This window comes from Cherax quadricarinatus, chromosome 88, assembly GCF_038502225.1.
Source record: "Cherax quadricarinatus isolate ZL_2023a chromosome 88, ASM3850222v1, whole genome shotgun sequence".
NCBI lineage: Eukaryota > Metazoa > Arthropoda > Malacostraca > Decapoda > Parastacidae > Cherax > Cherax quadricarinatus.
In genome coordinates, this window is record NC_091379.1 from 17,130,889 (window position 1) to 17,258,190 (window position 127,302).

At 42.1% G+C, this 127,302-nt stretch overlaps 2 protein-coding genes across 8 annotated transcripts in view; one reads left to right on the forward strand and one right to left on the reverse strand.

The window, feature by feature from the left end:
• LOC128698666 (von Willebrand factor A domain-containing protein 5A) overlaps positions 1-6,454 on the forward strand; it is a 267,556-nt gene extending 261,102 nt beyond the window's left edge. For all 4 annotated transcript variants that reach the window (XM_070104010.1, XM_070104012.1, XM_070104009.1 and 1 more), the window contains one exon: positions 4,009-6,454. In XM_070104010.1, the coding sequence (XP_069960111.1) occupies positions 4,009-4,191 (183 nt within the window). In that variant the 3' untranslated portion in view covers positions 4,192-6,454. The remainder of the gene's footprint in view (positions 1-4,008) is intronic.
• A 28,921-nt stretch (positions 6,455-35,375) lies between these two features.
• LOC128698622 (methylthioribose-1-phosphate isomerase) lies at positions 35,376-108,197 on the reverse strand. Of its 4 annotated transcripts, XR_011394518.1 has the most exons (8): positions 107,957-108,196; positions 95,711-95,943; positions 92,207-92,412; positions 82,666-82,874; positions 76,988-77,144; positions 46,819-46,967; positions 36,044-36,089; positions 35,376-35,640 (listed from the first exon to the last, which is right to left on the reverse strand). XR_011394518.1 is itself a non-coding variant. In XM_070104013.1 (7 exons), the coding sequence occupies exons 1-6, from the start codon at positions 108,086-108,088 to the stop codon at positions 46,846-46,848; spliced, it is 1,059 nt and encodes a 352-aa protein (XP_069960114.1). In that variant the 5' UTR covers positions 108,089-108,195; the 3' UTR covers positions 35,376-35,640; positions 46,819-46,845. The 4 variants fall into 4 exon arrangements, 2 of the variants coding, with proteins under 2 accessions (XP_069960114.1, XP_069960115.1); XM_070104013.1 differs by lacking the exon at positions 36,044-36,089 and having other exon boundaries at positions 107,957-108,195; XM_070104014.1 differs by lacking the exons at positions 36,044-36,089; positions 107,957-108,196 and adding an exon at positions 103,621-103,644.
• Between the last annotated feature and the right edge of the window lie 19,105 nt (positions 108,198-127,302).

The following is a 127,302-nucleotide window of genomic DNA, read 5'->3' on the forward strand; positions in this document are numbered from 1 at the left end:
CTATCCATCATGCTTGCTGGAAGTCAAAGCTCCTCGCATACAAAACTTCCCTCCTGTACTGCATTCTCTCCAAGCCTTTCCAACTTCCACTACAGATTTTTATGCTCTCCAAGTCATTCTGTTATGCTCCATAATCTCTAAATATCTGAACCACTTCAAGAAGCCCTCCTCAGCCCTCTTGAAAAATACTTTTAGAAACCCCACATCTTCTTGTAGTTTCCAAGCTACAGATTCTCTGCATAATATTCACACTGCATATTTCCCTCAGACATAACATTTCTACTGCCTCCGGCCTCTTCCTTGCTACAACATTCACAACCCGTGCTTCACGCCTAATTTATATTTACAACCACTCAATTTGTCATTGCCTTATTAATTAGTCTTAAGTCTGCCCGAAATGCTCTGCATATTAAGGGGCTTTCTGCATGCATACCTAATGTCATTCACCTCTGTAGTCCTATCCACGGTTCCAACGAATAAAAGAAGTGCTTTTCGTTGTGTAAAGTACATACACAGTATACATTGTTCATAAAAGATAAGGTGGCTTTGAAGCCACTGTACATTGCCCTGAGCTCAGTCTCGTGATGCAGGGGATTATGCTTTATCATTATGCTAATGTCAACACTACTGCTTATTTATAAGAACATAAGAAAGGAGGAACACTGCAGGAGGCCTGCTGGCCTATACTAGGCAGGTCCTTTACAATTCATCCCACTAACAAAACATTTGCCCAACCCAATTTTCAATGCCACCCAAGAAATAAGCTCTGATGTGAAAGTCCCACTCAAATCCAACCCCTCCCACTCATGTACTTCTCCAACCTAGATTTGAAACTACCCAAAGTCCCAGCCTCAATAACCCAACTAGGTAGACTGTTCCACTCATCAACTACCCTATTTCCAAACCAATACTTTCCTATGTCCTTTCTAAATCTAAACTTATCTAATTTAAATCCATTACTGCAGGTTCTCTCTTATAAGAACATAAATATGACATAATAAACAATATAAATACCCTAAAAACATGGTAAATACTGCAGAATGAATAATTGGCATAATACCGAGCGGTTCGACGGAGGTATGAAGATGATATGGGATACAAGTACCATCCTCCTATCCCTGTTTTGGGGGCTTATATTAGAGAAAACAAAGTGTAACACAGGGCTAACTGTGATATACACTTGTAATGCATCATAACACTGAAACAAAAAAGCTATTTTCTCTACATAGATTATCATACATAGCAGCCTATGTGTAGAGAACCTAGGATTACCCAAAAAAGTGACTTATTTCCAGTACCTGGCTTGGGCTTGCCATGTATGATTTTTGGTAAATATTTTTTTCTCAGTTGTTTGTTGGGCTATCTTATTGAAATTTGGGCAATATATGATGGAAAGATGCTTCTTAACGTACACCAAAAATGAAAAAAATTGGACCAAAAATAACAGAGTTCACTTCTCAGTCATTAGCCACCTCTTAGTGGTATATTTTACAGAAATAGACATGATTTTGATTGGTGTCACGACAAAAAGAACCTTGAAATTGAGCTCAGAGTAGTAGAAATGTTCGATTTTTGCTGATGTTCAATGAGCTTTCTTGTGTAAGTAAAGTTGGTTAACTTTACTAAGTGTATTCTAACCTAACCACTCTGTAATCCTGCAAACTCAGTAATCCTGCACACTACAGGTCCCAATGATGCCAGATTTGTGATGGCGGACCTGTACTATAAGCAACATTCTTCTTCTTGATTTGCCGGTACTCTCCCAGCCTGGATCTTTTCCAGATGGTGATGCGGCCTTGGCTCCTTGTCATGGGAATATCTGAGACCTATGTCTCCCATGGGAGGAAGTACAATTACCTTCTCATCTTCTGGGACCAACTGTCCCCAGGCCTAGCCCCATTCCCTGCCCTCACAGGACTTGTAGGGAGAAGCTAGGCTTGTGGTCTGCCTTCTTCCCCGCCCCAGGGGGCTCGTGGGAATGGCAGTCTTGTGAGTTGCAGGTGGTAGCAAGCTAATAAGTAACATTTACAGTACTGTAATGTAAGCAACATTTACAGTAGGTCTCCTACTTAACACTAATGCATTCCTGAAAATCATTTGTTACTTGAATGCTTGAAACCTTGAATACAGTGGACCCCCAGTTCACGAAGCCATCAGTATCCGATAAATCCGGTATCCGAAGCATTATATTGCAAAAAATTTGCCTCGGTTCCCGTTACAAAACCCGGTATGCGATAGGATTCGTACGAGACGTGTTCAGTGTTTACAAGCCAGCCAGTGTGCACGCATCTAAGGATACATTCGGTACATTCTATATTATCCATATCACTGTTTTTGGTGCTTGTTTCTGCAAAATAAGTCACCATGGGCCCCAAGAAAGTTTCTAGCGCCAACACATCGAGACCAAGGGTGCTAATGACTATTGAAATTAAGGAAATGTGTGCAAAGTGGCTTGAAGTGCAAACCTTTTTTGATGAAAATCACCCTGACACGGCTACTGCAAGCCGTGTTGGCAACCTGTACACTGACTATGTTGTGAACCATTTTAAGAAAGTCATAAAGGAACGAGAGGTACAGGCCTCTATGGACAGATATGTTGTGCGAGAGAAGTCAAGTGACTCTCAAGCTGGTCCTAGTGGCATTAAAAGAAGAAGAGAAGTAACCCCAGAAAAGGACTTGCTACCTCAAGTCCTAATGGAGGGGGATTCCCCTTCTAAACATTAAAAACTTCGACACTCTCCCCTCCTCCCATCCCATCAATCATCACCAGATCTTCATTAAAGGTAAGTGTTAATTATTCTATTGTGATTATTCTATTGTTATTATTGTTATTATAATTATTATATTGCATTAAACTTAATATATCATATGGTAAAAGTTTTTTTTTTTCATACTTTTGGGTATCTTGCACGGATTAATTTGATTTCCATTATTTCTTATGGGGAATATTGATTCGCTTTCCGATAATTTTGGTTTATGATGAGCTCTCAGGAACGGATTAATATCGTGAACCGGGGGTCCACTGTATATGTGGTCTATAGACACTCGTGTTAAATTCAAAGATGCATTCCTAACCCATAATATTATGCACCTAATTTCATTTTTAACACACCAGCCATCTACCCTGAAGGTAGGGTGACCCAAAAAAGAGAAACATTTTTACCATCAGTCATCAATCACTGTCATTCCAGAAGCATGTTGACATCCCCACGCCTCCTTCAGAGGGAAGGGGAGGGGATGTTGTAAGGCAGTGCAGTGCAGTTTTGTACAGTGCAGGCAGTTTACTTCCCACCTCGAAGACTCGAGTCCAGCTAACTTGTGTGTCTACATCCCTTCATTAATGTTACCTAGCTCGCACTCTGACAGCACGTCAGGTCATAAAAATCACTTTCCTTCACCCTAATACACTTGCACAAGCTGTTTGGATGTCCATGCCCCTAGCTTGGTAGGAAGGTAGGTTGACAGGCAGCAACCACCCAGGGAGGTACTACCATCATGCTTAGTGAGTATAAAACTGAAACCTATAATTCTTTACAATCTTGGTTGGATTGCTGGTGTCTTTCCTTTGTTTCATAAGCAAGATGACAGTTATGTCTGACTACTTCTATTTACACCTAACTCATACTACACAGGCAATTGTGTATGTATATGTAAATGTTCATTTTTCTTTTTGGGTCACCCCACCTCGTTGGGATGCAGCAAAAAAATGTACACAAGGTGCTCCTCAACCTAAGATTGTGTTACATTCCGATGAACCCATCGCAAGTTGAAAAATATCATAAGTCAGATGTGGATATATAATAAATAAGTAAATAAATAACTACTGTCACTGAATCCTAAAATTCAGGGGCCAGTGCATTAACCACTGACCTGTAAATTTTAGAGCTTCCTTGCCATGGGTTCAAACCCAACCCGTTCCGTGCTTTGTTTACAGTTGTGTTGTTATACTTGCCTCACTGATTCTTAAGTGAGACATGTTTCTTTAGAAAAATTAATCTTTATTTTCAGAATGAGAGTGCCTGGGCCACTGCTGTAGCACTGGCATTGTTGGAGAGCAAGTTTAACTCAGTACGTGATGAGTGGAGTCTCTTGGCCAACAAAGCTCGACTCTTTATATCCAACTCTGGTGAAGATGTGGAGGCTCTGTTCAAGGCTGCTCAGTTGTTCTTGGCAACACAACACCAGGAGTAGTCATATCTCAGGGTCTTTTTTTTTAAAAGAGGTTTTTATTTTAACTGCATAACTCACTTTTAAGGACAGATTTTTTTCTTTCAAATAATTTTCCACTTTGTGAATATATTAATAATTTGTTATTGGGGTTTCTTACCAAAGGTCCCCACCAGCATTTAGTAATGATGGATATTAGTTATTCTTGCCAAATAAGTTAATATACTTTTGTTGTGAAGCAGTGGCAGATACAGGTTATAAAGGGTCAATATTGATAACAATATCAATTTAAAGATGTTCAGTTGGTGGGGAGTTTTGCTCTTAATGGAGTAGCAAACCACAAATTAATAAAAATTATAACTTACCATCACAAGATTTTCCTTTCGTTTAAAGGAGCTTTGTGTGGGAGTTGTAATAAAGAGTTTTGCTACTCCAGGTTGGAGAGAGTAAAGCTGCATGTACAACCTGAAAGTTCACTCTCATTTTGTTGAAAGTTGTATGGTTAATTTTCCAGCTTTATATTGCCTATGGCATTATCTATGGTTGCCTCTGAGCTTACTTTTTATTGATTTACATGATTAGTTTGTTGTTTTTCCTCTCAGTATTGATATTCCTAAACTAATCTATAATGCTAATAGGTTGTGGATATTTATATGTTAATAAAATTGTTTGTTTTTCAATGTAATATTTTTTTTATCTCGCGTGTTTTCGTTACTTTTCTACATCCCGGCTAAAATCACTGATTTAGTAGTTTGTACCCATCCCCCCTCCTGTACTAGTCTGTTAATGAAAGAGTCCACTGTATTTATGTATACTGTATTTATATTTTGGCCAGTACAAGTTATTGAGGATTTAGCCACTGTGGTTGGTATTTCCAATATCCTGGAATCCTATAATACATCTTGCTTGGCAGGGAGAGATTGTTGGCTTAGGTTTTTTCAGCCAGTAACAATACAACACTGTATCCCTATATAATCTTGGGTTTCTGAAGTCTTAAACTACTGATACCATCATTAATATGGTTATTGTGACAATATTTATGTTTAGGTCCTCCAATAAATGTCATGGTCTCACCACCTAACTGCAGTCTTTTAAAAGAATATTTCTCATACCATGCCCGTAAGTCTGATTTTTCCCACAACCCTTGAGATCCTTTTTTTTTTTTTTATTATTATTATTATTTTTACCTATGCTTTTATGTTCATCCATTATTTTGTTGGTCAGTACATTGACATTAAGAGTGTATTGACATTGATTTTTTGTGACTGATTTTTATTTTTATGGATCATGGCATTTTTTTTTTTTTTTTGCCACTATTGGCTTTTGTGTCACCACTGCATTTGTAACCCCATTTTCTATGTGCCTCACTTGCTTATTGCCTTTATTTCTCTCTCCATTGCCTCTGTGTCCTACCTTTGCTTTTTATTCTGATGTTATTTGCTGATGTGTAGCACTACATAAAGCAGCATAATTCATATACAGCTGTTGTATAATCTTCCTGTCTTTTTAGTTTTGAGATACAGAATGAGAATGTATAAGATTTATTACAAAGTAGCAAGTTTTAGTTATACTCAGGATGGCATAAGGTTCTCTACATCTCACTGTGTGAAAGACTAGTCTAATAATTTAGTGTTCTTTCTCAACCTGTTATCATAGGACACACTTCCACTAATCCAAGATGGTGAACATTACTTTCTCTTTTAAATTACTTGTGTACTGTGAACCCCTTCACTTGATTCTCTCCATATTGTTTGTCTAGGGCTCCATACATCTCTTACTTGTGATCAACTTACATCAAGCCTTCTGTATCATATGTAGCATGTAATCTATATAAGAATCCTGGGAAGTATTATATGCATGATTTTTCCCCAGAAATGATTATCTACCTTATTTGTAAAGTTCCTATATTATGATTTTATTAAAGTATTCAGAATTTATCAGTGCAACACCTAGGTATCTATTAAATGATAATATTTTGACAACCAGTGACTTTTTCAGTTGAATGTAGAGATATATGATGAAGTAGATGATGAGAAAAATCAGTCCCTCAGCCTGGAAGTTGATGTTCATTACCATAGTCTTGATGACTGTTCAGTACTAGGACAATGAACTCCAGCTTCCAGGCTGATGGACTGATTACCCATCTTCTACTGTAATCTCCTAATAAAGATACCCAGGTGCTGCACATGTGTGTTACTATTCTTTATTTTGATTATTGTGTATCATTATTGCAGTCTATAAGCCTAAAGGTTGTATGTATACATATAGAATATATTATTGATTGTCATCCCATTGTTTTTGTATCCTAAATGTTATTTACTAATGAGTTCTGTGAACTGAGCCAGTGTTTAATACACAGAAGTGTAATAAGCACCAGCCAGTGTCTCATACATAAAGAAAATAAACAATAGGCAGAACACAATATTGTATACGTACTTGCATGCCTCACTGAAGGTGCCTAGATACAAAGAATTCAAGCTACTCTGCCACTGTATTAAATCTGCCTCACATTTCTTAGGCATTGTATACCCACTATGGGTTCAGAGTTCCTCCATGGATGAAATAGTAATACATATTTCATCATATTACTGTTTTAACTAAGTCGTGTGTCCTCATCTTACCTACAGCTTTACTTCTCTGCTGCATGACCTTTATGGATTTGCTGCTTCCCCATGATTATTATATTTGTTTCATCAGCATATATCACTAATGTCTTGGAATATTTTCATTTTTGGTAGTTACAACTAAATACACTAAGAATGGTTGCTTGATGCCAATGAGGAACTCTTTATCCAAGGAATTAGAGCTGTATGACCACTAGAGGCTTAACACTTCCCTATGAATATAACAACTAGATACTTTCCCATATTGTTTCAGTGGGAAACTTAAGATGCAGTCTTCAATTAACTGCACAAATTCTTTTGTCTTGGCAGCAATAATTTTATTTTTGTGATATTTCTTCTTAAGTCAGCTAACACAGTTTTTAGTGATTCCTGTGTTGGGTTTTGAGAGTTTGTTCTATGCAGTCAGTAAATGATCTCTACCTTTTCCAGCTCTCAGGTCTGTCCTGCCTTGATTGATGCTGTTGATACCAGTATTCTAAACTAATGGCACAACAGTAGTTCTCATTTTGAAGTTTAGTTGTGTTGCCTAAGTGACCAGTTTATCCTGTGAGAGGTAGGACAAGAAAGCAGTATCACAGAAATCGCAATGTGTGTGTATCGGACCTCACTGAGAACTGTTACATCACTAGAAAGAAATATTAGTCATTTCATATTTTATTTTTGCTTCATATAGTTAATGTACTCACCACAGTATCTGATGCAATCTCAAAAAAAAAAAAATACTTAAAAATATTGATGAAAACTGTGTTGTAGTCTCGTCTATAAAAAGAGTTCACTCATTTTGATAGTCCTCATTATCTATCCTGTCATCTTTCTAGCATTCTCAGCATTTGCCTTATTGTGTTCTCTAAATGATAAGTCATTTGACATTATTATATATTAGGTTTTTACATATTCCTTTAGTTCTACAAGATGGTCTTTTTGTGTTTTGCATCCAGTGGTCCTTTTGAGTTCTTCAGTAGTTGACATTTGTTACCATTGAACATAGTTATTTTCTGTTGCCCACTGGAAGACTTGTCATCTTCAATTTTTTTTTCATGTCTTATACCTAAGCAATTTTCACACTTACTCTACTACTGTCTGCAAGAGATGATACCAAGCTGTGACTAGTGTTTTTAAGTTATAATTATGAGGTGTCATATAGTGTTTATAAAATGTAGTGGCATAATGTAGGAGCAGGTAGAGCAGCTGCCCGAGGCAGCTTGGTCTAAATGGCAGCAAGAAAAAAAAGAAGGCAGTATAAAAAAAAAACTAACTTTTAAAGTACACTAAGTTTTGTGAAAAATTGCTGCACATCATACAGGAATGCAAATACACGCAAATACGAGCAAATTTTCCTCAAAAAGCGCAATACAGTGATCCCTCAATAATTGTCCGGCCTGAAAGTCGTCCATTTCGGAAATAGTCCTGTTTTTTCGTCAAAATATTGGCTCTGAAATGGTCCGGTAACTCGCTAATAGTCCTTCGTCCCAGACGCATATGCACGGTCTGAGCGGCCTCGGGCCGCCTCAGCCTTTCCTTCCCAGCCAGTGTGCCATTGTTTACAAGTGAGCGACGGTCCCCTCACGTGCTCCAGTGAAATATTTCATATTTCATTTATTTTAGTGCTTGCAAGTTATTTAAGTGCTAAATAAGCTACCATGGCTCCAAAGAAAGCTCCTAGTGCCAAGCCTTTGGTAAAGAAGGTGAGAAATACGATTGAATTTAAGAAAAACATCATTGAACAATATGATAGTGGCGTACGTGTGGGCGAACTGGTCAGGATGTATAACAAATCCCGTACAACCATATCTTCCATCATAGCCAAGAAAAAGGAAATCAAGGACGCTGTTGTTGCAAAGGGGGTAAATATGCTGACAAAAAGGAGATCACCAGTACTCGAAGATGTTGAGAAGTTATTATTGGTGTGGATAAATGAGAAACAATTAGCAGGAGACAGTCTTATGACGTCGCTTATTTGTGAAAAGGCTAGGCAGTTGCATGACGATTTGGTAAAGAAATTGCCTGCAACTAGTGATGATGTGAGTGAATTTAAGGCTAGCAAAGGCTGGTTTGAGAGATTTAAGAAGCGTACTGGCATACACAGTGTGGTAAGGCATGGTGAGACTGCCAGTTTGGACCACAAGGCGGCTGAAAAATATGTGCATGAATTCTAGGAGTACATAAACAGTGAAGGACTGAAACCTGAACAAGTGTTCAATTGTGACGAAACAGGCCTCTTTTGGAAGAAAATGCCAAAGAGGACTTTCATTACACAAGAGGAAAAGGCAATGCCAGGACACAAGCCTATGAATATGAAAGACAGGCTGACGCTAATGTTCTGTGCTAATGCTAGTGGGGATTTCAAAGTGAAGCCGTTACTAGTGTACCATTCTGAAAATCCCAGAGTGTTCAGGAAAAACAATGTTATGAAGAGTAAATTGTGTGTGTTTTGGAAATCTAATAGTAAGGCATGGGTCACGAGGGAAATTTTTGTAGAGTGGTTCAACGAAGTGTTTGGCCCTAGTGTGAAGAATTACCTCCTGGAAAAGAAATTGGATCTCAAGTGCCTCCTAGTAATAGACAATGCACCTGCTCATCCTCCAAACTTGGATGACCTAATTCTGAAGGAGTTTGGGTTCATCACAGTAAAGTTCTTGCCCCCGAATACCACTCCTCTCCTCCAACCCATGGACCAGTAGGTCATTGCAAACTTTAAAAAACTCTACACCAAAGCAATGTTTGAAAGGTGCTTGAATGTGACCTCAGACACTCACTTGACCCTACGAGATTTTTGGAAAGAACATTTCAGTATTCTCCATTGTGTAAGCCTTATAGGTAAGGCTTGGGAGGGAGTGACTACCAGGACTTTGAACTCTGCTTGGAGAAAATTGTGGCCAGGTTGTGTCCACAAGAGGGATTTTGAAGGGTTTGGGGCTGACCCTGATGAGCCTATGTCAGTTGTTAAATCCATTGTGGCACTGGGGGCTTCCATGGAGTTGGATGTGAGTTTGGAGGATGTGGAAGAGTTGGTGGAGGACCACAACAAAGAGCTAACCACTGAGGAGCTGCAAGAGCTTCAGCAGGAACAGCAACAGATGGCAGCTCTGAATCTTGCTGCAGTGGAGGAGGAAGAGAGATGGAGGAAGGTGCCTTCTTCAGAAATTAAGGAGATTTTTGAAATGTGGGGTAGGATGGAAAGATTTATGGAGAAACATCACCCAGAGAAGGATGTTGCAAGCCATATCGGCAACTTGTACAATGACAGAGTCTTGGCCCATTTTAGGGAAGTTTTAAAGAGACGCCAGAAACAGAGCTCTCTGGACAGTTTTTTTGCGAGACAGGACTCCAGTGACTCTCAAGGTGGTCCTAGTGGCATTAAGAAACAGAGAAGAGAAGTAACCCCAGAAAAGCAATTGGTACCCAAGGTGTTGATGGAAGGGGATTCCCCTTCCAAACAGTAATTCATCCAATCAGTCTCCTTCTCCAGTCTTCCATACACAAAGAAGAATCGCCAATAAAGGTAAGTGTTATTCTGTTAATGTTTAATTCATAATGTGCCACTGTATTGTTTATGTACTACATCTATATTTCACGTAAAAAAAAATTTTTGTTTTAATAGTTCTGGGTGTCAGGAACGGATTAATTGAATTTACATTATTTCTTATGGGGAAAATTGATTCGTAAATCGTCCATTTCGATAATAGTCACACTTCCAGGAACGGATTATGGACGATTATTGAGGGACCACTATATATTTAAAAAAAACTTGCAGTACTCAGCCGCATGAGGCAGGCCAAAGCAGCATGGATTCAAGTCCTTGACTAGTTGCAGTGTTGTTATTGATCAATACCACTTGTTCATGGGTACAATAATATATACATTGAATAACACACACACAGTAGGGGACACCGCATGCGCGAGTCATGCCTTCTGTGCTCCGCGTATGTAAGTGTTTTTGAGGGCTACCCAAGTGTTCTGCAAGGGTTGCTAAGTGTATTGGGGTAGTAAACAATTCCCTGAAGCAATTTACAATCTGCCTGAGCCACATAAGTGATCTAGAAAGTAAAACGTGGTGGCGCAGTCAGAGCGGGCAGGCTAGTGTGTGCGCTCAGGCGACGTTGCCACATGTCACCCAAGAAAGATAATAAAGTGAAACAATCGTGTGACCAGTGAAAGAAATACAGTGAATAGGGTACATTATATAACGAGAAGAAATTGAGGTGGATCTACACCAGGACATCACATCAAGCTGGACAATCTACAGGCTGCTACAGCTGCATTGCAAGTATGTACTTTAATCACCTATGCGTGGTTGTTTGGGTGTGGGGTTTCAGGTTCCAATTAACTGCCAAGCTGATTGTGAACGGTCCAACTCCCCTAGCACAATAAAGAATAGGCAATTGGTAATCTATGGAACAAGGCGAGTAAGTTACTATAAGCCTAGGTGGTAGGAAGAGCATAGATGGCAGCATTGTAAGTAGGTGCGGGTCAAGTCACAAGAGGTTATGGTCAGGTAAGTGACCACTGAGACTCCACATAACACTCCAACACACAATTCCACCTACTTTTCAGACAAACTCACACATAATTCCACACAATTACACACACACACACACACACACGCACACACATATACAGACTCACACATACACTCCCCCACCCCTCTCCCACCAACCTCTCACTCCTTCCCCTGATCCCCCCCCCTCTCTCATTCACCCTCCTCTCCACCTCTCCCTCCTTACCCCCCTTCTCCCTCTCCCCCTTCCTTCTCACTCCCCATATTCCCCCATAAATCCCCCTCCCCACCCCTCTCCCATATAGCCACTATCCACAGTTCCTCCTCTACCTTCCCCCCTCACACACACACACACGGACAAACACACTACTAACCTAACACACAGAATTACATAAGTTTTCCATTCTGAGGCAATCAAAATAAAAAAATGGGTTGCCAGAGAGCAGGAAGGAAAACCAAGGGACAGGAGGATGAATCTGCAAAGGAAGATTGGGTAGCAGAGCTCACAAAAAGGGAACATGAATGGGAAAAGAAACTAGAAGAACTTAGCATGAGACTGGAAGAGAGGATAGATATAGAAAGCAAGAAGTGGGAGATGCAAGTCATAGTACCATAGCTAGCATAAGGCTAGGATACAGAGATTAGAAGAGGAACTGAAAAATCTGAAACAGCCTAAAGAACTAAAGAACATTTTGGGAATGACATCAGAGACTGCTACCTCAGTCACAAATAAGGAGACTGTAGGGAAAGAAGGAGTAAAACTGCATGTAGAAGCTCTAGCAGAGGGGACTGTAGTAAATGAAAGAGCTAAGCTATATGTGGAGGCCCTAACAGACCACAGCAGAGCCCAGGGAAAACCGAGAAAAGAAAATGGCAGGCTACTGAGCCCAAGTACAATAGATAGTGGAACTGAAGAAATGAAAGCTGCAATGGAGGAAATTAAATTGAATGAGTGGATACACAAGGATACGCAGTGGAAGAATGAAAGGGAGAGGTCAGTCTTTGTGTATGGGCTCCAGGAAGTTGAAGGAGAAACATATGAAGCAAGAAAACAAGGGGAAAAAAAAGCAATTGAAAGCATCATAAAAGCAATAGGAGAAGAAGACATAACCCAGCTGGAAAATTTTCGGAGAATAGGGGGGTTTGCAAGAAGAACCCGGCCAGTGAAAGTGACTTTTAAGGCAGAATCGACTCGGACCAGGATCCTGCAGGAGAGAGCAAGATTAAGGGACATGCCGGCATACGGGAAGGTGTATCTCGACCGCAACAGAACACAAGAAGAAAGGCAGAAACTGAGAGATGGTACAAAGGTGAAAGGAGGAAAGAGAGGGGATGGAGGAGATAGACAGGAGATCCCAGACCCAGGAAGATCAAATACAGCCTCCCTCACAACTTCCTATATAAGCCCCCCAACCAGGTCAACCCCAGTGCAACCAAACATTCTAAACCAAAACACCCATGCCATATCCAGTGCCCCCACCCACTGCATTACAAACTCCACCCCAACAGCAACCACCCATAGTTCCATATCAGGTCTCCCACTTCCCCAACCCCAATATACCCCCAAGACCACAGTCTTAGAAAAGAAGTTGAAGGTGTGGTATACAAATGCAGATGGAATAACAAATAAGTGAGGAGTGGCATGAAAGAATCAAGGAGACATCCCCAGACATAATAGCACTCACAGAAACAAAACTCACCAGAATAATAACAGATGCAGTCTTTCTACCCGGATATCAAATCCTCAGGAAAGACAGAGGGAGGAGAGGGGAAGGAGGAGTTGCACTGCTCATTAAAAACCAGTGGGATTTTGAGAAAATAGAAGGAATGGATGGCATGGGCAAAAGGCACTACTTAGTAGTAACAATCCAGTCTAAGGGACATATGGTGATGGTATAAACCTTGGTAATAAATACCGACAAGTTGGTTTAGAAAGACACGTAAGCAAACACTATGACATATTTATTAGAAAACGTTTCGGTCCTGGGACCTTGATCACTTCTAACATGTTAGAAGTATGTCATAGTGTTTGCTCATGTGTCTTTCTAAACCAACATAAGGTGATAATTGCAGTAACGTACAACCCACCACAGAACTGCAGGAGGCCAAGAGAAGAATACGATGAGAGCAACAGAGCAATGGTCGACACACTAGCCGAGGTGGCCATAAGAGCACACATGGGGGGGGAGCAAAGTTACTAGTTATGGGTGATTTCAGTCACAAGGAGATTGACTGGGAAAACCTGGGGCCCCATGGTGGTCCCGAAACATGGAGAGCCAAGATGATGGATGTGGTGCTGGAAAACCTCATGCACCAACATATTAAAGACACAGGGAGAGAGGTGAGGATGATCCAGCAAGACTGGACCTTGTATTCACCTTGAGTAGTTCGGACATTGAGGATATCATGTATGAAAGGCCCCTAGGAGCTAGTGATCATGTGGTTCTGTGCTTTGACTACATAGTTAAGCTTCAAGTGGAGAGAGTAGCAGGAATAGGATGGCAAAACCAAACTACAAAAGGGGGAACTACTCAGGCATGAGGAACTTCCTGCAAGACATTCAGTGGGAGAGGGAACTGACAGGAAAACCAGTACAAGAAATGATGGACTATGTGGCAACAAAATGCAAGGAGGCAGAGGAGAGGTTTGTTCCCAAGGGAAACAGAAATAATGGGAAGAAAAGAACGAGTCCTTGGTTCACCTAAAGGTGTAGGGAGGCAAAAACTAGGTGTACTAGAGAATGGAAAAAGTACAGAAGACAGAGAACTCAGGAAAACAGAGATTAGCCGAAGAGCCAGGAACGAATATGCACAGACAAAAAGGGAGACGCAGCGACAATATGAAAATGACATGGCATCGAAAGCCAAGTCTGACCCGAAGCTGTTGTATAGCCACATCAGGAGGAAAACAACAGTCAAGGGCCAGGCAGTCAGACTGAGGAAGGGTGATGGGGAGCTCACAAGAAACGACCAAGAGGTATGTGAGGGGCTCAACACGAGATTTAAAGAAGTATTTACAGTGGAAACCAGTAGGACCCCCCAGAAGTCAGAACAGGGGGGTACACCAACAAGTGCTGGATGAGGTACACATAACCAAGGAGGAGGTGAAGAAGCTGCTATGTGAACTTGACACCTCAAAGGCGGTGGGACCAGACAACATCTCTCCGTGGGTCCTTAGAGAGGGAGCAGAGATGCTGTGTGTGCCATTAACAAAGATCTTCAACACATCCATTGAAACTGGGCAACTCCCTGAGGTATGAGGTATGGAAGATGGCAAATGTAGTCCCAATTTTTAAAAAGGGAGACAGACATGAGGCACTAAACTACAGACCTGTATCACTAACGTGTATAGTATGCAAAGTCATGGAGAAGATCATCAGGAGGAGAGTGGTGGAGCACCTGGAAAGAAGTGTATAATTGACAACCAGCACGGTTTCAGGGAAGGAAAATCCTGTGTCACAAACCTACTGAAGTTTTATGACAAGGTGACAGAAGTAAGACAAGAGAAAGAGGGGTGGATCAACTGCATTTTTTTGGACTGCAAGAAGGCCTTCAACACAGTTCCTCACAAGAGGTTACTGCAAAAGCTAGAGGATCAGGCACACATAACAGGAAAGGCACTGCAATGGATCAGAGAATACCTGACAGGGAGGCGACAATGAGTCATGGTACGTGTTGAGGTGTCAGAGTGGGCGCCTGTGACAAGCGGCGTTCCACAGGGGTCAGTCCTAGGACCTGTGCTGTTTTTGGTATATGTGAATGACATAACGGAAGGGATAGACTCAGAAGTGTCCTTGTTTGCAGATGATGTGAAGTTAATGAGAAGAATCAAATCGGACAAGGATCAGGCAGGGCTACAAAGAGACCTGGACAGGCTACAAGCCTGGTCCAGCAACTGGCTCCTTGAGTTTAACCCTGCCAAATGCAAAGTCATGAAGATTGGGGAAGGGCAAAGAAGACCGCAGGCACAATATAGTCTAGATGGCCAAAGACTGCAAACCTCACTCAAGGAAAAAGATCTGGGGGTGAGTATAACACCGAGCATATCTCCTGAGGTGCACATCAATCAGATAACTGCTGCAGCATACGGGCGTCTGGCAAACCTACTGATAGCATTCCGATACCTCAGTAAGGAATCGTTCAAGACTGTATACCATTTACGTCAGGCCCATACTGGAGTATGCAGCACCAGTTTGGAATCCACACCTGGTCAAGCACATCAAGAAATTTGAGAGTGTGCAAAGGTTTGCAACAAGACTAGTCCCAGAGCTAAGGGGATTGTCCTACGAAGAAAGGTTGAGGGAAATTGGCCTGACGACACTGGAGGACAGGAGGGTCAGAGGAGACATGATAACGACATATAAAATATTGCGCGGAATAGACAAGGTGGACAAAGACGGGATGTTCCAGAGATGGGACACAGAAACAAGAGGTCACAATTGGAAGTTGAAGACTCATATGAATCAAAGGGATGTTAGGAAGTATTTCTTCAGTCATAGAGTAGATAGGCCGTGGAATAGCCCTGAAAGTGACGTAGTGGAGGCGGGAACCATACATAGTTTTAAGGCGAGGTATGATAAAGCTCATGGAGCAGGGAGAGAGAGGACCTAGTAGCAATCAGTGAAGAGGCAGGGCCAGGAGCTATGACTCGACCACAAATAGGTGAGTACACACACACCCACACACAGCAGACTCTTGGATGTCACTACCGCCCGGCTCCGGCTGGGTTACAAGTATCTTTGGCAGGTTAAATCACCACCACCAGATGTAGACCAAACGAAATGTAAACTTTGCCAGATGGACAATTGTTACACCTTGTATCATTATGTACTGGAGTGCAATAAAATTAATGAATTCAAGGACAACTCACTCAGAAATGTTCAAGAAATGGCACAGTATTTCATCCACAGTGGTATATTACAAACCATTCTGGAAAAATACCCTGACTTTGTTCACTGTAAATAAAGCATTAGCACATGTGTGTGTACTCGCCTAAATGTGGTTGAAGGGGTCAGGAGCTGAGTCAACCCCTGCAACCACAATTATGTGAGTACACACACACACACACACAATCATTTAATAATCAGGCATTATCAAGGTCAAATTGGTGTATAGTGGCCTCAATCCATAATTTAGAAATTGCTGACACGTTTCCCGCTGAAGAATTGGGATAGTGTGGAAAACCCTTACAATTCAGCAACAAGGATGGAAAATGGAGGACTGATTCTTCCCAACAGCACACCTTAGCTAAGTGATGCTTACTCATAATGTGCAGTAGTTTTGCATTGGCCATTGTAAATTCTAGCTGTTAGGGTAGTGTTAGTGTGTGTTCCACAAATAATAATTGTGATCCAGTAATCAAATGGTGAATGCTCAGGTCAAATTTTCCTTTCCTTCTATTTATATGATATACATATATTTTTAGTAAAATGCTGTATACTCAACAGACCCCCTCCACCTCTCTCTCTCTCTCTCTCTCTCTCTCTCTCTCTCTCTCTCTCTCTCAGCAGCATTGTATAGCCCTTGTGGTTTAGCGCTTTTTTTTATTATAATAATTCTCTCTCTCTCTCCTTTCAAGTTACAAACGATCATACTGTCCAGTCAATATCTTGTAATTTACCAACATTATTGGTATCAATTTTTATGTTGCAATATTTGATAGGCCCGACTTTGTGAGTGTGTGGGAGTGTGTGTGTGTCTCTGAGGAGAGACATGATGCACCCTAGTGTCTCAAAACCCACTTGGCTCTGAGGTACAACTAACATTGATAAGTATAATAAATTGTTGTATAGTTGTGCCCCCCTCAAATTATGTGGACGAAATCTTTCAGGAATGTTCCTGTGAACCTCATCTCCATAATTTGCCACACAGTTTTGATGATATATCTGGAGTAGTGTTTACCAGTGCTGAGGGAAGTTTGGAGGGCTTCTGAGGGAGGTTTTGAATGGGTTTGTCTGAGCATATTGACACGATCTCTGATGCTTGCAATATAAAGTTCTTTCCTCATATTTAAAGTTTTGGTAATACGAGGGCATCCTAGGGTAATCCTCATTGCTTCGTTCTGCAGTTTTTCCAGCCCTCCAAGCCTCCAGTCAGACACAAAAGCTCTCACTTCACACAGTGAAGGTCCGGGTTCGATTCCCGGCGAAGAGGTGGAAACACTTGGCGTGTTTCCTTACACCTGTTGTCTATGTTCACCTCTGATTCGCTGGTACGCTCCCGGCTCGGGTATTTTCCAGATGGTGACCCGGTTTTGGCTCCCCATCAGTAAAAAGAGTACGTGGGTGTTAGTAGACTGGTGTGGGTCGCATCCTGGGTGTTAGTGGACTGGTGTGGGTCACATCCTGGGTGTTAGTGGACTGGTGTGGGTCACATCCTGGGTGTTAGTGGACTGGTGTGGGTCACATCCTGGGTGTTAGTGGACTGGTGTGGGTCACATCCTGGGTGTTAGTGGACTGGTGTGGGTCGCATCCTGGGTGTTAGTGGACTGGTGTGGGTCACATCCTGGGTGTTAGTGGACTGGTGTGGGTCACATCCTGGGTGTTAGTGGACTGTGTGGGTCACATCCTGGGTGTTAGTGGACTGGTGTGGGTCACATCCTGGGTGTTAGTGAACTGGTGTGGGTCACATCCTGGGTGTTAGTGGACTGGTGTGGGGTCACATCCTGGGTGTTAGTGGACTGGTGTGGGTCACAGTGGGAGACAGTAATGGTGAAGCTGGAGGTGCTGTCCTGGGAGACAGTAATGGTGAAGCTGGAGATTTTGTCCAGGTAGTCGGGAATTATACGCAGGAAGGAATACATATAAATGACCTCATAGGGGACAGGAGCCATAGTAGGGAAACAAGTGTAGTCAAAGATAAGATAAAACCAATATTGCAAACTAGAAATACTGGAGGAAATAGCAAACAAGAGGACTCCACTAGCAATAGTGAGGATATATTACCAAAAACAACTGGTGGGAGCTCCATTGTTGGTGCTAGGGAGGATAGAAGTAAGACAGGGAAACATGCACCAACAGGGAATACAGTCACAGAAACCCAAGGCAAACGGAAACCAAGCCTGTGCACATACTATGCACTCGGTATCTGCTGGCATGGGAAATCTGGAAAAACAGATGGGACGTGCAACTATGACCACCCTAGAAAATGCCATGCCCATATGACAACAGGAAAATGCAAACTCCCTTCCTGTAAGCTTTTTCACCCTGAACTGTGTACCTCTTCAGTACAGGAAAGACTGTGCTATAACTTAAATTGCCAGGCATACCATCTAAAGGGGACAAAAAGATACAAAACATCCAGGCCATGGGAAAACCTGGGTAGCCACAGCCACTCAAGAGGGAGAGTTTTTTTAGTGCCAGGAAGGAAAAAAAACTGGCAGGAAATGGCAGAAATCGTACACCAAATCCAGTCATTCCTGGAGTGGAACCACAGTCGATGGCCTCCACTCCAAACCAACAGATACAGATACTAATGCCGGAAAAAAAATCCCCCCCCCAGTACCAACAATACCACCAGTCCGATAACATTCTTCTTTACAAATATACAGGGTCTAAAGCCAGCAACAAACAACAAAATACCTTTCATCCGTGGACTGCTTGCAGAGGCAAAGGCAATGTTCGCGGCTTTCACTGAGACCCACATAAAGGATCACTTGGACAACGAAATATGGATCCCAGGTTACAACCTATACAGATGTGAGAGAGTGAACAGGCAAAAGGGGGGGGTTGGCCTGTACATTGCAGAGTCACTTGTTTGCACAGAACTGCTAAATGCCTCAAATGATGTAGTGGAAGTTTTAGCAGTAAAGGTCGAGAACCAAAACCTAGTCATTGTGGTAGTCTACAAGCCTCCAGATGCAACATCCCAGCAATTCCAGGAACAGCTGTTAAAAATTGACTACTGTCTGGAAAACCTTCCAGCTCCTGCACCCAACATCTTGCTCCTGGGGGATTTCAACTTAAGGCACCTAAAATGGAGGAATATAGCAAATAATATTGTTGCAGTAATAACACCAGGAGGCAGCTCTGATGAAAACTCACACTCACGTGAGCTTTTAAATCTGCACAAAATTCAATTTAAACCAGCAAATAATAGAGCCTACTAGACTGGAGAATACACTAGACCTCATCTTCACTAACAATGATGATCTGATAAGAAATGTCACCATATCAAAAACAATATACTCAGATCACAACATAATTGAGGTTCAGTCATGTATGCGCGGAGCCCCAGACCGACATAATGAGATTAGTCACGAGGGAGCATTCACCAAATTCAACTTCAATAACAAAAACATAAAGTGGGACCAAGTAAACCAAGTCCTAACCGATATAAGCTGGGAAGATATACTAAGCAACACAGACCCCAACTTATGCCTAGAACAGATTAACTCGGTGGCACTCGATGTATGCACAAGGCTTATTCCTCTAAGAAAAAGGAGGAGTAGATGTAAAACAGAAAGAGACAGGCGCTCCCTTTACAGGCGACGGAAAAGAATAACAGAGCGGCTAAAAGAGGTCAATATATCTGAAATGCGTAGGGAGACACTGGTCAGAGAAATAGCAAGCATCGAACTTAAGCTAAAAGAATCCTTTAGGAGTCAGGAATCGCGGGAAGAACTAAAAGCCATAAATGAAATCGAAAGAAACCCAAAATATTTCGTCTCCTATGCCAAATCAAAATCGAGAACAACGTCCAGTATTGGGCCCCTACTTAAACAAGATGGGTCCTACACAGATGACAGCACGGAAATGAGTGAGCTACTCAAGTCCCAATATGACTCAGTTTTTAGCAAGCCGCTAACCAGACTGAGAGTCGAAGATCAAAATTAATTTTTTATGAGAGAGCCACAAAATTTGATTAACACAAGCCTATCCGATGTTATCCTGACGTCAAATGACTTCGAACAGGCGATAAATGACATGCCCATGCACTCTGCCCCAGGGCCAGACTCATGGAACTCTGTGTTCATCAAGAACTGCAAGAAGCCCCTATCACGAGCCTTTTCCATCCTATGGAGAGGGAGCATGGACACGGGGGTCGTCCCACAGTTACTAAAAACAACAGACATAGCCCCACTCCACAAAGGGGGCAGTAAAGCAACAGCAAAGAACTACAGACCAATAGCACTAACATCCCATATCATAAAAATCTTTGAAAGGGTCCTAAGAAGCAAGATCACCACCCATCTAGAAACCCATCAGTTACACAACCCAGGGCAACATGGGTTTAGAACAGGTCGCTCCTGTCTGTCTCAACTATTGGGTCACTACGACAAGGTCCTAAATGCACTAGAAGACAAAAAGAATGCAGATGTAATATATACAGACTTTGCAAAAGCCTTCGACAAGTGTGACCATGGCGTAATAGCGCACAAAATGCGTGCTAAAGGAATAACAGGAAAAGTCGGTCGATGGATCTATAATTTCCTCACTAACAGAACACAGAGAGTAGTCATCAACAGAGTAAAGTCCGAGGCAGCTACGGTGAAAAGCTCTGTTCCACAAGGCACAGTACTCGCTCCCATCTTGTTCCTCATCCTCATATCCGACATAGACAAGGATGTCAGCCACAGCACCGTGTCTTCCTTTGCAGATGACACCCGAATCTGCATGACAGTGTCTTCCATTGCAGACACTGCAAAGCTCCAGGCGGACATCAACCAAATCTTTCAGTGGGCTGCAGTTCAACGATGAGAAATTTCAATTACTCAGATATGGTAAACATGAGGAAATTAAATCTTCATCAGAGTACAAAACAAATTCTGGCCACAAAATAGAGCGAAACACCAACGTCAAAGACCTGGGAGTGATCATGTCGGAGGATCTCACCTTCAAGGACCATAACATTGTATCAATCGCATCTGCTAGAAAAATGACAGGATGGATAATGAGAACCTTCAAAACTAGGGAGGCCAAGCCCATGATGACACTCTTCAGGTCACTTGTTCTATCTAGGCTGGAATATTGCTGCACACTAACAGCACCTTTCAAGGCAGGTGAAATTGCCGACCTAGAAAATGTACAGAGAACTTTCACGGCGCGCATAACGGAGATAGAACACCTCAATTATTGGGAGCGCTTGAGGTTCCTAAACCTGTATTCCCTGGAACGCAGGAGGGAGAGATACATGATTATATACACCTGGAAAATCCTAGAGGGACTAGTACCGAACTTGCACACGAAAATCACTCACTACGAAAGCAAAAGACTTGGCAGACGATGCACCATCCCCCCACTGAAAAGCAGGGGTGTCACTAGCACGTTAAGAGACCATACAATAAGTGTCAGGGGCCCGAGACTGTTCAACTGCCTCCCAGCACACATAAGGGGAATTACCAACAGACCCCTGGCAGTCTTCAAGCTGGCACTGGACAAGCACCTAAAGTCAGTTCCTGATCAGCCGGGCTGTGGCTCGTACGTTGGTTTGCGTGCAGCCAGCAGCAACAGCCAGGTTGATCAGGCGCTGATCCACCAGGAGGCCTGGTCACAGACCAGGCCGCGGGGGCGTTGACCCCCGAAACTCTCTCCAGGTAAAGTCCAGGTAAACTGGTGTGGGTCGCATGCTGGGTGTTAGTGGACTGGTGTGGGTCGCATCCTGGGTGTTAGTGGACTGGTGTGGGTCACATCCTGGGTGTTAGTGGACTGGTGTGGGTCACATCCTGGGTGTTAGTGGACTGGTGTGGGTCACATCCTGGGTGTTAGTGGACTGGTGTTGGTCACATCCTGGGTGTTAGTGGACTGGTGTGGGTCACATCCTGGGTGTTAGTGAACTGGTGTGGGTCGCATCCTGGGTGTTAGTGGACTGGTGTGGGTCGCATCCTGGGTGTTAGTGGACTGGTGTGGGTCACATCCTGGGTGTTAGTGGACTGGTGTGGGTCACATCCTGGGTGTTAGTGGACTGGTGTGGGTCACATCCTGGGTGTTAATGGACTGGTGTGGGTCACATCCTGGGTGTTAGTGGACTGGTGTGGGTCACATCCTGGGTGTTAGTGGACTGGTGTGGGTCACATCCTGGGTGTTAGTGGACTGGTGTGGGTCGCATCCTGGGTGTTAGTGGACTGGTGTGGGTCACATCCTGGGTGTTAGTGGACTGGTGTGGGTCACATCCTGGGTGTTAGTGGACTGGTGTGGGTCACATCCTGGGTGTTAGTGGACTGGTGTGGGTCACATCCTGGGTGTTAGTGGACTGGTGTGGGTCACATCCTGGGTGTTAGTTGACTGGTGTGGGTCACATCCTGGGTGTTAGTGGACTGGTGTGGGTCACATCCTGGGTGTTAGTGGACTGGTGTGGGTCACATCCTGGGTGTTAGTGGACTGGTGTGGGTCACATCCTGGGTGTTAGTGGACTGGTGTGGGTCACATCCTGGGTGTTAGTGGACTGGTGTGGGTCACATCCTGGGTGTTAGTGGACTGGTGTGGGTCGCATCCTGGGTGTTAGTGGACTGGTGTGGGTCACATCCTGGGTGTTAGTGGACTGGTGTGGGTCACATCCTGGGTGTTAGTAGACTGGTGTGGGTCACATCCTGGGTGTTAGTGGACTGGTGTGGGTCACATCCTGGGTGTTAGTGGACTGGTGTGGGTCACATCCTGGGTGTTAGTAGACTGGTGTGGGTCACATCCTGGGTGTTAGTGGACTGGTGTGGGTCACATCCTGGGTGTTAGTGGACTGGTGTGGGTCATATCTTGGGTGTTAGTAGACTGGTGTGGGTCACATCCTGGGTGTTAGTGGACTGGTGTGGGTCACATCCTGGGTGTTAGTGGACTGGTGTGGGTCACATCCTGGGTGTTAGTGGACTGGTGTGGGTCACATCCTGGGTGTTAGTGGACTGGTGTGGGTCATATCCTGGGTGTTAGTGGACTGGTGTGGGTCACATCCTGGGTGTTAGTGGACTGGTGTGGGTCACATCCTGGGTGTTAGTGGACTGGTGTGGGTCACATCCTGGGTGTTAGGCAATTTAATTTCTAGTTTAGTTATCCCTTATAACTAACACTAAAAAAATATATATAATTTTTTGTGTATAATTTTTGCAAATTTTTTTTTTAAATAAATAAAGCATATTTAAATCGTTTTAAAAGTACCAAAAAGTTTAAAAAAAAATGGGATTTTTTAAATATTTACATAATATCCTCAAATACTTTCAAAAATAAAAATAATTCTGAAGAAATAGTTTGTTTCTTGTAATATTTTCGAAGGTTGGGGATTTTGATGTTGATTATTTTTTCAGGGTTTTGAAAACCTCTACGTGTAATAAGGCTGTAATAAGTAGAACTTATTTCACGGTATATGGAGTGCAGTATTATGTGATTATTTAAAAGTTATGAAGTCTATTTACAAATTTTAAAATGTGGAATTACAATTTTGGATATTTCAGTCAGACTGATCTTAGTACATAATTACTTAAATGTAGATAAGATAAAAGTGGTTGACTGATTAATAAATGTTTAATGTTAACAGTAATGCTAGCCCACACAGTGAACTTGATCAAAAGTCACAACCACATCTACCTGGGTGAATAATACATGAGTATATAGAAGATGGTGAGTCAGGTGGACAATGTTGAGTAACTCACGAAATTGTAATGACACGATTGTAAACAAACCATACCACGGGCGGGACTTGAACTCGCGGTCAGAGAGTCTCAAAACTCCACGGTCTGGAGTTTTGAGACTCTCTGACCGCGGGTTCAAGTCCCGCCCGTGGTATGGAATGTTGAGTAAGTTGTATTTGAGACCAACTGGGAAGGTCCGTATTAATGTTTGTTTTTTACTGACTGGTAGATGAGTTTACCTGGAGTTCCTGGGGTCAACGCCCCCTCGGCCCGGTTTGTGACCAGGCCTCATGGTGGATCAGGGTTTGATCAACCAGGCTGTTACTGCTGGCTGCATGCAGTCCAGCGTACGAACCACAGCCCGGCTGGTCAGGTACTGACTTTAGGTGCCTGTCCAGTGCCTGCTTGAGTTGTTGATTTCCGTGTGTAATATTATTCAATTATATTTTAGTTAAGGGCCTGAGAGAAAGTATGTAAGATAAATTGTTACTGATCATTCCCACTGACGAACCGATATTAATGTAAGAAAGTCACACATAATATATATACTTTGAAAATCCTAGAGGGATTAGTACCAAACTTGCACACGAAAATCACAGCCTATGACAGCAAGAGACTCGGCAGGAGATGCAACATTCCCTCACTGAAAAGCAGGGGCGCCACTAGCACGATAAGAGAACAATAAATGTCAGGGGCCCAAGACTTCAACTGCCTCCCAGCATACATAAGGGGGATTACTAATAGACCCCTGGCTGTCTTCAAGAAGGCGCTTGACAGACACTTAAAGTCAGTACCTGATCAGCCGGCCTGTGGTTCATACGTTAGTTTGCGTGCCACAGCAGTAACAGCCTGGTTGATCAGGCCCTGATCCACTGCAAGGCCTGGTCATGGACCGGGCCGCGGGGGCGTTGGCCCCCGGAATACCCTCCAGGTAAGAAGTTCTTCACATACTTCCTGGTCATCCCTTGTGAACTTCCCGTCTTCTACATCCTCATTACCTGGTCCCTGACTCTTGTTCTCCTCCTAATGTATCTATATCACAACTTTTAGTCAGATCTGGCGGTCGATGTTATATCATTCTGTGGTTATTATTAAGTACAGAAAATACTCAAGTTTATCTGGGAGAAGGAAGGGGGTAAAACTTGCTCATCCAGACCTGTACAAAGTGAAGCTGGTTCTTAAGAGGTTGTTCTTATTGCTTCCAAGTGTCTTAAGTCGATTTACCAGGGGCCAACCTTCACCTTGCCCGAAAACCCACCCACACCATCCCCCACCCTCAAAAGCATCGATTTATCTCCATTAAGCATCATCCCCGTTGCCATGCCAAAACTCTCCACCAACTCACTAACCCTAGGTAAATCTTCAGACTTTCTATATAGAACCATGGTGTCATCAACGTAACCTATGATCCCTGGTTGCACAGACACCCCAACCCTCTCTATCCCTTCCCTTACACCCCAACGTACGGCCCTATAGAACGGGTCTTGGAGCAACGCAAAGAGAAGCTGCGACACAGGGCATCCCTGCCGCAAGCCCCGTTCCTTCCTAACAGGTTGACCTAGTCTACCATTCACTTGCACCCTAACCGTTGCCTGCTCATACAACACCTTAACCCAACTATTTCCCTCCCGAACCCTTGCCATTGCATAAACTTCCACAGCGCCTCACGCTCCACACAGTCATACGCCGCATGCAAATCTAACGCTAAAACCCCACCTTTATTGTCCCCCCCACTTTCATCTATTTCCTAATACTTTAGCAAAGATCTTGTAATCACCACACATTAAGGTGATCGAATGATAATCATGCACACATGCACAAGACTTCTTCTTAGGGACCATGACCACCATACGTTCTCTGTTGTTCCCTCAACCTCGCCGGGTCACCATCTGGAGAAGACCCGGGCCGGAAGTACCGGCAAATCTCTAATGAATGAATGAATCCCTCAACCTGCGCATGGATTTCATTGCATTAAATAAAGCCACTAAAAAGCCATGCAAACACTCCAGCCTGCTGTGTCTCTCTTGCTTGCTCTGGCCTGTCCTGCCTGCCTGCCCTGACCTGTCTTGCCCTACCAGCACTTGCCTGTCCTGCCTTCCCTACTCTGGCCTGTTCTGCCAGCTCTGGCCTGTCTTGCCCTGCCTGCTCTTACCTGTCATGCCCTGCCTGCACTGTCCTGTCCTGCCTGCTATGGCCTGTCATGCCCTGCCTACCCTGGCCTGCCCTGCCTGCTCTGGCCTGTCCTGTCCGGCCTGCTTTGGCTTGTTCCGCCCTACCTACTCTCATCTGTTCTGCTCTGCCAGCTCTGACCTGTCCTGCCCGGCCTGTTCTGATCTGTCCTGCCCTGCTCTGGCCTGTCCTGTCCTGCCTGCACTGGCCTGTCCTGCCTGCTCTGGCCTGTCCTGTCCTGCCTGCTCTGCCCTGTCCTGCCTGCTCTGGCCTGTCCTACCTGCTCTGGCCTGTCCTGTCCTGCCTGCTCTGGCCTGTCCTGCTTTGCACTGGCCTGTCCTTCCCGGCCTGCTGTGGCCTGTTCTGCCGTACCTACTCGGCCTTCTCTGACCTGTCCTGCCTGGCCTGCTCTGACCTGTCCTGCTTTGCCTACTTTGGTCTGTCCTGCCTGCTCTGGCCTGTCCTGCCCTGCCTGCTCTGGCCTGTCCTGCCCTGCCTGCTCTGGCCTGTCCTGCCCTGGCCTGTACTATCTTGCCTGCTGTGGCCTGTCCTGCCCTGCCTGCTGTGGCCTGTCCTGCCCTGCTCTAGCCTGTCCTGCCCTGGCCTGTACTGTCCTGCCTGCTCTGGCCTGTCCTGCCTTGCCTGCTCTGGCCCGTCCTGTCCTGTCTGTTCTGACCTGTCCTGCCCTGCCAACTCTGGCCTGTCGTGCCCTGCCTGCTCTGGCTTGTACTGCCTTGCCCGGCCTGCTCTGGCCTGTTCTTCTCTACCTACTCTGGCCTGTTCTACTCTGCCTGCCCGGCCTACTCTCACCTGTCCTGACCTGCCTGCTCTGGTTTGTCCTGCCCTGCCTGCTCTGGCCTGTCCTGCCCTGTCTGCTCTGGCTTGTCCTGCCCTGTCTGCTCTGGCTTGTCCTGCCCTGCCTGCTCTGGCCTGTCCTGCCCTGCCCTGGCCTGTACTATCTTGCCTGCTGTGGCCTGTCCTGCCCTGCCTGCTCTGGCCTGTCCTGCCCAGGCCTGTACTATCTTGCCTGCTGTGGCCTGTCCTGCCCTGCCTGCTGTGGCCTGTCCTGCCCTGCCTGCTGTGGCCTGCCCTGCCCTGCTCTATCCTGTCCTGCCCTGCCCTGGCCTGTACTGTCCTGCATGCTCTGGCCTGTCCTGCCTTGCCTGCTCTGACCTGTCCTGCCCTGCCAGCTCTGGCCTGTCATGCCCTGCCTGCTCTGGCTTGTACTGCCTTGCCCGGCCTGCTCTGCTCTACCTACTCTGGCCTGTTCTACTCTGCCTGCCCGGCCTACTCTCACCTGTCCTGCCCTGCCTTCTCTGGCCTGTCCTGCCTGCTCTGGCCTGTCCTGTCCTGTCCTGCGTGCTCTGGCCTTTCCTGCCCTGCTCTGGCCTGTCCTGTCCTGCCTGCTCTGGCCTGTCCTGCCTGCTCTGGCCTGTCCTGCCCTGCCTGCTCTGGCTTGTCCTGCCCTGGCTTGTACTATCTTGCCTGCTGTGGCCTGTCCTGCCCTGCCTGCTGTGGCCTGTCCTGCCCTGCTCTAGCCTGTCCTGCCCTGGCCTGTCTGCTCTGGCCTGTCCTGCCTTGCCTGCTCTGGCCCGTCCTGTCCTGTCTGTTCTGACCTGTCCTGCCCTGCCAGCTCTGGCCTGTCGTGCCCTGCCTGCTCTGGCCTGTTCTGCTCTACCTACTCTGGCCTGTTCTACTCTGCCTGCCCGGCCTACTCTCACCTGTCCTGACCTGCCTGCTCTGGTTTGTCCTGCCCTGCCTGCTCTGGCCTGTCCTGCCCTGGCCTGTCCTGCCCTGCCTGCTCTGGCCTGTCCTGCCCTGCCCTGGCCTGTACTATCTTGCCTGCTGTGGCCTGTCCTGCCCTGCCTGCTCTGGCCTGTCCTGCCCAGGCCTGTACTATCTTGCCTGCTGTGGCCTGTCCTGCCCTGCCTGCTGTGGCCTGCCCTGCCCTGCTCTATCCTGTCCTGCCCTGCCCTGGCCTGTACTGTCCTGCATGCTCTGGCCTGTCCTGCCTTGCCTGCTCTGACCTGTCCTGCCCTGCCAGCTCTGGCCTGTCATGCCCTGCCTGCTCTGGCTTGTACTGCCTTGCCCGGCCTGCTCTGGCCTGTTCTTCTCTACCTACTCTGGCCTGTTCTACTCTGCCTGCCCGGCCTACTCTCACCTGTCCTGACCTGCCTGCTCTGGTTTGTCCTGCCCTGCCTGCTCTGGCCTGTCCTGCCCTGTCTGCTCTGGCCTGTCCTGCCCTGCCTGCTCTGGCCTGTCCTGCCCAGGCCTGTACTATCTTGCCTGCTGTGGCCTGTCCTGCCCTGCCTGCTGTGGCCTGTCCTGCCCTGCATGCTGTGGCCTGCCCTGCCCTGCCCTGCTCTATCCTGTCCTGCCCTGCCCTGGCCTGTACTGTCCTGCATGCTCTGGCCTGTCCTGCCTTGCCTGCTCTGACCTGTCCTGCCCTGCCAGCTCTGGCCTGTCATGCCCTGCCTGCTCTGGCTTGTACTGCCTTGCCCGGCCTGCTCTGGCCTGTTCTGCTCTACCTACTCTGGCCTGTTCTACTCTGCCTGCCCGGCCTACTCTCACCTGTCCTGCCCTGCCTTTTCTGGCCTGTCCTACCTGCTCTGGCCTGTCCTGCCTGCTCTGGCCTGTCCTGTCCTGCGTGCTCTTGCCTGTCCTGCCCTGCTCTGGCCTGTCCTGTCCTGCCTGCTCTGGCCTGTCCTGCTTTGCACTGACCTGTCCTTCCCGGCCTGCTGTGGCCTGTTCTGCCGTACCTACTCGGCCTTCTCTGACTTGTCCAGCCTGGCCTCCTCTGCCTTGCCTGCTCTGGTCTGTCCTGTCTGCTCTGGCCTGTCCTGCCCTGGCCTGTACTATCTTGCCTGCTGTGGCCTGTCCTGCCCTGCCTGCTGTGGCCTGTCCTGCCCTGCTCTAGCCTGTCCTGCCCTGCCCTGGCCTGTACTATCTTGCCTGCACTGGCCTGTCCTGCCTTGCCTGTTCTCGCCCGTCCTGCCCTGTCTGCTCTGACCTGTCCTGCCCTGCCCTGGCCTGTACTATCTTGCCTGCACTGGCCTGTCATGCCCTGCCTGCTCTGGCCTGTTTTGCTCTACCTACTCTGCCTGCCCGGCCTACCCTCACCTGTCCTGCCCTGCCTGCTCTGGTTTGTCCTGCCCTGCCTCCTCTGGCCTGTCCTGCCCTGCTCTGCCTGCTCTGAACTGTATTGCCCTGCCAGCTTTGGTCTCACCTTCTGGCCTGTCCTGCCCTGCCTCCTCTGGCCTGTCCTGCAATGCCTCCTCTGGCCTGTCCTTCCCTGCCTGCTCTGACCTGTCCTGCCCTGCCTGTTCTGGCCTCTCCTGTCCTGCTCTGGCCTGTCCTGCCCTGCCTGTTCTGGCCTCTCCTGTCCTGCCTGCTCTTGCCTGTCCTGCTCTGGCCTGTCCTGCTATGCCTGCTCTGACTTGTGCTGCTCTGGCCTGTCCTGCCCTGCCTCCTCTGGCCTGTCCTGCCCTGCCTGCTCTGGCCTGTCCTGACCGACCTGGTCTGACCTGTCCTCCCCTGTCTGCTCTGGCCTGTCCTGCTTTGCTCTGCCTGCTCTGGCCTGTCCTGCCCTGCCTGCTCTGGTCTGTCCTGCCCTGCCTGCTCTGGCCTGTCCTGCACTGCCTGCTCTGGCCTGTCCTGCCCTGCATGCTCTGGCCTGTCCTGTTCTGCCTGCTCTGGCCTTCTTGCCTTGCCTGTTCTGGCTTGTCCTGCTTTGCCTGCTCTGGCCTGTTCTGCCTGCTCAGGCCTGTCCTTCCCTGCCTGTCCTGGCCTGTCGTCCTTTACCTGCTCTGGCCTGTCCTGCCTGCTCTGGCCTGTCCTGCCCTGCCTGCTCTGGCCTGTCCTGCCCTGCCTGCTCTGGCCTGTCCTGCCTACAGTGCCTGCCTGCTCTGGCCTGTCCTGCCTACAGTGCCTGCCTGCTCTGGCCTGTCCTGCCCTGCCTGCTCTGGCCTGTCCTGCCTACAGTGCCTGCCTGCTCTGGCCTGCCCTGCCCTACATGCAATGCCTGCCTGCTGTGGCCTGTCCTGCTCTGCCTGCAATGCCTGCCTGCTCTTGCCTGTCCTGTACTGCCTGCTCTTTACTGTCAGTCCTGTCTCTGTCAGTGCCTCTGGAGATTTTAACAGTGAAAAGTATCCAAGGGTCTGTTGGGTGCTCTGGGGCCTTAGAAGGAATTACCACAAATCCATGTATTTTATTGAGTTATGACATGATACGTTTTCTGGAATGGATTAACATTGTAACTCAAGGGACCACTGCAGTATAAAGTGGGCTAAATTAACGCTTCTCGACATTTTATTAGGTAGTTTTGATAGCTGAACGGGTTATGGGTAATACAGAAGACATGCCAGTGAAATAGCCGGGAACTGGACCGGTGTATTGGAATTAGCTTAAAGTAGGCCCCAGTGTGAAATATTACTGTTGCATAAAGTGCTTCCATTATTATTATAATTAAAAGAAGCGTTAAACCTACAAGGGTCATACAGCACTGCTAAAGTGCTTCCAGACCTACAAATTCACACCTGTGTAATTTCGTAAGTTTAACATCAAATTTTGCATTTTTTGTGTCATCACCTTTAGAAACAGATTCTCTTCTATTTCAGGATAAAATTATTTTTTTATAAAAATGACAAAAAAAAAGGACTTTTAATTTGAGAAGTGTCTTAAGTGAAAGGTTTATTAACATTGGTGGTGGTTAAGGATGAGTACCACTAAGAGGAAGAATAATCTATGTGACACTGTATAAGATCTAGTAGCGTCTTGCAAACCTTAGTAGGTAGACACTGTGCTTGTGTATAGAGGAACTTTAGCCTGGCATTCTTCTTTCAACAAACTGACCACATCCTCCCACCAAGGCAGGGTGACCCAAAAAGAAAAACAAGTTTCTCTTTTTAACTTTAGTAATGTATGCAGGAGAAGGGGTTACTAGCCCCTTGCTCCCGGCATTTTAGTCACCTCTTATGACACGCATGGCTTACGAAGGAAGAATTCTGTTCCACTTCCCCATGGAGATAAGAGGAAATAAACTAGAACAAAAGCTAGTAAGAAAATAGAAGAAAATGCAGAGGGGTGTGTATATATATGCTTGTACATGTATGTGTAGCGTAGCCTAAGTGTTAGTAGTAGCAGCAAGATATACCTGAAATCTTGCATGTTTATGAGACAGAATAAAAAGACACCAGCAAACCTACCATCATGTAAAACAATTACAGGCTTCTGTTTTACACTCACTCAGTAAGACAGTAGTACCTCCCTGGGTGTTTGCTGTCTACCAGCCTACTTGTATGTTCCCCAGTGTAACAATCTTACACTGGGGAACATACAGGTAAGTGTTGAGGAAGAAACCAATGAGGGTCCTGTGTTTAGTATAATTGTAGTGGGTAGAAGGTGGCGGGGATAAGAAAATAAGTGGATGATTTCTCAAATAACTATACATTAGGTTCAATTATTGTATCTTCAAGAAGACCTAGAAACAGAAGCATGGTATGGTAATGGGGTCCCCACCCATTGCTGTACTCACTAACTTGTACAAGAAGTCACTAGAAATAAATGTTTTGCAGACTCAAAACTTGCCACCATTATCTGGCTACAGTATCCAAGGACTTTCTTCTAACTGTACCTTGGTAATCAAACCTAGAACTCTTCTGTGAGCACCTCAGAACACTGTTGCCTTCCATCCAGTCCTCCCCCTCAAAATGAAGCAGAACATCCACTAACAAAGATGATCTTATGCACTTCTTTTCCCCCATCACTGCAAGTGTACTTAGTGTCCTCTTTGGGCTTCTCTTCTTCAGTCCTTACTGTATATGTAACCCCAAGTTTCCTGATGTGTGTAATACTGTTGCCATAAACCCCAAACTGAAATTCCTCTCTTACTTCATGTTATATTGTAGAAGTATGGCACAGTAGATTCTCAACATCCTTACGGAGAATACTGACATCAGCCAACGCAAGACTGATAGCATAACCTGGACTCTCACACAAAACAATACTATACTGGCAGTCATTACATCCAAATTATTATTATTATAATCAAGGGGGAAACACTAAACCCGGAGGATTATACAGTGCCTGGGGGGGGGGGATGTGGAAGGCATTCAGGCTTAATTCGGGGAACTGGAGCACAGATCCAATTCCCTAAATCAAGAGCCCCTCACCAACATCAAGGAATCTTCCTTGAGGGGCATTACATCCAAAGCAATACTCAAACTGACCATACCTTTACATAACCCACACATAGGAGAGAGAAGTTCATAACAATGTCTTGGAGTACATACACAATTTTCCTAATATAAATCTTAGTCCTGGTTTGTGGATGCCTTCCTTTCTCATTACACTGTCAAATACAGTGGTACCTTGGGATACAAACTTAATTCGTTACAGAAGGCTGTTCAAGCGCCGATACTGAACGAATTTGTTCCCATAAGGAATAATGTAAATTAGATTAATCCATTTCAGACCCCCAAAAATACACTTACAGTCATCTCTACATAACTCCGACACCATCGGTTGTGTCTCAGCACTTGTAGTGTTCACATGTGCGTCTGCTGTTCGCTGATATTTTTTGCTTTTTATTTTGTGACTGTTAATTTCACAGTGAAAATATCAAAGAGAGCTGCAGATACCCCTATGGGTAACAGTGAGAAAAAGAAAAGGAAGCATCTGACGTTGTCAATAATGCAGAAAGTAGAGTTACTGCAGAAGCTTGATCGTGGTGTGTCAGTGCACTGCCTTACTGAAGAATATGGTGGAGAATAGGCTGGAGGCAGTGGAGATGTCATGTCTGAGGGCAATGTGTAGTGTGAATATAATGCAGAGAATTCGTAGTTTGGAAGTTAGGAGGAGGTGCGGGATTACCAAAACTGTTGTCCAGAGGGCTGAGGAAGGGTTGTTGAGGTGTTTCGGACATGTAGAGAGAATGGAGCGAAATAGAGTGACTTCAAGAGTGTATCAGTCTGTAGTGGAAGGAAGGCGGGGTAGGGGTCGGCCTAGGAAAGGTTGGAGGGAGGGGGTAAAGGAGGTTTTGTGTGCGAGGGGCTTGGACTTCCAGCAGGCGTGCGTGAGCGTGTTTGATAGGAGTGAATGGAGACGAATGGTTTTTAATACTTGACATGCTGTTGGAGTGTGAGCAAAGTAACATTTATGAAGGGGTTCAGGGAAACCGGCAGGCCGGACTTGAATCCTGGAGATGGGAAGTACAATGCCTGCACTCTGAAGGAGGGGTGTTAATGTTGCAGTTTAAAAACTGTAGTGTAAAGCACCCTTCTGGCAAGACAGTGATGGAGTGAATGATGGTGAAAGTTTTTCTTTTTCGGGCCACCCTGCCTTGGTGGGAATCGGCCAGTGTGATAATAAAAATAATAAAAAATAACTACCACTGTTATGATTTAAAGAAACAGAAAGACAAGTTACTGAAGTATTATAGTGACAGTGATGACCAAGAGATTATGGCAATTTACTCAGTTAAAGAGAGATTGCTTAGACAGAAACCTATGTTAATAAGACAGATGACACTTGAAGAAGTCTTTGAAAACACCGCCTGTCAATTATGTTCCTGGTCTATAATTACACCATTATTTCATTTATCAATATATTAATAATAATAATAATAATAATAATATCTTCATTTACTACAAGTACATGTACAAGGTACACAGGCCTAGCTGACATCAATGACATACTACTATATAGAAAGCCGCCTGTTATGCTGAGCATTTTGGGCAAATTAGGTCAGTGTCCCAGGATGCGACCCACACCAGTCCACTAACACCCAGGTACCCATTTTACTGATGGGTGAACATAGACAACAGGTGCAAAGAAACAAGCCCAACGTTTCTACCCTGGATGGGAATCGAACCCAGACCCTCGCTGTGTGAAGTGAGAGCTTTAGCCATCAGGCCACCAGAGCCGGATGGCTGGTATTTGTAGTCTTTATTTATCCCACTTAGTGTGAGTATTCATACATTTTTGCTGCAGTGTTAATGTTTGATTATGGGGTGCTGCCCTAGACCCCACCTTCATTCTGAAATTAAAAAAATTCTGAAATTCGAAACACTACTGGCCCCAAGGGTTTCGGATAAAGGAATGTGGACCTGTACCACCACCACCACCACTACTACTACTTCCACTACCATTGCCTCACATTACTCCCCTTTCTATCCCTACTCCCCCCCCTCAAGGAAGGTTCCTTGATGTTGGTGAGGGGCTCTTGATTTAGGGAATTGGATCTGTGCTCCAGTTCCCCGAATTAAGCCTGAATGCCTTCCACATCCCTCCCCCCCCCCAGGCGCTGTATAATCCTCCGGGTTTAGCGCTTCCCCCTTGATTATTATTATAATTATATCCCTACTCCCCTACTTACTTCTACCACTTCCACTACCAGCATTACCTCTACCACTGCTTCTCCACCTCCTTTCTTTCTCTGTCCCATCCCTCTCCGACCCTCTTCTATATACTACACTGGCTCCCTCACTTTTGTGTGTTACTATGAGTAATAAATAATTCATCAGAATGAAACGTCATCATAAGCTTTTCTCTCCTGTGTGTGGCTTGTGTATTGTCTTGGTCATGGTATTATGCCTCCTTGTTTTCCTTGACCATACCTAATGCAGATCACCACTACACTGCAGAAGCAGATTATGTCCAAGAGTTTAGAACTGAATGTGTACATAACATATTAAGGAAAACCAAAATGCTAGACATTTTTAATTAGCAATCATACAGACCTCCAACACTATAATTAGCAATTTTATAGACCTAAAACACTATAATTAGCAATCATACAGACCTCCAACACTAATTAGCAATCATACAGACCTCCAACACTATAATTAGCAATTTTATAGACCTAAAACACTATAATTAGCAATCATACAGACCTCCAACACTATAAGACAGAATCAAGGGGCATTTAGTATTGCCAAATCCTTGGTAAAAATCAAACAGTATGGGATAACCCAGCAGATGTCTCTGACACGCTCACATGTTGCTGGGGTGACAGTTTCTCTTCAGATCAGTGCCACAGATGACACCTGACGTCACTTCTACTATAATGTTCTGCACTTTTACTCCTTGTATGATTTGATAATGCTGTTAGGGCAAAACATCGTCAATAACAAAGGTTCTCTCTTCACCAGCAGCATTTTTCTACTATATTTATCTAAACTGTTGTACCTGAGCACTTCTGCAAAGACAGTGATTATGTATGAGTGATGGTGAAAGTTTTGAATGACGAGGAAACTTTTCTTTCTTTTTGGGCCGCCCCGCCTCGGTGGGATACGGCCGGTGTGTTGAAAGAAAGATCAATGGATTGCAACTCAATATTTTCCTATCTCAAGAAATGAGAAAAACCATTTGATTATATAATTAAAATTTTATTCAATCTTTACAATCATGTTATATTTTTTGGGGTATCACATTGCAAGGCGATTAACATAAAAATTTAATTCTGCAAGCAATTATATTTTTATATATGTACAATATATAAAGATCAATATAGTATATTGTGATCAAGCATCCATAACAAAACTCTTATATGTAGAAGAGTAATTTCATAATAGTGTGTCTGCTCAATGACATTTCTGATTTACTCAGCATTTTTGTCTCCCACTGCAACACCTGTAACAAGAAAAATAAATCGTTTGGATATTAATAATTATAATCAACGTAACTGTTTCCAGTAAATTGTGGATAGTTGTAAAAGGCGTGATAATGGTGACAAAATGAGGGGAAAAGACATTTATTAAAGGAAATGTTCTACCATGAGTGCTTCAGTCCTTGTCATTCTACTGCGACTGACACAGACTGAAGCAAAAAAAAGATCTAATAAATGTTGTTAACAGTATCAAAAGATCTAATAAATGTTGTTAACAGTAGCAAAAAGTTGTAATTAAGCCTTAGGAGTGATGTATAGGTAGAGGATGTGCAGTTGTTTAGAAGTGAAGAAGAGTTTTAGTGGTGTGTTAACTTAGAGTTTAGACAATGAACAATTATGTCTTCACTTAAGCTAGGGTCACCTCACCATCATCTGAAAGAGGAGTTTGAAGTGCTAGATGAAGCCCAAACTTCTGAAAGAAGAAAACACGAGGATTCATAACTATCATCATAGGAATAAGGAAGAGAAAAAAATAAATAGCTATAACAGGTGGAAAGTAGTGAGTGAACAAAGGCTGAAGAATCTGGAAATGAAGAAGATTGAAGCAGCAGTTATGGACAGCACAAATGCTTTCACTATACAGTGGACCCCCAGATTTCGCAATATTCAGAAATACACCTACCATCCGACGTACGACCTGCTCGACTTACAACCACTCGACTTTCGACCGTGTTTTTTATGCCAAATTTCTGGGAAATAAACAACTATTTGTGTTGTACACAGTGTTTATCCTAAACCTTACAGTATAAAATACAGTACTAACAGCATAAAAAGTAAAGTAAAACATGAAATACAAAAATAAAACAATAAAATAAAGTCATTACAAAAATGTGATGTTGATATTCAGTAGTAAAGTTAGACTTACGACCATTTCGACTTACGACCGGTTTCTCGGAACCGAACTCGGTCATATGTCGGATGGTAGGTGTAGTAATGTTTTTTCATCAAAATATTGGCTCAGTGATCGTCATTGAGCTCAGTCATAGTCATTTGTCCTGAACGCATCCACACAGCAACAGTGGCCCAACACTCAGTGTGTCATTGTTTATCAGCCAATGAGCACAATCCCACACATTCATACGATATATTTCATACTATTCCATTCTTCTGAGTGCTTGCAACTGCTAAATAAGCCACCATGGGCCCCAAGGAAGTTCCTAGTGCCAGCCCTTTGGTAAAGGGCTGAGAGAGAGGGGAGAATGTGCCTTCTTCAGTGATTCTGTGATATGTACGATACTAAAGCAGCAGGAGTCGATAAAGGCTATAGCGCCAGCCAGCAATAAAGCGTAGCATTAACAGTGTAGCAAGTAAGTTAAGCAATTAATCGATAGAAAAAGGACAGCACAAAACTGACTCCTCCAATGTTGTTGAAGGTATATAGGGCGACTGAAAACACCGCCACCTCTTGCTGCTGCCTTCACCACCACTATGTAAGGCTTATCTTTCAGTGGCCCTAATACACCCAACAACATCAATGCACGATCACTCGCCACATACATAATGACATATTTTATTCATTCTAGAGTATATATAATGTTTCTATGTTATTAATATTGTTTATTATATTGTATTAGATGAATTATGCTAGATAAATAAGCCGTAGAGTTGATATTAGTGTCATATTGAAGAACTATCTTGTCCTGTCTCCCAACAATCCCCTGCCGCTCCACAATTCCTAACATATGCCAGAAACAGACCTCTCTGGAACACTTTTTTGAGCGACAGGGGTCCAATGACTCAAGCTGGTCCTAGTGGCATTAAAAAACAAAGAAGGGAAGTAACCCTGGAAAAGGACTTGGTACCTAAAGTCTTTATGGAAGGGGATTCCCCTTCCAAACAATATTAACTCCTCCATCCTCTTCCCTTCTCCTTTCTTCCATACATCAACAAGTCTTCAAAAAAGGTGTCATTTTATTATTGTTTTATTCTGCATATCTCATTTTCTGTGTAGGTAAATGTATATTTCATGTAAACAAATTATTTTTTAATACTTTTGGGTGTCTGGAACGGATTAATTGGATTTACATTATGTATTTCTCATCGGGAAAATGAATTTGGAAATTGTTAGATTCGGGTTTAGTCACTCTCTCTGGAACGGATTAATTACGATAACCGGGGGTCCATTGTACTTATGGACAAATGAATATCGGTCAATGACAAGGAGACCCATAGGACATGGAGTGAAACTTGAATTTAAAAATATCTTGTTGTAAGGGACTCATAGGTCAGATATATGGATAGAACATTTCACTCCCAGGATAAACACAGGAGACAGGGTGTGCTTAAAAAAATGCCAAAGAAGATATTAAAAACAACTTGGAAAACTCTTATCAGAGTCTAGGGGGGATGCAAGAAATCACACAAAAAAATTAAAATTTCCTAAGCAAATGCACTTGCCTTGCCCTCTCAAGTACTGATACTGTGAACAACATTAATACTTTCTTCTCTACAGTGGGTACTAATCTTTCAAACATACCAGAGCCTCATACCAACATCAGTATTTATCTAACTGATAATTACCTTTATAATAATATAATCAGTTTAAGAACTAAGCCCATAAGGGTTGCAATTACCCTAAGCATAGTGGCACCTACCATGCTTCAAACATGTAGCAGCCAACCTTTTCTAAATTCTTTGGATTTCCTAGCTAAACCCTAGAAAATTCATTGAATGACCTAGTTTTTTCCAACAGTTTATACCAAAAGTTATTACAAAGAGCTCCATTTTCCTTGTCTCTTGCATTTGTAAACATTTCTGGAGTCAATGCCACTCATGTAACCAGAGCACCTGAAATGTGCCAAGGGGTAAATTGTGGCCTAGATGCGAAAGAATAGGAGTGCAATGGGAGAACGTAGTATAAAAAGAATTTGCTCCATGCAGTGCATGATAGGAACAGCTAATTTCTGACCTTGTGTTTGGGTTAAAATAGTGACTTTGACGCATTTGCTGGGGTTGTTTTCATGGTTGATTTTATTCTTTCTTCTCTTTCAACGCACCAGCCGTATCCCACTGAGGCGGGGTGACCCAAAAAGAAAAATGACAGTTTCTCCTTTTACATTTAGTAATATACATAGGAGAAGGGGTTACTAGCCCCTTGTTCCTGGCATTCTAGTCGAGGTTGGTTTTATTATCTGGTTTTATTGCTGCCAACTGATAGACCAGATGGGATAAACCTGATGAGGTCATATAGCACTGCAGGGAGGGATGCACGAAGGATAGAAGGGAATGAGAGAACAATAGAGTGATCCTGCTTGCTGCAGGATTTTTTTTTTTATACTGCCCACTCTGACCATGCAGACCCATCTCATATGTAGGCCTACCAGCTGTCTCCTGCAAGATTTGCAACCACTAGAATTTTGGCATTGTATTATGGAACCGATGCTGGCTTCAAAGCCGTACTTTTATAGTACCGACACCAAAGGGGTTAGGGAAAAGGAAGAAATGAAGTAAACTAGAAAGAGAGAGGTGCTCCCTCTACAAGTGAAAGCAAAGTATTACAGAGTGGCTAAAAGAGGCCAATATATCTATAATAGAAAAGGACGCACTAGTAAGAGAAATAACAAATATCGAATTAAGCTAAATGAATCTTACAGGAGACAAGAAACGCAGAAAGAACTAAAAGCCATAAATGAAATTGAAAGAAACCCCAAAATTTTTTTTCTTATGCCAAATCTAAGTCGAGAACAACATCCAGTATTGGGCCCCTACTTAGATGAGATGGGTCCTACTTAAACAAGATGGATCCTACTTAAACAAGATGGGTCCTACACAGATGACAGCAAGGAAATGAGCGAGTTACTCAAGTCCCAGTACAACTCAGTTTTTTGAAAGCCACTAACCAGACTAAGAGTCGAAGACCTAAATTAATTTTTTATGACTGAGACCCAGAATTAGGTAGATTTAAACTTATCTGATATTATCCTAACACCACATGACTTTGAAAGGGCAATAAATGACATGCCCATGAATTCTGCCCCAGGCCCAGACTCATGGAACTCCGTGTTCAACAAGAACTTCAAGAAGCCCGTCACATGCTTTTAGCATTCTATGGAGAGGGAGTATGGACACAGGGGTCATCCCACAGCTGTTAAAAACAACAGACATATCCCCACTCCACAAAGGGGGGGGTAAAGCAATAGCTAAGAACTACAGACCAATAGCACTAACATTCCATATCATAAAAATCTTTGAAAGGGTTCTAAGAAGCAAGACTGCCACTGATCTAGATACCCATCATTTGCACAACCCAGGGCAATATGGGTTAAGAGCAGGTCACTCATGCCTGTCCCAAGTACTGGACCACTATGAAAAGGTCCTGGATGCCCTAGAAAACAAGCATAATGCAGATATGTAGTATACACAGACTTTGCAAAAGCCTTCGATAAGTGTGACCATGGTGTAATAGAGCACAAAATACGTGATAAAGGAAGAACAGGAAAAGTTGGTAGATGGATCTATAATTTCCTAACAAATAGAACACAAAGAGTAATACTAAACAGAGTAAAGTCTGAGGCAGCTACTGTGAAAAGCTTTGTTCCACAAGGCACGGTACTCGCTTCCCTCCTGTTCCTCATCCTTATATCTGACAGGATGTCAGCCACAGCACAGTGTCTTCCTCTGCAGATGACACCAGAATTTGCATGACAGTGTCCTCCACTGAAGACACTGCAAGTCTCCAGGCAGACATCAACCAAATCTTTAAATGGTATGCAGAAAACAATATGAAGTTCAATGAAGAGAAATTTCAATTACTCCTACATGGAGGAAATTAAAACTATATCGGACTATAAAACAAATTTCAACCATGCAACAGAGTAAAAAAACCAATGTAAAAGACCTAGGAGTGATAATGTCAGAGGATCTCACTTTCACATTTGCTAGAAAAATGACAGGATGGATAATGAGAACCTTCAAAACTAGGGATGCCAAGCCCATGATGACACTCTTAAGATTGCTTGCTCTATCTAGGCTGGAATATTGGTACACACTAAGTCCCTTTCAAGGCAGGTGAAATTGCCAACCTAGAAAACGTACAGAGAACCTTCACGGCACACATAAGTGCGATAAAACACTTAAATTACTAGGAACAGTTGACTTGTATTCCTTGGAACACAGGGAGGAGAGATACATGATTATATACACTTGGAAAATCCTAGAGGGATTAGTACCAAACCTGCACACAAAAATCACTCCCAATGAAAGCAAGACTCAGCGACAATGAAACATCCCCCAATGAAAAGCAGGGGTGCCACTAGCACAATAAAAGGCAACACAATAAGTGTCAGGAGCCCAAGACTGTTCAACTGCCTCCCAGCAAACATAAGGGGGATTACCAACAGACCCCTGGCTGTCTTCAAGAAGGTGCTGGACAGGCACCTGAAGTCAGTACCTGACTAGCCGGGCTGTGGTTCATATGTTGGGTTACATGCGGCCAACAGTAACAGCGTGGTTGATCAGGCCCTGATTCACCATGAGGCCTGGTCACAGGCCAGGCCAAGGGAGCATTGAGCCCCAAAATCCTCTCCAGGTATACACAAAGAACTTTTATTCACACAAAAAATAGAAGATTTACTGTTATGCATTACTGTAATAATTGTGTAAATAATGTTAGTGCATTTGTGAATGCATATTAAATCAACTAGTTGGACGTGTATTCGACAAGTGATGTGACTGTTTACTCTTGAATATCAGCAAAAATCAAATACAGTGGACCCCCGCTTAACGATCACCTCCCAATGCGACCAATTATGTAAGTGTATTTATGTAAGTGCATTTGTACGTGTATGTTTGGGGGTCTGAAATGGACTAATCTTATTATTTTTTTTTATTATCACTCTGGCCGATTCCCACCAAGGCAGGGTGGCCCGAAAAAGAAAAACTTTCACAATCATTCACTCCATCACTGTCTTGCCAGAAGGGTGCTTTACACTACAGTTTTTAAACTGCAACATTAACACCCCTCCTTCAGAGTGCAGGCACTGTACTTCCCATCTCCAGGACTCAAGTCCAGCCTGCCGGTTTCCCTGAACCCCTTCATAAATGTTACTTTGCTCACACTCCAACAGCACGTCAAGTATTAAAAACCATTCGTCTCCATTCACTCCTATCAAACACGCTCACGCACGCCTGCTGCAAGTCCAAGCCCCTCACACACAAAACCTCCTTTACCCCCTCCCTCCAACCTTTCCTAGGCCGACCCCTACCCCGCCTTCCTTCCACTACAGACTGATACACTCTTGAAGTCATTCTGTTTTGCTCCATTCTCTCTACATGTCCGAACCACCTCAACAACCCTTCCTCAGCCCTCTGGACAACAGTTTTGGTAATCCCGCACCTCCTCCTAACTTCCAAACTATGAATTCTCTGCATTATATTCACACCACACATTGCCCTCAGACATGACATCTCCACTGCCTCCAGCCTTCTCCTCGCTGCAACATTCATCACCCATGCTTCACACCCATATAAGAGTGTTGGTAAAACTATACTCTCATACATTCCCCTCTTTGCCTCCAAGGACAAAGTTCTTTGTCTCCACAGACTCCTAAGTGCACCACTCACCCTTTTCCCCTCATCAATTCTATGATTCACCTCATCCTTCATAGACCCATCCGCTGACACGTCCACTCCCAAATATCTGAATACATTCACCTCCTCCATACTCTCTCCCTCCAATCTGATATCCAATCTTTCATCACCTAATCTTTTTGTTATCCTCATAACCTTACTCTTTCCTGTATTCACTTTTAATTTTCTTCTTTTGCACACCCTACCAAATTCATCCACCAATCTCTGCAACTTCTCTTCAGAATCTCCCAAGAGCACAGTGTCATCAGCAAAGAGCAACTGTGACAACTCCCACTTTATGTGTGATTCTTTATCTTTTAACTCCACGCCTCTTGTCAAGACCCTCGCATTTACTTCTCTTACAACCCCATCTATAAATATATTAAACAACCACGGTGACATCACACATCCTTGTCTAAGGCCTACTTTTATTGGGAAATAATTTCCCTCTTTCCTATGTACTCTAACTTGAGCCTCACTATCCTCGTAAAAACTCTTCACTGCTTTCAGTAACCTACCTCCTACACCATACACCTGCAACATCTGCCACATTGCCCCCCTATCCACCCTGTCATATGCCTTTTCCAAATCCATAAATGCCACAAAGACCTCTTTAGCCTTATCTAAATACTGTTCACTTATATGTTTCACTGTAAACACCTGGTCCACACACCCCCTACCTTTCCTAAAGCCTCCTTGTTCATCTGCTATCCTATTCTCCGTCTTACTTTTAATTCTTTCAATAATAACTCTACCATACACTTTACCAGGTATACTCAACAGACTTATCCCCCTATAATTTTTGCACTCTCTTTTGTCCCCTTTGCCTTTATACAAAGGAACTATGCATGCTCTCTGCCAATCCCTAGGTACCTTACCCACTTCCATACATTTATTAAATAATTGCACCAACCACTCCAAAACTATATCCCCACCTGCTTTTAACATTTCTATCTTTATCCCATCAATCCCGGCTGCCTTACCCCCTTTCATTTTACCTACTGCCTCACGAACTTCCTCCACACTCACAACTGGCTCTTCCTCACTCCTACAAGATGTTATTCCTCCTTGCCCAATACACGAAATCACAGCTTCCCTATCTTCATCAACATTTAACAATTCCTCAAAATATTCCCTCCATCTTCCCAATACCTCTAACTCTCCTCTCCTATTTTTAACTGACAAATCCATTTGTTCTCTAGGCTTCCTTAACTTGTTAATCTCACTCCAAAACTTTTTCTTATTTTCAACAAAATTTGTTGATAACATCTCACCCACTCTCTCATTTGCTCTCTTTTTACATTGCTTCACCACTCTCTTAACCTCTCTCTTTTTCTCCATATACTCTTCCCTCCTTGCATCACTTCTACTTTGTAAAAACTTCTCATACGCTAACTTTTTCTCCCTTACTACTCTCTTTACATCATCATTCCACCAATCGCTCCTCTTCCCTCCCGCACCCACTTTCCTGTAACCACAAACTTCTGCTGAACACTCTAACACTACATTTTTAAACCTACCCCATACCTCTTCGACCCCATTGCTTATGCTCTCATTAGCCCATCTATCCTCCAATAGCTGCTTATATCTTTCCCTAACTGCCTCCTCTTTTAGTTTATAAACCTTCACCTCTCTCTTCCCTGATGCTTCTATTCTCCTTGTATCCCATCTACCTTTTACTCTCAGTGTAGCTACAACTAGAAAGTGATCTGATATATCTGTGGCCCCTCTATAAACATGTACATCCTGAAGTCTACTCAACAGTCTTTTATCTACCAATACATAATCCAACAAACTACTGTCATTTCGCCCTACATCATATCTTGTATACTTATTTATCCTCTTTTTCTTAAAATATGTATTACCTATAACTAAACCCCTTTCTATACAAAGTTCAATCAAAGGGCTCCCATTATCATTTACACCTGGCACCCCAAACTTACCTACCACACCCTCTCTAAAAGTTTCTCCTACTTTAGCATTCAGGTCCCCTACCACAATTACTCTCTCACTTGGTTCAAAGGCTCCTATACATTCACTTAACATCTCCCAAAATCTCTCTCTCTCCTCTGCATTCCTCTCTTCTCCAGGTGCATACACGCTTATTATGACCCACTTCTCGCATCCAACCTTTACTTTAATCCACATAATTCTTGCATTTACACATTCATTTTCTCTTTTCTCCTTCCATAACTGATCATTCAACATTACTGCTACCCCTTCCTTTGCTCTCTCTCAGATACTCCAGATTTAATCCCATTTATTTCCCCCCACCGAAACTCCCCTACCCCCTTCAGCTTTGTTTCGCTTAGGGCCAGGACATCCAACTTCTTTTCATTCATAACATCAGCAATCATCTGTTTCTTGTCATCTGCACTACATCCACGCACATTCAAGCATCCCAGTTTTATGAAGTTTTTCTTCTTCTCTGTTTTAGTAAATGTCTACAGGAGAAGGGGTTACTAGCCCATTGCTCCCGGCATTTTAGTCACCTCATACGACACGCATGGCTTACGGAGGAGATTCTTTTCCACTTCCCCATGGACAATAGAAGAAATAAAGAAGAACAAGAGCTATGTAGAAAAAGGAGAAAAACCTAGATGTATGTATATATATATGCATGTGCATGTCTGTGAAGTGTGACCAAAGTGTAAGTTGGAGTAGCAAGATATCCCTGTTATCTAGCGTGTTTATGAGACAGAAAAAAGACACCAGCAATCCTACCATCATGCAAAACAGTTACAGGTTTCTGTTTCACAGTCATCTGGCAGGACGGTAGTACTTCCCTGGGTGGTTGCTGTCTACCAACCTACTACCTACAATATTCCTTATGGGAACAAATTCGGTCAGTACTGGCATCTAAACATACTTCTGGAATGAAAAAATATCGTTAACCGGGGGTCCACTGTATTTCCTATACACCGAGCCCAATTTCAAGCTACTCCAAGTCCTGAAACCAATCAAAATCATCTCTATTTCAGTAATATACATGTATCTTTCATTCTATCAAATGATACGAAGAAACAGAAAAAAACGTAAAAGCCATCTAAAAATACAGTGCAAATTCGCTGTTTTAAACCAAAAACTCAGTAACGGTTTTTTCCTCATCATGCATTGCGTAGGGCAAGACACACTTGCCATACACACCCATTCTTTCACATCTAGGCCAAAATTTACCCCTCACTAACTGACCCAGAGAAAAGTAGGAGTGCCATAGGCACAATAAGAGAACACTCATCCGTGGTCCTTAAAAATTCAACCTGCTTCCAGCAAATATCAGAAAAGCTGCTGAGACATGTGTGGTAGTTTTCAAGAGGAAACTAGATCACCACCTCTCCTCCAAGTGCCAAATCAACTAGGCTGTGATGGCTGTGTGAGCCAACAAGCTGCCAACAGCAACAGAAAATCATGGCCCCATGAGGAAACATGAACAACTGCATTTAAAATCAATAAAAGATAGAGTAAAAACAAAGACGATTTATTAGCATTCTCAAGCTGGAGAATAAGAGACCAGTTATAACACAGATGTTACAAACATGATAAAAACTTTCAAACATAACAAATTGGAGAAAAGAGTTGAAATGACATTTTGGTCAATCCTAGACCATTATTAATGGTACAGGATGTACAGAAATGTCATGTAATGTGTGGGTTGGTTGTGAATTGTTACAAAGACTTATATTCTTCATGCTAACAAGTAACCAAGAGGAGGCAGAAATACAAACTTTAATGTATAATATATGACAAACTTAAAATTGAAATCATGGCATAAAAAGCATAGTTCTGTTCCTGTAACGAGAAACAAGCAATCACATGTATACAATATTTATATATACATAGCCTTGTGGAGAGTAATGGCAAACTCTACATCTTAACAATTGTAAAAAACAAAAAAGATTGTGTAAATAATAAAAAATAAAAAATATAAAAACACTGAAAATCTAGTCGAAGTATCAAAGTGGTGGGAGTACAAGTCCTTAGAAGTCCCGTGACACTACAACCCATCAATAACACTAAATTGCCCCACAGTAAATTTTAATTAACATTTGGCTCATTTTCTTTCAGAGAGTATATACAGGGTAGCTTTATACAGCACCTTAATCTGGTTAACACTGACATTTACAAACAAAAGAAATAAAAGAGAGAGAGAAAATATAATGTGTGTTGAGAATGCCATTAGCATACTGTGGACCAAATCCTATGGTTTGTTTTCAATTTTTTGAACATGTGCAAACCTCCAAAAACCTGAAAACCATTAAAACTCCAACTATAGTGATACCTCGAGTTATGAACTTAATTCGTTACCGAAGGCTGTTCGAGTGCCGATACTGAACAAATTTGTTCTCATAACTAATAATGTAAATTAGATTAGTCTGTTTCAGACCCCCAAAAATACACTTACAAAAGCACTTACAAAAATACACTCGCATAACTGTTCAAGTTGGGAACTGTTCGAAACTCAAGGTACCATATTTTTTTATCTGAACTTGCCTAAACATTTTTTAAGACATTGTTTAGCAAAGTTGAGATGTGGAGTTGGCCCACACTAACAGCATGGCTCATACAGATACTACCTTGCACAATAAAACTTGTTTATCTAATCACTGGGCTTGTAATATGGTATGTAGCTCGCTGGGCTTGAAGACACCAAGTTCTGTGACTATGCCGCCTGTGATCAACTCTGCAGGAGTGACATCAAATGCCGGGTTCCAGCATGATATACCTGAAACAATAATAAACTTTTACCTCACATGAATACAAAGAATTTCCTAACTATATAGATAAAACATTTAAACTAAATATGACACATACATTAGCCCTAAACATTCAAAATGAAGAAAGTGGTACATAACAAGGCCCATAAATTTTTACAAGTGTCACCCACCATTCCACAAGCAGACTACTTACAACACTGAATAAACAAATCATGGAATGGGTGGGATTTGAACCCACAGCAAGTGAGTTCTAAAACTGCAAGCCAGTGCATTAACCACTGGGCTAGCTGGCTCTAGTAAGATTCATTCAACTAGGTCTATTTCTATACACTATAGGGAAGTTTGCATGGGCCACCACTGCGACTACAAATGCAAGTTTTTACAGATGAATCTCACACTAGTGTGGATGTGGAAAACTCTAACTCAAGTCCTCTCAATGGAGTTGTCGCAGCCAGTAATAAACAACACGCCCAGTATTTAGTTCACCATCCAGAGTATATCACTGTCTATATCTTGCCTCACTCAGCACTATTGTTAACAAAGAGCTCGCAAAAATAGTAACCTGGATGACTGTCAATGAACTTACACTTAATGTAAACAAAGTTAGCGATACCCCTGTACCAAGGAAAAAAAATCAATAATTTTAGAAGTCAAACTTGACATAATAAGATGACCTGAAAAATTTTAAACTCCCTCTCACTCCATATTCATATTTTTTTTTTTCAACAAGTCGGCCGTCTCCCACCGAGGCAGGGTGACCCAAAAAGAAAGAAAATCCCAAAAAAAGAAAATACTTTCATCATTCAACACTTTCACCTCACTCACACATAATCACTGTTTTTGCAGAGGTGCCCAGAATACAACAGTTTAGAAGTTTTTTTTTTTTTTAACACACCGGCTGTATCCCACCGAGGCGGGGTGGCCCAAAAGGAAAAACGAAAGTTTCTCCTTTTACATTTAGTAATATATACAGGAGACGGGGTTACTAGCCCCTTCCTCCTGGCATTTTAGTGGCCTCTTACAACACGCATGGCTTACGGAGGAAGAATTCTGTTCCACTTCCCCATGGAGGTAAGAGGAAATAAACAAGAACAAGAACTAGTAAGAAAATAGAAGAAAACCCAGTGGGGTGTGTATATATATGCTTGTACATGTATGTGTAGTGTGACCTAAGTTTAAGTAGACGTAGCAAGACGTACCTGAAACCTTGCGTGTTTGTGAGACAGAAAAATGGACACCAGCAATCCTACCATCATGTAAAACAATTACAGGCTTTCGTTTTACACTCACTTGGCAGGACGGTAGTACCTCCCTGGGTGGTTGCTGTCTACCAACCTACTACCTAGGAGTTTAGAAGTGTATACATATAAAAATACACAATATATCCCTCCAAACTGCCAATATCCCAAACTCCTCCTTTAGAGTGCAGGCACTGTACTTCCCATTTCCAAGACTCAAGTCCGGTTATATAAAATAACCGGTTTCCCTGAATCCCTTCACTAAATATTACCCTGGTCACACTCCAACAGCTCGTCAGGTCCCTCGTCAGGTCCCAAATACCATTTGTCTCCATTCACTCCTATCCAAACCCCTCGCCCACAACACCTCCTTTACTCCCTCCCTCCAACCTTTTCGAGGACGACCCTTACCCCGCCTTCCTTCCCCTACAGATTTATACGCTCTCCATGTTATTCTACTTTGATCCATTCTCTCTAAATGAACAAACCACCTGAATAAACCCTCTTCAGCCCTCTGACTAATACTTTTATTAACTCCACACCTTCTCCTAATTTCCACACTCCGAATTTTCTGCATAATATTTACATCACACATTGCCCTTAGACAGGACATCTCCACTGCCTCCAACCGCCTCCTCGTTGCAGCATTTACAACCCAAGCTTCACACCCATATAAGAGTGTTGGTACTACTATACTTTCATACATTCCCTTCTTTGCCTCCATAGATAACATTTTTTGCCTCCACATATACCTCAATGCACCACTCACCTTTTTTCCTTCATCAATTCTATGATTAACCTCATCCTTCATAAATCCATCTGCCGACACATCAACTCCCAAATACATATATGAAAACATTCACTTCTTCCATACTCCTCCTCCCCAATTTGATATCCAATTTTTCTTTATCTAAATCATTTGATACTCTCATCACCTTACTCTTTTCTATGTTCACTTTCAACTTTCTACCTTTACACATACTCCCAAATTCGTCCACTATGCAATTTTTCTTTAGAATCTCCCATAAGCACAGTATCATCAGCAAAAAGTAACTGTGTCAATTCCCATTTTTTGTATTTAATTCCCCATAATTTAATCCCACCCCTCTCCCGAACACCCTAGCATTTACTTCTTTTACAACCAACCATGGTGACATTACACATCCCTGTCTAAGACCTACTTTTACTAGGAAATAGTCTCCCTCTCTTCTACACACCCTAACCTGAACCTCACTGTCCTCATAAAAACTCTTTACAGCATTTAGTAATTTACCACTTATTCCATATACTTGCAACATCTGCCACATTGCTTCCCTATCCACTCTATCATATGCCTTTTCTAAATCCATAAATGCAATAAAAACTTCCCTACCTTTATCTAAATACTGCTCACATATATGCTTCAATGTAAACACTTGATCTACACATCCCCTACCCACTCTAAAACCTCCTTGCTCATCCGCAATTCTACATTCTGTCTTACCTCTAATTCTTTCAATAATAACCCTACCGTACACTTTTCCTGGTATACTCGGTAAACTTATTCCTCTATAATTTTTACAATCTCCTTTGTCCCCCTTCCCTTTATATAAAGGGACTATACATGCTCTCTGCCAATCCTTAGGTATCTTCCCCTCTTTCATACATTTATTAAACAAAAATACCAACCATTCCAACACTATGTCCCCCCCTGCTTTTAACATTTCTGTCATGATCCCGTCAGTTCCAGCTGCTTTACCCCCTTTCATTCAACGTAATGCCTCACGCACCTCCCCCACACTCATATCCTGCTCTTCTTCACTCCTAAAAGATGGTATACCTCCCTTGCCAGTGCATGAAATTACCGCCTCCCTTTCTTCATCGACATTTAAAAGTTCCTAAAAATATTCTCGCCATCTACCCAAAACCTCCATCTCCCCATCTACTAACTCCCCTACTCTGTTTTTAACTGACAAATCCATTTGTTCCCTAGGCTTTCTTAACTTGTTTAACTCCAAAATTTTTTCTTATTTTCATTAAAATTTTTTGACAGTACCTCTCCCACTCTGCCATCCTCTCTCCTTTTGCACTCTCTCACCACCCTCTTCACCTTTCTTTTACTCTCCATATACTCTGCTCTTCTTATAACACTTCTGCTTTGTAAAAACCTCTCATAAGCTACCTTTTTCTCTTTTATCACACCGTTTACTTCATCATTCCACCAATCACTCCTCTTTCCTCCTGCACCCACCCTTCTATAACTACAAACTTCTGCCCCACATTCTAATACTGCATTTTTAAAACTATTCCAACCCTCTTCAACCCCCTCACTACTCATACCTGCACCAGCTCACCTTTCTGCTAATAGTTGCTTATATTTCATCCGAACTTCCTCCTCCCTTAGTTTATACACTTTCACCTACCTCTTACTTGGTGTTGCCATATTCCTCTTATCCCATCTACCTCTTACTCTAACTGTAGCTACAACTAGATAATGATCCAATATATCACTTGCCCCTCTATAAATGTGTACATCCTGGAGCCTACCCATCAACCTTTTATCCACCAATACATAATCTAACAAACTACTTTCATTATGTGCTATATCATACCTTGCATATTTATTTATCCTCTTTTTCATAAAATATGTATTACTTATTACCAAATCTCTTTCTACACATAGCTCAATCAAAGGCTCCCCATTTTCATTTACCACTGGCACCCCAAATTTACCTACTACTCCCTCCACAACATTTTTACCCACTTTAGCATTAAAATCCCCAACCACAAGTACTCTCACACTTGGTTCAAAACTCCCCATGCATTCACTCAACATTTCCCAAAATTTCTCTCTCTCCTCTATAATTCTCTCTTCCCCAGGTGCATATATGCTTAGTATAACCCACTTCTCACATCCAACCTTTATTTTACTCCACATAATCCTTGAATTAATACATTTATAGTCCCTCTTTTCCTGCCATAACTTATTCTTCAACATTATTGCTACTCCTTCTTTAGCTCTAATTCTATTAGAAACCCCTGACCTAATCCCATTTATTCCTCTCCACTGAAACTCACCCACCCCCTTCGGCTTTGTTTCACTTAAAGCCAGGACATCCAGCTTCTTCTCATTCATAACATCCACAATCATCTCTTTCTTATCATTCGCACAACATCTACGCACATTCAGACTTCCCACTTTGACAATTTTCTTCTTATTCTTTTTAGTAATTTTTACAGGAAAAGGGGTTACTAGCCCATTGTTCGCGGTATTTTAGTTGACTTTTACAACACGCATGGCTTATGGAGGAAAGATTCTTATTCCACTTCCGCATGGATATAAAAGGAAAAGTAATTAGAACAAGAACTAAGATAAAATCAAAGAAAACTCAGATGAGTGTGTATAAATAAACGTGTAGTGTGACCTAAGTGTAAGTAGAAGTAGCAAGATGTACCTGTAATCTTGCGTACTTATAAGACTGACAAAAGAGACCAGCAATCCTACCATCACGTAAAACAATTACAGGCTTTCGTTTTACAATCACTTGGCAGAACGGTAGTACCTCAGTGGGTGGTTGCTGTCTACCAACCTACCTACCTACCTACCTCAATTCACATATCCGGTGTAAATCAGTGGTGATTATCAAAGGCAAAGTGTGAATCTTGGAACACATTAAAGGATCTGCACCTATACATGTATTCAAAGAAATAGGACAAGTGAAGTGTATCTACCTGGAGTGGGTTTCGGGGGTCAATGCCCCTGCGGCTCGGTCTGAGACCAGGCCTCATGGTGGATCAGGGTCTGATCAACCTGACTGTTACTACTGGCCGCACACAAACTGACGTATGAACCACTGCCCGGCTGGTCAGGTACTGACTTTAGGTGCCTGTCCAGTGCCTTCTTCAAGACAGCCAGGGGTCTATTGGTAAGCCCCCTTATGTATGCTGGGAGGCAGTTAAACAGTCTTGGACCCCAGACACTTACTGTGTTGTCTCTCAGTGTACTCGTGGCACCCCTGCTTTTCATCGGGGGAATGTTGCATCTCCTGCCGAGTCTTTTGCTGTCATAGGGAGTGATTTTCATGTGTGAGTTTGGTACCAATCCCTCCAGGACCTCCCAAGTATATATTATCTAGGGAAAATGTGAGAAAGCAAGGCAATTTAGGTCATTTGGGTAAGTATGTCATATTGTCAGTAAATTCTGCCAACATTATTACACTGAAATTTGCTATTTAGTATCTCACACATTTTCTCTTCCTCTTCAGTGAATTTATAGTCATCTTTGAGTCTGCATTTTGTTTTTCACACTTTTTTTTTTATTTATTATCACACTGGCCGATTCCCACCAAGGCAGGGTGGCCCGAAAAAGAAAAACTTTCATCATCATTCACTCCATCACTGTCTTGCCAGAAGGGTGCTTTACACTACAGTTTTTAAACTGCAACATTAACACCCCTCCTTCAGAGTGCTGGCACTGTACTTCCCATCTCCAGGACTCAAGTCCGGCCTGCCGGTTTCCCTGAACCCCTTCATAAATGTTACTTTGCTCACACTCCAACAGCACGTCAAGTATTAAAAACCATTTGTCTCCATTCACTCCTTTCAAACACGCTCACGCATGCCTGCTAGAAGTCCAAGCGCCTCGCACACAAAACCTCCTTTACCCCCTCCCTCCAACCTTTCCTAGGCCGACCCCTACCCCGCCTTCCTTCCACTACAGACTGATACACTCTTGAAGTTATTCTGTTTCGCTCCATTCTCTCCACATGTCCGAACCACCTCAACAACCCTTCCTCAGCCCTCTGGACAACAGTTTTGGTAATCCCGCACCTCCTCCTAACTTCCAAACTACGAATTCTCTGCATTATATTCACACCACACATTGCTCTCAGACATGACATCTCCACTGCCTCCAGCCTTCTCCTCGCTGCAACATTCATCACCCATGCTTCACACTCATATAAGAGCGTTGGTAAAACTATACTCTCATACATTCCCCTCTTTGCCTCCAAGGACAAAGTTCTTTGTCTCCACAGACTCCTAAGTGCACCACTCACCCTTTTCCCCTCATCAATTCTATGATTCACCTCATCTTTCATAGACCCATCCGCTGACATGTCCACTCCCAAATATCTGAATACATTCACCTCCTCCATACTCTCTCCCTCCAATCTGATATCCAATCTTTCATCACCTAATCTTTTTGTTATCCTCATAACCTTACTCTTTCCTGTATTCACATTCAATTTTCTTCTTTTGCACACCCTACCAAATTCATCCACCAATCTCTGCAACTTCTCTTCAGAATCTCCCAAGAGCACAGTGTCATCAGCAATGAGCAACTGTGACAACTCCCACTTTATGTGTGATTCTTTATCTTTTAACTCCACGCCTCTTGCCAAGACCCTCGCATTTACTTCTCTTACAACCCCATCTATAAATATATTAAACAACCACGGTGACATCACACATCCTTGTCTAAGGCCTACTTTTACTGGGAAATAATTTCCCTCTTTCCTACATACTCTAACTTGAGCCTCACTATCCTCGTAAAAACTCTTCACTGCTTTCAGTAACCTACCTCCTACACCATACACCTGCAACATCTGCCACATTGCCCCCCTATCCACCCTGTCATACGCCTTTTCCAAATCCATAAATGCCACAAAGACCTCTTTAGCCTTATCTAAATACTGTTCACTTATATGTTTCACTGTAAACACCTGGTCTACACCCCCCCCTACCTTTCCTAAAGCCTCCTTGTTCATCTGCTATCCTATTCTCCGTCTTACTCTTAATTCTTTCAATAATAACTCTACCATACACTTTGCCAGGTATACTCAACAGACTTATCCCCCTATAATTTTTGCACTCTCTTTTATCCCCTTTGCCTTTATACAAAGGAACTATGCATGCTCTCTGCCAATCCCTAGGTACTTTACCCTCTTCCATACATTTATTAAATAATTGCACCAACCACTCCAAAACTATATCCCAACCTGCTTTTAACATTTCTATCTTTATCCCATCAATCCCGGCTGCCTTACCCCCTTTCATTTTACCTACTGCCTCACGAACTTCCCCCACACTCACAACTGGCTCTTCCTCACTCCTACAAGATGTTATTCCTCCTTGCCCTATACACGAAATCACAGCTTCCCTATCTTCATCAACATTTAACAATTCCTCAAAATATTCCCTCCATCTTCCCAATACCTCTAACTCTCCATTTAATAACTCTCCTCTCCTATTTTTAACTGACAAATCCATTTGTTCTCTAGGCTTTCTTAACTTGTTAATCTCACTCCATTATTATTATAATCAAAAAGAAGCGCTAAGCCACAAGGACTATACAGCGCTGCAGGGCAGGAAGGAAGCGAGGGCATCAGGTGGCAAAAGGGAGATGGATGAGTAATAGGTTACGGATAACAGCTGGGCAGTGGATGGTGAAAGGGTAAAGGGCAGCAAGAGACTGAACTAGAAAGGGCTGAGGGGAGTGCGAAAAGTATCAGAGTTTGTGGAGTAAATCAGTCGTTGTCAAGAAGTCAATGAGAGAGTCAGGATTAAAGGAGGGTCCATCAGCAAGAAGGGAAGGTAAAGAGAGAGTAGTAGAACAAAGACGACGTTGGAGGTAAATTCTGCGTGCTCATTGATAGAGAGGGCAGTCTAACAGAATGTGGATAATCGATACTGGAACTTGACACTGCTCACAGAGAGGAACAGGGTGCCTCTCCATGAGATACCCATGAGTAAGACGAGTGTGGCCAATGCGAAGGCGGGAGAGAGTGGTCTCCCAACCTCGGCACTGATGACAAGAAGACGGCCAGTAACCTATGCTCGGTTTAATAGAATGAAGTTTGTTACCGAGCAGAGTTGACCAACGTTGTTGCCAACGGGTGCGAAGGTGGGTAGCTATTGCAGCAAAATAGTCCAGAAATGGAACACCTCGATAGGAAATTGGTAGGTCATGTACTGCTGACCGAGCAGCAGTGTCTGCCTGTTCATTGCCCTGTACGTCGACATGACCAGGGACCCAACAAAAAACAACATCTTTATGTTTGGTAGAGATACGGCGTAGCCAAAGTTGGATACGGAGAACTAGGGGATGAGATGTATCAAATTTTCGTATAGCCTGTAGAGCACTAAGGGAGTCTGAGACTACTACAAATGATGACACAGGCATAGATGCGATACGAATAAGTGCTGCAAGAATGGCATACAGTTCAGCAGTAAATATGCTAGCTGAAGATAGTAAATGCCCCCGTACGACGCTGTCCGGAAACACTGCTGCAAATCCGACGCCGTCTGAAGACTTAGAGCCATCTGTGTACACAGCGGTGGCATGAGAATGGGAGTGGAAGTGATCAAGAAAAAGAGAGCAGGAAGCCACCGTAGGCAGTTGAGCTTTCGAGCAAGGGAGTGAGAAAGAACAGACCCGAACAGCTGGAACTTCCCAGGGGGGTAGGGAAAAGTGAGATGCTACATGAACATATAAAGGTGGTAACTGAAGGGAAGACAAGAGTGAATGTAGGCGAAGAGAAAAGGGACGGAGCAAACAGGGGCGGCGAACAAATAAAGAATGTTTACTAATATCAGTGACCATTCTATAAATGGAAGGATTGTGTAGATCGTGAGGGCGTACATAGTAGCGAAGGCAATGGGCATCACGGCGATCAGACAAGGATGGAACATTTGCTTCTGTATAGAGGCTCTCAACAGGGGAAGAGCGAAAAGCACCAAGGCACAAACGTAATCCTTGGTGATGGATAGAGTTAAGGCTAGAGAGAGTAGCAGGAGAGGCCGCGGAATAAATCTGGTCACCATAATCGAGTTTCGATAAAACGAGGGCTGAATGTAGGCGAAGCAGAGTTCGACGATCAGCTCCCCAGGAAAGATGAGCAAGGGTTTTAAGAAGGTTTAGCCGGCTGTGACAAGTTGCCTTCAGAGAGGTAATGTGAGGTTTCCAGGATAACCGACGGTCAAAGAGAAGGCCTAGAAACCTGACTGTATCACGTTCGGGGATACGGGAGCCATAGAGATACAAAGGATGATTGGAGATAACAGAGCGTCTAGTGAAAGTAATTTGGTGAGTTTTGGTACTTGAAAATTTAAACCCATGTGTGGTGGCCCAAGTGGAAACATGGTCGACCGCATGCTGGAGAGAAACTGCAATAAGGTGACAGTCAGCGCCTGCACAAGCAATAGCGAAGTCATCAACATAGAGTGATGACCAAATATTGGGTGGAAGAACAGAGGCCAAATCATTTATAGCAAGGAGAAAAAGTGTTGTGCTTAGAACACATCCCTGAGGGACACCTTCAGCTTGGACGAAGTCCGGGGAAAGAACATTATTGACTCGAACACGGAAATGTCTGTCAGTTAAAAAGTTCTTAAGGAAGGATGGTAGATTGCCTCGGAGGCCTAAGGAATGGGCCTGGGCCAAAATATTATACCTCCAAGTTGTGTCATATGCCTTCTCAAGGTCAAAAAATATGGCAATAACTGAGTGATTATTCGCAAAGGCATTACGAACATACGTATCCAAGCGTAGTAAGGGGTCTATGGTAGAACGACCCTTACGAAAGCCATATTGACTAGCGGAGAGACTGTTGTGAGTCTCTAAATACCACATTAAAAGTCGATTTACGAGGCGTTCCATCACTTTGCAAACTGCACTAGTAAGAGCGATGGGGCGATAGTGGGAGGCATCATGTCCTGTAGTACCCGGTTTGCGGAAAGGGAGAACAATGGCAGATTTCCACAGCTGGGGAAGAACTCCTTGTGCCCAAATAAGATTGAAGAGGTGTAAGAGGACTACAAGGGCTGACCGATGTAAATGTTGTAACATACGAATATGAATGTCGTCAGGCCCAGCTGCCGATGATCGGCAAGCTGAGAGCGTTGCCTCCAGTTCTTGAAGTGTAAAAGGCACATTATACTGTTCTTCTCTGAGAGAAGAAAAGTCCAAGGGTACTAACTCTCTGGCAGACTTTGAGGAAAGAAACGAGGGGCATAGATGGAGCCCTCGGGAAATACGGACCAGATGTGTGCCAAGTTCAATGGCAACGTCGAGAGGGTTTGCTACATCAAAACCAGTGACCCGTAGAACAGGAGCCGGGTCAGGAGAGTATTTACCACTCAATTTCCTCACTTTTTTCCAGACTGCACTCATAGAAGAAGCAGAGGTGATGGTGGAAACATAGTCTCGCCAACAAGTGCGTTTAGCTTCACGGATGACATGGTGAGCGATCGCACGCTTCTGCTTAAAATCAACAAGTCTCTCAGCGGTTCTATTGTACCGGTACCTGCCCCATGCAGCACGTTTCAAACGTACTGCACGAGCACAAGCAGGAGACCACCAAGGCACGCACTTCTGAGAATGCCTGCCTGAGGTTTGGGGTATAGAATGAGAAGCTGCGGTATAAACTGATGTCGAGAAGATGTGTAGGAGCTCATCAATGGAGGATGAAGAAGGAACCTCACTAAAAGCAGTGAGGTGTGAGTAAAGATCCCAATTTGCCCGATCAAATTGCCAGCGAGGGCTACGGAAAGGTGGTGAATAGGAAGGAGAAGTAAGAATGATCGGAAAATGATCGCTGTCATGTAAGTCTGGTAGAACAGACCAGGTGAAGTCTAGTGCAGTGGAGGAAGAGCAGACTGATAGATCGATGCAAGAGAGAGTATGAGTACGAGGATCAAAATGGGTGGGAGTACCCGTATTTAAAACATGGAGGGGGTGAGAGGCGAGAAAAGCCTCCAACTGAATGCCACGTGAGTTACAATGAGACCCCCCCCAGAGGAAATGGTGGGCATTAAAATCACCAAGTAACAGAAGTGGTGGTGGTAAGGATGAAACAAGAAAGGCAAAGTCTGGGATAGAAAATGCTCGAGAAGGAGAGAGATATAAAGAACATATTGTAAACCACTTATTCAAGTGGATACGGGCTGCAGTGTAATGCAGCGAGGTATGGACAAATAGTTGACAGTACGGAATATCATTGCGTAGAAGAAGGGCACTTTCATTAAAGGTCCCATCTGAGAAAGGATCCGAAGAATACAATAAATTATAGCCTGAGATAGGTTGGAAAACAGCCGAGTGTAATTTTGGTTCTTGTAAGCAAGCACCAACAGGGGAAAACCTGGAAAGCAACATCTGAAGCTCACCCCGATTACCCCTGAGGCCGCGGATATTCCACTGTAAATAGGCCATGATTGGCGATGAAGAAAACATCAGGAATCTGTAGGTAAAGGCACCTACGGACTAGAGGGGTTAGAAAAGTCAACGTGTGGTGGCACTGGAAGATGTTCAAGTAGCGAAGGAACGGAGCGTTGCGAAGAATGGGGTTGTGAAGATGGAGGAGAGGGGAGAGAAGGAACAGGAAGTGAATCAGTGTCCATTGAAGGTTTAGTCTCTGCAATATATTCTGAAATGGCTTCAAGTGTTTCTGAATTCAAAGATGTAAGGGAGACTGTTAGGTAAGACACATATGCAACAGTTAGACAACTTTATTCCAAAACGTTTCGCCTACACAGTAGGCTTCTTCAGTCGAATACAGAAAGTAGGCAGGAACAGTAGAGATGTGAAGACGATGTAATCAGTCCATCACTACTACTACTACTACTACCCTGCACCTCTCCTTCCGACAGTATTTAAGTCTCCGCACTGTCGCTTGATCTTCAGATAGTTCCTGACTATGGAACTGAACTTCTCCAGGCCGAGGGACTGACAACCTCAAATTCTACGACTTTAAGGGTGATGGACTGATTACATCGTCTTCACATCTCTACTGTTCCTGCCTACTTTCTGTATTCGACTGAAGAAGCCTACTGTGTAGGCGAAACGTTTCGGAATAAAGTTGTCTAACTGTTGCATATGTGTCTTACCTAACAACCTGTCGGTATTGTATACCATTTTGATGTTCATGTAAGGGAGACCATATTGGAGATAGGAGGAGGAGGGTGAGTAAAGATTGGGACAGTAATGGACTGTACCAAAGTAGAGGGGGAGGGAAAAGTGTAAGGGACTGGAGATGAAGTGTGGGGGGGGACAGAAGAGGCAGAAACCTGGGAGGTGGCAGAAGAGGGAGAAACTTGGGAGGGGACAGGGGTGGAAGGCATAGTACGAGGAGGAGAGTGAATCTCCACACTTGTAATAGAGCCAGAGAGAGGGGAAGAACTAGGTACAGAGACTGGAAAGGTAAAGTGTGGAGGTGGAAGAAGGGAAGGAAGGGGCAAAGAAGATTTGAGCAATGTGGATTTTTTGGACTTCTGAGTAGAGGGGCGATTGGTATTAGGTGTCGTACGAGGTCTTGTCGATACTGGGGCTTGTGAGGAAGGATGCGAAGATGTGAGAACAGACTGAGTTGTAGTCGGGACGTCAGAGCCAAGGACAGCAAAAGGATTAGATGCCGTAGTGGCTATGGGAGGGGTAACAACAGAGGAGGCTGCAGAAGATGGGACCCCAGAAGTGGGGGGACGTTTGGAAACACGAGAATAAGAAACACGGGGTAGTCTCCCTTGGAGGCGGAGATGAGTAACTGCCATAGCATAAGGGAGACCTTCTGCCTCTTTGAGGCAACGGATTTCACGTTCATTTAAGTAGACCTGGCAACGGCGGGAGTACGAAGGGTGAGCTTCATTACAATTAAGGCAAGATGGAGGTTGACTGCAAGATGTATTAGAATGGTCGTCGGCACCACAGACTGGGCATTCGGCCATAGATCTGCAATATTTCGCTGGGTGACCAAAACGCCAGCAATTTCTACATTGTTGCGGTGTAGGTATCACCTTTTGAACTTGTAACCGATGTCCCGCGACATATACAGAGGACGGGAGTTCTCGGCTGTCAAAAGTTAAACGAGCCACATTGCAAGGGTAACGTCTCCGCCCCCGGGCAGGAAGGACATAAGTGTCTACTTTGAGGATTGGGAGATCCTGGAGTTCCAGCTGTTCAAAAATGTCATTGCCACATGACTGGAAATTCTGTTGGACTATGGTATGGGGCAGAATGACAGTACCACTACAAGAATTGAGAGAAAGATGTTTTTCAATAGTGATAGGAGTAGTATCGATATTCGAAAGGAGAGAAAGATCATGAGCTTGGGTAGCATTCTGGACAGTGACGATGCGCGTACCGCTCTTGAGAGCGTGAAATGAAATCTCTCTGCCAACATGACGCAGGAGCGCTTTGCCAATACTATGGTCAGAAAGGTAGGCAGAAGAAGAAGTTGGTCTTAAAGTAAAGAATTTAGTCCATTGTGTGGTCCGAAACTGAGCGTGGAGAGGGAGTGCTTGACGTGTCGGTCTTTTCCGAGTAGAATGGGAAGGTAACGAAGGAGCATCATCAGGAGATTGACGTTGGCGTTTAGGAGTAGGACCGGAGTTGGTCCGGCATGAAATGGGCGGGCGATTCGAAAATTGCCGTACCGTAGAGGGAGAAGCCGGAAGCATAGTCAAAGGAGAGTGGAGTTCAGACAAATCGAAGGAGTCAGTCGAAGCCCCGGTACCTGAAGCGGGTGAGGAAACAGCACCAGCAAGAGGTACAGGGGCATCAGGAGTGTCCGAAGAGTGGTCTAAACACAAGGCAGGGTCAGAATGGGGTGCGGTATCAAGAAGGGGCCCGGGGGTAGTGGTTTCATGGACTAGGGCTGCCATGGTTAGGTTACTCCTTTGCTTTTTGTTTTTAAGAAAAAAAAAGAAAGAAGAAAAGAGAATAAAAATAAAAAAAAAGAATAAAAAAAGGGGGGAGCGGGGAGGAATAGTTCCCAGGAGGAATGAAAGGGCCGGAAATCTCCCTCCGCGCCCAAGAGGACCTCAACACCGCTAGTAGCGCAGATGCAGCATGGAACCCGTGCCATACCCTACCCTTCATGCCAGTAAACCAGCAATCCGGGATAGCAACCTCACATCTGCCGAGCTACCTCAGTGGACAAAAGAGAGGGCGGCCGGATATCCGCCACAAAGCATACCTCCTTCGGCCACCACCCTCGGAATCCGAAAGGTGGCTTCCAGAGATACACCCGTCGCCCAAAAGACACCCAAAGCTACTCCGGGATACCGGAGAGGGATCGGGACATCCCCAGGCAATCCAGATTCCACGGCAAACTACGCCACCGCCAAGAACCTCAACGGAATGGGATGGACCCCAGTGTCCTTTCCCCTACCTAGGAACTAGCGAGCCTGTGGGAGAAATCCCGAAGGCCAAAAAGAGGAAGGGCAAAAGGGAGGGGTGAGGAGGAGGAGGAGGAATGGAAAAAGGGGAGGATGGGGAGGATGGGATAGGGGAGGGGAGAATGGGGGGTAATTAGGTTCGGTCTGAGGAAGAAGACCGACAGGGCTAATTCCTCAGACCAAGAGCCTCTTCACCATGCCAAGGAGCCCCCCTTGAAGAGGTAATCTCACTCCAAAACTTTTTCTTATTTTCAACAAAATTTGTTGATAACATCTCACCCACTCTCTCATTTGCTCTCTTTTTACATTGCTTCACCACTCTCTTAACCTCTCTCTTTTTCTCCATCTACTCTTCCCTCCTTGCATCACTTCTACTTTGTAAAAACTTCTCATATACCTGGATTACCTGGAGAGAGTTCCGGGGATCAATGCCCCCGCGGCCCGGTCTGTGACCAGGCCTCCTTAGGTCAGTGTCCCAGGATGCGACCCACACCAGTCGACTAACACCCAGGTACCCATTTTACTGATGGGGAACATAGACAACAGGTTGAAAGAAACACGTCCAATGTTTCTACTCTGGCTGGGAATCGAACCCAGGCCCTCACCGTGTGAAGCGAGAGCGTTAACCACCAGGCCTCCCTTACTACTCTCTTTACATCATCATTCCACCAATCGCTCCTCTTCCCTTCCACACCCACTTTCCTGTAACCACAAACTTCTGCTGAACACTCTAACACTACATTTTGAACCTACCCCATACCTCTTCGACCCCATTGCCTATGCTCTTCACACTTCACCTTTTTAAAATTCTGAATAAAAGATTTGATTCTGACTTGTTCTTGTCTTCTACTGGTACTTCTTTCTCAGATTCTTTCTTCCTCCATCCTTCCATTTATACTGTAAATTAATACACAAATAATCACCAATAACAATAGATAATGGTACAAGTCAGACCAAAACATTGTCATAAGTTTGATTCTCCTATGTGAGTGTTTGTGTATTGTTCCAGTCACATTACTGTGCCTTTTGGTACTTACTGTATATTAAGTTTTGACTTACCTGGAGAGAGAGACCTGGAGAGAGTTCCGGGGGTCAACGCCCCCGCGGCCCGGTCTGTGACCAGGCCTCCTTAGGTCAGTGTCCCAGGATGCGACTCACACCAGTCGACTAACACCCAGGTACCCATTTTACTGATGGGGAACGTAGACAACAGGTGGAAAGAAACACGTCCAATGTTTCTACTCTGGCTGGGAATCGAACCCAGGCCCTCGCCGTGTGAAGCGAGAGCGTTAACCACCAGGCTAAGTCTGAGTAAGTCCGAGTTGGAACACTTGGTATGCTGGTCCCAAGTCTTGTCTACCTTGGTCACGACTCTTCGGTACTTTCCATTAAACCATTATTTTTATCTTTTACTATTTCAGGAATACAGTAAAACTAATTGCATTTTCATATATATTGCAGAAAAGTTTGCATTATTATTTATAACTGTTCCTTTGTATAAAGGCAAAGGGGACAAAAGAGAGTGCAAAAATTATAGGGGAATAAGTCTGTTGAGTTCTCCATGGGGAAGTGGAACAGAATTCTTCCTCCGTAAGCCATGCGTGTTGTAACAGGCGACTAAAATGCCGGGAGCAAGGGGCTAGTAACCTCTTCTCCTGTATATATTACTAAATGTCAAAGGAGAAACTTTCGTTTTTCCTTTTGGGCCACCCCGCCTCGGTGGGATACAGCCGGTGTGTTGAAAGAAGAAAGAAGTCTGTTGAGTATACCTGGTAAAGTGTATGGTAGAGTTATTATTGAAAAAATTAAGAGTAAGATGGAGAATAGGATAGCAGATGAACAAGGAGGCTTTAGGAAAGGTAGGGGGTGTGTGGACCAGGTGTTTACAGTGAAACACGTAAGTGAATAGTATTTAGATAAGGCTAAAGAGGTTTTTGTGGCATTTATGGATTTGGAAAAGGCGTATGACAGGGTGGATAGGGGGGCAATGTGGCAGATGTTGCAGGTGTATGGTGTAGGAGGTAGATTACTGAAAGCAGTGAAGAGTTTTTACGAGGATAGTGAGGCTCAAGTTAGAGTATGTAGGAAAGAGGGAGATTATTTCCCAGTAAAAGTAGGCCTTAGAAAAGGATGTGTGATGTCACCATGGTTGTTTAATATATTTATAGATGGGGTTGTAAGAAAAGTAAATGCAAGGGTCTTGGCAAGAGGCCTGGAGTTAAAAGATAAAGAATCACACAAAGTGGGAGTTGTCACAGTTGCTCTTTGCTGATGACACTGTGCTCTTGGGAGATTCTGAGCAGAAGTTGCAGAGGTTGGTGGATGAATTTGGTAGGGTATGCAAAAGAAGAAATTTAAAAGTGAATTCAGGAAAGAGTAAGGTTATGAGGATAACAAAAAGATTAGGTGATGAAAGATTCGATATCAGATTGGAGGGAGAGAGTATGGAGGAGGTGAATGTATTCAGATATTTGGGAGTGGACGTGTCAGCGGATGGGTTTATGAAAGATGAGGTGAATCATAGAATTGATGAGGGGAAAAGGGTGAGCGGTGCACTTAGGAGTCTGTGGAGACAAAGAACTTTGTCCTTGGAGGCAAAGAGGGGAATGTATGAGAGTATAGTTTTACCAACGCTCTTATATGGGTGTGAGGCATGAGTGATGAATGTTGCAGCGAGGAGAAGGCTGGAGGCAGTGGAGATGTCATGTCTGAGGACAATGTGTGGTGTGAATATAATGCAGAGAATTCATAGTTTGGAAGTTAGGAGGAGGTGCGGGATTACCAAAACTGTTGTCCAGAGGGCTGAGGAAGGGTTGTTGAGGTGGTTTGGACATGTAGAGAGAATGAAGCGAAACAGAATGACTTCAAGAGCGTTATCAGTCTGTAGTCGAAGGAAGGTGGGGTAGGGGTAGGCCTAGGAAAGGTTGGAGGGAGGGGGTAAAGGAGGTTGTGTGTGCAAGGGGCTTGGACTTCCAGCAGGCATGCTTGAGTGTGTTTGATAGGAGTGAATGGAGACAAATGGTTTTTAATACTTGACGTGCTGTTGGAGTGTGAGCAAAGTAACATTTATGAAGAGATTCAGGGAAACCGGCAGGCCGGACTTGAGTCCTGGAGATGGGAAGTACAGTGCCTGCACTTTGAAGGAGGGGTGCTAATGTTGCAGTTTAAAAACTGTAGTGTAAGGCACCCTTCTGGCAAGACAGTGATGGAGTGAATGATGGTGAAAGTTTTTCTTTTTCGGGCCACCCTGCCTTGGTGGGAATCGGCCAGTGTGATAATAAAAATAAAAAAAGTAAAACTGTCCCTTGTAATATTCCTCATCATTTTTTTTTTGAAATACACTTACATCATTATATTTTCTTATAATCATTTCTATATATATTTTTTTTCATTTTCTTTCTCAAGTCAAATTTAGCAACATGCATATCTGTATGCTTTTTGCAACAGTATGTCCTGTAGCTACTAGTAGCTATAGGACCAGAAATATACTTATGGAGTTCTGTCTTCAGAATACAGCCTCTCTCACTTAGTGACGTACTCATTTACCAACGACTCAGACTTATGACGGGGTCTCTGACCAGTATGCTTACCTAAGTAATATATATTAGAGCTGATTTCCTCTTATTCTGTTTATTACAATATACAGTACACTACTGTAAAAACATTTAACCCTTTTCACTGTCGGTGCCGTATAGGTATGGCTTACGAGCCAGTGTTGGTGCCATGTTAATACGCCAAAATTCTAGCGGCTTCAAATCTAGCAGGAGAAAGCTGGTAGACCTACATGTGAGAGAATGGGACTGCGTGGTCAGTGTGCACAGTATAAAAAAAAAATCAGGGCACCCGCACTGCATTGTGAGAACACCATTTCAGTAGTCCTTGTTCACCATGCCTAGCGATAAGAAATATCTGATTCCTCAGCAAATTTGGGACTCTTCTCTTCCCAAGTGATGGTTTTAACACAGATGGAAGTGTCAGTGAAGATGAATTTCATGGTTTTGAGAAGTTTGTGACTGAAAGCAATGCCCAGGATACCAGATACAGATAGTGAAAATGGGAGGCAGCTTGGGTGGTGGGGAAGACAGCTTGAGTGGTTGGGAAGACAGCTTGGGTGCTGGGAAAGGCAGCTTGGGTGGTGGGGAAGGGATTTGGGTGGTGGGGAAGGCAGCTTGGGTGGTGGGGAAGATGATGTGGGTGGTTGGGAAGACAGTGTGTAAGCTTATTCAGGTATACATGAAGTTACATAGATTATCATACATGTGCAGAGAACCTAGGCTAACCCAAAGAGCCAAGTATCTTATTTCCAGCATGGGTGGTGGGGAAGATGGTGTGGGTGATGGGGAAAACAGTGTGGGTGGTGGGGATGGTGTGGACGAGAAAGGCAGCATCGGTTTGTGTAAATAGGCGTTGTAAACAATATAATGAAAACAATGTTTGTACAGTTATTGTGTTCCATACAAGTGGATTTATATACATTATGCATTATATTGGTCTCACAGGCCACAAAAGTTACTTGAAAAAATAAAATATTAAAAAATAAAAAAAAAAGTAGAATAAAAGTACATAAAAATAATATTACCGAGCGAGTGGTAATCGCCGATGTTGCCGTAAGTGGTTCACTTTCTGTCAAATTCACACCTCTATATCTTGGTAACTACTGATTGAATATTTTTTTGTTTTAACCCTTTCAGGGTCCAGAGGCCAAATCTCAAAGTGACAGCCAGGGTCCAAGAATTTTCAAAAAATATTTTTTTTTATTTTTTCTTATGAAATGTAGAGAATCTTTTTCTGAAGGTAATAAAACAAAAAGTACAAAATTTGATGAAATTACACTCTTGCGAATTTTGATGCGTCAGCGATATTTACGCATCGGCGATTTTGCCGACTTTGGCTCCCATTTTAGCCAATTACATTATTCCACTCGACCAAATTCTTAGCTATTTTACTAGTATTATTTCTATTTTATCAATTGAGCACAAGAAATCACCCAGTCAACTGTTTCAACTACCCAATAAAGTGATTGGAAATTGGCCAATTTAACACCAAGTTCAAAATATTCCAGTTTCAAAATAAGATCCAGAATAAACAATGCAGACATTCCTGGCACTAAACTAACATTTCCTCTGTTCATTAGTTAAGTTTTCAGGCTTTACAAATGAATTCCATTTTGATTTTTTATTCACACAATGAATTATTACTCACTCCACAAAATGGAAGATTTACTGTTATGCAATATTGTAATACTTGTATAAATAATATCACCACATTTGTGAACGTACATTAGACCCACCAACTGTCATGTATTAGACGTGTGGCGTCATATGTTTGCTCTTGAACATTGACAAAAATTTAACATTTCTGCTACTTTGAGCTCAGCTTCAAGCCATTTTCAGCACTAAAACCAATTAAAATAATCTCTATTTATGTAATATACCTTCCATTCTATCGAATAAGACCAAGAAATCACAAATACAACTACACCTACCATCCGACTTACGACCGAGTTCGGTTCCGAGAAACTGGTCGTAAGTCAAAATGGTCGTAAGTCGAACTTTACTACTGAATATCAACAAAACATTTTTGTAATGACTTTATTTTATTGTTTTATTTTAGTATTTCATGTTTTACTTTACTTTTTATGTTGTTAGTACAGTGGAACCTCAAAAATCGAACTGCTCCCAACACAACCAATTATTTAAGTGTATTTTTGTAAGTGCTTCTGTAAGTGCATTTTTGAGGGTCTGAAATGGATTAATCTAATTTACATTATTCCTGATGGGAATAAATTAATTCGGTAAAGGCACTCGAACAGCCTTCTGGACCAAAGAAAGTCCGATATTTGAGGTTCCACTGCACTGTATTTTATACTGTAAGGTTTAGGATAAACACTGTGTACAACACAAATAGTTGTTTATTTCCCAGAAATTTGGCATAAAAAACACGGTCGTAAGTCGAGTGGTCGTAAGTCGAGCAGGTCGTAAGTCGGATGGTAGGTGTATAAAAAACATATGAAAAGACAGTGCAGAGTCAATGTTTTAATCCAAAATTACAGCCTCAGTTTTTTCCTCTCATTATGCACTGTGTGCTGCAGTATTTGTTTTATGTAGTGCACACTTACAACATAGATGTATTCTCTCATATCTAGGCTCACAGTGTCTGAGTGAGCTGAGCTCATAGTGTAGATCTACGGCTTGGACTCTGGCTTCAAAGCCATAGATCTACGGGACAGACCCTGAAAGGGTTAAAACCACTCAGAAAAATATTCTTAAGATTTTGGTAAGAAAAAAAATTTGTTTTTTTTTTTTAATATTTTTTGACACCGAGAGCACGTTTGTGATTCATTTACCGACGTGGTCTTAGGAACAGAACTCCACCATTAAGTAATAGGAGGCTGTAATCATTAAAAATTTATTTGCCATGGTCGTTTCACTTGCTACTGGAGAGAGTTTATCTGGAGAGAGTTCCGGGGGTCAACGCCCCCGCGGCCCGGTCTGTGACCAGGCCTCCTTAGGTCAGTGTCCCAGGATGCGACCCACACCAGTCGACTAACACCCAGGTACCCATTTTACTGATGGGGAACATAGACAACAGGTGGAAAGAAACACGTCCAATGTTTCTACTCTGGCTGGGAATCGAACCCAGGCCCTCGCCGTGTGAAGCGAGAGCGTTAACCACCAGGCCACCAGAGTCCTACTGTACCTTCTCTTTAAATACTTTTTTCATCGTTCCACCACCAGCGTTTGTGAAGAACTCTTTAGCATGCTTTCTGCGGTGTTTTTCTTTTAAGTTTACAGCTGGGGCCTATTGTTCTCCTTGTTGAGTTAGATATTTATTTTTGTCTTGCATCTTTTGTTATTTTCATATAGTCGGACTTGAGTCCTGGAAATGGAAAGTACAATGCCGGCACTTTAAAGGAAGGGTTTAGGATATTGGCAGTTTGGAGGGATATGTTGTGTATCTTTATATGTATATGCTTCTAAACTGTTGTATTCTGAGCACCTCTGCAAAAGCAGTGATAATGTGTGAGCGTGGTGAAAGTGTTGAATGATGATGTAAGTATTTTCTTTTTGGGGATTTTCTTTCTTTTTTGGGTCACCCTGCCTCAGTGGGAGACGACCGACTTGTTGAAAAAAAAAAAAAAATCTTTTGCAATTTTGTAATAGCAAATTAAGGCATTTTTAAAATGGCTTGATTTATCTAATTATTTGCCAATTAATTTTTATGCAGTTACCTGGAAACAAAGGTCTCCCACCTCTTCTGAAATTAAAATATTTGTATACCAAGATTACTAATAGATGTATATGCTGCATAATTACAAAAACAAGCTAAACATTATGACTATATGTGCTGTATAAGCATTTTAAGTTTGAAGTCAGTCAGAAGAGTTATTCCTTAGATGCTCTCTACAAATTCATCTGTCCATGCTATATAATTTTTATAGCACTTTGGCCATCTCCCACCGAGGTAAGATGACCCAATAGAGAAAAAACAATTTCACTGTCACTCGTGCAATTACTGTCTTGCCACAAAAGCACTGACATCACAGTTTAGATGACCCTCTAAACATCCCAACCCTCCTTCAGAGTGCTGGCACCATACTCTACACCTCCAGGACTCAAGTCCAGCTAACGGGAAAAAGTCTGGAGTCCCAACTGATGGAGACACCTAATTAATTTCAAGATTAACCCTTTCAGAGTCGAAACCCCTGATCTCAAACTTGCTCTCAGGGTTGAAGAAGTTTAAAAAAAAATTACTTTATCTTATGAAATGATAGAGAATCTTTTTCCAAAGGTAATGGAGCAAAAAGTACAAAATTTGATGGAAAACTCGTGGAATTACATTTTTGCAACATTAGCAGTCTTGGCGATATTTACATACCAGCGATTTCGCCCACTTTGAGTCCTATCTTAGGCCAATTCAATTCCTCCAGTCCACCAAATTCATAGCTATTTTGCTAGCATTCCTTCTATTCTATCGATTAACATGAAACTGCCCATTTACCTATTTTGACTACCTAATCAAATGATCAGAAATTGGTAATTTGGCCAACTTCACACAAAATTAAAAAATAGCCAGTTTAAAAATAGGGTCCAGAATAAAAAATATAGACATTCTTGTCACTAAAAAAACATTTCCTCTGTTCATTAGCCATGTTTCCAGGCCCCTCTTATATTACTCTTGCTTTCCATCTTGAATTTTTATTCACAAAAAAAATAATAATTTACTCTTTATTTATTTAATTTATTTATTTATTAATTTGAACATGATACAGTGAAGTACAAAGGAATACAGTTATTACAGTGCAACATGCCAAAGCCCCTTGTATGCAGAGCATTATGGGCAGGCTTAAAATTAACTAAAGATTAACTAAGCAATGATATATTCAGTGGTAAAAACTATTGTAAACAGATAACAATTTAGCACAAATGAGTATTACAAAGACAGGTCATATGGTCATTTACTGTGTTGCTGAGCATTCAGTATAATGGAGTATTCTGTTAGGTAAGGTAATTAAAAAATAAAGTTTGATTGGGTCATAGGTTAGACATTTATGAGATACAATTATTCAGTATTTATTTAGTTGTGGGTGAGTAAGTGATTTTTGAGAAGAGACTTGAATTTATAAACAGTGTTTCTTTTATATTCACAGGTAATGAATTCCAGATTTTAGGGCCTTTTATGTGCATTGAGTTTTTGCATAGCGTGAGATGGACACGAGGAACATCAAAGAGTGATCTGTGCCTTGTATTATGGTCATGTGTTCTGTTGAGGTTGGTAAGGAGACATTTGAGGGGAGGGTTTATATCAGAGTTAAGTGTTCTATATATGTAGTAGGTACAGTAATAAGTATGGATGTTTTGTATGGTGAGTAGGTTTAGAGTTTTGAATATTGGTGAAGTGTGCTGCCTGTAGTGGAATTTGTTATCATTCTGACTGCAGCCTTTTGTTGGGTAATTAATGGTCTGAGATGGTTTAATGTTGTTGAGCCCCATGCACAAATTCCATAGGTGAGATAGGGGTAAATAAGTGAGTGATATAGGGCCAGGAGGGCTGACTGTGGAACATAGTACCGTATCTTCGATAGTATGCCTACGGTCTTGGAAATTTTTTTGGAAATTTGTTGTATATGTGTTTGAAATTTGAGTTTATTATCAAGGTGGATTCCTAAGAATTTTCCCTCTGTGAGTTTTGTGATAGGTGATCTGTTTATCATTATGTTAAGAGGAACGTCTGTAGCTCTGTTACCAAACTGAATGAAGGTTTTGTCAATGTTTAGAGTAAGTTTGTTACTACTCACCCAGGTAGATATTTTCTGTAATTCAGTATTTACAGTATTGGCTAGCGTGACTGGGCTCGGGTGAGAGAGGACGTATGTAGTGTCATCTGCAAATAGTGTGGGTTTGAGTAGTTGCGATGCATTTGGTAGGTCATTTATGTATATGAGAAAGAGAAGAGGGCCTAGGACACTTCCCTGTGGGACACCAACTGTAATTGGCTGTGCTGAAGAGTTTGCCCCATTTGTGTACACATATTGGCTTCTGTTGCTGAGGTAAGACTTTAGGTAGTTGAGGGAGTGCCCTCTTATACCATAGTGCGACAATTTTATATGGAGCAAGTCATGGTCAACTGTATCAAAAGCTTTACGTCTATGAAGATACCCAGTGGGACTTCTTTTTTCTCTTTTGCAGTGTATATGTGTTCTAGCATGTGTATAATAGCCTCATTAGTATTTTTATTATGCCTGAACCCAAATTAACAGGGGTTGAGTATGTTGTGGGAGATGAGGTAGGAATAGATTCGCTTATGAATTAATTTTTCGAAGATTTTAGAGAGGAGTAAGTTGGATATTGGCCTATAGTTATTCAAGTCTGTTTGGTCTCCTCCTTTATGGATCGGGGTGACCCTTGCTATTTTGAGAACTGTAGGGAAGGTAGAGGATTCTATGGATTTGTTAGTGTTGCAATGATTGGCGATAGAATTGTGACGCTTTTTTGTATATAAAGGGTGGTAAGGTATTTAAATCTCCTGTCTTGTTTTTTTGTGTGTTGATAATAAGGGAGACTTCTGTTGGGTTAGTCGGAGCTAGGAACAGTGTGTTCGGGTAGTTGCCAGTGAGGTAGTCATTGGGTGGGGTATCTGAGCTTGGGATTTTATTGGCAAGGTTTTTTCCTATAGTGGAGAAGAAATTATTGAGTCTGTTTGCTGTTTCAGTTGGTGGGAGTTGGGGTTCATCTGGTTTTGTCAATTCAATTTCACTATTTCATGATATTTTGTTCCTAGAATTTCTGATAGGGTTTTCCAGGTCTTTTTTATATCACCTGGTAAGTTGGATAATCTGTTCTCATAATACAGTTTTTGAGCCCTTCTTATCAGGCTGGTTAGGATTGACTAGTAACGTTTTGTTTGGTCTCTGGTTATGTGACTCATTCTGTGCTGTTTTTCTTATAGGTGCTTTGTATTTATGGATTTGAGGATGCTGGGTGTTAGCCAGGGACTGTTCAGTCTCTTAGCTGTCATCTGTTCAGTTTTTTGGGGGCAGTGCTTGTTATAAAGGTATGGGGTCTTTTTTAGAAAATTATTAATACATTCGTCAGTATCTGTATAGATTTCTAGCTCAGTGTGCCAGTCAATGTTTGTTACTGCTGTTGTGAAGTTATTAATGGCTGCCTCACTGTGAAGTCTGAAGGTGACTTTAGATGTGTCTTGGGGTACTTTGCCAAGGTTTGTGATGAGGAAAGTAGGGTAGTGATCTGTGGTATTATCTGTGATTATGCCTGATTTTAAAGGGGATATGGTGTTGGTCCAGATGTGGTCAAGTAGGGAAACACTAGTCTCTGTAACTCTTGTAGGTTTTGTTACTGCTGGTAGCAACATGCAGTTACTCATAGTGTTTGTTAATTCAGTAACATGTGGGTCCTGGTCTTGCAGGAGATTTATATTGAAGTCACCTGAGAGTAGTAAGTGATCTTTGTTCATGCGTGCATCAGTTATCATACTTCCTAGGTTGTCACTAAAACGGCTAATGTTTGACCGTGGTACTCTGTAGATGTTTATCACTGTGAGAGATTTTTGTAGGCATTTGGGTTTGAATTTAGCTATTATATATTCCCCATGTTCATCCCTTGTGCAAGTATTAGTGATACATTCTAGTTGGTCTGAGTAGTATATAGCTGTGCCACCCCCTTGTTGATCTGGCCTACAGTTGTGTATGGCTGTGTAACCAGGAATGGCATAGACATCTGTAGTATCAGGCTTTAGCCAGGTTTCAGTTAGTGTAATGATGGACATATTGGCATGCAAGGAATTTAGTAATGCTATAAGGTCATCGTAATGTTTACTTAAAGATCTGATATTGTAGTTAAAGACAGTTATGTTGTTGTTGGCTCTGAGAAGTGCCTTTGATTGTTCTGCTGTGTAGTAATTACAGTTACTGTTTGATTCATTTAAGTCATTCAATAAGAGGTTGGTATCAGGATCAATGCTTGTAATAAGATTTATAGTGAATCTATAGTTAGAATTAAGTATAAGACAAAGTAAATATTCTAAAGCTAAAAAATAGCACCTGAGTTATTTTAACAAATGTAAATATATGAACTAAAGTAGTTCTTTAAAGTTAAAATAAAGGAGACAATATAAAAGGGACTAATGTAAGTTGTGGTGAATAAATAAAGTGGTAATCAAATAAAGGAGCTTGGGAATATAATGGCAAAATATTGAACTTATTATACTTTAGCACCTGAGAATAGCACCTTGATTATTTTAACAATTGTGAATATATGAACTAAGGTTATGTAAAGCTAAACCAAGGCAGGGTTATATAAGGAGACAATTATAAAATTGTGGACTAAAAAAATTAAAGCTGTGGTGAACAAAAAAAAAGAAAGAAAATATAAGCACAGTATCATCAGCAAAAAGTAACTGTGTCAATTCCCATTTTGAATTTGATTCCCCATAATTAAATTGGCAGATAAATGAGCTAATACACTTTCACTTCCCTCTTACTTGTTGTTGCCACCTTCCTCTTTTCCCATCTACCTCTTACTCTAACTGTAGCTACAACTAAATAATGATCCGATATATCAGTTGCCCCTCTATAAACAAATAAATATTAAAAATAGTGAACTTATTACACTTTAGCACCTGAGAATAGCACCTTGATTATTTTAACAATTGTGAGAAAACTAAGGTTGTTATATAAGCTAAAATAAAGGATATATAAGGGACTAAATCTATAATGGTAAACAAAGTTAAATTTACTGATAGTAACTAAATTGATATAGTATATTGATCTGGGAGTAAGATCTGATTTGTTATATATAATAAGTTGAGCAATTTATTGTACTATAAAAAGTAAAAACTAATATGAGGTAGTTGGTAATAGCAGCAAAAGATAGTTTTGGGCCTTGAACAATAATGTAATTGAAATATACACTAATTGCACACACAATATAGTCACTAAGATATGAAAATAATCTGAGAGTAGGAATTGCCTAATAACATAAAGTTTGAGCAATTAATATCACTATAGGAATATTATTTGAGGTAGTTGATACTAGCTAGTGAGAGATGGTTCAAGGTATTGCACAGTAGTGGAGTAAGAACATACACTAGTTTGTTATTTGTAGTTTGGGAGAAAAGGGAAAATTAGGTATGATCATAAGAGAATTTTAACAGTGCTTAAGTAGGAAAGAAAAAAAAAGTAATACAGATATTATTAAAGAATAAGTATCCTATTAACAAAAAATAAATTGTGAATTCGGAATCTGGGAAGATAACACAAACTGGGTCACACAAAGAACTGTGTGGGACACCTGGGATAATGAGGTAGTAAATACTATCTAGGAGGTGATAGTACAGGGATTAGTTTAATAACATACACTAATGTAGTAAGGATTTGGTCACTAATATCAGTCAGACTCTGTAATGTTTGCATCATGAAGGAAGCTTGCTAGTTCATTTTCATTTGTAATGTAGTACACACGGCCTACATTTGTTTTTCTTACTAGAATTTGCCCATCACGTACAAAGCACTGGTGAATTTTATCATTATTCTCACGTTTCAGTTTTCTCACTCTGTACAGGAGATTCTGTCGTTTTTTGTGAGACTCATTTATGTATATATCTTTTTTTACTTTGATAGATGAAATTATTAGATCTTTTTTCCTGTCTTGTGTGTGAAATCTGAGCATAACACTTTTTGTACTTTGGTTCCCTAGTAACCGCGATTCTTTTATTTCCGACACTGGTACATTAACATGTAGATGGTCACGTATGATCTGGAGAGTTGTATCTTTGCAGTTGGAATGGTTTAGTTTGCTGGGAAAGAGTGGAGTGCTAATTACTACTGCATCAGATAACTTGTCTTGCTCTGCTTTGTCATCTTGGTTAGCAAAATAATTGTTCAATTGGGTATCCATGTTTGTTTTCCAGTCCTTGACGGCATTATCAATCTTCGTGTTTAGGGAAGTTATTTGATCTGTGTGACTGGCTATGACTGATTGGAAGGTCTTGCCAAAATCAGTCATGCCAGTTGATGTGTGCTGTTCTTCAAGGTTGTTGATCTTGTTCTCAAGGTGAAGTAACTTAGATTCATGCTTTGTTATTGTTGCACGGAGAGACATATTTTCAGCACGAAGATTCAAGTTATCCGCCGTTAGGGTAGTGATGTAGTGCTTTAGTGTGTCAGGATCATTAATCATACTTGGGAGCATATCAGCTGGGTTAAATCCTATGAAGGCAGTAGAGGTAGAGAGGGAGTCAGTCACAGTTGGTGTTGTTGTTGTTGTTGTGGAGTCGCCTGGGTTGGTGGGTGAGTCGGCCATGCATTATTGTAATAATAATTATTATTGTAATAATAATGTCAGTACATTCCTAAATGTGTACTGGACTGGCAAGCTGGACATGTATTGGACAAGTGACATTATTTGTGTACTCAGGAATATCCGCGAAAATCATAAATTTCCGCTACTTTGAGCTCAATTTCAAGCTACTTTCAGTACGGAAACCAATCAAAATTATCTCTGTTTCTGTAATAAGAACATAAGAAAGGAGGAACACTGCAGCAGGCCTGTTGGCCCATACTAGGCAGGTCCTTTACAATCCATCCCACTAACAAAACATTTGCCCAACCCAATTTTCATTGCCACCCAAGAAATAAGCTCTGATAACTCTATCCACTCATATGCAAGTCCCACTCAAACCCAACCCCTCTCACTCATGTATTTATCCAACCTAAATTTGAAACTACCCAAAGTACTAGCCTCAATAACCCAACTAGGTAGACTAGTTATCTTCTATTCTATCAAATGAGACCAAGAAACCAAGAATACAACCATAAACCATATGAAAATACTGAGAATACCATAAAAACTAATGATAATACACCACAAACCAAAAATACTGTCACCTTTTTTTTTTCTTGATATGCACTGTGTGCTGCAAGATTTTTTTATATGGTGCACAAATACTGCATAGGCCCATTCTCTCATATCTAGGCCCAAATTTCCTTCTTGCAGCTTATATGAGTGAGCATTCCACTACAGGACCAACACTGGCTTCAAAGCTGTTATATAACAAGACTGAGACCAACAGGGTTAAGAAAATAAAAGACACCAACAACAATAAATAACATATATTTCTTCTTTCTTTCTTTCAACACACCATCCGTATCCAACCGAGGCGGGGTGGCCCAAAAGGAAAAACAAAAGTTTCTCCTTTTAAATTTAGTAATATATACAGGAGAAGAGGTTACTAGCCCCTTGCTCCCGGCATTTTAGTCGCCTCCTACAACACGCATGGCTTACGGAGGAAGAATTCTGTTCCACTTTCCCATGGAGGTAAGAGAAAATAAACAAGAACAAGAACCAGTAAGAAAATAGAAGAAAACCCAGAGGGGTGTGTATATATATGCTTGTACATGTATGTGTAGTGTGACCTAAGTGTAAGTAGAAGTAACAAGACGTACCTGAAACCTTGCATGTTTATGAGAGAAAAATGGACACCAGCAATCCTACCATCTTCTTCTTTCAACAAACCGGCCGTATCCCACCGAGGCAGGGTGGCCCAAAAAGAAAAACAAAAGTTTCTCTTTTTAAATTTAGTAATTTATACAGGAGAAGGGATTACTAGCCCCTTGCTCCCGGCATTTTAGTCGCCTCTTACAACACGCATGGCTTGCGGAGGAAGAATTCTGTTCCACTTCCCCATGGAGATAAGAGGAAATAAACAAGAACTAGAAAGAAAACAGCAGAAAACCCAGAGGGGTGTGTGTATATATATGCTTGTACATGTGTAGTGTGACCTAAGTGTAAGCAGAAGTAGCAAGACGTACCTGAAATCTTGCATGTTTATGAGACAGAAAAAAAGACACCAGCAATCCTACCATCATGTAAAACAATTACAGGCTTTCGTTTTACATTCATTTGGCAGGATGGTAGTACCTCCCAGGGCGGTTGCTGTCTACCAACCTACTAATCCTACCATCATGTAAAACAATTACAAGCTTTCGTTTTACACTCACTTGGCAGGACGGTAGTACCTCCCTGGCCGGTTGCTGTCTACCAACCTATTACCTATTAATATATATTTAACCTTTATAAAGTATCATAATGTTCAGACAAGAAAAGCGAGGTGAAGCTCACCTGGAGAAGCAATACGAATTCCAGCAATGTCTGTCATTTCCTCACAGGGTCGTTCTTCGATGGGAATGTCCTTGCCTTCACCCAGGTTCAGGTCAATGGATGTGGTGGGTGCACACACGTAAAAAGGAACTTTATGACACTTGGCAGTGACTGCTAGCTAGAAGAATAAGAAACAACAATAAGACATTTAAAGAGTATGGCTATCATTATTATACTGGTGGGGAAGCACTAAACTGCAAAGTGACATGCTAGGAGCTCGCTGTGTTTGTTTAGATACATATTTTAATTGCCATATCTTAAATCTTCCAAGCAATCATGGCACCCAGTAGGCTAGAGAGTCAGGTTCAGGAAATTGTTCAGCTGGCAAGGAGATCACCAGGTGATATTTTTGAAGATATGAATGAGCTCTTAGAAGATGATGATGATGATGATGAAGACAGGAGTCCAGAGGAAATGATGGCAGAGGTCGATGCACAGATACAAGGGAGCCACATAACAGAAGATGAAGAAGAACCTGAAGAAAAACAGTTAACATTGCAGCAGTTATGTGAGCAGTTCCATATTACTGGTAAAGTTAGACTTTTTCACTGAAGAGGACCCCGACAAATCAAGAAGCAGTGCTTGGAAACAGGGTCTAGACCAGCTGATGATGCCTTACCATCAGCTGTACAATGTACTGCAGGGTAAAAGAGCCCAGAGATCCACTACAGAATTTATACACACTCCAATACAACCATTGACTTTAGTACCAGAACCTCTACCATCCTCTTCTGCTGACAACCAACAACCATCCACCTCAGCCCAGTAGGGCCACACCATCCATATCCACTCTCTTCACAATCATCCACAAACACCAGCACCCACAATTTAAGGTAAGAAATACTATTATTTCTATTGCATTTGTAGTCTTAACCCTTTGACTGCTTTGGTCGTATATATACGTCTTAGGAGCCACCGTTTTTGACGTATATATACTCATAAATTCTAGCAGCCTCAAATCAAGCAGGAGAAAGCTGATAGGCCCACATGTGAGAGAATGGGTCTGTGTGATCAGTGTGCACCATATCAAAAAAATCCTGCAGCACGCAGTGCATGAGAAAAAAAAAACTCCAACCGTTTTTTTAATTAAAATGCAGACTTTGTGGTCTATTTCCGTATAGTATTTATGGTTGCATTCTATTTTCTTGGTCTCATTTGATAGAATGGAAAACATATTATAGGAATGGAGGTGATTTTGATTGGTTTTACTATGAAAAGAACCTTGAAATGGAGCCCAAATTAGGGGAAATGCTTGATTTTTGCCGATGTTCAAAAGTAAACAAATGATGTCATTGTCCAATAAATGTCCAAGTAACCATTTTAATATGCAGTCATGAATGGGTTGATGTTATTTATACAATTATTACAATATTGCAGTAGTCTGCATAACAGTAAATCTATTTTTTGTTTGAATAAAAATTCAAAATAGAAAGCAAGAGTAATATCAGAGGGGCCTGGAGACGTGGCTGATAAACAAAGAAAATGTTATTTTAGAGCCAGGAATGTCTGCATTGTTCATTCTGGACCCTATTTTGAAATTGTCATATTTTTTAATTTTCATGAAATTGGCCAAATTGCAAATTTCTGCCCATGTTATTAGGTAGTTGAAATCGGTAAATGGGCAGTTTCTTGTACTCAATCGATAGAAAAAATGAAATTCTAAAGAAATAGCTATGAGTTTGGTCGACTGGAACAATGGAATTAGCCAAAACTAGGGCTCAAAGTGGACGAAATCGCCGATTCATAAATATCGCCGAGGTTGCTAACTTTGCAAGAGTGTAATTCCATCAGATTTCGTTCTTTTGGTGTCATTATAATCAGGAAAAGATTCTCTATCATTTCATAAGAAAAAATTTTTTTTTCTTTTTTGGAAATTTTGCGCTACCAGGAAACACCTCAGGATTTGGGGTTGCGACAGTCAAGGGGTTAAGTAGTGATATATCATGACAATGAACTAAAATTATATATTAACTTTTATTTTTGTAAGATCTGCTGGTCTAAAAAAAAGTTGTTTGGCTTTTTTGGGGCTCCTAGGAATGTAACCCTATTTTTCCCACAAGTTCTTCAGTTCATATAACACAGTTTTACCTAACACGACGTTTTCAGGAACGTAACTACCATGTTAAATGACAGTCTACTGTGTAATAAAGCTCATGGAGTAGGGAGAGTGAACCTAGTAGTGACCAGTAAGAGGTGGGGCCAGGAGCTATGACTCAGCCCCTGCAACCACAATTAGGTGAGTACAGTGCCTGGGGAATGGAAGGTATAGCAATGAGGTTCAGTATAAGGGGAGGGTAGCTTCAATTCCTTGGATCAAGAGCCTCTCATCAGCATGAATAATTTAAAGGAATTACCATACCATCTGGGAAATAAAGCCTGGTTAATTAACATTAATAATATAGTAAGATACTTGGTATTTTATTTAGGGAGAATAAATGACTTTCATGGTTTATAAAAGACAGTCCAGTCCAGTCCAGACCAACAGACATAGACAAACACACAGTCAGTCAGTCTGTCTCTGTCTCTCTCTCTCATTTTTTTTTTTAACAAGGTTAGGGTATGGGTTCCTAACTTTGTTGACAAGCTAAGAGCTGTTACCTACATCAGTTCATTTGAAAGTCTTTTTATTGTTATGAAACATACAAGTAGGGAACAGGATGAAGTTGGAGCCATCTGTGGGCCAGAATTTTCATTTGATCAACTGACTTTATATCATTGATATCATTATGCTGAATGAACATGTTCCAGACTCGACTCGACTTGACTCGACTCGACTTCTCTCTCTCTCTCTCTCTCACACACACACACACACACACACACACACACACACACACACTCTCTCTCACTCTCTCACACACTCTCTCACACTCTCTCTGACACTCTCACTCTCACACTCTCTCTCACACTCACTCTCTCTCACACTCTCACTCTCTCTCACACTCTCACTCTCTCTCACACTCTCACTCTCTCTCACACTCTCACTCTCTCTCACACTCTCACTCTCTCTCACACTCTCACTCTCTCTCACACTCTCACTCTCTCTCACACTCACTCTCTCTCACACTCACTCTCTCTCACACTCTCTCTCACACTCACTCTCACACTCACTCTCTCTCTCACTCTCTCTCACACTCTCTCTCACATTCTCACTCTCTCACATTCTCACTCTCTCACACACTCACACACACACACTCTCACTCTCTCACTTTCTCACTCTCTTAAGTCAGTGTTACACCTGCTGCCCTGGTCACCTAGCAGTAAACAGGTACTTGGGAAGTGAAGTATCCCAACAGCAACAAGCCTGGGTTAACCTATTATTAACACAACAGGGTTATCCATACACAGTCTTCTGCAGTAGAAAGAACAAAAAGGCACAATACCATGACTGGAACAATACACAAATAACCCGCACACACACAAATAACCCACATATGACGAAGTTTCGGTCCAGCTGAGACCACTAGTCCAAGTCAGACCAAAACATCGTCTTAAGTTTCTTTCTCCTATGTACGGGTTATCTGTATATTCTACAACAGTTTCTTGGCATTCTTAGTCTCTATTTTACTTCACTTACTCTTTTCTTGTACATACTCACACAGGTAAGTTCAGTCTTTGTGTACACACACAGACACATGCACACACACACACACACACACACAACTGTTGTACGAAAATAGCAGAAAAGTGGTAAAAGCCCCAAACAAAATGAATACTGGCTAAACTGAGAGCCAACAAAAATGTGGAATGCCAAAAATAGAGTGCTGTATATGTGGGGGCCTCCTGTATATGTGGGGCCCTCCTGTATATGTGGGGCCCTCCTGTATATGTGGGGCCCTCCTGTCTTCATTCTCTCATCTATATCGTTTATGTATATTGTGAACAACAAAAGGCCAAATACTGATCTCTGTGGAACACTGCTTGTGACACGTCCCCACTCTGATTTCTCCCCATTTATGCAAACTCTTTGTTGCCGATCCATCAACCATGCCTCTATCCAGGAAAAAATTTCCCCTCTTATTCCATGTGCCTCTACTTTCCTCAACAATCTCTGGTGTGGAACTCTTATCAAAAGCTTCACTGAAGTTCATATAAGCATCATATTCATTACCATGATCTGCCTCCTCAAATACCTAGTGAAAAAGTTCGTAAATTTGTAAGGCAGGAACTCCCTTTTGCAAAACTGCTGAGATTCATTAGTCAATTTACATCTTTCAAGTTGGCTTTGAATAGCCATGGGAATTATTAATTCCATCAGTTTTTCCAGAATGGAGGTTAGCTAACTGGTGTCCCGCAATTTTGTAAATTTTAATCTAATAATCTAATCAATATCACCATTGCCCCTAATCTAGTAAAAAAATTAAATATTTCATTATGTTCCAGTGCATTGTCATTATAATAGGTAGGGTAATACATGACCTATTAGTAAACATTTATAAAATCTGCCACATACAATGTAACCTGTTAGTAAACATTTATAAAGTCTGCCATATACAATGTAACCTGTTAGTAAACATTTATAAAGTCTGCCACATACAATGTAACTTGTTAGTAAACATTTATAAAGTCTGCCATATACAATGTAACCTGTTAGTAAACATTTATAAAGTCTGCCATATACAATGTAACCTGTTAGCAAACATTTATAAAGTCTGCCACATACAATGTAACCTGTTAGTAAACATTTATAAAGTCTGCCATATACAATGTAACCTGTTAGCAAACATTTATAAAGTCTGCCACATACAATGTAACCTGTTAGTAAACATTTATCAAGTCTGCCAAGAGTATGAATGTATACATGAGAGAAGCTGGCAAACTTGTATTCACTGGCTCAATATTACGTATCATAAATCATCTGGTAATGGTTATGAGAACAATCATCCTGTAGCCCGGTCTAAGACCAGGCCTCACAAAATATTAACCTGCTCACACTCCAACATCTCTTCAAGTCCAAAAACCATTCATCTCCATTCACTCCTATCAAATATGCTCACACATGCCTGCTTGCATGTCCGAGCCCCTCGAGATGACTAACAGTATTGAGAAACACAGAAAACTCTATACTGAATGTAAGTAACATTTGAAAAATTTACCTATCAATCTGTGTTAAGACAAAATACAGCAATATAACCAGAATACAAATCGTTTAATAGAATTTTTCTTCACAGTCACATGATAAGATGATAGTTTTAATGGGTTTTATGAAAAAATATTTCCCAGTAATGTACTTACTTCACTAGTCTTACTGGGCTCTCTCTCATTCTGCTAAATTTTTAGTAACTGTTGTAGTTTTTACCTCACTTTATTCAACATTTGAATATACTATACAGTGCTATATGTAAAATGACTGATGGACTGAGCACATTGACTCAATGCTGAGGGACTGATTACCTCAAACTTCTCCACAACTTCCATTCTTCTCAATTATCATCCTGATATAGATTAATATTATTATATTTTGGGTATATGTACAATGAGTATGATATAGAGCAGGTGTGGCCATACACTAAAGGAACAGGATCGACCGGTAGATGGCAAGTGCTGTTTTCGCCATCCCTGGAGTTGCCAGACTTTAGGAAGAGGGAATCTACTAGTAGATCACAATCAATATTTTGGCCCCTAGTACAGACATTGCCTACCTGATATGTGCCTATCTTGTTTGCTGTGTCACCATTTCTAATGACTCTGTCAGCTCCCACAAGAACAGCATCAATTTTGCGGCAGTTCATTAATGCTGCAGCCATGCTGTCACAGATCAGAGTTGCTGGCATCTTCTCAAAGACCAACTCATAGGCAGTGAGACGAGCACCTTGGTTGTATGGACGAGTCTCTGTACAGTAAGCCTGGGCTGCAACAAATAAGTTGGTTAACTTGTACCATTTACCAATCACTAGAACTATCTGCTTATTCAGCACACTTAACAGTGAAAGTTGTTAACATCATTATTAATACACTTCATTCATTACTGACATTTAATTAACTTAACAATTTGAAATAATCTATATCTATTTAATGAAGCATCTTTGAGGCCAAAATAAAAAGATATTCTCTGCTAGTTATATTTTTTGGTCAAAAGGTTTTGCTTTACCTAATTACTATACTACTGCATGATCAATACAGCAGCAGCCCAAGCCACACCCAAAATTTGTTCCAAGTCATACACTTCAAAGTCAACAGAAATTTTTGTAAAAGGGTAAATTTCCACACTAAAGTCAAAAGAAAAAAGGGATGCTGGGATTTAAACCTTCTTACTGTAGTGATCCCAGAAATTCATCTTGCCACTGTTTTTTTTTTTTTTTTTTTTTTTATCACACTGGCCGATTCCCACCAAGGCAGGGTGGCCCGAAAAAGAAAAACTTTCACCATCATTCACTCCATCACTGTCTTGCCAGAAGGGTGCTTTACACTACAGTTTTTAAACTGCAACATTAACACCCCTCCTTCATAATAAAAAGCACTCAATGTCGCTATTTTTTTTTTTTAACCTTTAAACGGTCCAAACAAATCGACGTTCAAATCCGTAGTGCTCCAAAAGTAGATTACGTTTTTTTACACATTTTCAAAAATAAAAAAAAAAATGTAGATAAAAGTTTTTTTTGCACATTTTTAAATGTAAAACAAGAAAGAAGATCTACATTTTTTACATACTTTCAAATGTTGAAAAAACGTATATATACGTTTGGACCATTTAAGGGTTAAGGAAAAAAAAACAATTTTATCTTCAGAAATGGTAAAGAATTTTTTCTAAATGTAATGACACAAAAAATCCTAAACCTTCAAAATTACGTAGGCATAAAGTTGATGATCTGGGTGCAACTTATGCATTAGCGATTTTTCCCACTGTATCCACTTTTAAGCCAATACCAGTTTGACCCAGTCCTAACTATTTTGCTAGTTATGTCCATTCTCATGACTGAGCATAAGACACCACACATTCAGTGATCAGAACTTCAAAAAGAAAATCCAAAATATACATTGTAGGCATTTCTGCCCCTAAAGTAACCTATACTCTGTTCACTATACACAAATAACCCGCACATAAAAGACAGAAGCTTACGACGACGTTTCGGTCCGACTTGGACCATTGACAAAGTCAATGGTCCAAGTCGGACCGAAACGTCGTCGTAAGCTTCTGTCTTTTATGTGCGGGTTATTTGTGTATCGTTCCAGTCACGGTATTGTGCCTTTTTGTTATTTATACTCTGTTCATTATGCATATCCCCAGGCCTCTCCTATATAACACTTACTCTCCATTTTGAATCAATCATCACACAAAAAATTTAAGTTTTACCCTATTTTTCAAACAAAATATAACCAAGAATGATTGGTCATGGTTGAGACCGTCCTAATAATTGAAGCAGACCTTGTAAAAACCTACCATACCCTTCCACAGGAAAACTGCTAAAAATCAAATATTTTCACTACTTTGAGGATTATTTCAGTTTGGAGAGATATATTGTGTATTTTTATACATATATACTTCTATACTTATATATACATATATACTTCTTAGGAATCCACCTTGATAATAGACTCAAATTTCATACACATATACAACAAATTTCTAAGAAAATTTCCAAGACTGTAGGCATACTATCGAAGATACGGTACTATGTTCCACAGTCAGCCCTCCTGGCCCTATATCACTCTCTTATTTACCCCTATCTCACCTATGGAATTTGTGCATGGGGCTCAACAACAATTAACCATCTCAGACCACTAATTACCCAACAAAAGGCTGCAGTTAGAATAACAAATTCTCACTACAGGCAGCACACTCCACCAATATTCAATACACTAAACCTACTCACCATACAAAACATCCATACTTATTACTGCACCTATTACATACATAGAACACTTAACTCTGATATTAACCCTCCCCTCAAACATCTCCTTGCCAACCTCAACAGAACACATGACCATAACACAAGGCACAGATCACTCTTTGATGTTCCTCGTGTCCATCTCACACTATGCAAAAACTCAATGCACATAAAAGGCCCTAAAATCTGGAATTCATTACCTGTAAATATAAAAGAAACACTACCTGTTTGTAAATTCAAGTCTCTACTCAAAGATCACTTACTCACCCAAAACCAAATAAATACTGAATAACTGAACCTTATAAATTGTATATCTTAAATGTTTCTCACAATTATATCACATAAATGTTAAACCTAAAACCCAATCTAACTTTATTATTTTTTAAATACACTACCTAACAGAATACTCCATACGACTGAATGTACAACAATGCATGCAACCATATGACCTGTCTTTGTAATACTCATTTGTGCTTTATAGTTATCTGTTTACAATAATGTATTATCACTGATTTCATCATTGCTTAGTTAATTTTAAGCCAGCCCGAAATGCTATGCATAGTATAAGTGGCTTTGGCATGCTGCTCTTATCTGTATTTTTTTTGTACCTCTGTATGTATGCTCAAATTGTTAATAAATAAATAAATAAATAAGCTGTTGTATTCTGGGCACCTCTGCAAAAACAGTGATTATGTGTGAGTGAGGTGAAAGTGTTGAATGATGATGAAAGTATTTTCTTTTTGGGGATTTTCTTTCTCTTTGGGTCAACCTGCCTCAGTGGGAGACGGCCGACTTGTTGAAAAAAAAAAAAAATTCTAGTCTGAGACCAATTAAAATTATCTCAATTATTGTCTATAAATTAGCTCCAAGAAACAACCAATTAAACCATGAAAACTACCCAAGAAAAGCCTCAGTTATATTTTTAATCCAAATACAACATCAGAGGTTAGTTGTTCCCATGAAGCACCATGTGGAGCAGGAAGTTTTCTTATACCGTGCACACTCACTCTCTCAAGTCTAGGTGAAAATTTACTACTCACAGCATATTGGAGGGAGCTGTGATTAAGATGCAGATTCATGTCTGCAACACTGATCTTAATAATGTAGACCTATGTGAGCAACAGTCAAGAGGTTAAGAGCAGCATAACTCAATGCATATTTATAATATTGTTACAATAGTGGCTGTAACTACTTCTGGTAATGCACTTCAACTTAGAAAATATTAATATGAAAGGATGTGGGGAAACAATATTGTTGATATTCATGACAAACTCAAAACCTGTAAGAACACAATATGACAGAGGTCAGAGACAGCAGAGAGGGAGCAGTAGAGGTAGTGAGGTAAGAACTTCAGCAGAGAGGTAATATCAGTAAATGTAGAAAATTAACACCACTTATCATTGTGAGTATAATGTGGGACTATCAGAGACAAGGGAGGAGAAAGTAAGTAAATCATGTTGCTGTTAAAGGCATCTGAAATAAAACTGGCTTACACTCTAATGAAGAGGACAACTGATCAAGAGATGGATTGTCAGAACAACCTGACATTTCTCACTAAGCAGCAGTGAGCTCCTGTCAATGAGACGATCATGAACATGTAGCAATAACCAATACAAAAATGTATGAGGGCTGGAGGGATACAACCAACCACTGAAAAGACACATGCCACAATGTTTTCAATAATTCTGTACAGATAAGGAAAACAAAAACATTAATGTTTATATGGTAAGAGCAGACTTGTCATTAGAATATGAAACTTAAGAGTTACTACAAAGCTACAAGGCACTGGACAGTTTGTAAACCATTGTACCATTGTATTTATAAGAACATCAAACAACACTAGAGAAAGTTTGTAAACTATCAATACAAGCACAAGAATAAAATCTGTTGGACATTATGCAGATACAGAAACAAATCTTACCATAATACAACATTCTTTTCTGAGTATCAGTCTATTAACCTAATAATTGTGTTCCAACTGTGTTCCCACAACTTTTTGTGACTTTAAATATGTTACCTGCCAATATTCTGACCTCAGCACCCTCTCCATGCTTTTGAAAAAATCTAAGACTAGACAGGTCCGTGTAATGCATCATAGGTAACACTGAATAAGTAAACAATGAAACCAGGAGCTGTTGTTCAACCACCAGCTTCACTACCAGCAGACAAGGTGTACAGCTGCCATGAACATGTCTTATTCATCACAAATTTATTAAAATGTCATATGTACAGTGGGATTCAGCCAAAAAGCCCACTATTTATTATTTTATTAACACATTGGCTGTCTCCCACCAAGGCAGGGTGGCCCAAAAAAGAAAAACTGTCATTGTCATTCACTCCATCACAGTCTTGCCAGAGGCACACTCACACTACAGTTATAAAACTGCAACATTAACACCCCTTCTTCAGAGTGCAGGCACTGTACTTCCCATCTGCAGGACTCAAGTCCGGCCTGCCCACTATGTAGATTTAAATTAGGATAACCCAATATAGTCAATCAATTTGACCTGTTCCCATGAGCATTACACCTTGGAAACAACTGTAATATATTAATATTTCCTTGTAAATATATTTTACAGTGGTCTTGAAAGAACAGTGTTATAGACACAGAGATTACATTATGTTTATATAACCCAGGATATTGTTATTCCTAGGATAACCAAGTATAGTCAAACAATGTGACTTTACACAAATAACCCGCACATAAAAGAGAGAAGCTTACGACGACATTTCGGTCCAAGTCGGACCGAAACGTCGTCGTAAGCTTCTCTCTTTTATGTGCGGGTTATTTGTGTATCGTTCCAGTCACGGTGTTGTGCCTTTTTTGTTATTAATATAACTTTATTTCCACATTTTAAAGGAGTATTACACTTGAAACAATCGTAATACTTTAAGGGTTCTTTGTCAGAAAACCAAAGTAGTGAAAAATAGAATAAACAATTATGATACCTGCACTTATATACCATATTTTACAGCATTGAAGATGCTATTTTTTTTTCCAAAAATAAGCCTTGAAAATTTACCCAGCATCTTGGAGACTGAAGTACAATTTATCTTTTTTTCCAAAATTTAGCCTATCAAGCCTGGGGAGGATGAGGGTGTCTTGTTTGCCATAACATACAGTATGTATGTATTGTATAGTGGAGCAATGTCGAGTTACGCACTTCCCATATATTAGATGTACAGTGGACCCCCGCTTAACGATCACCTCCAAATGCGACCAATTATGTAAGTGTATTTATGTAAGTGCGTTTGTACGTGTATGTTTGGGGGTCTGAAATGGACTAATCTACTTCACAATATTCCTTATGGGAAAAAATTCGGTCAGTACTGGCACCTGAACATACTACTGGAATGAAAAAATATCGTTAACCGGGGGTCCACTGTATTTTAACACATCTAATACCATAATATACTAATGCACATAGTGTAAAACCATTAAAAAATAAAAAACTGAAAACCTGTCATTACTTGGCATCATTACTCACGAAATTGTAATGACACATTTGCAAACAAACAATGTTACGAGTGGGGGTTGAACTTATGGCAAGTGAATCATAAAACTCCAGGCCAATGCGTAAGCCACTGGGCCAGCTGGCTACAAATAAGATTCATCAATCATAGCCAGCTGGTCCATTGGCTTACATGTTAGTCTGGAGTTTTATGACTCACTTGCCACAAATTCAATCCCCACCCATACCATGGTTTGGCATCAGTAAATTGTAAATGTCACTAGTGCATTGATGCCATTGTTGCTGATGAGTGATCATTTTTTAGCCAACTTCAACACACCATAAAACTGTAAGTTTAGATCAGATTCCACTCATTTGATTCTTATTAGATTCATAAGATTTTTTTTAATTTAAATCCTCCATCCCATACACACACACACACACACACACACACACACACACACACCAGTGAAGAGCCAGGGGCCAGGAGCCATGACTCAACCTCTGCAAATACAAATATGTGTGTGTGTGTGTGTACAACCATGCATGCACATACATGCGCACACACTGACACAAGTGCAAAGCCATGAAGATTGGGGAAGGGCAAAGAAGACTGCAGACTCAGTACAGGCTAGGGGGCCAAAGACTGCAAACCTCACTCAGGAAAAAGAATCTTGGGGTGAGTATAATACCAAGCACATCTCCTGAGGTGCACATCAACCAAATAACTGCTGCAGCATATAGGCACCTGGCAAACTTAAGAATAGTGTTCCAATGCCTCAGTAAGGAATCATTCAAGACTCTGTACACCATGAATGCCAGGCCCATATTGAGGTATACAGCACCCGTTTGTAACTCACACCTGGTCAAGCACATAAAGAAATTAGAAAGTGCAAATGTTTGCAACAAGACTAGTCCCAGAGCTAAGGGCCATGTCCTATGAGGAGAGGTTAAAGGAAATCAACCTGAGGACACTGGAGGACAAGAGGGATGGGGGGACTTGATAATGACATATAAAACACTGAGAGGAATTGACAAGATGGATACAGACAAGATGTTTCAGAGATGGGACACAGCGACATGGGGTCACAATCGGAAGCTGAAGACTCAGATGACTTGCAGGGATGTTAGGAAGTATTTCTTCAGTCATAGAGTTGTCAGGAAGTGGAATAATCTGGAGAGTGATGTAGTGGAGGCAGGATCCATACAGTTTTAAGAAAAGGTATGATAAAGCTCATTGCTAGTAGCAACCAGCAAAGAAGCAAAGCCAGGAACTACAACTCAACCCCTGCACCACAACTAGGAGAGTACACACACACACAGACAATCTTCAACACATCTATCGAAACAGGGCGACTACTTGAGGTATGGAAGACAGCAAATGTAGTCCCAATTTTTAAAAAAGGAGAGAGACACAAAGCATTAAACTACAGACCAGTGTCACTGACATGTATAGTGTGCAAGTCACGGGGAAGAGTGGTGGAGCACCTAGAAAGGAATGAGCTTATCAACAACAACCAGCATGGTTTCAGGGATGAGAAATCCTGTGTCACAAACCTACTGGAGTTTTATGATAGGGTGACAACAGTAAGACAAGAGAGAGAGAGGTGGATAGATTGCATTTTCTAGGACTGTAAGAAGGCTTTTGACAGTTCCATACAAGAAATTAGTGCATAAGCTGGAGGACTAGGCAGGTATAACACGGAAGGCACTGCAATGAATCAGGGAATACCTGTTGGGAAGACTTCAGCAAAGTGACAAAGTGTCAGAGTGGGCGCCTGTGATGAGCGGGGTTCCACAGGGGTCAGTCCTAGGACCAGTGCTGTTTCTGGTATATGTAAACAACATGACAGAAGAAATAGACTCTGAAGTGTCCCTGTTTGCAGATGATGTGAAGTTGATGAGAAGAATTCAACTGGATGAGGACCAGGCAGAACTACAAAGGGATTTGGACAGGCTGCAGGCCTGGTCCTTCCTTCCACCACAGTTTTATATGACCTCATGTCATTCTATTCTTCACCATTCTCTTTAAATGCCAAAACTACCTCAACCTCTCCTCAGCCCTCTGAATTACAGTGGTACCCTGAGTTTCGAACTTTCTTCATTCCAGAAGGCTGTTTGAGTGCCATTACCGAACGAATTTGTTCCCATAAGGAATAATGTAAATTAGATTAGTCATTTCAGACCCCCAAAAATACACTTACAAAAGCACTGTATATCTCTCGGTAGCCCCACTCCATCTTATGTCTATTCTCCAAATTCTAAGCATAATACTTAGACTTTACATTGTGCTCAGATGTAACATCTCTACTGCCTCTAGCTGCCTCCTCACTGTGATGTTTGAAGATCAGTGCCTCACACTCATATATTATAATATTGGTACTGTTATACTCTGGTATCTTCCTCTTTCACCTCCACAGATAAACTTCTATCTTTCCACAAATGCAACAAACAATCTACCTTCCTTTTTTTCTTTGTCTTTTCATTGGTTCACCTAATTTTTCATAGACCAATCTATTTTCATCACCACTATCAGATATTTACATACATTTACTCCTTCAATACTTCTTTCCACCAATCTGATATCCAGTGTTGCTGAGATTGTTTGTTACAATTATCGCCTGAGCTCTTGCCCATGTTTACCTTTAATTTCCTTCTATTATGTACCCTCCCAAATTCCTCCGTCAACCTTTGTAACTTCTCTTTAGTATCTCCCAAAAGATCTGTTTCATCAGCAAGCAATACTGTGACAGCTCTCACTTTGTATCAGATTCATTAACTTTTAATCCTACACCCCTACTCAACAACCCAGTGTTCGTTAATTTTACAACCCCATTTACAAGTGCTATATGTTAAATAACTATGGTGACCTCATGCATCACTGCCTAAGGTCCAATTTTACTAGAAAATACAGTATTCCCTTTCTGCTTTACATATCCTAACCTGAGCCTCACTCTCCACAGAACTCTTTACTGCTTTTAGCAACCTACTAAATAATCCATGAACTTGCAATATGTGCCACAGTGCTTCCTTATCCACTTCATCATATGTTTTTCCTAAATACAAGAGAGGCAAATAGTTCCTTAACTTTATCTAAGTGTTATTCACTTAAATGCTTCCTTGTCAACACTTGGTGTACAAATCCCTTACCTAAATCATCCTTGTTAGTCTACAATTCTATTTATCTAATGCCATTTACTGAAAATCAGGAAGAGAAGCAGTAACAAGAGTTTCTATGTCATTTATTCTTTTGTCATTCTATAAATACCTGAATATTCATAAAGATTTCAATAAGATTATTTACCCTAAAAGAATAATAACACAAGAAAACCCAAGACAGTCAAGCATTGTAGCTTATTTCCAGTAGAATTCTTTAGTCCTCTTCCCAAAGAGGTAATCCACAAATCGACTAAAGCTAAGGTATCTACATACTGCTATATGAACATGGGCTGTAGGTGTTAGGACACTTGCCCAAACATCGCACCTCGCTCAGGATTAAACCCAGACCCATGGGCTGTGAGCCAAAGGCACTACCACTGTGTATACAAATTGTTTATACAAATAGCTAAAGAAAAACTTTGATTTAACATCTCCCTATTTAATCAGTTTCAGATTTAGAAAACAAACTCTGTAACCAGATGACTTTCAGAAACAGTGAACAGAGTATTACATCCAGGAAAGGTATGTTATTATTATGGCCTGCAGGGTACATTTATTCTGGATTCATCAGATGATGTCTCGATTCATCAGAATTGAGCATTATTGTAAAGATCACAGAAAAGTGATGTCATCGTTCAAACTGAACAGACATTCCCTCCCTTCTATTAGTTAATTAAACTGAGGATTCACTGTAGCCCATTTGTACACTCTTCTCATAATGAACAAGCAGCTTGTAAGCTTACCTAAGCGTCCCTGTTCATGAATGGAACGAATAACACCGAGCGCTGTGCCATAGCCGGCCGTTGCAAGGGAGCCAGTGTTGCAATGCGTCAGTAACTGCACATTCCTGCCACCTGCCGATTTTAATATCGACTCAGCGCCGAACCAGCCAATTTTCTTGTTGGTGTTAATATCATCATCTAACATCTTCTGACACCAACTAGACACCCTGAAATATTAGTAATATTGCATTATTGTATTCATGGAGAAATACTAACCTCGAAAGAGTCATATAATAACTGAAATATTTTACAGTACATGAAAATTTAACTGCCTCTTACCTGTCAGAGGAGAGCTAATGGCAAAATTCTAGCGGCTTCAAATCTTGCGGGAGAAAGCTGGTAGGCCTTCATGGGAATGGGTCTGCATGGGCAGTGTGAGCAGTAAAAAAAAGATCCTGCTGCATGCAGTGCATGATGAGAAAAACTTGCGACCATGTTTTTGGTTTAAAGCAGTGACTTTGCGGTGTATTTTCATATGGCATTTGCGGGTGTATTCTTATTTAATAGAATGGAAGATGTATTACAGAAATAGAGCTGATTTTGAATGGTTTACAAACAAAAAGTAGCTTAAAATTGAGCTCAAAGTAGTGGAAATGTTAATTTTTTGCCGATGTTCAAGAGTAAACAAATCACGTCACACGTATTCATGAATGTACTGATATTATTTACACAATTTTTACAATTATGCAGTAGTCTTAATAACAGTAAATCTTCTATTTTTTGTGTGAATAAAAATTCAATATGAAAAGCATGCATAATATAAGAGGGGCTGGAGATGTGACTGATGAACAGAGAAAATGTTATTTTAGTGCCAGGAATGTCTGCATTGTTTATTCTGGATCCTATTTTGAAACTTGGCTTTCTTGAATTTTGTGTGAAATTGGCCAAATTAGTAATTTCAGATCACCTTATTAGGTAGTTGAAATAGGTAAATTGGCAGTTTCTCGTACTCAGTCGATAGAACAAAAGGAGTTTTAGTGAAATAGCTTTGAGTTTGGTTGACTAAAACAGTGGAACTGGCCCAAAATAGGGTTCCAAGTGGGCAAAATTGCCTATGCGTAAATACTGCCAAGACCACTACTTTCGCGAAAGCATAATTCCATAAGATTTCCACCAAATTTCGAACTTTTGGTTTCATTACCTTCGGAAAAAGATTCTCTGTCATTTCATAAGAATTTTTTTTTTTTTAAATTCTTCAACCTTGGGAGCATTGTCAGTCAAGAACCAAGAGCATGTATGAAAACCAGGTAGTTTTATTCTTGAATTCCTTGTTTGAAAATTGATCTGTTCGAGAAGTAGTGCATTCGACAACCAAGGTTCCACTGCATTATAAACAAGGAAAGCAGAAAAATCCTAAGTCATTCAATGCTATGAGGCAGATGTGAGACTGAGGAAGAGAGATGGTAGAGGTGTGGAGGGAAGGATATAAACAAAATTAATGGTGGAGATAAATGGTGTAAAATACTGACATGAAAAAAAAAAAAAAGACAAAAATGCAGTACATATAATGCAATCCTTTACTGACTACATTTTGCCCACACAGTGGACTTTATCAAGTGACAAATAGAGCTACCTGGCCAAAGAGTACATAACTATATACACGCACTAGAGTATGTCGAGTCAGGTGGAGAATGTTAGGGAGGCTGGATCTGAAATGGACCTGTATGGGATGGGCAAGTAGATGTGTTGTTAATTAAGTAGGATAACAATGAACAAGTTTCCTGGCAAGGGGTTCAGCTATGTTATAAAAGCCATTGTTCTGGTTGAAATTGTTGGATATACAGACAAGCGATGATTCCAAGATCCTGCAACACAGTCTTCTTCCCTGGCGTTGAATCTTGTGTCTCTGTAGTTGATTAAATGTTTGTGGAAGTTTTGAGGAATGCCTGTGTAGAACACAAGCATTCCTCAAATCGTCCTTTCTGCTTGCATATTGGTGTCTTGAAATGTGTGTTTGGAGGTCTCTGGATGTCTTGCCCATGTATAATTGGTTGTAATTGCTGCAAGGGATTATGTATACCCCTGCAGAGGATTGAACCTTGTGGTGTTTCTTACTGGTAATATTCTTGATGGCAGTGGATGTGGAGGTAGATACTTGGAATGTGGTATTGGAAAAGTTGTTGGAGACTTATCTGGCAATGGAATTAGTGAGGACGACTACGTATCTGCTCTCGGAAGTATCTTGTCTGGGAGAGTGATAGATGTTATTGCCCAATGTTTGAAGTCTCTGATGAAGTGATAAGGGTAGTGAAGTTCAGAAAATATTTGTTCAATGAAACAACTTCCTTCCTCAAGGAATTCACTGCTACAAATTTGGAGGGCATGAAGGAAGAAGCCTATGATTACACCATGTTTAGTTTAGTTCGGTGACTCCTTCGACCTTCCTGTTCCAGCCAGTGATTTCATTGACCTTGAATTGTGTGTTAGTTTTACACGTTTCTCTTTAGAAAATCATCTTTTTCAGCAGACTTTTGGACTACCCATTGGTTCCCCACTTAGTGCTACACTGGTAAATTTAAGTATGGAACATCTGGAAGCAGAGTGATTTTCCTCTATTATGCCCTCTTCAGTCATCTGGCTTCATTATGTTGACGATGTTCTCATCATAACTCCCAGATGCTTCAATGTTCAAGCTCTCCAACACAATTCAACCAGGTCGAGCCCTCAATCCAGCAGCAAATTTACACCTGGGTGGCTAATCCTCCTCCAGGTTAAAAATCCCAACAAAATCTTATCTTACGCATTTGGTGAGATATACAGAAAACATTCCAGTACAGTCAACCCCTCCATTTAACAAGCTAATTGGGGTGGAGGAGGGAGCAGGCAGTTGATAGAGAAAAGACTGCTCTGCCGTGATCGTAATGACAATGAACAAATCTGCAACCAAAGGACTTTTTCCATTGCTTCCAAATCTACTGACTCGGTTCATTTTGTTGTGTTTCTTAAGGCCATTAAATTGTGATCCATTAAGAAGAGAGTTTACTGAATTTAAAAAATGTCAGTTGTAATACATGTATTTACTTTTGTCCCCAGACACATTTATTTTTTTTACACCAGTGAACTTATAGACTAAGAGGTGCTATCCTACCTCGGCCCTACCTAAGATATACTCCCCACCCACAACAGCAGGTGATTACCATGCTGGTTTACAAACCATATACAATAGATATATCTGTAGCACAAACCAAAGTATGACAAACATGATCAATTTTACAATGATTTACTATATCCTGGCATCCATGGGCTAAATAAAATAGGTGAAGAGAGGGAGCAAGAGTAAAGAGACATGCCCATACATCTTGATTTGCTTAGGATTAAACCCAGGTGCTTCAGCTGTGAGATGAAGGTGTTACTGTACCACAGAGCTACAAGATTTAAAGGAATTAAAACCTTACAGATTAATACTGTAATATTAGAGCCAAAAAAGAGAAAAACAGTCAAAATGAAGTACCGTATAATACTCACAGTTTGACCATATCTTCCACAGATAAATTATCTTCATATAGTTTCTTGCTGATGGCTTTCAATTCTTCAGCTGCTTTCTGTAAGTTGACCGCTGTGGGTCGTGCTGTCACTAGATAGTCCAGTTTCTTGTTTATAGTGTCTAGCAGTTCATCTTTATCCTCAAATGATGTATTAATTAGTTCAACAGCAAGACTCAAGCAGCCTACTATTGCAATCGCAGGAGCTCCACGAACCTGTAAAACATATCAAAGTTGACCAAAAAATTCTTCATATCACATTTGTCGAAAACACAAGTATGAAACTACTTGTGGATGATTATCATCATATTTATAAGGAAGTGTTAAACCTGTAAGGGTCATGCAGCCCTGGGACTGAGAGGGTATCAAGTCTGATCCAGGAGGGCAGTTTCAATTCCTTGTGTCAAGAGTCCTGTCAAAACCATCAGCCCACCACCCATGAATGGTGGTCTGGGAAAAAAATGTCTAGTCTTCTATTATCCAAGGGAATCAATGAGGTGTTATGAGGCTGTCTCTCATGTTCTACTAGTCAGAGGAATAAAGAGGTTGAGATTTACAGATTATTTTTATTATTATATTAAAACCTCTCCTCACTTAATGAAGGAGTTTTGTTCCTAAGACCACGTCGGTAAACGAATTCGTCACTAAGTGAGGAGCATACTATAATGGTAGTGGATTTATGTCAACCATCATTGATATTGTTTTAATGTCACCTTTGCACCATTTATAACATTTCTGGTATATTTTTAAATGTTTATACAGTTGTGTACTGTACATTGTAATAAACAGAATAGAAGAAATCAGCTCTAATATACGTATATTATTTAGATATACATACTGGTCAGAGAGCCTGTCTTAAGTCCCAGTCATCAGTAAACGAGTACATCATCAAGTGAGGAAAGGCGACACTAAAGGCAGCACTAAACTCAAGAGGAAGGCACAGCATTCTATATAGAGAATTTTGCATATACAGTAGACTCTGATCTTCCATGCATCCACCTAATGCATTTGCAACATTTCGCAATTCACTTTTTGTGTACTATTTCACACTTCATTTTATGATATTTTGCTATGCAGTGGTTTTCAATTACACCCATTCTTCATTTATTCAGACTTCCTACTTAAGCTGAATCCAAGTCCAAATGAATATTTTCTATTTTCTGACCAAAATAATCACAGGCCAAGGCGAGCTAAAAACCAGAATCAAAAACAGGGAGAGTAGGTTTAGATGGACAACCAAGTAGGTTATTCAGGAGGGTGAACAACAGCCACTGATTGCCACAAGATTCAAATTTTTCCCTGAAGTGCTCTGTTTTATGAGCTGCTGACCCCTTTATGACTGTTTTATACAGCACAATTTTTATTTCCTTATGCAATACAAACAATATAGTTAACATGTAATAAAACATTGGTAGGCACGAGAGCCACTAGTATGCAATGCATTTCAGTCAAACTAATGTTAATGCTTAAATGTTACTTGTGAATCAGACTATGATCCAAGAGTACACAGTCTATGTCATCAATGCATCGCATTCTGAGTCCTACGTAGCTGAGCAACAGAGGAAGTGTACCAAGAGGCAAAAATTACTAATCAAGATCATTTATGTTCAAGGAACTGGCAACAGACAGAACCAAGTCCAGTATATGGCCACTAATATGAGTGGGTGATGCTGCATTATTCGAAAAGTTATTCTCATCTATTAGCATCAAGAAGTCACATGAATAGCATTTCTGTTGTGGACAATCAATCATGTAGTTAAAGTCACCATACACAAAAGATGACAGCTCTTCCTTTCAAAGGATACAAGAAACAAAAAACCTGTGCCACCAGTACCAGATGACACACAACCACCGGTCTCAATCTGCAAATGATAATTAACTGCTACTTCCATTACCTCAAATGACACCTGTTAATCAACTACCAGTAATATGTAGTATGATGAATATTTGGCAGAAACCAAAAATATGACTACGACTCCGGAGTAGTCATTGCCCTCAGAACAAAATAAATCAAAAAGAAGCTGGGGAGAGCAGCTGTACCACTGGTATATCAGACTCCAACGATGTTTCTGTCAGACACCGAATATCAAGAGAAAACTCTTCCTGAGCTTCAATAACATTAAGAAACTTATTTCTTATTGAACAAATGTTCAATAATCCTACCTTCAAGGAGTCTGAGGTGCCTGAGGACTTTGGATGCTTTTCAAGACTGTAAAATTACTGTTCTCCATCAATTTACGATGTTGCAGTACCATCTCCAGTCTGAACTAGATCAAAATGATGAATTTCACCATGAGGAACATCCCTGGAAGAACAATTAATACAACAGGGGGATGATTTCTAGTCACAATTTCTAGATTGATGATTCCCAGTACATAAAAAAGGCACTAGGCAAACCATCCTCAGGAGAACAATTTGCCACAGTATGAGCAAAACCTTTGCAATGGTAACACTGGGTCCCCTATAACCTTGCATCTTGTCAGACCAACAAAGTACACAGGTGCTCTTCGACTTATGCTCCAACGAACCCATTGTATGTTGAATATATGGTGCAAGTCGAACATGAATATTTTTTTTTATTAACACGTCGGCTGTTTCCCACCAAGGTAGGGTGGACCGAAAAAGAAAAACTTTCATCGTTCACTCCATCACTGTCTTGCCAAAGGTGCGCTTACACTACAATTATAAAACTGCAGCATTAACACCCCTCCTTCAGAGTGCTGGTACTGTACTTCCCATCTCCAGGACTCAAGTCTGGCCTGCCGGTTTCCTGAATCCCTTCATAAACATTACCCTGCTCACACTCCAACAGCACGTCAAGACCTAAGGATCATTTGTCTCCATTTGCTCCTATCTAACACGCTCACACATGCTTGCTGAAAAGCCAAGCCCCTTGCACACAAAAACTCCTTTACCCCCCTCCCTCCAACCTTTCCTAGGTTGACTTCTACCCCGCCTTACCTTCACTACAGATTCACACACCCTCAAAGTCATTCTATTTTGTTCCTTCCTCTCTACATGTCTGAATCACCTCAACAACCCCTCCTCAGCCCTCTGGATAAAAGTTTTGGTAATCCTGCACATCCTCCTAATTTCCAAACTACAAATTCTCTGCATTATATTCACACCACATTGCCCTCAGACACAGTATCTCCACTGCCTCCAGCCTTCTCCTTGTTGCAACATTCACCACCCATGCTTCATACCCATATAAGAGCGTTGGTATAACTACACTCTCATACATTCCCCTCTTTGCTGCCATGGACAAAGTTGTTTCCATATACTCAGTGCACCACTCACTTTCTCCCCTCATCAATTCTATGATTCACCTCATCTTTCATAGACTCATCTGTTGACCTGTCCACTCCTAAATATCTGAATACCTTCATCTCCTCTATACTCTATACTCTCTCCCACCAACCTGATATCCAATCTTTCGTTACCTAATTTTTTTTACTAACCTCATCACCTTACTCTTTCCTATACATATTCACTTTCTGTTTTCTTCTTTTACATACCTTACCAAACTTGTCCACCAACCTCTGCAACTTCTCTTCAAAGTCTCCCAAAAGCAGTGTCATCAGCAAAGAACAACCGTGACAACTCCCACTTTGTGTTATATTTATTATCTTTTAACCCCACACCTCTTGCCAACACTCAAGCATTCACTTCACTTACAACTCCATCTATAAATATATTAAACAACCATGGTGACATCACACATCCTTGTCTAAGGCCTACTTTTACTGGGAAATAATTTCCCTCTCTCCTACATACTCTAATCTGAGCCTCACTATCCTCATAAAAACTTTTCAGTGCTTTCAATAGCCAACCTCCTATTCCATACATTTGCAACATCTGCCACAATGCCTTCCTATCCACCCTGTCATATGAATATATAATAAATAAATACATAAATAAATAACTACTGTCACTAAATATGCAAATAAACAAATAGTTACTGTAACTAAATACAGTGGACCCCAGCTTAACGATCACCTCCCAATGCAACCAATTATGTAAGTGTATTTATGTAAGTGCATTTGTACGTGTATGTTTGGGGGTCTGAAATTGACTAATCTACTTCACAATATTCCTTATGGGAACAAATTCGGTCAGTACTGGCACCTGAACATACTTCTGGAATGAAAATATATCGTTAACTGGGGGTCCACTGTACAGTGTAACCCCGAGTTTCAGCCGTAATCCGTTCCAGGAGCTAGGCCTAAAGTCGAAGCAATATTTCCCATAAGAAATAATGTAAATCCAATTAATCCGTTCCAGACCCACAAAAATATTCACTAAGAATACATTTTTTAAAGAATAACTATAGTTTTACATACACAAAACAATTATAAATACATATAGTACTTAAATGAGTAATGAAACAGATAAACATTTAAATAAACATTTAAAATCACATTTACGTACCTTTATTGAAGACTCTTGTTGGCATCTGGAAGATAGGAAGGAGGAGAGAGGGACTTATTATTGCCTCAACTACTGCCTCCACCACTGCCTCAACCACTGCTTCAACCACTGCAGTGCACTGCCTCGTATTTTTGTACAATTTCTTTCTTCACTTCTATGGTGTTTCTCACTTTCTTTACCAAAGGGGTGGCACTAGGAAGTTTCTTTGGGCCCATAGTGGCTTATTTCACAGTCACAACCAATAAACAAGCACTAAACACAATGAATTTATTGTGAAATGTTTAGATGAGCATGAAGGGTAATGTTCATTCAAGGATAAACAAAGCTAGACTGGCTCACGACGCCTATGCAAACAGGCGGGCAGGCACGGGCAGGTGGACAGGTCTGGTATGCCGGCTGAAACACGGGGCACAGGCCAAAACTCAAGACAAAATTTAGCCGAAAAAAGTGGTCGAAACTCGAAGCAGCCGATACCCAGGGCAGCCAAAACTAGGGGTTCCACTGTACCAGTATTGAAAAGCAAATGAATATAAGTTTATCCTATCAATATATGTACAGTACTCGATAGTACAAAAAAAATACAGTACACTGACTTGATTTCCCAAGGATGATACAGGTACAGTACATGTAGTGACATGTACAAGTACTCACCATTAATGTAATCAGCTGAAAGCACACTGGGCCAGAAGACTTTTGTGAAGCACAGAACTAACATTAATTACTATTGCACCATTGTAAAGTCAAAATATCATGTCAAACCATCGTAAAGCAAGGAGCATCTGTGTACTAATTATTCTTAATAATGACATTTTGGATTTCAGAGGCCATCTTCAGCACAGCTACCCTGCTACCATCCATAAAATTTGAAAAACAAATGCTAAGAATGCAGCCTCTTTCACAGAAGACAAAAATCTTGGAATTGTTAGCAAGAATACAAGAAACAATTTCATCTGAACAAGATGACAAAAAGGTAACCACAGATACTTTAGACAAACTCTTAATAGGTTCATCGACCACGAAATCAGCATCAGCAAGAAGCCATAGAAGCCTCAGCCTCCTGATCTGCCTCAGAAGTTGGGAAACTGAGCACCAACACGTGTTAATCTCTCTCTCTCTTTTACCTCCTTTACTGGGACTGATCTTAATGAATCCAAGATTAAAGCTACATGACCAACAATAGCATTATCCATGAAATGCCAAGTTTGGGTTTAACAATCAGAACCTGCTGAGAGTAAACCACAATGTTCACACTATGGTTATTAATCCTAATGAGATCACTGAACCAGTTTGAAATACCAAGTCATACTTTCAAAATTGTACCATTTATCCATTAGCTACCTTTCTTTTTGTACATATAACTGTATAAAAATTCTACCATTGGTTGGTATACCTGCATCTTATTGATGACCTGCCATCCATTACTGTACCTGCATCTTATTGATGACCTGCCATCCATTACTGTACCTGCATCTTATTGATGACCTGCCATCCATTACTGTACCTGCATCTTATTGATGACCTGCCATCCATTACAGTACCTGCATCTTATTGATGACCTGCCATCCATTACTGTACCTGCATCTTATTGATGACCTGCCATCCATTACTGTACCTGCATCTTATTGATGACCTGCCATCCATTACAGTACCTGCATCTTATTGATGACCTGCCATCCATTACTGTACCTGCATCTTATTGATGACCTGCCATCCATTACTGTACCTGCATCTTATTGATGACCTGCCATCCATTACAGTACCTGCATCTTATTGATGACCTGCCATCCATTACTGTACCTGCATCTTATTGATGACCTGCCATCCATTACTGTACCTGCATCTTATTGATGATCTGCCATCCATTACTGTACCTGCATCTTATTGATGACCTGCCATCCATTACTGTACCTGCATCTTATTGATGACCTGCCATCCATTACTGTACCTGCATCTTATTGATGACCTGCCATCCATTACTGTACCTGCATCTTATTGATGACCTGCCATCCATTACTGTACCTGCATCTTATTGATGACCTGCCATCCATTACAGTACCTGCATCTTATTGATGACCTGCCATCCATTACAGTACCTGCATCTTATTGATGACCTGCCATCCATTACTGTACCTGCATCTTATTGATGACCTGCCATCCATTACAGTACCTGCATCTTATTGATGACCTGCCATCCATTACTGTACCTGCATCTTCTTGATGACCTGCCATCCATTACAGTACCTGCATCTTATTGATGATCTGCCATCCATTACTGTACCTGCATCTTATTGATGATCTGCCATCCATTACTGTACCTGCATCTTATTGATGATCTGCCATCCATTACTGTACCTGCATCTTATTGATGATCTGCCATCCATTACTGTACCTGCATCTTATTGATGATCTGCCATCCATTACTGTACCTGCATCTTATTGATGACCTGCCATCCATTACTGTACCTGCATCTTATTGATGATCTGCCATCCATTACTGTACCTGCATCTTATTGATGATCTGCCATCCATTACAGTACCTGCATCTTATTGATGATCTGCCATCCATTACTGTACCTGCATCTTATTGATGATCTGCCATCCATTACAGTACCTGCATCTTATTGATGATCTGCCATCCATTACTGTACCTGCATCTTATTGATGACCTGCCATCCATTACTGTACCTGCATCTTATTGATGACCTGCCATCCATCACATTACCTGCATCTTATTGATGACCTGCCATCCATCACATTACCTGCATCTTATTGATGACCTGCCATCCATTACATTACCTGCATCTTACTGATGACCTGCCATCCACCACATTACCTGCATCTTACTGATGACCTGCCATCCACCACATTACCTGCATCTTACTGATGACCTGCCATCCACCACATTACCTGCATCTTGTTGATGACCTGCCATCCACCACATTACCTGCATCTTACTGATGACCTGCCATCCACCACATTACCTGCATCTTACTGATGACCTGCCATCCACCACATTACCTGCATCTTACTGATGACCTGCCATCCACCACATTACCTGCATCTTACTGATGACCTGCCATCCACCACATTACCTGCATCTTACTGATGACCTGCCATCCACCACATTACCTGCATCTTACTGATGACCTGCCATCCACCACATTACCTGCATCTTACTGATGACCTGCCATCCACCACATTACCTGCATCTTACTGATGACCTGCCATCCACCACATTACCTGCATCTTACTGATGACCTGCCATCCACCACATTACCTGCATCTTACTGATGACCTGCCATCCACCACATTACCTGCATCTTACTGATGACCTGCCATCCACCACATTACCTGCATCTTACTGATGACCTGCCATCCACCACATTACCTGCATCTTACTGATGACCTGCCATCCACCACATTACCTGCATCTTACTGATGACCTGCCATCCACCACATTACCTGCATCTTACTGATGACCTGCCATCCATCACATTACCTGCATCTTACTGATGACCTGCCATCCACCACATTACCTGCATCTTACTGATGACCTGCCATCCACCACATTACCTGCATCTTACTGATGACCTGCCATCCACCACATTACCTGCATCTTACTGATGACCTGCCATCCACCACATTACCTGCATCTTACTGATGACCTGCCATCCACCACATTACCTGCATCTTACTGATGACCTGCCATCCACCACATTACCTGCATCTTACTGATGACCTGCCATCCACCACATTACCTGCATCTTACTGATGACCTGCCATCCACCACATTACCTGCATCTTACTGATGACCTGCCATCCACCACATTACCTGCATCTTACTGATGACCTGCCATCCACCACATTACCTGCATCTTACTGATGACCTGCCATCCACCACATTACCTGCATCTTACTGATGACCTGCCATCCACCACATTACCTGCATCTTACTGATGACCTGCCATCCACCACATTACCTGCATCTTACTGATGACCTGCCATCCACCACATTACCTGCATCTTACTGATGACCTGCCATCCACCACATTACCTGCATCTTACTGATGACCTGCCATCCACCACATTACCTGCATCTTACTGATGACCTGCCATCCACCACATTACCTGCATCTTACTGATGACCTGCCATCCACCACATTACCTGCATCTTACTGATGACCTGCCATCCACCACATTACCTGCATCTTACTGATGACCTGCCATCCACCACATTACCTGCATCTTACTGATGACCTGCCATCCACCACATTACCTGCATCTTACTGATGACCTGCCATCCACCACATTACCTGCATCTTACTGATGACCTGCCATCCACCACATTACCTGCATCTTACTGATGACCTGCCATCCACCACATTACCTGCATCTTACTGATGACCTGCCATCCACCACATTACCTGCATCTTACTGATGACCTGCCATCCACCACATTACCTGCATCTTACTGATGACCTGCCATCCACCACATTACCTGCATCTTACTGATGACCTGCCATCCACCACATTACCTGCATCTTACTGATGACCTGCCATCCACCACATTACCTGCATCTTACTGATGACCTGCCATCCACCACATTACCTGCATCTTACTGATCCACCACATTACCTGCATCTTACTGATGACCTGCCATCCACCACATTACCTGCATCTTACTGATGACCTGCCATCCACCACATTACCTGCATCTTACTGATGACCTGCCATCCACCACATTACCTGCATCTTACTGATGACCTGCCATCCACCACATTACCTGCATCTTACTGATGACCTGCCATCCACCACATTACCTGCATCTTACTGATGACCTGCCATCCACCACATTACCTGCATCTTACTGATGACCTGCCATCCACCACATTACCTGCATCTTACTGATGACCTGCCATCCACCACATTACCTGCATCTTACTGATGACCTGCCATCCACCACATTACCTGCATCTTACTGATGACCTGCCATCCACCACATTACCTGCATCTTACTGATGACCTGCCATCCATACTGATGACCTGCCATCCACCACATTACCTGCATCTTACTGATGACCTGCCATCCACCACATTACCTGCATCTTACTGATGACCTGCCATCCACCACATTACCTGCATCTTACTGATGACCTGCCATCCACCACATTACCTGCATCTTACTGATGACCTGCCATCCACCACATTACCTGCATCTTACTGATGACCTGCCATCCACCACATTACCTGCATCTTACTGATGACCTGCCATCCACCACATTACCTGCATCTTACTGATGACCTGCCATCCACCACATTACCTGCATCTTACTGATGACCTGCCATCCACCACATTACCTGCATCTTACTGATGACCTGCCATCCACCACATTACCTGCATCTTACTGATGACCTGCCATCCACCACATTACCTGCATCTTACTGATGACCTGCCATCCACCACATTACCTGCATCTTACTGATGACCTGCCATCCACCACATTACCTGCATCTTACTGATGACCTGCCATCCACCACATTACCTGCATCTTACTGATGACCTGCCATCCACCACATTACCTGCATCTTACTGATGACCTGCCATCCACCACATTACCTGCATCTTACTGATGACCTGCCATCCACCACATTACCTGCATCTTACTGATGACCTGCCATCCACCACATTACCTGCATCTTGTTGATGACCTGCCATCCACCACATTACCTGCATCTTACTGATGACCTGCCATCCACCACATTACCTGCATCTTACTGATGACCTGCCATCCACCACATTACCTGCATTTTGTTGATGACCTGCCATCCACCACATTACCTGCATCTTACTGATGACCTGCCATCCACCACATTACCTGCATCTTATTGATGACCTGCCATCCACCACATTACCTGCATCTTACTGATGACCTGCCATCCACCACATTACCTGCATCTTATTGATGACCTGCCATCCACCACATTACCTGCATCTTACTGATGACCTGCCATCCACCACATTACCTGCATCTTACTGATGACCTGCCATCCACCACATTACCTGCATCTTACTGATGACCTGCCATCCACCACATTACCTGCATCTTACTGATGACCTGCCATCCACCACATTACCTGCATCTTGATGACCTGCCATCCACCACATTACCTGCATCTTGTTGATGACCTGCCATCCACCACATTACCTGCATCTTACTGATGACCTGCCATCCACCACATTACCTGCATCTTACTGATGACCTGCCATCCACCACATTACCTGCATCTTACTGATGACCTGCCATCCACCACATTACCTGCATCTTACTGATGACCTGCCATCCACCACATTACCTGCATCTTACTGATGACCTGCCATCCACCACATTACCTGCATCTTACTGATGACCTGCCATCCACCACATTACCTGCATCTTACTGATGACCTGCCATCCACCACATTACCTGCATCTTACTGATGACCTGCCATCCACCACATTACCTGCATCTTACTGATGACCTGCCATCCATCACATTACCTGCATCTTACTGATGACCTGCCATCCACCACATTACCTGCATCTTACTGATGACCTGCCATCCACCACATTACCTGCATCTTACTGATGACCTGCCATCCACCACATTACCTGCATCTTACTGATGACCTGCCATCCACCACATTACCTGCATCTTACTGATGACCTGCCATCCACCACATTACCTGCATCTTACTGATGACCTGCCATCCACCACATTACCTGCATCTTATTGATGACCTGCCATCCACCACATTACCTGCATCTTACTGATGACCTGCCATCCACCACATTACCTGCATCTTACTGATGACCTGCCATCCATCACATTACCTGCATCTTACTGATGACCTGCCATCCATCACATTACCTGCATCTTATTGATGACCTGCCATCCATCACATTACCTGCATCTTACTGATGACCTGCCATCCACCACATTACCTGCATCTTACTGATGACCTGCCATCCACCACATTACCTGCATCTTACTGATGACCTGCCATCCATCACATTACCTGCATCTTACTGATGACCTGCCATCCACCACATTACCTGCATCTTACTGATGACCTGCCATCCACCACATTACCTGCATCTTACTGATGACCTGCCATCCACCACATTACCTGCATCTTACTGATGACCTGCCATCCACCACATTACCTGCATCTTACTGATGACCTGCCATCCACCACATTACCTGCATCTTACTGATGACCTGCCATCCACCACATTACCTGCATCTTATTGATGACCTGCCATCCATCACATTACCTGCATCTTACTGATGACCTGCCATCCACCACATTACCTGCATCTTACTGATGACCTGCCATCCACCACATTACCTGCATCTTATTGATGACCTGCCATCCATCACATTACCTGCATCTTACTGATGACCTGCCATCCACCACATTACCTGCATCTTATTGATGACCTGCCATCCACCACATTACCTGCATCTTACTGATGACCTGCCATCCACCACATTACCTGCATCTTACTGATGACCTGCCATCCACCACATTACCTGCATCTTACTGATGACCTGCCATCCACCACATTACCTGCATCTTATTGATGACCTGCCATCCACCACATTACCTGCATCTTACTGATGACCTGCCATCCACCACATTACCTGCATCTTACTGATGACCTGCCATCCACCACATTACCTGCATCTTATTGATGACCTGCCATCCACCACATTACCTGCATCTTATTGATGACCTGCCATCCACCACATTACCTGCATCTTACTGATGACCTGCCATCCATCCTTCACGTCCCTCACATTGATGTATTGACTCTCCAAAGGCAGCAGCAGCTGGTCCAGCACGTACAGCTGGTTATCCTGCCACTTTATAGCCTGTAAAGTCATCTTCCCCAGCTGAGATAATGGTAGTGGCAGGTGCAGGCCGTGCAGGCTGCTGCAACACTGCTCCTGCAACACTGCTCCTGCAACACTGCTCTCACCTACACTTCCCACTACAATATAATTCACGTTTTCCTCCCTTATTTAGTTGATTTTTATCATGCTTATAATCAGTACTAAGCGCTAAACCCACAAGGGATTTTATCTGGTATAAATAAGTTATTATTGAGGTGTTAAAGGACTGTAATAAGGTTAAATAAAGCGACTGGTATGGTCGGTGTTCCCGGTTAAGTTATCTTTATCCTCAAAATAAATTTTACTCCACCGTAATTCAAGCTTAAATTATTGTTATTTATTGTTATTTAGTCTTCTAATGTTTCTAAACATTTAGAAAACTGAGGAGAAAATATAAGTAACATTATGAGATATTTTACGCTCGTAGGTCATTATAAGTAACATAAATATAAAGATACATAAAGATACTTTATTTATGATATAATGTTTGTATAAAGATAAATTATATTATAATGTGTATGAAGGAAGTTTATTAGTGTGTAGAGTATGTTAGGTAAACTTAACATTAACTTAATGTGTAGAGTATGTTAAGTAAACTTAACATTAACTTAATGAGTAGAGTATGTCAAGTAAACTTAACATTAACTAATGTGTACAGTATGTTAAGTAAACTTAACACTAACTTAATACAGTCACACATGGTTTTATATAAATGATCCCTTAGATGATTGTTAATGTTAATTTAGGAGTAACAATGGTACATGAAAATTTAATATTATGTTAGTACATATTAATATTAAGCAGATGATAATAATAATAATAATAATAATAATAATAATAATAATAATAATAATAATAATAATAATAATAATAATAATAATAATAATAATAATAATAATAATAATAATAATAATTATTATTATTATTATTATTATTATTATTATTATTATTATTATTATTATAATATATTATAAAAATCCCAGTGGAAATAAGTCACATTTTTTCACTTTTTTCGAGTTATCCTGGAAGGTAATTTACACATATATTACTATTATTATAACCACGAACAAGTTGTATTGATCAATAACAATACTGTGACTAGCCAAGGAGTCGAACCCATGCTGTTTTGCCCTGCCTCATAGTGGACGAGAACTCATGACGCTCTAGTTCATGGTTTAGTTTTTTAGTTTAATATGTTTATTATGCACCCCATACCCATCCTGTGGGCGGTAGTCACACCATACCCATCCTGTGGGCGGTAGTCACACCATACCCATCCTGTGGGCGGTAGTCACACCATACCCATCCTGTGGGCGGTAGTCAAAAGATTACAGAGGTACATAATTGGTCCAGGGACTGGACTCCAAAGTTTTGATAGCTGAGCAAGTTACAAAGGTAATGAACTAGATCTGGTCATAATCATGACCAAGTTACAAAGGTAATGAGCTCCAGGTTGAGCTGGTCACACTCATGAATAATTGCAAAGGTAATGAATCAAACACATTAATCATGAGAATTTACAAAGGTAATGAGCTCCAGGTAGAGCTGGTCAAAATCATGACAAGTTTCAAAGGTAATGAATGATAAACACGTTATGACATGATTACAATCATAGACAAATTACAGAGTAATGAGCAGTTAACAAACATAGCAGGGAATTCATCCATTGCCCCAACAATAGATGTTGCTAGGTGCCTGTCTCTCCTCGGCAGACAGCCATTCCCAATACCATCGTATGTCCTCGGATGACGGGTGCAACACCTAGCTTGGCTGGGTGCGTCGTTATTGAGAATTGTGTGGCCAAAGCAGCATGGGTTCGACTCCTTGGTTAGTCACAGTGTTGTTATTGATTGATTGATTGATTGATTTGAACATGATACATAGAAGTACAAAGAAATACAGTGGTTAAGTTTAACATACCAAAAGCCCCTTGTATGTAGAGCATTATGGTCAGGCTTAAAATTATCTTAAGATTAACTAAGCAATGATATATTCAGTGGTAAACATTGTTATAAACAGTTAACAATTAAGCACAAATGAGTATTACAAAGACAGGTCATATGGTCATTTACTGTGTTGCTGAGCATTTATTTATTTATTTATTTATTTATTTATTTAGAAATTTAGCACACATACAGAGGTACAAAAAAATACAGGTAAGAGCAGCATGCCAAAGCCACTTATATGCATAGCACTACGGGCTGGCTTAAAATTAACTTAAGATTAACTAAGCAATGATGTAATCAGTGATAAAACATTATTGTAAACAGATAACTATAAAATACAAATGAGTATTACAAAGACAGGTCATATGGTTGCATGCATTGCTGTACATTCAGTCGTATGGAGTATTCTGTTAGGTAGTGTATTTAAAAAATAATAAAGTTAGGTTTAACATTTATGTGATATAATTGTGAGAAACATTTAAGATATACAATTTATAAGGTTCAGTTATTCAGTATTTATTTGGTTTTGAGTGATTAAGTGATCTTTGAGAAGAGACTTGAATTTATAAACAGGTAGTGTTTCTTTTATATTTACAGGTAATGAATTCCAGATTTTAGGGCCTTTTATGTGCATTGAGTTTTTGCATAGTGTGAGATGGACACGAGGAACATCAAAGAGTGATCTGTGCCTTGTGTTATGGTCATGTGTTCTGTTGAGGTTGGTAAGGAGACGTTTGAGGGGAGGGTTTATATCCGAGTTAAGTGTTCTATGTATGTAGTAGGTGCAGTAATAAGTATGGATGTTTTGTATGGTGAGTAGGTTTAGAGTTTTGAATATTGGTGGAGTGTGCTGCCTGTAGTGGGAATTTGTTATCATTCTGACTGCAGCCTTTTGTTGGGTAATTAATGGTCTGAGATGGTTTATTGTTGTTGAGCCCCATGCACAAATTCCATAGGTGAGATAGGGGTAAATAAGTGAGTGATATAGGGCCAGGAGGGCTGACTGTGGAACATAGTACCGTCTTGGAAATTTTCTTGGAAATTTGTTGTATGTGTGTTTGAAATTTGAGTCTATTATCAAGGTAGATTCCTAAGAATGTTCCCTCTGTGAGTTTTGTGATAGGTGATCTGTTTATCATTATGTTAAGAGGGACGTCTGTAGCTCTGCTACCAAACTGAATGAAGTAGGTTTTGTCAATGTTTAGAGTAAGTTTGTTAGTACTCATCCAGGTAGATATTTTCTGTAAATCGGTATTCACAGTATTGGCTAGCGTGACTGGGCTCGGGTGAGAGAAGACGTATGTAGTGTCATCTGGAAATAGTGTGGGTTTGAGTAGTTGCGATGCATTTGGTAGGTCATTTATGTATAGGAGAAAGAGAAGAGGGCCAAGGACACTTCCCTGTGGGACACCAACTGTAATTGGCTGTGCGGAAGAGTTTGCTCCATTTGTGTACACATATTGGCTTCTGTTGCTGAGGTATGACTTCCAGGTAGTTGAGGGAGTGCCCTCTTATACCACAGTGCGACAATTTTATGTGGAGCAAGTCATGGTCAACTGTATCAAAAGCTTTACGTAATTCAATGAAGATTCCCAGTGGGACTTTTTTCTCTAGTGCAGTGTATATTTGTTCTAGGATGTGCATAATAGCATCATTCGTATTTTTATTAGGCCTGAACCCAAACTGACAGGGGTTGAGTATGTTGTGGGAGATGAGATAGGAATAAATTCGCTTATGAATTATTTTTTCGAAGATTTTAGAGAGAGGGTGTAAATTGGATATTGGCCTATAGTTGTTCAAGTCTGTTCGGCCTCCTCCTTTATGGATCGGGGTGACCCTTGTTATTTTGAGAACTGTAGGGAAGGTAGAGGATTCTATGGATTTGTTAAAGAGTGTTGCAATGATGGGTGACAGCACTTGCGACACTTTTTTGTATATAAAGGGTAGTAAGGTATTTAAATCTCCTGTCTTGTTTTTTTTGTGTGTTGATAATAAGGGAGACTACAGTTGGGTTAGTTGGAGCTAGGAACAGTGTGTTCGGGTAGTTGCCAGTGAGGTAGTCATTTGGTGGGGTATCTGAGCTTGGGATTTTATTGGCAAGGTTTTGTCCTATAGTGGAGAAGAAATTATTGAGTCTGTTTGCTGTTTCAGTTGGTGGGAGTTGGGGTTCATCTGGCTTTGTTAGTTCAATTGCGCCGTTTCGTGATATTTTTTTGTTCCTAGAATTTCTAATAGGGTTTTCCAGGTCTTTTTTGTATCACCTTTTAAGTTGGCTAATCTGTTCTCATAATACATTTTTTTTGCCCTTCTTGTCAGGCTGGTTAGGATTGACGAGTAACGTTTTGTTTGGTCTCTGGTTATGTGACCCATTCTGTACTGTTTTTCATATCGGTGTTTTGTATTTATGGATTTGAGAATGCTGGGTGTTATCCAGGGACTGTTCAGTCTCTTAGCTGTCATCTGTTTAGTTTTTTTAGGGCAGTGCTTGTTATAAAGGTATTGGGTCTTTTTTAGAAAATTATTAAAACATTCGTCAATATCTGTATAGATTTCTAGCTCAATGTGCCAGTCAATGTTTGTTACTGCTGTTGTGAAGTTATTAATGGCTGCCTCATTGTGAAGTCTGAGGGTGACTTTAGTAGTGTCTTGGGGTAATTTACCAAGAGTTGTTATGAGGAAAGTAGGGTAGTGGTCTGTGGTATTATCTGTAATTATGCCTGATTTTAAAGGGGATATGGTGTTGGTCCAGATGTGGTCAAGTAGGGAAACACTAGTCTCTGTAACTCTTGTAGGTTTTGTTACTGTTGGTAGTAACATGCAGTTACTTATTGTGTTTGTGAATTCAGTAACGTGTGGGTCCTGGTCTTGCAGGAGATTTATATTGAAGTCACCTGAGAGTAGTAAGTGATCTTTGTTCATGCGTGCATCAGTTATCATACTTCCTAGGTTGTGACTAAATTGGCTAATGTTTGACTGTGGAACTCTGTAGATGTTTATCAATGTGAGAGGTTTTTGTAGGTATTTGGATTTGAATTTAGCTATTATATATTCCCCATGTTCATCCCTTGTGCAGGTATTAGTGATACATTCTAGTTGGTCTGAGTAGTATATAGCTGTGCCACCCCCTTGTTGATCTGGCCTACAGTTGTGTATGGCTGTGTAACCAGGAATGGCATAGACATCTGTAGTATCAGGCTTTAGCCAGGTTATGGTGAGAGTAATGATGGATATACTGGCATGCAGGGAATTTAGTAATGCAGGCCAGTGCTTTAGCCACTGGGCCACCTGGCCAAGTGACGTTGCAACATCCCACCATTGGGGGATATATCTCCCCAATGAAAAGCAGGGGCGCCACGAGTACAGTAAGAGACAACACAATAAGTGTCAGGGGCCCAAGACTGTTCAACTGCCTCCCAGCATACCTGGAGCATACCTGGAGAGGGTTTCGGGGGTCAACGCCCTCGCGGCCTGATGTGTGACCATGCTTCATGGTTGATCAGGACCTGATCAAGCAGGCTGTTATTGTTGGCCGCACGTATACCAACGTACGAACCACAGCCCGGCTGGTAAGGTACTGACTTTAGGTGCCTGTCCAGTGCCTTCTTGAAGACAGCCAGGGGTCTATTCTTAATCCCCCTTATGTATGTTGGGAGGCAGTTGAACAGTCTTGGGCCCCTGACACTTACTGTGCTCTCTTATCGTGCTAGTGGCGCCCCTTCTTTTCATTGGGGGAATGTTGCATCGTCTGCCAAGTCTTTTGCTTTCGTAGTGAGTGATTTTCGTGTGCAAGTTCGGTACTAGTCCCTCTAGGATTTTCCAGGTGTATATAATCATGTATCTCTCCCGCCTGCATTCCAGGGAGTACAGGTTCAGGAACCTCAAGCGCTCCCAGTAATTGAGGTGTTTTATCTCCGTTATGCGCGCCGTGAAGGTTCTCTGTACATTCTCTAGGTCAGCAATTTCACCTGCCTTGAAAGGTGCTGTTAGTGTGCAGCAATATTCCAGCCTAGATAGAACAAGTGACCTGAAGAGTGTCATCATGGGCTTGGCCTCCCTAGTTTTGAAGGTTCTCATTATCCATCCTGTCATTTTTCTAGCAGATGCGATTGATACAATGTTATGGTCCTTGAAGGTGAGATCCTCCGACATGATCACTCCCAGGTCTTTGACGTTGGTGTTTCGCTCTATTGCTCGGTTGGAATTTCTTTTATAATCCGATATAGTTTTAATTTCCTCACGTTTCCATATCAGAGTAATTTAAATTTCTCATCGTTGAACTTCATATTGTTTTCTGCAGTCCACTGAAAGATTTGGTTGATGTCCGCCTGGAGCCTTGCAGTGTCTGCAATGGAAGACACTGTCATGCAGATTCGGGTGTCATCTGCAAAGGAAGACACGGTGGTGTAGCTGACATCCTTGTCTATGTCAGATATGAGGATGAGGAACAAGATGGGAGCGAGTACTGTGCCTTGTGGAACAGAGCTTTTTACCGTAGCTGCCTCGGACTTTACTCTGTTGACTACTACTCTCTGTGTTCTGTTTGTGAGGAAATTATAGATAAATCTATATGTACGTGTTCAGGTATATATATGTATGCATAAATGAATGTTTGCCATCACCTCCGCCACCATCGCTACCACATCACTCCACTACCACCATAATCAACACCATTACCACCACACCATCACCACTAGCACCACAATCAACACCACTACTGCCATGACCTTATCACCACTCCTACCATTACCATCATTTATTCATTTCTCAGACCACCTTCCGTCTCCCTCCAGCTCCCCCCCCCCCGTCTACAAGTCTAACCATCAGAAATAAGTATTGGGGTGGTGAGTGCCGCGAGGTCACTGAGTGGCGCCCCGGCACTCACCTTCGAGATCCCATACCAGGTAACTCCTCTCACTTCCATCATAACCTCCAGTGATGATTTGTTGTGTTGATCTAATCTGAGAATCTAGATTCACCATTCTTGATTCAAGATTCACCAGTCTTGATTCAAGATTCACCATTCTTGATTCAAGATTCACCATTCTTGATTCAAGATTCACCAGTCTTGATTCAAGATTCACCATTCTTGATTCAAGATTCACCATTCTTGATTCAAGATTCACCATTCTTGATTCAAGATTCACCAGTCTTGATTCAAGATTCACAATTCTTGCTTCAAGATTCACCATTCTTGATTCAAGATTCACCATTCTTGCTTCAAGATTCACCATTCTTGATTCAAGATTCACCATTCTTGATTCAAGATTCACCATTCTTGATTCAAGATTCACCATTCTTGATTCAAGATTCACCATTCTTGATTCAAGATTCACCATTCTTGATTCAAAATTCACCAGTCTTGATTCAAGATTCACAATTCTTGCTTCAAGATTCACCATTCTTGATTCAAGATTCACCATTCTTGATTCAAGATTCACCATTCTTGATTCAAGATTCACCATTCTTGATTCAAGATTCACCATTCTTGCTTCAAGATTCACCATTCTTGATTCAAGATTCACCATTCTTGCTTCAAGATTCAACATTCTAGATTTAAGATTCTAGACTCAGGATTCTAGATTCAGTAGGTACCTGGGTGTTAGTCACCTTACACCTGCTATCACTGTTCACCTAGCAGTAAGTAGGTACCTGGGTATTAGTCACCTTACACCTGCTATCACTGTTCACCTAGCAGTAAGTAGGTACCTGGGTATTAGTCACCTTACACCTGCTATCACTGTTCACCTAGCAGTAAGTAGGTACCTGGGTATTAGTCACCTTACACCTGCTATCACTGTTCATCTAGCAGTAAGTAGGTACCTGGGTATTAGTCACCTTACACCTGCTATCACTGTTCACCTAGCAGTAAGTAGGTACCTGGGTGTTAGTGGACAGATGTGGGTGGCATCCTGGGGGATGGTAGTACACCTAAGATAGAGCTGGGCTTTGTAATGAACTCAGGCAGGATATCAGCTGTGCTATCAGCTGGGCTATCAGTTGGGCTATCAGCTGGGCTATAAGTTGGACTATCAGCTGGGCTATCAGCTGGGCTATCAGCTGGGCTATCAGCTGTGCTATCAGCTGTGCTATCAGTTGGGCTATCAGTTGGGCTATCAGCTGTGCTATCAGCTGTGCTATCAGTTGGGCTATCAGTTGGGCTATCAGCTGTGCTATCAGCTGGGCTATCAGCTGTGCTATCAGCTGGACTATCAGCTGGGCTATCAGCTGGGCTATCAGCTGGGCTATCAGCTGGACTATCAGCTGGGCTATCAGCTGGGCTATCAGCTGGGCTATCAGCTGGACTATCAGCTGGGCTATCAGCTGGGCTATCAGCTGGGCTATCAGCTGGGCTATAAGTTGGGCTATCAGCTGGGCTATCAGGTGGGCTGTCAGCTGGGCTATCAGCTCTTTGGTTATAAATTTGTATTGTGTAAAAAAAATAAATACAGTATATGTATTTAAAATTTTCTGCCCTAATACTACTAAAACTATCTTAGGCCTATAAATTACATTATGCCTACCTTAAATTCACACAGAAAATGAATTTCGTAATGATCACACTGACTTTTGGGACGTTATCGTGGTAATGGATTTACATTCGGCTTGCTAGGCAGAGATTTGTTTTGTTAAGGTCTTAAGCTCGGCCTATCAGCAATAGACCTAAGCATTTTCTCAATCTGCTTCTCAGAATGTGTGATGAGAAATAAGTTTTTTAATTAATATTCTGTTGACAAAGGTAAGAGAAGCTTAAGAAAAGATATAAACACAGGGTAGAGTGTACTGAGCTTTCCAGTTGTTTCTCAACACTCAGCCAGCTGGAACGATGGAGTTTTTGTGTGTGTGTGTGTGTGTGTGTTCTTTATTTGAGAAGGTGATGGCCACACCCTCCTCCCTTCCTTCCTGTGTGTGTGTGTACTCACCTAATTGTGGTTGCTGGGGTTGAGTCGTAGCTCCTGGCCCAGCCTCTTCACTGGTCGCCACTATGTCCACTCTCTCCCTGCTCCATGAGCTTTTATCATACCTCTTCTTAAAGCTATTTGTGGTACCTGCCTTCACTACCTCACTTTCGAGACTATTCCACTTCCTGACAACTCTGTGGCTGAAGAAATACTTCCTAACATCCCTGTGACTCATCTGAGTCTTCAACTTCCAATTAATTGTGACCTCTTAGTACTGTGTCCCACCTCTGAAACATTCTGTCTGTCCATCTTGTCGATTCCTCTCAGTATTTTATATGTCTTTATCATGTGTTTCCTATCCCTCCTGTCCTCTACGGTTGTCAGGTAGAGTTCTCTTGAACTCTCCTCGTAGGACATGCCCCTTAGTTCCAGAACTAGTCTCGTTGCAAACCTTTGCACTTTCTCTAGTTTCCTGACGTGCTTGGCCAGGTGTGGGTTCCAAACTGGAGCTGCATACTCCAATATGGGCCTGACGTACACTGTGTACAGGGTCCGGAACGACTCCTTAATGAGATGTTAGAATGCTATTCTTAGGTTCGCTAGTCGCCCATATGCTGCAGCAGTTATTTGGTTCATGTGCGCCTCAGGAGATGTGCTTGGTATTATACTCACCCCAAGATCCTTTTTCTTAAGTGAGGTTTGCAGTCTTTGGCCCTCTAGCCTATACTCTGTCTGCGGTCTTCTTTGCCCTTCCCCGATCTTAATGACTTTACACTTGGTGGGGCTGAACTCCAGAAGCTAGATGCTGGACCAGGCTTGCTGCCTGTCCAGATCCCTTTGTAGTCCTGCCTGATCCTCATCTGACTGAATTCTTCTCATTAACTTCACGTGGTCTGCAAACAGGGACACTTATGAGTCTATCCATTCCGTCATGTCATTCACATATACCAGAAACAGCACTGGTCCTAGGACTGACACCTGTGGAACAACGCTCGTCACAGGCGCCCACTCTGACACTTTGTCGTTTCTTCAGCTTCCAATTGTGATCCCTTGTTGCTGTGTCCCGTCTCTAAAACGTCCTGTTCCTGTCACCCTGTCAATTCCTCTCAGAATTTCATATGTCGTTATCATGTCTTCCCCCATCCCTCCTGTTCTCCATTGTCATCAGATCGATTTCCCTTAACCTATCCTCGTAGGACATGCCCCCTTAGCTCATGAACTAGTCTTGTTGTAAACGTTTCCACTTTCTCTAATTTCTTAATGTGCTTGACCAGGTGTGGGTTCCAAACTGGTGCTGCATACTCCAATATGGGGCTGACGTACATGGTGTACAGAGTCTTGAATGATTCCTTACTGAAGTGTCAGAACGCTGTTCTCAGGTTTGCTAGGCGCCCATATGCTGCAGCAGTTATTTGGTTGATGTGCGCCTCAGGAGATGTGCTCGATATTATAATCACCCCAATATCATTTTCCTTGAGTGAAGTTTGCAGTCTTGTACCCCATCCCCCCCATAGACTGTACTCTGTGGTCTTCTTTGCCCTTCTCCAATCTTCATGACTTTGCACCTGATGGGGTTAAATTTCAGGAGCCAGTTGCTGGACCAGACTTGCAGCTTGTCCAGATCCCTTTGTAGTCCTGCTTGATCCTCATCTGATTGAATTCTCCTCATTAGCTTCATATCGTCTGCAAACAGGGACACTTATGAGTCTATCCTTTCCTTCATATCATTCACATATACCAGAAACAGCACCGATCCTAGAACTAACCCCTGTGGAACCCTGCTCATCACAGGCGCCCACTCTGACACCTCGTCACATGTATTGCTACCCCTGAATGGGTCACAATGTATATAATGTATATATTACCTGTTCTTATAATTTTATATTGCTTATATTTGCGATAATAGCTAAATCGTAAATATTTTGCTTTATATTATTATTTGACTTAGTTATATTATTAGGTAGGATGTAACATTTATATATATTATTCAGTGCTCATAGTTCAAGTGTTGATTGTCTAACTACTGTAATTATCGCTCGTTGCTCGTTTCCCTGCCGGCTTCTCGGTGTTGCTAGGCAGCAGCAGCATGGAGCAGTCACGTGATGAGGGGGGTGTTCACACCTCGCCTGGAGTAGTCTGCCTGGACTGCTCACCCTCTGGTCTGTTGGACGTTCTCTGAACAAGATGTACCTAGCTCTCCCTTGCTGGCCCTTGTTGGAGAATCGTCTCTGTCGCTTTCTTGTTGTTGGTTCTGTGGAACTCTGTTCACAGAACATAGCCTAGACTTAGTGATTTTCGACGTTGTACTGAGGTTGTGTGTCACACAGACACTCTGAGAAACTCAGGTCCTGAGCTGTAGCTTCTGACCTAATTTGTACTGGTATCTGTGTACTATCACAGTCGGGGATTTTCTTATGCCGAACTTAGATTCAGTATTATGGGAGTTTTGTGACTTTTGTGGAGGATCTGCAGATGGTCCCTACTTAGTGTCGTTATATTATCTCCTTGTTTCTGATTGTGTCACTATTGCTTGCTATATTGTTGTTCGGCTTATCAGTCGTTTTATTGTTCAAGCAAGCTGTTCTGATTGCCAGGTTGGTCATGAAGTCAGTTGATGTGAGGACTTTGTCAGTCACTGGGTTAAGTCTAGTCGATTCTTCAGACATAGCGAACTACTTAGAGCACTTACACACTTACACACATACACACAAACTTACTTGTATATATTTGTATTGTTATTAAATGTTAATGTACCAGACAGTACTTAAAAGACATAGATGTGATATGTCTACAGCACAATACTACTGTACACGAGAGAAGTGATTATTTTGATTATGTTCATTACATTAATTTAATTTGATAATATACGCCTAGACAATTTTATTACTAATAAACTTATTAAATTTTAATTTCTTTAGTTAGTAGCCTACCAGTTGTAATCCTGAAGCACTATTGAATCTTACTGAATTCTAATGGATAACTGGACCAGGATACTGACTACTTGTTACAAAAACCTAGTAACAGGCTGGATGCTAGAAGGGCAGTCCTTTCTAGTATTCACTGGAGATCTCTATGCTTATTAGAAATCGCGTTTTTTTGTAACACATGTCATAACTCGTTTTCGCCTGCCTGTTAGGTATTCTCTGATCCATTGCAGTGCTTTTCCTGTTATACATGCTTAATCCTCTAGCTTCTGCACTAATCACTTGTGTGGAACTGTATCAAAAGGATTCTTGCAGTCCAGGAAAATGCAAGCTACCCACCCTTTCTTGTCTTACTTCCATCACCTTGTCATAAAACTCCAGTAGGTTTGTGACAGGATTTCCCTTCCCTGAAACCGTGCTGGTTGTCATGTCTAAGCTTACTCTTTTCTAGGTGTTCCACCACTCTTCTTCTGATAATCTTCTCCACGACTTTGCATACTATACATGTCGATGACACTGGCCTGTATTTTAATGCCACGTTTCTGTCTCCTGTCTTAAAAATTGGAACTATATCTGCTGTCTTCCACACTTCAGACTGTCGCCTTGTTTTGATGGATGTGTTGAAGATTGTTGTTAGTGGCACACACAGCACCTCTACTCCCTCTCTGAGGACCCACAGAGAGATGATGTCCAGTCCAACCGTCTTTGAGGTATCTAGTTCACTTAGTAGCCTCTTCATCTCCTTGGTTGTGTGTATTGTGTCCAGCACTTGTTGGAGTACCCCACCATTCTGGCTTTCTGGAGTTTTTTCTGTCTCCACCGAAAATATTTCCTTAAATCTCATGTCGAGCTCTTCACAACTGTAGATATAAATCCAAATGTACACCTGTTAACCTTTAACCTTTTGGGGCCTAGTTCCTAGGCCTTTTGTGTATCCATATGCTCTTGCACTACCGTCCACAGGATGAATATGGGGTGCACAATAAACTAGCCACTTCGGTGGCAAAATCTAAAATAAATCTAAACATACTTCTCTGTCGTTTCATGTGAACTCCCTTCCTTCCTTAGTCTGATTGCCTGGTCCTTGACTGTTGCTTTCCTTCTGATGTGGCTGTACAACAGCTTTGGGTCAGACTTGGCTTTCGATGCTATGTCGTTTTCGTATTGTTGCTGGGCCTTCCTCCTTATCTGTGTACATTTGTTTCTGGCACTTTAACTAATTATATTTTCCTGGGTCCTTTGTCTTCTATACTTCTTCTATTCTCTAGCACACTTAGTTTTAGCCTCTCTACACCTTCATATTATTTCTCTTGTCCTTGGGAACAAACCTCTTCTCTTCCTCCTTCCATTTTATTGTCAGGTATTCCATTATTTCATTTACTGCTTTTCCAACCAGTTCTCTTTCCCACTCTACCTCGTTCAGAAAATTCCTCATGCCTGTGTAGTCCCCTCTTTTGTAGTGTGGCTTCTCCCATCCCACACATGTTGTTTCATTCTCCATTTTTAACTGTGTAATGTATTCAAAGTTCAGGACCATGTGATCACTAGCTCTGAGTGGCCTTTCATATGTGATTTTCTCAATGTCTGAACTACTCAAGGTGAATATGAGGTCCAGCCTTGCTGGATCATTCTCTCCTCTCTCTCTGATAGTGTCCCTGACATGTTGATGCATGAGGTTTTCCAGACCACCTCCGTCATGTTAACTCTTCACATTTCAGGTGCCCCATGTTGCTCCAGGTTTTCCCAGTCAATTTCCTTGTGATTAAAATTACCCTTAACTAGTAACTTTGCCCTAACCATGTGGGTCCTTATGACCACCTCAGTTAGTATGTCGATCATTATTCTTGCTGTTCTGTGGTAGGTTGTACATCACTGTAATCACCACCTTGGGACCCCCAGTCTGAAGTGCTCCTACTATGTAGTCCCTTGCTTCCATTCTGTCTATTATTTCCATTTCTTCAAATCTCCACTGGTTTTTGATGAGTAGTGCAACTCTTCTCCCTCTACCTTTCCTTGGGATCGGTTATCCAGATGGAAATATTGCATCTGTTATCATCCCCTTGAGCTTTGTTTCTCTGAGTGTTATGATATCTGGGGATGTCTCCATGATTCTTTCATGCCACTCACATTTATTTATTCTGTTTGCATTGGTGTGCCAAACCTTGAGCTTCTTTTCTAATACTGTGGTCTGGGAGATTTGTTGGGGTTGGGGGAGTGGGAAACCTGGCAAGATACTATAAGGGGCTGCTGTGAAGGTGGAATTTGTGGTGGGGGCTGGGGGCTGTGTGTGTGTGTGTGTGTGTTTTGGTGAGAGCTTTTGCATGTACTCACCTATTTGTGGTTACAAGGGCCGATTAACAGCTCCTGGCTGATGGTCGCTACTAGGGTCTACTCTCTCCCGGCTTCATAAGCCTTATTGTACCTCTTATTAAAGCTATTCATAGATCCCACCTCTGCCACTTCACTTTCTAAGACTGAAGAAATACTTCCTAACATCCCCATGACTCATCTAAGTTTTCAACTTCCTGCCTTGTTCCTGTTTCTCATCTCTGAAACATACTATCCCTGTTCACCTTGTTAATTCCTCTCAGTATTTTGTTCATCATTGTCATATCTCTCTCTCTAGTTCTCCTGTCTTCCAGTGTCTTCAGGTTGAGTTGCCTTAACTACTACTTCTTCTGCACCTTATACAAGAATTACCTCATATCTGTGTAGGCCCCTCTTTTGAACTTTCGTTTCTCCCATCCTCTCGAGGCTGTTCATCGTCTCTCTCTCTCTCTCTCTCTCTCTCTCTCTCTGTCTCTCTCTCTCTCTCTCTCTCTCTCTCTCTCTCTCTCTCTCTCTCTCTCTCTCTCTGGTTGTGTCCCTAACACATTGGTACACGAAGTTCTTCATTACTACCTCCAGCATCTTAGCCCTCCACGTTTCTGGTTCCTTGTGTGGCTCTAGGTTTTCCCAGTCAATGTCCTTGTGGTTAAAGTCACTCACGACCAGTAGCTTTGTCCTGCCCATGATGGCCCCTCTGGCCACCTCATATAGTGTATCCACCATTGCTCTGTTACTTTCATCATATTCTTATCTTAGACTCTTGCTGTTTAGTGGAGGGTTGTATATCACTGCTTTAACCACCTTGGGAGACCCCTGGTCCTAAGTGTTCCTACTATGTAGTTATCTGCTTTCCCTTCGTCCAGTCCTCTCATCTCCTCAACACTCCACTGGTCTCGTGTATAACTTCTAAACACCTTGTCACATAAGCTTCACCTGGTCAACTGTTACCAGGTGAAGGTTTGTGCAGCATAGTGTAGCCGACCTCTGCCCAATTTTATATGTATCATTTCGAAATTGTCCGTTGTCCGTTAATAATATAATAATCATATCACTCACTTATTTACCCCTATCTAACCTATGGAATTTGTGCATGGGGCTCAACAACAATAAACCATCTCAGACCATTAATTACCCAACAAAAGGCTGCAGTCAGAATGATAACAAATTCCACCAATATTCAAAACTATAAACCTACTCACCATACAAAACATCCATACTTATTACTGCACCTACTACATACATAGAACACCTAACTCTGACATAAACGCTCACATCAAACGTCTCCTTACCAACCTCATGACCATAACACAAGGCACAGATCACTCTTTGATGTTCCTCGTGTCCATCTCACACTATGCAAAAACTCAATGCACATAAAAGGCCCAAAATCAGGAATTCATTAACTGTGAATATAAAAGAAACACTGTCTGTTTATAAATTCAAGTCTCTTCTCAAAGATCACTTACTCACCCACAACTAAATAAATACTGAATAATTGTATCTCATAAATGTTTAACCTGTGACCCAATCAAACTTTGTTGATTTTAATTACATTACCTAACAGAATATTTCATTCTACTGAATGCTCAGCAACACAGTAAATGACCATATGACCTGTCTTTGTAATGCTCATTTGTGCTTAATTGTTATCTGTTTACTCGCTCCCATCTTGTTCCTCATCCTCATATCTGACATAGACAAGGATGTCAGCCACAGCACCGTGTCTTCCTTTGCAGATGACACCCGAATCTGCATGACAGTGTCTTCCATTGCAGACACTGCAAAGCTCCAGGCGGACATCAACCAAATCTTTCAGTGGGCTGCAGAAAACAATATGAAGTTCAACGATGAGAAATTTCAATTACTCAGATATGGTAAACATGAGGAAATTAAATCTTCATCAGAGTACAAAACAAATTCTGGCCACAAAATAGAGCGAAACACCAACGTCAAAGACCTGGGAGTGATTATGTCGGAGGATCTCACCTTCAAGGACCATAACATTGTATCAATCGCATCTGCTAGAAAAATGACAGGATGGATAATGAGAACCTTCAAAACTAGGGAGGCCAAGCCCATGATGACACTCTTCAGGTCACTTGTTCTATCTAGGCTGGAATATTGCTGCACACTAACAGCACCTTTCAAGGCAGGTGAAATTGCCGACCCTTGAAAATGTACAGAGAACTTTCACGGCGCGCATAACGGAGATAAAACACCTCAATTACTGGGAGCGCTTGAGGTTCCTAAACCTGTATTCCCTGGAACGCAGGAGGGAGAGATACATGATTATATACACCTGGAAAATCCTAGAGGGACTAGTACCGAACTTGCACACGAAAATCACTCACTACGAAAGCAAAAGACTTGGCAGACGATGCACCATCCCCCCAATGAAAAGCAGGGGTGTCACTAGCACGTTAAGAGACCATACAATAAGTGTCAGGGGCCTGAGACTGTTCAACTGCCTCCCAGCACACATAAGGGGGATTACCAACAGACCCCTGGCAGTCTTCAAGCTGGCACTGGACAAGCACCTAAAGTCAGTTCCTGATCAGCCGGGCTGTGGCTCGTACGTTGGTTTGCGTGCAGCCAGCAGCAACATCCTGGTTGATCAGGCTCTGATCCACCAGGAGGCCTGGTCACAGACTGGGCCGCGGGGGCGTTGACCCCCGGAACTCTCTCCAGGTAAACTCCAGGTAAACACCCTCAACCTTCCCGTCACTCTGTTCGCTGTCAATATTACCACGCGTGCATAAATAACTAATTACGATGTAACTTAATATAAACATATAAATAGCGCATTACCATTGTAATTTGTTCAGCTTTCAGAACTTTGCGTCTAAATCTGTGTACCTTGTACATGTACTTGTAGAAATAAAGATATTATCATTATTATTATTATTATTATTATTATTATTATTATTATTATTATTATTATTATTATTATTATTATTATTATTATTATTATTATAATATCTAGCTGATATCAGTGACATACTGCTATATAGAAAGCCGCTTATTATGCTGAGCATTTCTCGTAAATTAGGTCAGTTTTGTCCCAGGATGTGACCCACACCAGTCCACTAACACCCAGGATGTGACCCACACCAGTTCACTAACACCCAGGATGTGACCCACACCAGTCCACTAACACCCAGGATGTGACCCACACCAGTCCACTAACACCCAGGATGTGACCCACACCAGTCCACTAACACCCAGGATGTGACCCACACCAGTCCACTAACACCCAGGATGTGACCCACACCAGTCCACTAACACCCAGGATGTGACCCACACCAGTCCACTAACACCCAGGATGTGACCCACACCAGTCCACTAACACCCAGGATGTGACCCACACCAGTCCACTAACACCCAGGATGCGACCCACACCAGTCCACTAACACCCAGGGTGTGACCCACACAAGTCCACTAACACCCAGGATGACCCACACCAGTCCACTAACACCCAGGATGTGACCCACACCAGTCCACTAACACCCAGGATGTGACCCACACCAGTCCACTAACACCCAGGATGTGACCCACACCAGTCCACTAACACCCAGGATGTGACCCACACCAGTTCACTAACACCCAGGATGTGACCCACACCAGTCCACTAACACCCAGGATGTGACCCACACCAGTCCACTAACACCCAGGATGTGACCCACACCAGTCCACTAACACCCAGGATGTGACCCACACCAGTCCACTAACACCCAGGATGTGACCCACACCAGTTCACTAACACCCAGGATGTGACCCACACCAGTCCACTAACACCCAGGATGTGACCCACACCAGTCCACTAACACCCAGGATGTGACCCACACCAGTCCACTAACACCCAGGATGTGACCCACACCAGTCCACTAACACCCAGGATGTGACCCACACCAGTCCACTAACACCCAGGATGTGACCCACACCAGTCCACTAACACCCAGGATGTGACCCACACCAGTCCACTAACACCCAGGATGTGACCCACACCAGTCCACTAACACCCAGGATGTGACCCACACCAGTCCACTAACACCCAGGATGTGACCCACACCAGTCCACTAACACCCAGGATGTGACCCACACCAGTCCACTAACACCCAGGATGCGACCCACACCAGTCCACTAACACCCAGGGTGTGACCCACACAAGTCCACTAACACCCAGGATGACCCACACCAGTCCACTAACACCCAGGATGTGACCCACACCAGTCCACTAACACCCAGGATGTGACCCACACCAGTCCACTAACACCCAGGATGTGACCCACACAAGTCCACTAACACCCAGGATGTGACCCACACCAGTCCACTAACACCCAGGATGTGACCCACACCAGTCCACTAACACCCAGGATGTGACCCACACCAGTCCACTAACACCCAGGATGTGACCCACACCAGTCCACTAACACCCAGGATGTGACCTACACCAGTCCACTAACACCCAGGATGTGACCCACACCAGTCCACTAACACCCAGGATGTGACCCACACCAGTCTACTAACACCCAGGATGTGACCCACACCAGTCCACTAACACCCAGGATGTGACCCACACTAGTCCACTAACACCCAGGATGTGACCCACACCAGTCCACTAACACCCAGGATGTGATCCACACCAGTCCACTAACACCCAGGATGTGACCCACACCAGTCCACTAACACCCAGGATGCGACCCACACCAGTCCACTAACACCCAGGATGTTACCCACACCAGTCCACTAACACCCAGGATGTGACCCACACCAGTCCACTAACACCCAGGATGTGACCCACACCAGTCTACTAACACCCAGGATGTGACCCACACCAGTCCACTAACACCCAGGATGTGACCCACACTAGTCCACTAACACCCAGGATGTGACCCACACCAGTCCACTAACACCCAGGATGTGATCCACACCAGTCCACTAACACCCAGGATGTGACCCACACCAGTCCACTAACACCCAGGATGCGACCCACACCAGTCCACTAACACCCAGGATGTTACCCACACCAGTCCACTAACACCCAGGATGTGACCCACACCAGTCCACTAACACCCAGGATGTGACCCACACCAGTCCACTAACACCCA

Excerpts from the sequence above, each read along its gene's own strand:
- LOC128698622 (XM_070104013.1), bottom strand. The coding sequence starts at position 108,088 with ATGACTTTACAGGCTATAAAGTGGCAGGATAACCAGCTGTACGTGCTG. Across the intron at positions 92,413-95,710 it reads GTGGAAGATATGGTCAAACT|GGTGTCTAGTTGGTGTCAGA; the intron begins GTGAGTATTATA and ends CTAATATTTCAG. Across the intron at positions 46,968-76,987 it reads AATTCGTATTGCTTCTCCAG|GTATATCATGCTGGAACCCG; the intron begins GTGAGCTTCACC and ends TTATTGTTTCAG.